Raw genomic sequence first — 114,733 nt, forward strand, 5'->3', positions numbered from 1 at the left:
TATTTTGAATGCTGAAAAAATCACATATTTAAAAGTGTGTGTGACAGCTTCGTGTAGCGACAGTAAAAGGGACTCTTATGCTTGATTTACTCTTACGACGTTTACGCTTCGTTTGCACTCCGTTTACTCTTTAAACAATAAAAAAGAGGCGTGGTTTAACTGAACGGAGCGTAAACGGCGTAAGAGGAAATCAAGCATTAATGTCAAAAGTAAAGGGAGTCATAACGTCAAAAGAAGCAAAGTTTTGCTTGATTTTTGCAAGTGGTTCCAGGTGGTTCCCGTGGTCCAATCGAAAAGTGATGTATAGAAGGTGCCCCTTATTTTTGATAATGAACAAGTCGTCCATACATCATTTTGTCAAAAAACTTCAAATTTAGCCGATATAATTTTGGGTCATTTTGACTCTGCCGCTATTGTCCGTAGAGTGTGTGTTGTTCGTATTGAGGCTATTTACTCTAGGTAGTCTACCTCTATGGTAGATATAGTGCGATCATAATTTTTTATATCCATTTTCAATCATAAATTGTTTTCTGGCGTAAGACCCTGGACTTTCGGCTCATTGACCGAAAGTGCATTGGCTCACTGAATACTAAGTTGAGTCCTTGGTTAGGTGTAAATTGTACTATGCAATTGGTATAATGAGTATCGTTCTAGCTATTCTTATCACAATAGTTCAAAGTATCGTATACACATAAATCTCAAAAAGATTTCAGATGATGTTGTCTTTCATGGAAACAAAATTGTTCTCGATTCGTGGAATCGCGACTGATATCATCCAACTATCTTATCTAAACTAAATGTTCGATAAAGAGAAGCCATTTAAGTTCTAACAACATCAAAACATCATCAGTAGGAGTCTCGTTCTGTTTGTTGTAAGACTGGAGTCGTTGTTAGAGTTCAATAAATTGTAATTTTGATTAAAAATGAGACTGACTATAAATCTCACTCTTGCAACCATTATACTACTGCCTTGTGTGTTGGGCGATAATGACAGGAATCAAACAACAGCTGCTGTGCTGATGGCACGCGAACTAGTCAAAAGTTTTCTCAATGGCACAGTAAATGGATTGACTCCAGGTCTTGTGATTGGTGTATCAGTCAAAGGTGAACAGAAATGGTTAGAAGGATTTGGTTTGGCTAATATAGAAAACAACGTAACGATGAGCAGTGAAGCGGCCATGCAAATAGGTTCAATTACCAAATCGTATACAGTTGCGGTAGCCTCTCGATTGTTGGACAACGGAAAATTAAGCTTTGATGCACCAATCAGGGAATACCTATCATACGATGATCTACCCGATAAAATGTGGAATGACAGAGTCGTGAACATCACTTTGAGGCAACTATTTCAGATGACGTCGGGTTTTCCAGCAGGACCTTCAGAGGAGGAGTTAGGAACCTGTCTCCGGTGTAGGAATCAGACGGGACGTTTGGCTTTCGTGAGAGATAGAGATCTTGAATTTGAACCTGGTACAAATTTTACTTATTCCAATTACGGCACTGAATTGGCTGGAGCCGTTATCGAGAAAGTTCTACAAAATAAAACTTTCAACGATGCATTTACGGAAATGGTAAGAGATATTTTAAGGTTGAACAACACCGCCATGATCAACACCACACTGGTAACCCCGAATCTCGCTTCCTTTTATACAACTAACATGGAAACCGTTTATAATAGTGGCATGTGGAACGACATTTTTCTAAACGACTTTCATGCTGCAGGTGGTATCATTTCAACCATATCAGATGTATTAGTCTACGGTCAGGCATGGCTAGATGCGTATTACGGACGCGGTGAACATTTCCTCAAACAGTCAACCGTAAAGGAGGCATGGACTCCGAGCGGCGTAACTCCTTCTCCTTATGGACTTGGTTGGGTGATTCAAAACGTTACGGACAACAGACCTAGTGGTAATCAGGTAGTTTGGCATAATGGAGGCACATTAGGTTGTCGGTCGATACTTGCGATATATCCGGAAACAGAAGTGATTGTCGCTGCTTCAGTTAATTTGGTCGAAAGCCCTATCGATCTATTTGTACTGGAAGGTGTTATCGCCGATCTGTTTGCCAATATTACACGAATGGATACATCATTTACTAATGTCAAGACAGCGAATGTTAAGAGTTCAAATTTCGAGTGGAGGAAGACAATTTTTTAATTAAATAATTGATCTAATTGAGTAGTCTGAGGAATTTGATTATTTTATGAACCGAACGCAAAAGCGATAAACAATAAACTAGTCACTTTACTGAGAAGTTTTTCACTATTGGGTGGAAGCAAGCGATGCAATGATAAGCAATTATTTACGCCGTAAGTGTGCCTAAAATTTGAATTTTAAGTGAACGATTCGATGAAAAAGTGAACCAAAAAATACATTTCAACGCTTCATTCTACGTTAGAAAGACCTCCGCACTTTCCCTATGGTGACACTCTTCAAATGAAAAAAGGTCAAAAGGTGAAACAACCATTTTGGGTTGGAGAGTCAGGACTTCTGAAATTCTGTAGATATATTTTCAACTATCGATCTCTTAAACATATGAGCACCTTGATGAGCATATAATTCATTATCAATGACTGACTTAACAACACTTATCTTTCAATTTGAATCTCAAATAAGACCGATTCGCAGTCACTCCGTTTTGGTCACCATTTTCAAAATAACCATGAAAACTGTTCTCTCTTTTCATTGTTGTAGCGTAAACGGAGTGAAGGGTGTTTCTTGCTAAATTTTCTATCACGAAATAAAATGGAAAAAGCCATAGAATAATAACAGGAAGATATTCGTGCCGTTTTTGAATCTCATTTGACAGCGCCGAAATTTTAGTAAGCGGTGAAGAATGGAAACCGTACCGCAACGTATCGCTACATCTACCGGCCATCGAACTTCAATAGAACCGCGGCCATTTGCATTTTGTAGCGTCTGTACATACGAAATTTATTTTTCTGGTAAGTGGTAATGAGAGCTGGTTCCTTTTGAAGTTAATTTGGCAGGAAACTATGAACAAAATAACAAAATTCTCATTTTCGTCAACCAATATAATGTAAGAATCAACGAAAATTTTTTAGAATAATGTGATGATGATGCTATCACAGTCTATGTTTTCTGGATAGCGCTTTACATTTCGTCTTTAGATATTTTTTTGTATTGAGTTATGTTTTGATTCTGTATGCGGATGAAATCCAATGACATTTATTTGAAAGCTCGTTCAGTTTGTACAATTATACCGATGCCATTTATATACCCGGTGCGATCGGACAAATGATTGAATGCTGTCGTACGTGTGTTATTGCAAATGTGTAATTGGTACAAAATAGTATGGACAAGCTTGAATTTCAACGAATTCAAGTTGAATATTGATTAAAAAAAGGTAATTTCGGATTTTATTTTTACATCAAAAAAGTCGATGTCATAAATAACAAAGCATGTGCGCTTATTGAACATCCAATCAAATAAATCAACAAACTTTCAAATACAAAAAGGATCAATTATATGACATAATTTAGGAATCACAACCGTTAATCGCATTTCAACGTTTTTCTTTTAATTAATTAGAAATAAATTAAATTAATCAGAAAAACCAGACAGATAACTATTTTAGTCGGCCTGGTAACATTGATTGACACGACAAGCGCTGCTGTACCATACCGTACCGATAGGTTCATTTTCATCAAAAAAATGTTGTTGCTTCGTGTCTGAAGGAAATTTTATTTATTTATTTATAATATTAAAAGACCCTCCAAGAAATATGTGTAATATCAACAATAATCGTAATTAATCTGCTGCTAATTAACTGGTGTACACTATCGTAGCGTTAAACAATTGTTCGGATCTGTGGAAAACATGTTAATCGAAATGTGTATATTACGCCCTTTCATGGGTGGAGTATTTGTGAAAATTGTAACATTTTGATGTGTAATATTGTGCTCTATACGCTGAAATTGTTGTTCCAAAATAAATAAAAATAAAAAAAATTCGAAAAATTTGTTGCAAATTTCGAGTGATAATGTGTGGGTAGTCCGGTTTGCATGCCATTTCAATCAATGGATTAGGCGAATCAACTTTTTAACGATAGTAGAGTTAGTCATCAATCAATCATCATCATCATCACCATCATCATAACAAATTTGGTAAGTTCTGTTGTACTTGTCGATGTAATAAAATAATTTAATCTTCAAGAATGAATGAATCTAAAAAAAAGTTTTTTTTTATCGTGGGTGTTCAATGAGTGGTTTTCGTAATCTTTTATGTAAAGCAATAATTCAATTAAATTCAATTAAAATTCGATACGACTCCACTCAGCATTTTTATTTATATACCCATAGAAATCGTAAAATTGCAACAAAATAGATCGGTGCTCAGCGATAAATTCCACAAAGTTCGATTGCAGGTATATACCAGATATTCAACTTATGAAATTTATGTCACATTTCTTCTTCATGTTTTTAATTTCTTCGAATAATTTTCTCTTTTCTTCGGAATGGTGAAGAAAGAAGAATGTCTTTGAGGAATTCCTGTTTATTAAAAATATTTCATTTTTTTCTCGACTTCGGTCGATGTGTGTACGATTTTGTTATTTATTTCCGTTGCATTGTTTATCATAATTCTGTTTCGTTATAACCTTGGTTAATAATCTGTGAAGACCTTTTAGTTTTACATTCAAGTGAGTGTTGGCTATATGAATGTTCGTAAAAACAATTCCGTGTGTGTTATTTTTTTTCGAGCTTTAACGAAATAGATTTTAATTCAATTGAGTGGCCATACGTTTAGAATGTAAAATAATGTCGTTGACAATAAACATTCAACATTTTTACATTTTTTTTAAATCGAAAGAAGACATCAAATTCTTGATTCTATTATGATTCGGTGAATATTTATTATTGGAAGGTTGCTAGACAGCATTCCTACTATAATACCAATTTCTTCAAATATTTCTCAATAATAATTAAGATAAGAATGTGGTGATAAGAAACGCGTTGCTCAAGATGTAATTTTTCGATGATTTTAGAATAAATAAATTCGTATAACAGCAAAATATGAGCACAGAGCTCTCAGAGACTCTTCATTAATCACGCTGTTTGACGATGTTTGTTTGATAATAAATATTCGATGACGAAACGTCTGATCAGTAAATGTCTAGATTAAATTCTAAAGTCGTAATTTTGGTTTCAGAATGCGATGTATCGATGATTATTAGAAAAATCTGTAAATAAGTATGAGTGTCAGTTTAAGTTTAAAAAAAAACTGAAATTCGAAACAGTTTTCGTATTTATAGCTCATTGAGTTTCAAGGATCAAAACCCATACAAGCAAATGTTGTCTGCTTATTTATTATTAAATCGTCTGTCTTTTGACTAACATACTTCACAAAAAATTATAAATTGCTGATCTAATGATACACGAAAAAAGATGCATTAGGCGACATTACTGAGTCATTCTTTTACTCTGAAAATAGTTAAACACAAATTTTCGATGAAAACATTGAAAATACTGAAAAAGAATTGTGTGCTGTAATGATGAACACATCAATTAACGAGTTGTCTGTTTTTTTTTGTGTTTTTGTTGATACATTTAATTGATAGAATTCAATTTTTCCATGCTATTTGTATTTGCAATTTTTCATACTTTTTCCCGGCAAAACAACGTCACAGATTCAATTTCCCGTCTCTTAAATACAAATAGACTCATCAAAATCGGTTTACAACAGTTGACGCGGTTGTTTACGAACGTTAATTAAAATTTATTGAGTAAAATCAGACGGCGTTAACTGCGGATGTTCTGTTTAGTATATCGCTCTTCCGCATTTCTTTTTCCATTTTACAAAATTGTTGGCAAAGGACTCTCATGGAACTCTAACCCAAGAGCTAGATGGGTAATAAAATGGATATACCATAAAGAACCGCTGTTTGTTTGTATATACAAAACCTGAACAACGCATCAATTTTTGCGGTATACATGAACATGAACCACGAATCAAGTGCACGATATGTTAAACTACTCCCTGTTCTCTTTTCCTTAATTATTCAATTTTGGGAGTGCTTCTTCGATCCACACGCAACAATTTCGGGAATAATGAAAATATCGACAGAAATATGGAAATTTAAATCAAATCGTGAAGTTATTGAACTAGTTGGGAAATCGTGAGAAAGGGAAATGAACGTCAGATCTTTAAATTAGTAAATGATTTCGCAGAAGAACTATGATTTCAAATGAAAATGAAGAATAACCAGACAATGGTTTCGAATTTATCGCTTTTTCAATGGTTTTACAATCATTAAATTAGGTTTGTTCCTCTTTAGTGGCGACAAGCGTACTAAGATATAAAATCTATTACTTCTTTTGTTTAAATTGTTGCCAATCACTTTAAGCAAGATCTTTTACTTCAACAGTCTCAACAAATGAATTGCCTATTTAATAAACCACTAACTAAAGCTCATCGTTTATTGTTCTCGTTGTTGTCGATGGCAAATGATATCCTTAAAATATATCCAATTAGACGTAACTATCAACGAATAACTTGAATGTACTCTTAATTATTATCAAACAATTTGCGGAACGGGATATCTGGTACCAGTATAATGCATGTTTTAACTACGTAAAAGTTGAACTCGACACTACAATCTCATAAATAAATATCAAATTCTGAAACGGCTGTTATTGCTAACAAAGGCAAAAGGTAGCGATGAGCGGGTAAGGGAGTCTTATTATTGTAAAATTCATGGCTAATAAGTGAAGTAAAAGATTTTATGTAAATCATATTTCATATTTCACCGATCTTCAACTGCACCGAACTGACTTTACTTCAATGCCAATTATATTTGCAAATTTGATAGAATCAAACCCAGAGCAAACAAAACCTGGTCAAATCGTCGAATTATTTGGAATAATTATTTTTACCGCCACTCACTCATTAAACCGTTTTATTCAAAATACTTCGTAATGTGATGAATTAACAAACTCGTACCTGATAGTGGTCCAGTTAAATTGTATCACACAGCTTCTTTTCTACGGATCCTGTGTTCGATTAACGAAACATATGTTACCTTAAAGGGACTGAACCACTTCGTTACTTCATCATCATTTTTATTTGGCTAATGTTACACTCAGCGTGAATGTTTGTTAGTTTTAACGTTGTTTAGTTAAGCAATAAATATTTTCGACAAATTAAATTGTAAATCTCGACTAAATCAATGAAAATTAACTTTCGATTTATTCGATTTAGGTAACAACAACAGTTGGACACACATGCCAATAAGGTTATTATCACCGTAGCACTTCCATTAAGAATTCATCAAAAACGCGATTCAATTAAATGAAAATGAATTCAGTGTTTTCGGCATTCAAAACGAGCAAAAGCGATGGAAAGCAAAAACAATCAAGCAAAAAGTTAACACCAGACAGCAGCTATGAGAACTTAAGGCACATTCGAGATATTGGTTCTAGTTCGAAAATGACTGATTTTGTGGATGACACCGACGGCATTTGTAGCAGTAGTAGTAGTAATAGTAGTGGAGTAGCAACGCAAATTATAAGACTAAATTCGCCAAGTTCAATTGGTGACGAAATTAATGATAGCACCGATGTTGTCGATCATGGCAAGACTGTCATCGTAGATTATATTGAAAATTATCATCCCATCAACAAGAAATCATCATTACAAACGACTGATATTGCTGATGCATGTGTGAACGTGCAGCCAGATAGGCTAGTGGAAAATGAACAAGTGGATCCATCAATACATTCTTGCCAAACAAATGAACAAAATGTGAAAAATATCAGCCGAACAGATTTATTAAATGAGAACAATCACATCCCACAATTGCCGCCAAGTGGGTCGCTGATTAAAGTTCCGTCGACCAGTGAAAATCAACAGGTGCCAATAATTGTATCGAATAATGTCACCAATAACGATGTCAACAGCATCACGAGCAAGGCGAAACGTTTCCAGCATCGACTCAGTTTGAAATGCAATCCTAATCCTACGCTACCATCGGTACATGGTCGTGCCACATCCAATAACAGTGATACAAAGAAAAAATCAAGACTTTCGACTCACCAAAGAAATTTAAGTTTGGACTTTAGGTGAGTGACGACGGAAAGTGGTTGTGGTCAGGCACAGGTTCGACATTGATTTGATTTTCATTTTCAGATCCATGGGAATATTGTTACCGCCAGTGTCGCAGGTGACCAACTCATGCATAAATCTAACACAGCATCACAGGAATCGAAGTCTTGACAGTGCACTTCAAAGAATTCCGGAGGTAACCAAATCCTTTACATTTGTCTGAATCGAATCAATAAATAACGACCGCTCCGTTATGTGTCACAGGTTGAAGTATCTTCACCCAGTGCTGAATCGGAGAACACCTTGTGCACAACATCAATACTCGGCTCGGCAATGTGTAGTAAAATAATGACTACAACAGCCTCCACATTATTACACAATTCAGTGATGGAACCGACTTCCGTTTCATCGAGTACAACCGTTGGTAATGTCGAATCTGTCTAACAATCCTTCATCAATCGTGTAACTGAATGAAATTTTCTCTCTAGATTCATGTCCCAGTAAAACCAACGGCACGGTCATCGGTAACACACCAGTTCCTTCAAACGAATGCAACAACAACAACAACAACAACAAAAAGAAAGAAGATTTAACTAGTCTCGGATCGGACGATTCCGGTATTTTGTGTGGTTCAGAAACCGATCAAGCGTCGATAACGCGTCAGATACGTCGCTCACACGATAGCATCGATTCGGGTGAAGTGGATGCGGAGGAAGAAATTCTCGAAACAACATCGATGGACGAGGAATATCGCATGATTCAATCGGATTTGTTTTTCTTCAATGAAACCGAAAATGATTTGGAAGCAAAATGTTCGCCCACATCCGCAACGTCCGTTCCGATCATCGATTCATCGAAAACACCATATCATTACGAGCAAATGAAGAAACGAAGTCCCCGCATTTGTGTACCCATCGAATTCGAAGACGAGCCACCGAACAAAGTCAACGACATTGTGTCCACGAAATCATTAAAAATCAATTCCGAACCAAAAGCCGACGGTGCTAAGAATGAGGTGATATTCAAAAATATCTTTGGTGCCACAAAAAATGCCATTTTCCGAACGGCACAAAGTATCATCGACAATCACGAGAAGAAAAGTTCCATGAAACACAGCAAAAGTGAACCGGTCGACGAACCGTCGAAATTGCAACCGGAAAATTTGCGGAAGAAAGAATTCTTTACGCTGAAGTCACCGTCGAGTAAAATCAAACTGTCGACGCCATCAACTCCCGAAACACCTACCGACAACGAAGTGAAATCGATGCCAAAATCAGCATCAGCAATGTCCCTAACACTGGCGGACGGTGAAAAGTGTAAGCTGCCAGGCATGGTGAAGTGTTTCACAAAAGCACGAGAAACCGAGTTATCGCTACCGAATACGGAAAAAACACACAGCGGACTGTTGCGATTCTTTGAGTCGCCCATTTTTAACATTCACTTTGCCATTCATTACTTGTTTTACTCGAAAGAACCGGGAGTGCTAAGTTTTATCGGAAATAAAATTTTTAGCTTCAAGGATGGCGATGTGGACTTGTACATGCCGCAGTTGATTTTGATGTACATTCAAATGGATGAATTGGCTGAAGTTCTCGACGCATATCTGGTGTATCGATGTCGACGATCGGCCGACTTTTCGCTGAAGTGCTGTTATCTTCTGGACGCATACAATTACAAAATCGAATCGATCAATCTGCGCAAAACTCATTTACATTTGATGAAAGAACTCTATCCGAAACCGCAACGAAATCAAGGAATTGTCGAAATGTCTCCTGTTAAGAAAACCCACCATCGATCTCAATCGGACGCCACTGGCCTATTTAATGGTTCGTTAAGCATTAAACTACAACCGGCGTCGAATCGATTGTGTCTGGGTGATCTTTCCACTGGCCGGGCTTTCGACAATGGATGTACATGTTTCGATACCGTCAGAGGCACAGTCAATGGTCTCCTGGGACAGAAGACCGTTTGCATATGCGGTGTGTCGAAGTTAGCACCGCAACGGGAGTTTATGAAATCGCTAATCGATATCGGTCGAAATCTAACGTCACTTCCCACCAAATCCGAAAAGACCAGCATTCTTCGGATGAGATTGAATTTGATCAACAAGAATCTTCCAGCTCGGGTTTGGTTGCCATTGAATTCGGACAGGCCGCATCATGTGGTCCGAATCACCGAAGAGAAAACGGCCGTACTGAATTCGAAAGATAAGACACCGTACATCATTTACGTGGAAGTGGTCGAAGTCGACGACATCTACACTTCGCCAGTCATACCAAAATTAATGCCAACCCTTCGTCACACGAAAAGCGAAGAACATCTGGAAAGTAATCTGACCACAACATCGAACCAGTTAACGAATGGTCATACAAAACCTGAAGCATTGGATCATAGTAATTCGCGCGAAGTCGAACGATCGTCCGAATATGGCATTTCGGACAGTGATGCTTGGTCACAGGAAGATGATGAGATTACGGTTCAATACTCGTCGAATTTAAATAGAACTAGCAAAACGGATTCCAATTCCAAGTCACAGGCATCTTTGGATTCGATGGATTCGAGAGAACAAAGTGAGTTTCGTGATTTTTCGTTCCGTGAGCATCGAGTATAACAATTCAATCTTTACTTATCCTTTAGATGGTCCAGTGTCATTCAATATTGGTGATGTGAGAACGAGGCACTGCAACAATCTATACACAGAAAACGCAAAACCTTTCAGCCATGATCCAGAGGATCCCAGTGCAGCCGCTTTGAAAGTAAGTCGCACTGATACAGATTTGGGATTCGGATTTGATTTTACGTTTCATTTAAAGGAGCCGTGGCATGAAAAAGAGCGTCAAATACAGATGTCTTCCCCTTACGGTCACTTATCCAATTGGCGTTTGTTGTCGGCTATCGTAAAATGTGGCGATGATTTACGTCAAGAGTTAATGGCTACTCAATTGCTTGAGGTAAGTTCCCGAGCTACTTCAGATAAATTCCTTCGACTAATCCACCGGTCCCGAACAGACGTTTAAGATCATTTGGCAAGAAGAAGCGGTGAATGTGTGGGTTCGACCATACAAAATCGTGTGCTTTTCGAATGACAGTGGCCTGATCGAACCCATTTTGAATACGGTGTCATTGCATCAAATCAAAAAGAATTCAAACAAAAGCCTTCGCGACTATTTTATCGATGAGTACGGCAGTGCCGATTCGGATCAATTTAAAATTGCCCAAAGGAATTTCATGCAGAGTTGTGCCGGTTACTGCTTGATCTCATATTTATTACAAGTTAAGGATAGGTGAGTTCGGCTGTTTTTTGCATCGACAATTTTGCATTTCTGACCTTTTGTTGTTTGTTTCGTTCTGCCTTCCTTCCTGACAGACATAATGGAAATATTTTGTTGCATTCCGATGGTCATTTGATTCATATTGATTTTGGATTTATTTTAAACATTTCGCCGAAAAATTTGGGTAAGTGTTGCAGTACTGTCCTTTCCATTTCCAATTTGTTACTCAATGCCGTTCATTTTCAACAGGATTCGAACAATCACCGTTCAAATTGACACCAGAATTTGTTGAAGTGATGGGTGGTCCGAACTCCAGTCTATGGTTGGAATTTCAACATTTATTGCTGAAGGGTATGCTGGCAGCGCGAAAGCATATGGATCGAGTAATAAATATCGTCGAAATAATGAGAAGCAGTAAGTCATTGTCTAAAATCAATCGCAACTTTTTGACCGCTTTCCATGCGAATGGCACACTTCTCCGATTCCGATTCCCAGATTTAGTTCTCGATTTTTAAAGTCAAGTTCCCATTGTAGCCATTGTCCTACCTCGCAAAAGTTGCCCTGTCGAACCTGAAAGAATCGTTGAAATGACTGCATGGTTTGAAGGAAGAAAGAGGGAAGCAAAGTCATTTTCTCACCTTAGCGGAAACTTCGGGAGTCTTTTTTTGAAAAACGTTCTGTTGAACTCGGGAAAAAGTTCACTTCTCCGGGTGACTCGCTACGTTCTGGCCACTAACAACACCAATGAAAGGAAACTTCCAACTTTTTTCCTTAGGGCTTGTGAACTGTAGGACTCGAAAAGGACGTCTGGGTAGTATTTTCAGTGGAGGCTTTGACATTTTTTTAGCAAAATTTCTATTTGACAAGAATTGTTCTCCGGAGTAAGAGAAATCTTTTTGAAGTGTTTGGAGATAAGATATCTCTTAAAGGCCAATATGACTCATATTCTCTCCACTGAAATCCTAGATCAAAGTTTGAATAATATCGGCTCAGCTACTGACAGGACTGAGTTAAAATGATTGAAATATATCTACCAACTCGGAGATGAAAATCGATTTAATAACCACCGTAGCTAATACGACCGAAAGAGTCAACACAATTGCAGCTATTGCGTTCGTATACAGTTTGTTGTTTGTTGTCTTTCTCTCGATGAAATGGACTTTTCTTCAAGTAAAGTTAGTTGACCTTCGATCGCATTATAATCTACCGGTTTCACTGCAGATTTTAATGCATTTATCATGCTTCTATAGCTTAATAACGAACTTCATGGACTTGCCATGTGTTAGTCTTTGAACAGTTAGTCAAATCTATAGTACGTGATTCAAGGGCAATGAAGACGTTCTAGCACTAAACAAAAAGGTCTGCAAGATGCAATATTGTGGCTCCCGATGACATTTTAATCTATTTTGTCTAAGGTGGCACCTTTTGACCTTTTCGACAAATAAACGGTTACCATTGGCAGTTCAAACAGTCTTCTCCCATCCTACTGAAATAATACCAATTTTGTGAACATCCTGATAAAATCGGCAAGAGGACAATGACTCGATGGATATCTAAATTTTAAGAATAATTGGATAAATATGAGAGATACTTTGCCCGTAACTGCTGAGCCCAAAATACAAAACTAATTAGATTCTTTCGTGCATTTTCCAGGTGCCCAGTTACCGTGCTTTAAGAGCGGCTGTTCGGGAACGGTCCGCAATCTGCGTAATCGTTTCCACATGAACTGTACGGAAGAAGAGCTAGAACATAAAATGGAACAATTTGTATTCGATTCGTTAAATTCATTATCAACGAAATTATACGACGGCTATCAATATCTTACCAATGGCATTTTGTGAGAAAAATTTTTCATGAAAATCTAATGGAAAATAATTTCTAGGAAAATGATAAACGAAAGCAAAAAAATTTATTTAAAACAAAATGAAAAATTTGAAGCTCTAACCAAAATGGAATCTCATCAAGTCATCACACAAACACACACAAAACACATTTATTATTACATTCAAAAACGCATATGTTGTCAGCAAAGCAATATTACGATTTTAAGTTTCATTCTTGTTCTTGTACAGTCAGTGAAGAAGACTTGTAAATAATTAATTCCGTTTCCATGTATACTCATTGATCACTGTCCCTGTACTAATTTTTTTAACTTTTTTTTTCTCATTAATTTTATTACATTAAGCAGCCTTATGATAACACCGATAAATGTGTAACCAAACCATATATGATTGGGATGGACATTTTATTCATCGGAATTTTATCCGCGCTGCTACTTCGATAACTTTAATTTTTCTTTCTTTTTTTCTTTTTAACTTTATTCGTCATGGATACTCAATTTACTCACTCATAAGCATAAAAAATACACAAAAATTACTTAGCTAAAAATTAATCAAATTTGTAAAATAATTAAAGAAAGAAAATTAAAACAAAAAACAGAAAAATGTTAAGAAAATTTCATATTTTATTCGCTATGTAAAAAGATAAATTAAATTTAATTAAAAAAACAAAAAAAAATTATTTAAATAATTCATAAAATAAAAAATTTACTCTACCAAATATATTATATTATACCATGTATAACAGACGCGTAATCTTTTTACTTTCATAAGAGAAATACAAAGAAAAAATTACAAAAAAAAATTATCGGTTGAGTATGGGGAGAATAAATATGATTATTGATTATATTAAAATGCATGTTGGATGTTTACATAAAACAAAACAAAATCTCTCAGTGTTTTATTTCAACGCCCTAACATCGAGATTGGAGTGCTCAGAACGTTTTAGCGAACATCATACTCCAAAGTAAAGTCATTCATCGAGATTGAACTCTGCTCTTCAACGAACCTTCTAAATAATATAATGACTAAGGCAACTCAATTTTCCACAATTTATTTTGTCGTGGATGAAACCGAGCTCAAAAGTTCACTGAATTCACGGACTCCGATTTTCCAGAATTTTCAATATGAAAAGGTCGTACCTTTGGGCCAAATTATTTAAAAACTTTTCTTGTGACAGCTCATTTGAAAAGTATTTTCATACAAGATGCAGGAATACAAGCCTCCCAACCTTTAAAAATCTTCCTAATTATGAGTGTTAAGGGGTTTTTAGACTTACGATCATTGAACAATGTTGATAAGCCCTATTTTTTTTTGCTATTTCTGAGAAGTCTCTATTTCTTGTAATATCCTACGTGCAAAGTATTGTCTTGCTCGTTCCAATATGTAACAAAGTTAAACTCACGTTGTAACATACTCATTAGGCCGATTTTACCCGATCGGAAATGGATCTATCCAGAGAAATTATAGTTACCCAAAGTTACCAAAAAGCTGTAAGTTCTAAGTTTTGGACATGTGCTTCTTCCTACACCAAATTTACATTTTACGTTTTTTCTTTTGGCTTTCGGTGAAAGTTGTTTTTCTAACATATGCAAACAGTCAAGAAAGTTGGATTGTCCCGTTTTGAGATGAAGTCAAAGTTAACGAGGTTTGTCTTGTCATACAAAAATTAAAACTGATAAAAGTGATTGAAAGTATGTCGATATGTGATTGCGATAGCTAAAAAAAAAGGTAATTCCAAATGGAATTCAGGACAGGAACGTTTTCCAACATATTCCACAATTTGATCGAGCTACAACCAGATTGGTTGAGAACGTAAATCTAGAACAAATCGTAGACTAAACAGAGTGAAAAAATTCTCTAAAAAACCTAAATTCAGCTCAAAATAAGTTTTTACTTAATAGGTTGTTGTATTGCTGGCATGTGTTAACATAATTCTGGTAGCGTTGTATTGCTGGGGTGATATGCCAATTGTTTTTGAATTAGCTTAGAAGAAAAAGCTAGTTTTCATTTCTCAACGTTTCGACCTGTTTCCATGGTCATCATCAGGAAAAAGCTTTATTCAAGAAAAAATAAATCGTTTTGTTCACAAATCATTACAATTCTATAGGAAAACTGTGTTACCTATTTTCGTTATATTAAAATTTCAAAAATTCGTCAACTTATTTAGTGGATTTTACGTTAATAACAAACTGGGATAAACAAAAACAACAGATACATGGCACTGAGTCACACTCTTGTCTAGTCACTTTCGTAGATTATGTCACTTAGTGTCAAACAACTGGGATTGTCCGATTCTGCAGGGTGGACCGATCGTGTGTATTCAGTAGGGTGGACTGGCTTTGTTTGTTAGTTTGGATTATCCGGTTATCTTTACTTGCGTGTTTTCTTAGCAGATTGAAGTATGATGGACTGATGTTGGCCGTGTCATTTTTGTAGTTGCATGTGCGCTCGATATTCATTATGATGTGATTGACTTCGACGATCTGTAGTTTCTTTTTGTTGGAATTTCGTTCGAGGGTTTTCATATTATCGAAATCAAAGCGATGCGATGTGTTTTTTGAATGCAGTGCCAGGGCAGAAGAAACTTTGGGTTTCGCTAGGTTAGTATCGGTTGTGGAATTTTTTATGCTGTCGTTTTCTCGTGCCTATCTTCTGGCCAGTTTCACCGATGTATTTGGTGTCGCAATCGAGACAGTCTATTTCATAGACAACGCCAGACAGTTGGTCGTCATCTAGCTTATCTTTTTGCTTGGAATAGTATCGATCCAGTTTTTGCTCAGGCTTGTTGGCAACAGTTACTTCCGGAAGGAAGTATTTGATTTGTCTTGTGAGTGATTCAGATACTTTCGGTACATATGTCAAAGAACAATAGGTTTTCTTTTTCTCGTTTGATGTGGATGCCTTATGAATCATCGGTTTTGAGGCCATTTTGATCAATTTGTGGATCTCATTCACTGGAAAATTATTCTTTTGAAGGATGTTATTGATTTTGGTTAGGTTCTCTGTGTGGAATTCTGTGTGGCTGTATTCGAAAACTTTTCTCGCAAACGACTTGGCTGTGTTGAGCACTGTATTACGTGGATGTGCCGAATAGAAATTTAAGATTCGGTTGGATGCAATGGCCTTGGAGTACCAATTCGTAATAATCGATCCGTGACGTCTGATGATGGTAAGGTCCAGAAAGTTAATAGACTGGTTCTCCTCCATTTCGCAAGTAAACTTAATGCGGCCAGGGTCGAAGGCGTTTAATTTGTCTAGTATAATCTTTCTGACGTTCTCATGGCAAATGACTAGATGGTCATCGACGTAGACCAACCAAACGATCGGTGGGATGATTTTCTCTTTCTGGAGTTGGTCTAGGACAGAGTTGATGATGTGTTCCGATACTATTTGTACGATGATGTTGCCTAGGGAGCTGCCCATGAAGATACCATTCAGTTGTCGATAGAATTGACCTTTATACAATAAGTAGTTGCATTCGTTAAGGCAAATTCGTAACAGTTCAACGAAGTCTTCCTTCTCTATGTTAGTGCGCGGTTTGATGACAGTATCGAAGTCTTTTTCAATAATGTCAATGCCTAGCGACGTTGATATGGATCCAAAACAATTTTCCATGTCAAATGAAGCCAATCTGTGTCCGCGGAGAAGGCGAGTATTTCGTAAAACATTGAGGGCGGCCCTTGCATTTTTGATGGTGTACTTTGGCTTGTTGTATGCTTTTGCTAAAATGTTCGCTAGTTCTTTGGACGTGTTGTACGAGACGGATTGGACTGTTGAGGTCCACCTCAAAGTTCTATTCGTCCCTCATGTATATCGTCAGATTCTCCAAAACTTTCTTTTCATATATTCCATTCCACACGCACGAGTGAGTGCTACTGCTCTCTCTATCGTTTCGTCAGTTAAAAGTATAGCACATTTCGTACCTAGGACTAGGACCTAGGCGTACCTCGCCTTTGGCACTGTCTGGAAACCTCTCACACGCTAAAAAAGACTGTTAGTCCGTGGTACGAATAGTATTTTTCATGTTTGACGAAGTCGCACTTTTTGGGTCCTAGGTATGAAAAATCCTTTCTCACTAAGATTTACAGACATCCATCGCTTATGTTCAATTACAATCAGAATTATAAATTTATGTTTTATCGGTGAAAGTGTCTTCAAAAATGTTGCTAAAAACATTGGTAAAACTAGAAATGTTCTCGCATTCCCCACCAACAAAAAAATGAATAACGAAGGAAATGCAATATCACCTGTTATCGACAGCGATGATACAAACGAACGATTTTTAGTGTTAAATTTATAGCTAGCACTAATGAAATAGAAGATTTTCTATCAATCTCTTGCAATTACTTCGATTAAAAGAAGTAATAGACTCGGTAATACGCCGTCTCTAGAAACTGACAATAACAGAGAATCATAAACGCTAGCTCTAAACTTACTTTCTGTTCTAAGCTCCAATTTTCAAGACCTAAAAATACTAATATGTTCGATGTTTATCTTTGCCGTCGTGTCTAAAACAATCTGGATATAGCAGAAACGTCCAAAAACGCACGGAACGGATATAAAAAGGAAATAAAAAATAAAAGTTAAAACTACTTCCAAAGAATGCTATGCTTTTAATCGATAAACCCATGTGAAACCGTTTTACGCGTATGTACAAATCGAATTAGTGTTATCGGTGTTCATCGAATTGGATCAGTCATAAGTTTCTTAGGAAAATGTGATGGATTCTAGTCACCATTTTTATAGACTTGATTATTATGACTGAAAGTCTAATCTTTCGCAGATGGCAGTTCTTCTATCGGATCCATTACTTCATTTGATATAAATTTTTTCGACACACTAATTTCAAATCTTTACTTCATTTTTAGAACATGATTTTTTTCTATATAAGAAAGTCCTAGTCAGAGCTTGTTTTGTGTAATACACCTTCCTGCAAACGTGTGTCGCTCATGATATTTCATAAGTCGTCATTCCCAAGATTGCTTACTCGCTAACCACTTTCTTTTAACGACGCTAACGCTTTCGCCTTAAAAATCCTTAAAAATATTAGCGTCGCTAATGAATTCGTTAATGAGAATGAAATTAGCGCGTTAATATCTTCTGACGGTCCACTGTTCAATTTTATATCATTCTTTTATTGATCTATCATCGTATGTTCTAACTCTGCAGCATAACTCCCATTCACATTATCCAACTTTTTCATTTTAACCTAAAAGGCACCATCAATTTACTATAGAAAGTCACAAATCCAATTTTTCTTTTAAGGACATCGACTATAATATAAAATCGCCATACATGTCGGTGGAATACACCGAACCATGTAATAAAATAGAAGATTACGAGTTGTTTAGACAAATGTAACGGACATATATAAAATTCAACTTAATCTGATGAATGCCAGAGAATTTTTCCGTCCAACAACCACAATGTATGTATATAGCGAGAAACTTTGCCTTCGCTGATTTTCCATGTTCATATAATTTATCATTTTGTTACTTTTTGTGGTCTTTTTATATTGAACAATCGGAAATTTATTACATTTTTTCCTCCCTACAAAACATGTTTCACCTAGTGAGTTCACATACATTTAATCTCTTTTAATGCCCACCCAATGTCTGGTTCGTCTAAATAACGAACATCTCTTTTTCCCATAGCATCATCTCATGTCCTCGGAGAAAATGTGGATTTTCAATTGAAATATCTCTCGCATTTCTCTGCATACATCGGGCACTGCTCCAGTGTGATACACATACATTGCGAAAAAAAGGATTCAGATATTTCCTCCCAGTCAGTAGTATTTGAGTCGTTGAAAATGCTTGAATTAATGTCTTCCGCGTTAAACTTATTTTTATTATTTTATTCAATGCAAGAAAATTTAATGTAAAAGAAATCAATTAATGAAAACAGGGATCGGTTTTACTTGTGAAAAGTATAAATTTTGTTATGAAACATGGAAAATTGTTTAATTTTATGTGAAAATTCCTTCTATTTTTGTGAATGAAAAACTTTATCCGAGAACTGGAAGCATCAGTGTGAACGGCTTCTTCATAACTCTGAATTATTGATTTTCTTTTCAAAAACGAACTTAAACCGTAAATTTATACCGAAAAAAAAATATTTTTTTAAATTATTGAGTTCACGTTAAACTTTGTTGTGAATATTTGTTGTTGTTGTTCGTGGAGATAAGACGGATTAAAGACGTGAAAAGTGATTTAAAGATTATGTTACTGTTGTTGTTTGTTAATCTATTTACTGATGTTAATAATGTACATATGGCTTCCAGCACTACAACCAAAATCGATTGAAATTTCTGTATTCAATATACCAGAACGAGAACAAGGACCTAACCAAATAGCAAAGGAGTTGACCTCGCTTCGCACGGTATAGGGAAAACAAAACGAGCTTACCGTTTATAACGCTCGAGGTACGTTAACAAAATCATCTTTTTCAAGGTTACAGAAAATAGGTTATTCATGTCCGAAGGGGATGTCTGTTTATATAAATAATTATTCTGTCTGCAGAACGATTTTCATGTATGATGACTGCCAAAGCTCCTCGGAGAATAGCTTAATATGCTCGGATATTATGTAGCCTTAAAGTGACTTATTGTGTTTGATGTTGTGTTTGTCAGGTCGTAAATGACATTTTGTCGTATAAAATAATATGAAGAAAACATGTTTATGGAAGCAATGTTTTCTGGCATTTGCCCTTTAAAAAGAAATGTTTGGGAAAGGGAAAAAAATGGAAAAAAGAGAAAATTTTCTTATAAAAATCTGTTTTCACTTTGTGTGTATATTACGCTAGAACTAAAGCGAGTGAATATGATGCATTAGAAATGTCTCCCATTTGACAATCGGATATGAATTTTAAACTTTTCCCAAAGGAAAGTTTGTTGTGTGATTCTTATTTTTAGAATAGGAACGGGGTTTTCAAATGAAAATCTTTTTACATAAACTTTTTGGAAAGTTTTTTTTTCGTTGTAGGTGTCCCTTCTCATTGCACTGCACAGCGAGACCCAAAATCAATTCGAAAGTATAAGTAGCAATAAAGTGCACATTTGCTGAAACATTTTCATAAAACGTTTCGAATCCTTTGCCTGTACGTTTAACATTGCATTCGCTGCACTCCATAAACTAAAATCGATGACAGACAAAATGTCACACGATATTCTCGGGCCCTCTGCTCTTCTCCATGTTCATATCAATGACCTGCCGGATGCAGTGAATAGATGTGTTTTACGAGTGTAGTTTTTAATTGAAAATTGAACTGAGTTGTGTAGCGTTGATGAATGAAGAAGATCTATAGTTTGTCATTGAAAAGACGATTTTCAGAGAGGTGGGTTATAAATGTGAAAAGTTGTGAAAATTCAAGTTATGTTTGATGGCCACCGTTATATCAGCTTCAAATAAATCGAAATCAGCCAATCTGTGCGTGAAGTTGAATTCCAGATTTCCATACTATATGGTAGGGTGGATCGATTTTACCATACCAGTGGCGTATGCTGGAAGAAAGTAAACTTGTGACATTATTACTTTTTCGCTTCCGCACACTTTTGAGTATCCCACGGATGAGTAATGTTCGTATGAAAAATCGATTTTTCCATTTAAAAAAACAGATTTTCAAATGTACGTGAGATACTCAAAAGTAATGATGCCACAAGTTTAGTTTCTTCAAGCTACACAAGCCACTGGATGTGGATTTTAAAGTTGGTAAAGTCGACCCGCCATGGTACTCAGTAAATTGGAACTAAAAATTTGTCTTAATGAATCACTCTATAAGAGTCAGAATTGATTATGATTATCGAATTAGCACGAATAGTTTTCCGTCGTATCTTGAGACGGTAACGTTTCTTTCTTCTTAAGACGCAGGGCCTATTTTTGGGAAATCGATTTTACACAATTTGCCAAGATTTTCCAAAAATTTTCCGAAATTTGCCAAATTTGCTAATGGCAAACTCTAGCAAATTTTAGCAAACATTGAATAATTTTGGCAAATTTCGGAAAATTTTAGCAAATTTAGGAAATCAATTTCCCAAAATTAGGCCCTGCTTGGAAGTATTATTGAATCACAAGAATCTAGACACGAAAGTATAGGGGCAAAAGCTTCTAAGTTTCCAATGTTCTAGATGATGACAAAATTCTGTCGGCCAATACACATACAGTATTACGAAATTTCTTCATGACCTTTACAGGCGCTTGTTAAAAATCAATTATGTTGTTTCTACTTAAAACATAAATTCTTACACGCCCCCAGTTCGTATTATGTCACGGAAAAAATCTGCAACTTTTATCGGCTGATGGGCAATGTCGTTAAACTTTATTACAAGTCTTAAAAATTTCCTTTATCTCTATGGGCTTTCAATTCCCTTGTTTCAAAACAATAAAAGACAACATCGGCTTTCAATTTTCCATTAAAATATAAAAGTGAGCTCGTTAAATCGTCTAAAAATTTTAACCATCACATGCTTTCATTACTCATTCCTCAAATCGTCTGTAGCAGCTTATTACAACGAAACATTAAACAATGTGCCCCAATCAATTGGTTGGAGGAACATAGCATTGATGTCTACATTTCCATTTTAATTTCATTTAATCACATCGTCTTAAAAACCATCACTTTGGCGGTACATCAAATTTAGCGAAAATGTATTGCTTTGTTAATGGGACAACCATCGTGGTAAATCGTCGATATCACATAAAATTCAATTAAATTATCAAATACCAAAATTGCAACTTAATTCATAAAACATTTTATGAAATGATGGTGCGGCTTAGTGTGGCTGGGTTTCTGTTATTGATTGTTTTATCGTTTTTATGAAACTTTAGACATATAAATATAACCTCCGGTGGAATGAGAGGTATACGTATAGAAAAGGCTGACTTTTGCAAGAGAATTTGTAAATTTGATATTGTTATAGTGTTGAACAGTGTTGAGTAGATATGTATGCATCGCAGACGATTTTCCGTGCACATGTCCGCTTCAATCGTTATTTATGGTTTCCTTTTTTTCTCCTTAAATTGGGTTTTGTTCACAACATTGAAAACTAATCACCTAATCCTTTTTTGTCTGGGACAGGACGTTTTTCAAGTTGTTTATCGATTGTGTAGCGTAGATTGAGAGCTCTGTTAAATTGTTCGTATTAGACGGATGAATCAGATTAATATAGCGGAAAAAAATGATTTTCATTTCAGACTCTGATTATGACATCAAAATCGGATTCGAATCTGGATAGCAGCTTCAAGCAAAGTAAGAAACCGATTCGTCCTAATTTATTGAAACTAATGCCGGTTGGCAGCGGCAAGAAGAGAAATAAATTTAAGGTGAGTTAAGGGTGAGTCAAATAATTAGAAAAGTGTGCTGAAATTTCCTTTCGCAAATGTCAAGTATATCATCGAATGTATTACTTCCTTTAGTCCTTCAGGTTGATACGAAATCTTTTACTTCGTAAGTTTTAAAGTTGCTTTTGCTATATAAGATCGTATAATTCAGAGTATTTCGCTTATTTTTGACTCATTGTCGATAACAGATGACATGACCGATCTTGGCCCTTCCTGACTTCTGATCTTAAAAGTTTACCCTAAAACTTCATTTGCTTTCGTACTTTACTAAAGTGTTAAATTTCTCTACTTTCTGCAACCGCATCGACAAAATTTGGTTCAAAATTCTTGAACGAAAAATATATTTAATATGATGTCATGCTCAAGCACGAAATTCCTTGAACTTTGAGAGACATTAAAAAGTCTAAAGGGTATGGCTTGATTACTTTCGCAATCATTGACGCTCTTCGCTTTCGAAGCTGAATAATTCAATGGCAGTAGTCAAAAAACCATTACCAAAAGCCAATACGAAGTGCTATTATGCTTGACCGGAAACTTTTTTTAAAAGATGAAGTCATCTCATTTCCCAGGAGTATCGAGCACAGGCCGATTTGATAAATATCCCAATTTCTGTTTCAGCTCAAATCATCCGAATCCGATGTTCGTGACCGATATCTGGACGATCCAGCATACACAGCAGACGTCAGTCATTTAGCTATTCCAATGCGACGAAACAGTGGTCCCGAATCGGAGCGTCGAAAATCATTTTCAATTATTCAGTCACAATTTTCCACCGATTCAGGCAAAGCCAACAAACACTACAATGAGTACGACGAATCGAAAGTCCAGAAGCGTAATAAGGTTTACGACAAAAAGAAGAAAAAGAGCACCGAAATGGAGAAGAAAATGTATCAGGGCCGATGCGAATCGAGCAGTTCGGACGAGTTAGAGTACAGCCGGAGAGGACAGTCGTTAGACCGGCACATAATTAAACATCAGAAGAAGATGCATTCGTCACAGCACGACATCAACACAACATCGCTGGATCATAAGAAATACAAAATGTATGCACGGAAAGACTTTGTGAGCGGTAACAGCAAATCATTCCAACAGAAATATCATTCGTCCATGAGTTATGGATCGGACTACAAAAAATCATCGTCGAAAAATGCCAGTTCTCGTTCAAGGGAGCGATTCAATGCGGAATCGATGGATATGTATCATACCGACGAAATGCAACGAGGTGGTGGAAATAGCAGTACCACTCCCGATGAAAGTAAATCAAAAGATTCCAGTCGCTTTCAAATCGGTAAGCGTTTACTGAAAGGTGAAATCGGTATAAAAAGCTTTAACTATTACCTATTGAAAGAAGGCCTCAAATCATCCAAAAAATCGCTATTCAAACATCTAAGCACGAACGATGAAAGGAAATCTTTCGAGAACGTCTCCAGAAGCGATGAAAATATTTACGAAGAAATTTTCTTTGTTGACAAAAATAAAAAGAATTTAATTTCGAATCCCGACTGTGATTTATGCATACAGGAGTGCACCAGAAAGAACTGCGACATATGTCGCGCCAACGAACTGATGGGAAAACGTGCGAATGAAAAACCATTTCGCGACGCCGAAATCGCGACAATTGATCAAAGTGTTAATATGAAAGATCTGGTCCAGCATCGCCAAAACGTACTGCAATATCAATCGTACAATCCCAACAATCCAGGGGTCTACAAAATCGAAACCACTCCAGTAGCATTCACGAATGACTACAACCCAATCTATCAAGTACCGAATAAGCCGCAGCAGCAATCCCAGCAACAGCAGAGACAAAATTATCAACAGCAATCCTATTTGAATGCTCGGAACGCGAAGTCATCGTCTTCCAGTGACTCGATTCATCAGAAAAATTTCGCCCGGCAACATGTTCAACCAACGTTCATTGACGATATACCACCATCGGAACGTTCCGATTTTCCTGGCCCGAAAATACATAAAACCGACTCAAAGGCTTCGATTGTCAGCGAGAATATATCCATGAGAAGCAGCGATAACTCAAATAATTACCAAAAACAGGCCGAAATGAGTGACTCCAGTATAGGTGATTCCTTGTTCTCCTATTCAGCCCCGCGCCGATTTTTCGGAAGTTCTGAAAGTTGTCGTTTCGGCTACGAATGCAGACGATGTAGTTACGATGGTGACAAGGTCAGCTTTTCCGACACATGCAGATACGACTGCCGGAATTGTGACTGTTCATCGAGCTACTTTTCATCGGATTTTGATGAGTTGAATTTTAGTCGCAACAATAGCACAAGATGGTCAGCAAACATGTTACAGCAAGAGGACGAAGCAGGCAGGAAAACGAAACAGTACGCACAAGATTTTTTTAAACATGTGACAAATGTTAAGAAGAAAACTCAAAGTCAAATGATTGCCGAATCGATTCCAAGAGATTCCAGTCTCAGTGTTAATCGGTTGAACAATCAGAATTTGGATTTTAAAGCGAATGTAAAGCCATCGGATAAGAAAATGCCGAACGTTAAATCAAGCCTATCAAGTGCATCGAAGAGCAGTAGCTACACCGAGTCACCGCTACATGACCAAGTTGAAAATTCGGATAATAATAAGAAGAAGGGTGCGGTACCCAAAGTAAACCAATTAAAGAAGAATGATAAAATCAAAAACGACAACGCCGATAAGTCTGATGCGAATGAGACGGCCAGTGATAAAAAGCGATCCAGCGAGGAGCTGGATGAACAGAAAATTGCGAAATCGTTAAGAGTTAACACGGACGCGAAACAGAATGTAGCTACAAAAGTGGAAAAAGGGTCACCCAAAGAATCAGAAGCCAATCAAGTGGAGAGTGTGAATTTGAGCTCTACAAAACGACCGGAATGGTTAGAATTGGAAGATGATGAGGTCTTCGAAGCTGCAAGTAATGTGAGTAGAAACTTTCTGATTAATAGGTCTGATAGTTCTGCATGGCCTATTTTTGGTAATTTAATTCGGTAAAGTCCTTAAAAACTCCAAAAAATTCTTAAAAATCCTTCAAATGAATTGTGAGAATTTTTAAGAATTTTACGGACTTAAATTACTAAAAATAGGCCCTGCAGTTGAGTGAGTCTCGTCAATCTAACGTCTATTTTCCGAGAAATTATTGGTATAGTATGTTATAAAGGAGAGACCTGCCTCTGGAATCCGTTTGTTGATCTTAATGAAAATTCATTTATCTGGTAATGAAAAATAGCTCTTTGAGTTGAATTGTATGATGAGAGTTGTAATAGTTGTGTCAGACGTCGCTGCAGGCAATGTCGCGACATTGAACTCACAACATCTGGATTTTTCTCGTCGTTGAGTGTACTTCAATTAGAGTTTAAAATGTTATTAACAGCGGAAATCTGGACCGTATCAAACCGGACTTAAAACAGACTTTCGTATAACGTCTCATCGTATCCATATGTTCCGTTAGCTCTTTATAAAAAATTAATTACTTTCATTCATGATACTTATCCAGGCTTGCGAAATTTGCGAACGACACCAAAATCATTGAATTCAATCTCTTGAAAATGTATAGAGAGTGCGCGACTGGTGCGTACCAGGGAGGAAAATTAATTTACGTTTACCTTTACCTCTCATAACATTTTACCATCGAATGTTTTCGAAATACTTTTCGATTACAATTGCACCTGTGTTGTGTTTCACAAATTCTTTCAGCAACATACAAAGTTACTTCTTCTAATATAAATCTCAAATTACAAAAAAAAAAATGAAATAAAATTATTCAACACCAACCGTATCTGTGGGTAGTCATTGCAAAATGATCTGAGCAAGAGATAAACAAACACGAAAAATAATATATCCGCATGAAAATTTTTGTTTACCTCCACAGAGTGTTACATCAGTTGGAGCGACGAACTCGAGCCAAATAAATCCAATATCAGTTCCTAACGACACAAAAGATACAGCATGCGCAGAGCAAATCGAATCAAAACAAACCACTCGTACTACACCAGATAAATTCGCTCCAACATATCCAAACGGCAAAGAATGTGTTCAACCATCGTCGGTCGTAATCCAATCACCAACACAACACCAAACTCGATTATTTGAGCCAACCGCAAATGATGCTGAGTGCAAGAAAACCATTTCGATGGACCAGCAGCAACGATTCCGACCAAACGATGAGGACGGCTCTCGGAATGTGGATACGAAAATCGATGCGGAGAGCGGCAATGTTCAGCGAACCGCCGAAGAGAAATCGAAAGAAGAAGTGGTGATATTATCAACAGAGAAGTCTAGCAATTTCTCTAAAACCGCTACAATTAGTATTATATCTGATGTTCATGTCGCAGGTGATACAGTGAACAGGTACGCGATATATTAACCAATTTTTCGTCGTATGAACGTTGCGTTTGGTTCTCTTGTTTTCGTTTTCAAAGTTTAGTTTTTTTCTTTTCTAAATACACTTTTCAACCGATCGAGTTTTTGAAAAGCGAATTTTCTTGTGTGTTACATTCAATTATGTTGCCATGTACTATCGCGTTATTAATGTGTATAACATTTCGTTCGCATTCAGGTTTTCACAATGGTACAACTATTAATGCTACCGAATAAGTGAAGGTTTTTTATTTTATTTATTAATCGATTTTGTGTTGCAAAATAATTTATTGGATGCATTGGATAAGACGATAAAACGAAGGTATAATTTTACCTTTTACGGTATGCGAGTATGGTATTTCATTAACTCGACAATTTTTTTCTCTTTTTAATTTTATTAACATTACCAAATTTGTCGCTAGATTTATTAGCTTTTTATTATACCATGGATGATTAGGTCTTGCGTCTATTTTTAAAATAAAACACGAACAAAAAAATGGTTTAATGTGACGCCAGAGCAATTAAATATTCATCAAACACATATAATGGCTTTAAAAAAAGATTCATCCCCAGGTCGCATTTGGTATTGATTAGGCATATAACCGATGAATATAAATAACAGGCTGTGACGTCTGTATCACTGTACAGAATGGCATTTCGACAAAAATTCTACGGTTGAATAATGTTTAGGGTTTCCTTTTTGTTAACATTCCGATGCACAACATTTCGATGGATACGCACCGATGATCTTTCGCAGTTTGTCCATTTCATCACACTTTTTTATTTCCAAATGAAGAGACAATTCGCTTCTGGGTGTTTACAGTGTATTGGTCATTGTACCCGGAATGGTGTATAAAGACAATATCTTCCTTGTAACCAAAGACAACAGAACAATAGTTAACACTTCACAGACGGAAAGTATCGTCAGTACGAAAATCAAATCTGTTACTTCTTTCGATCAAAGTATTTTCATCGGATTGATCCGAAATCTTGTACTTCGTTTGATTGTTGATTCGACAGGAATTTTGCATATAACTCATTCTGCAGATCATATCGATTATTTTTGTAATAGTTGTCGATAACAGATGATATGAAAGGTCCAATACTATCAGGAGTTACTAGTACCCCACATTTAAAGCGAAATGTAAAAATCTTCCACTATTTCCAGTAAAGCCTAACATTAAAAAAATAGCTTTAAAAAGCTTATTAGAAATAAGCTAATTTATAGAATTTACAGCTAATCTGTGCTTAAATGTTACCCACATAATACGATTCTTTTCCAATATTCCAAGGTCAGCATTGAGTCAAGGTAATAAATGAAAATTTATAAGAAAATCACAGACCGCCCATCGCTTGAGGATTATTTCATATTTCGTCCTTTGACAATTTTTTTTTTTCGTATTGTGCGATGTATTTTTCTTAAATGTTCCCTGGGCAACCTTTTGAAAGATTTTAGTGCGGCCTATGCTGACAGAATTGATGCGGAAATACCAACGTTTTACAAGAATAGAAATGGTGGCGTTGTATATACTGTATGTAAGATTCACTTCACCATTACAATGCGTGCTGAAGATTTTTTCATGATTTAGTTTTAAAATAGCATCGCTGAGATGAAGCAATTTTAAGGCGCTTAAAGTAATTTTCAGGCACTAGTCCGATACAAAGTTACTGTAGCAAACTCATTCTCTTTTACTAAAGTATAGGAAAGTCACATTTCTGCATCTAGACACAAAAAGAATTCTTAAAAGCATTTCCTGGACATTGCCACATTTCAATTTTTTTAATCAAATTTATTTGAAATGCTTCCATTATTGTCTAAGATAGACCAAAACTCCAATCGTCAGTTTTTTCTTACCAACCTTCTGAGCATTACAATTGTTGTGACTTAACGCACTCCAATACAACCTCATATCACCTAAGGGCTGAATAAAACCGAAAATATTTTATTTCAAAAGGAAATTCGAGAACAATGGGAAAAAGGAAAATATTTCGTCATTTCGAAGAAAAAAACATCTCAGACAAAGGTGTTTACGTTACTCGAATCTTATTCTATTAATGGATTAATAATACGAATAGAAGAAGAAGAAGAAAAAATTGATACAATTCCGTAGGTATGCCCAGCATTATACACTCGTGGTATTGTATTAAAAGTAATTTGTTGCGTTAAAAGTCGATCACTCATTTGATGTAAAGCATTACTCAATTTTCTTTTTTGTCAATGAACCCAACAAAAATATTAGCACATGCTGCTTAAAGAATGAAATTAAAATCAATAAAACTTAGGTGAAGATTGACAAAATGTGCCCAATTTACTAATAGCTTTGACTAAATTTACATACACAAACATCGAAAAGTTTTTTTTTTCTTTGATTATAAACGAATTCGTTTACCAAAAATATTATATGTAGCATAAGTACACACATCGGAATATTTACATTAATGAAAAGTAACCCACCATAAATTTAGCAAAGAATTTATAGTTCGGTAGACTTGAGTTTTCACTCTAGCGGAAGCAGAGTGTTGAACTCTATCGATATAGATTCGCATTAGCCCCATTATTAGTCATAGCTGCGAGAGATTTTGTGTGTCATTTGTGACTTCATGATTTAGTCATTTTCAATTTAAATTTCTATTGCTACTACCTCAATGTTGACAATGGTAATTCTATTAATTTAAAGACAGGTTACTCCGTACATTTGCAATTCTTCCGTTGACAAACAGACTGAACAGACCGCACTAACAATATCCAGATAAAATAAATGTTTAAAATATTAACTTTGCGTCTACGACCTCCAATTTTGAGTTGTATAATTTTTTCGCCTTTTTTATAAGAAAATAATCTAAATAAATATGTGGGTTGAATCGGATGAATGACATTGGCTTTTACACGTTGTATGACGTCATACTATCTCAAAAATATATCTCTTCGGTCAGATTATAGGTATTTTAACAAAAAATTTCTTTGTTTTTGAATTTATTTTGCAATAAATTTTTCGTTTTCTTGTTAAAATAAAACATCGGTACCATCACCATCGTCTTCGACGGATTCGATTGAATAGATTTGCATTTCGATTCGCAAAGCGAACAGGTTCATTTAATTGAGAGTAATGGTGTCTGTAGACTGGTTTTTCATTTATGGATTTTCTATCGGAATTCATGCAATTATTAAGTCTAAAATTATTCCAGTTTTTTCGCGGATATTTTTCTGTCAGTTTTACCATAAATGAGGTTTTAGAGTTTCAGTGGTTTGTGAGTCTTCGGCGATGAAATGAACAGAAATTAGGCAACAACTTTTTGTTACGACTTCTCATGTTCCTATGATGTTTACCGATATTCTTAATACTTTTAAATTTACTTACGACACATAGTAAGCAGTTCAATGTTTGTAGAGTTCTTGAAATAACGAGGTAAAACCTCAACCTCATTCGATATATAAATTCAAGATTCTCATTTCAGTGTCTTCTTCATTTATCCCCAAGAAGGACTTAAGGACGCTTAATTAAGGTTACAAAAAAAAAATGTGCTCCGCCTACGGGCATTGTACGTTGTAAGTGCTCCCAAAGCTTGAATTATTTTCAACGTACTATGTATATCAGTCAAGTTCACGGCTCTCCGAAATTATTTCGAACGAAAATTCGGATGCTGCTTCGGCCACCCCCATATGTGAAGGATTAAACTTCGTTCAAATCCTTGTTACTTGTTCCAAAACACGTGTAACCTTTATGTTCAATCGATAATTAAAATTATCATCGCAACACAATTTTGCACCCCTAAATGTATCAAGTTTAACTTCTGCTCCAATAATTTTCATTAATTTTTGTCTCAGGTGGATGAGGTTGGTGCAGAAAAAATTACCTCGAAATCGTGAAAACTAAATATTTGATTGCTATTCAATGAAAATATGAAGATTGCTGTTAATTCTCAAATTGTATTTAAAACAACATCAAACAGTTCCCATTTCGCTATTCATTTACTTAATCTCCTGGCTCTAGTATTTGCTCCACCACGTTCAATTCTTATGTTAACTAATGATTCCGCCAGCAATAAACGCGTTGATGTAAAAACAAAAATTCTTGCGTCCTATAGCCAAAAAGGGACACTTACAACACCGAACACCATTGAAATGTACGTTCGATGATAAATCATTTTATAACAGCGAGTTTCAATGAAACAAAGACAAGCTCATCATGTCAATTTTAATTTATTAAATTTTAATCGAATGAGAAACCATTAGAGTAATTATGAAACGCTAAGATTATGGAGCCACACAAAATGCTTGAATATAAATTGGGATTTCGGTATAACCGTTATTACGGTCGTTTTAGGTTTTATCAATTTTTGTGTACAAATTTTCTCTTGGCTGTTTACATAACTTATTAATTAGTTTAAAATATTACGTTTTATCACTTGCTTGACCCACTTCTCTTTCAAATTAAACCTACAGAAATCAACCGACAGAGACGAAAAAAAGCCCTTCATCGCATACCTCACCGGAGATTGCGACGGCAAGTGTTGCACCACTGTTCGATAGCAACGATTTACCCGATTTTCCGTTACCGGATTTACCTGTGACCACCAAATCGCAAACAACTCAAAACGCCCCAGTCGCCGAATACCATCATTCATTGCCGACAAGTTACAAGGCAAAACAACGCAACGTCGACAAATTAAAGCAATTCCCGCTCCAACGCACCGCCACCGACAACATGTTATCCCGGAAACTACCAAATCGCAGAGAATCTGACCAATACCTTAGCTTCAACGATGATATGCCCAAATATTTGTTCGGCGATCGAACGATGCCGGGTGGATTGCAGAAAATGACTCGACCAGATGAGAAAATATTCCTAAATAAATCTGGATACGTTCAGGTCAATCAGAGACGTGCCGACAAATCGCCAGTGCGAAGTGGTCGACGGCACTCGAAAACGAATCCGCAGGATGATGTTAGATCGAGCTCTTTTAATCGCTTTAATAGTTTGGATCGATGTGAAAATCTTAGCTATCATCAACCGAGTCATAAATTTAGTAAAATCGAAGAGCTCATATCGAGAGATGAGGCTAGAAGCATTAATGTGACGCTAAAGAAATTTGAACTGGATCCTCGGATATCAGCGTTACTGAACGATCGGCCTGGGTTTTTGCCGATAAAGCGAGCGGCGGATAATGATTCACCACCGCCGATAACACCGATCATTTCTCCACCACCAGCATTTCAAGATTCAAAATCTAGCAAACCTAAGAGCAGCGAAATGGTGTCGAAAATTCATTTGTCGGTGAACAACAAATTAAATTCGGATAAAATGACCACAGGGACTAATAAGAAAGTTGTAAATCAAAGCATTAATTGTAGTAACAATAATTTAAATAATAGCAACAATCACAATAATAATAACAATAACAAAGGAATGGTATTCTCAAGAAGCTTCGAATACGACAACAGAGAGCCACGTCAATACAATGAAATATTCTCAAAAAGTTTTGACTACGACTTTAAAACTCCGTTTACGGAAGATAAACGAAGTGCTAAGGACAAAACGAAAGCGTTCACAACGCTAACCGGTGTATCGCCCAACTATCTGACGAAGAAAGAAAGATCGCTCGAAAATAGCCGGGACAATTCGCCGCAGCATCATCAATATCTGGAACCGTTGCCGATTGTCCGACAAATCAAACAAAAGTCTCACGTTCGCACTACGTTGTCAATTCGCCCGGAAAAGTTTCGATCAATGGATGAGGAGAAAGGACGATCGAGACGGGCTCAATTTACCAAAACGAATATTGAGAATTCAATAACCGGCATCGGACAAGGCTTCAGAAGTTTCGATGCATCGATGGCAATAAACAAAAGACTTAATTCGTGCGATAGTGGTGCCAGATCAGGTATGATAATTAATCTATTACTTCATTTGATTTCCGAATTTTCAAGACATTGACAAAAAATCTATTACATCATTTCTTTAAACAATCGTTTTACTATAAGGTTACATTAATGTGTGCTCATCGTTTATTTTCGTCATCACAGTCGATAACAAATGAATTAGCCGTCCGAAAAAGTAGGGAACACTCCCCAAAAAATCTTTATCAGAAGCAAATGTTTCGAAGTTTCGCACGGTGATGTACACAGATTTGTGAGCGTATCTCAAGGCTATAAGTCCACAAGTGTCAGACATCCTTACATACATACATTACCATTTCGAAATTATTTTGATCATGAGTTATTTAACTAGTTAGGTATCATGATCCTCTAGCATGCATTTCCGATCGAACCCTTCTTGTTCAATTGATTTTTGGTGCAATTCATCACTTTACTGAACTAATTAAAGTATGAGCGTTAAGAATGACAATATTTAGTAATGGTATCACTCTGGCAAAGAGTGCTCTCCATCCTGACTAATATAATTTCCAACGTTTGTTTTGGCAGATTGATAAAAATATCGTACTTCATTAGTTCAAACATGATATAAGACGACATTAGGTTCATTGCTTATTTTTATCACCGCTGTCGAAAACAGACGAAATAGCTAAATTTTTTGTGTTTGATGTAAAATTACGTTTAGACTGACCTTAACAAAGCGTATAGGCAAAAGTTTCATTCGACTGTATGCCAGGCTAAAAAGAATGAAGGATATTCCCACTGGAGCCGTAGTATACCATTACAATAAAAGCAAACTTTCTTCTAGCCAATTTTCGGGATAGAGTTTTAATACCCGTCCCGATTGTAGAATCGGATTTAGTGTTTTTATTCAGTATTATGTCTCTGTACCATTTGGAGTTAGTCGGTTAGTGGAACGCCCATTACTCTGTAAGTTAAATCTACAAAGAAATTGACTAATACAAAGATAAGGTAATATGTTAATATAGTTCTGCTTAAAGGAAAAAAGGAATCCTAAATCGAAATTAGCGTTAAAAATTTATGCACGAACGGGTCGCTTGTTGTCTGCAAAGTATTATGTCGTTTCCATGTTTAGAGGCAATACACTTTACATCATAATACATTTTGAACTTTTCACAGTCTATTTGATTAGGGAAAATATTATACCCTCAAAATGTTATAATCAAATTGCATATTTTGAATGATGCGATTAGGGGTCGTCTATAATACGTATGAATCGAGATCTGAATCTAGATACAAACAAAATAAAGGTTTGCCAGTTATTATTTTAAAAATTGATTTAACTTTGAATTATATAGCCCGACAACCAATGGCTATTTCAGACGTGATCTGTTTAGATATGTAAATTCGGACATTATTGCTGGCTCTGCATTAAAAAAATAAAATGAATTATAATATGGCAGGTTGTCTGGTATAAAGCCGCAATTTACGCTGCTCAGTAGTAATAGTCTTAAAATCATGAAGCAGAAATAAATGCAACAAAAACTCTTAACCATTTTCCAGATCTATCAAACGACGAAATCGACAGCGACAATCATTCGAATGGTCAACGATCGAATTATCTCTTCTCGCAGAGCCGTCACACCCAAAGTGTGATCAAAAAGCAGAGATCATTGACACCGGACAAATCCTCCGACGATCAATCGCAAATGAGCAAACGCTACATCAATTCCGACAAACGGAGCATCACCAAAAACAGTTCGGTAGAATCACAGGGTTCGGTCTACTTAAAATCGAGTTCCAGTTCACGCAGCAGCATACTGGATCGACAACGGCATGACGATAATAAATTCATTTCATCGAGAAGCTCGTCCACGTCGAGGTAATTAGCAAAGGGTTCATCCCTCGGAATAAATGTATTAGCCTCGATTACAAAAGATGTTGAAAATGAATCGCTGGTGTAATGCTAACTTTATTCTATCGTGACATTAGTCACATTTTTGATAGCCCTGAAACGGGCCGATTGTCCAAATAGTTAGTCCTTTCCCATTCCCATATGCCTTCATTTTTACCCCTTTCCGTTTTTACGTATTTGTAACGTACGCCATCGGGATACGTGGAGTTTTTGACTAAAGGCCAGTTTTGCATAATTTCGTACGACTGCCTTTCTTTTCCGGTAGAGGTGTTTACCAACCCGTGGTGCAATGGTGCATACCAACTTTTTGTCTCGTAAATTTCTTTGTTCCCGACTGTGCTCGTTGTGGTTTCCACCTACACAATGTTTGAGATTTGGGAAGTTTCTTCCATACCAATTTGAAACTCGTACCCAGAACGACATTAGAGACAGGCTTTAATTTTCGAAATTGTTAAAACATAATATCGCATAAACTTTTGAAGGAAATTTGGGAATGTGGGCTCATGTTAATTTATGTTAGTTTCAGTGGCGGCGAACAAGAAGCATTGAACTTTAATCGCTCCAGATACAGGCAACAGCCGCAGGAACTTTCGACGGGAAGTAGAATTCGCAGGTCCAGGTAAGATCCATAATTTACCCAATAGAGCTGTACTCTTTGTTACATTCAATTTTATGCTTTGTAAGGTCACTTCAATTAACCGAAAGATCACCGAGTCGTTCGAAGCAAGCCTTTAAGAATGCCATGCCAAATGCGCCATCGAACAACAAATACACACAGCAACAACGAGAGAGACCCAACAAAAGATCAGAACAATCCGTTCAAGAACAGCGCTCATTCGAAACGGAGTACAACAAGTACCAGTATAATTCCAAGTTGGACTTCGACAAAAGTCGCTCTTTCGATGATGACTATGGCAATGATCAGACGCGTGCGAGTAAATTCATCAACGAAAATCGATCACTCAGCAACGACAGAGTATTTTCGAGTGCACCCGCTAAAACGAAACAGAACATGGCAAACTACGGCACACGACTCTACGATCACGAAATGATGTACGATATGGCACGCAAAGTAATGGACCGATCACCAATCATGGAATTTAATGATCGAAAACGGGATCCGAATCTCAGCCGAGAAAAATCGCCCAGCAGCAGCAACGAACACTTGATGTCGCATCGCAGCATTTCAAAAAATCATAAGGACCATTTCGGAGCAGGAGACCTATCGCCGAACGAAATAGTCTATCGTAGTCGTCTATCGCCCGGAACCGAGGTGGATGTTGTGCATGATTATGATATGAAGTATAAAAGTGATGTGTTGGACAGTGAACTGATTAAAGAGGCCAAATTGGTTACCGAATTTCTATACGGCAATCGAACGAAGGCCGAAATATTGTTAAATCAACGGCGTAAAGAGCAAAAACAATTAAATCAAAGGCCTGGACCAATGACTTCATCTGGAAGGTATATTCGAAATTAGCACGCAATATACGACACATACTGCCGTTTTAGAAATTTTTGCTTTTTTAGATTTTCAGTTCATTTTTAGTTTCTTTTCATTTTTTATATTTTCATTTTTCAGTTGTACGGCCAGCTCCTGTGACTTTTGGCCACATTGTGGCATTACACATAATTTTGTTACGAACAAAGCGCAACATCTTACGCAATCACGATCACATGATGATTTGAATCTTAACAATAAGTCAGTGTTGAGTGTTTGCGATAGTGATCGATATATCGGGTCCAATAATGTAAAAACTGAAAATCAATTATCCGCAAAGTGTTCGGTTAATGGGCGTGTTGGTTGTGGTGGTGTTGATGATGGTGACGGGTGTGCTGACGATAATAAAAACAATAAAACTGTGATAAAAATAACTGCTAAACCACCGATTTACGAGAGATTAAATCCGAAAACGGCAACCACAAAATGTCTGTTGGATGAACGTGAGATGCCGATAACACGTGAACGGGATGGATTGAAATTGGAACAAAATAAGGGATTACGGATGCGTGGGTCAACGGGCAGTGATAGTGGCTTGTCATCGGATCGATGTACATTGAGGTAATAGTGTAAATGCGATATTTGGTTCTTTCATGTTTCTAAACATACAATTTCCGGCAGGTCACCAATATTCAAGAATCAATCACCGAGGAATGGAGGAACATCTATGCAAGAGTTGTGTGACAACAAATTAAGGAGTCTTTCATTACCAAGGATTGAATGCAGAGATGAGTAAGTTTATTAAAATTGACATTATCATCGCACTTAAAAGGTTCCTGTCATCGTATTTTTCATATTTATTACGTAGAAAAATGTCCGTTAAAACGCACAAGGCAGGGTTTAGTTTGTTATTCGTATTTACTGAATTTACTGAAACTTACCAAAATTCACCGAATTTATATTTCGATAAATTTAGTAAATATTCTGTAATTTTCAGGGCAGTTTGTTCATCTTAAGAAAACACAATTTTAGATTAATCAGAGCTTTAAAAGCCATCGATGTCCCAACAATTACGTGATTCTTAGTTCATGATATTTTGACGGAAAATTTGAATTCGGTAAGACGAATAAATTGACGAATAATAGGCACTGTAACGAAGTAAAACATTCGAAGAAGTAACCACTGGCAAAAATCTGTCCCAAATATTCCAAATCCATTCTAGTCCAATAATTCTGTGGTGTACAAAAAAGGGAACAAAACCTTTTTTTTAAATAAATTGAGTTAAAGCGGAGTCTGGGAGTCAAGGTCAGCCAAGTATTCGTTAACACAATACTTCGCAATATTCTCTTGATTTCCGCTCAAAATTCCAATATTCCAATCCAATTCGTTCTTTTGCTAAAGACATTGTTCTGAGTTTTTTCGTCAGCATTGTTCATTCGTTAGTAAAATAACCAGCCATAACCAAGCTGTAACGAAGACGAACAAACCAATGTCACCAAATAGTTTGACAAAAATTGAAAGTTACCCTTGACCTTGCAACTGTGTGGACATTCCCAGACAGTTCGAACGTGCAATGAAATTAGCATTTGGTACCTTTTTACACTCACAGTTCTCAGTATTCACCCACTGTTAACATGTCTTTGCATTTGTACTAAAAACAGCGCTAGGTCAGTACTCGTTACAGTGAGCTTACCAGCTAACAACAATCACCACCCATCGACCAAGTGATTGGACTAACTACAAATTTTGGTCTTTAAAGTGTTGTATTTTGTTTTCAGTTACCTGACGAATTACCTCTATACCACCTGTGTCGAGTCGGTGTTCTTTTCATTCGTTTTTATCGCTCTACGAAGCATTACGAAGGAATAGTGTCTACAACACAAAAGTCGAACGTTTCCAAACCCAAACCATTTTATAAATCTTCAACTGTTTTTTCAAAGCTCAACATAGATCTGCATGTTACTCTAATGAAGGACTAGATTTTTCGGAAATTTGTTTCTGAACAATTTTGCTTTACGCTCCATTTTCTTCCACAGAAACTGTTATCATCCAAACAAACCTTTCCAAAAATTCCGTTAAACACAAAATTTCTTGGCCTTAGCTTTTTTATTCAAGAACTCTTGTCAGCTACATTAGCCATATTAATACTACAGTTTCTCACCTACTTTTGAAGTTTCAATCAATTTCTGTCGTTCACTATCAATGTGCCCTGGAATATGATGGCTTGTTTCAAACTGACGTTCGGTGTCACCAACATTAGGAATTCGATGACTGGTTTGAAAACTCTCCGAACGTTGTTTTTCATCTCCTTTCACAGCATACACAATTATCGGTTCATCTGATTTAGTCGATTGATTCGATGATTCTTTAGCCTTAATGCTAGTCTTAAGAGCACCGCTATCACTCACATCGTCATGATTGTATTCGATTCTAACGGGTTTCTCATCACTTTGATTGTTTTCGGATTTTTCCAACTCCTTTTCGTCGTTTAATTTTTTCTTTTCATTTTCGCCACTGGGTTCATTGTCTCTTGCTTCAACTTTTAAATTTTCTTGGGGCTCATTTTCAACGGCAGGTGTTTTCTCACTCAATGATTTGCTATCGCGATCAGTACTGTCATCTAAGACTATGCGCTCTGGCGGTTTCGGGTCCATAGGTATGTCCGGATTGATGGGTGACGGTCGAATGAACTCAAATGTGTGTGAATCGGCAGGTTTTTCTAAAGGTTCCGAGTCCAGTGGAGCTGATGACACAGTTACAAAAACGAGACCAACAATAATAACCTGCCAAGTTAGAAAAGAGTTTATTTTCAATGTAAAAGTGTCCATAATCCACAACAATCAATAAAGGTCACGTTGGTATATCGAAAACGCACAACAAGAAAAAAAAATTAATTTCACTTACAAATTTCAACATTTTTACGATTTTTATTCAAGCCAAAAACTTGTTCAACGATCTCAACCAAAAATTTGACTTTAACTGATTGCAGCCATAGCAAATTATCGGTTTTTATACTATTCATTCAGTCCAACTATACCATTTAGCTATTTGGGTGCTAATTGATTAATTTGTATATTCAAACGAAAACTTATTCATCGTATTTATGCTAACAACTCTTTTTATGTGCTGTGTGCACTGCAATTATTAATACTAGTGATGGGTGGTGGGCACTATTATAAAAAAAAAGTTTAAATGAAAATTGGCAGTTGCCAAGAACAAACATATCACAAATTTGGTATTTCTACTTTTTACGTTAAAAATGTAAAACCGTTGTTCAATCAGCGAGCAACTGATGTTTGCTTTATGTGAAAATACCAAATAATTTTAATTATAATCAACGACCGATATGTAGTATAAATGTAAATAGACAAAGATGTTGGAATCAAAATTATTTGCTTTATATTTAGATGCTCTTTTACAATTTCATTAACTCATGGAATCTGGTACTTCTATTGTTGAACGTTTGATACAAATCTCTTACTTCACTCGTTTTAACATTAATTTTTCTACGTAAGGGTGTATACTAGACTGAGTTCATCACTTATTATTGTGCCAGTTGCCGATAACAGATGAATTAACCAAGTAAAACGTTTACTTAAGTTACTTCATCTACGTTTGAATGCATGTATTTTCTAAGTAAGGTACTTTACTCAAAAAGTTGAGGTAAGGTTTCGCCACAGTGAAATAAAGTTTACATCACTAGTAATAGTTATTTTCATGTGTCGGGGCCGAAAATGAGGGAGTTTTGAGATTTCTCTCTGGTTTTCTACCGCTTACATGAAAATTTTTTTGAGTATCTGTTTTGAACGATTGACTTTAGGCACTTTCGCATGTAGCCCTCACTTCGTCCAAAACAGATACACAAATAACTATTACGTATCGATTGAGGAGGCCGAAAGAGTTACGTATTAAGTTTTATAGAAAAATGTAAGCCAAAGGGGCGTGGGCTTACATATCTGTCACTTTCGGCCCGTGGGTTTACATTTTTTTCTTTCGTTCCGCAATATAATAGTACATTTCGTACCTAGGACTAAAAGTCTTTTTTAGCGTGTGAGAAGTTTCCAGACAGAGTCGAAGGCGAGGTCTGGAATCGAATACGCTAAATAAGACTTTTAGTCCGTGGTACGAATTAGTTATTTGCATCACTTGGATTGAAACAACGAAATTACAGTATACGTGTGAATTCGTATACCGAGAGAATAATTCGGATGCAAAAATTATTCTCGTGGTATACGAATTCACACATATACTGTGATTGGGTGGTTTCAATCCTGTGATGCAAACAATTTTATACACTCGTAACACCATGAAATACACAAACAACAAAACCAAATATTATACACACCGTTGAACTTGAACGTATAGAAGAGGAATGAGAATAAAAACGAAACCGATAATACACGATATAAAGCCGAACGAGCTGATCGTTCGATGTGCATCACACTACTTGTTGATACGGAGAGTAAACTCCGCCTTCGTATCAAATTTCTCTCTTTAAACATAAACAAACTCCACCATTAAGGAAAACATGGCCTGGATCCCTAGACCTGTTTGCAAGGTCTGCTGAGAGAGAACTAAAAAAGTGTGGTTTCCGATAACTTTTGACGCGTTATATTTAGTGTTTTCATGGTTTGGCGAGTGTAAAGTATTTTTCATATTGGATGAAGAAAAAATGCGACGAAGTCGCACTTTTCGTGTACTATGTGTAAAAAATATTTAATTCAAACACGTGAGGTATAGTTAACTTTACTGCACGGATCCAAAACTTTACCTCAAGTTTTTGAATAAAATGCCTTACTTGGCAATGGTGCAAATGATAGAAATGGTACTTCTTGTGTGTTTCACATAAGAAGTACAATTTCCATCATTTGCCCCATTGTTTAGTAATGTACTGTTTTTAATGAGCAGCATGGCTACTAGGGATTTCGCGCCGTGCCTTTCACAATAATTGACAAAGTGACACATTTGGAAGTGGCAGCTCCCGTTTTTATGTTACGCGAAATTCCTTAACACCACATTTAGTTATAGATTCGAATGAAACGACGTAATCAGTTTGCAAGTTCTGGTGAAAATTAATTACAATTTACACAAATATTATATTTTCAAACTTGACTGTCAAAAACATTCGCCCTCCTGTCAAAATGAATTAATTTTACCAAATAGTTTGTTGCCAATTTGAATTGGTGGCAACATTTGGTTTTTTTAACCTAATTTCTTACTTGTCACTAGTGCAGGAGGTTTGTTCTATCAACATTCGTTCGCCAAGCGAGTCGCCACCGGTCAGCGGTGGGTCTTTATTTTATTTTTTACAAGTTGGCACACGTGCATTTGTACCCCCTGAAAACCCATGTTCCAACTTACGTAATAAACATATACTAAACGAGTTAACCTTAATATATGGGAAAAGTTCGAAATTGCTTCACAAAATTTATTGAGCGAGATAAGGTGAGATAATATCATTTTGTCTCTCGATATTTAATATATGAACAGATCGTCGAAAAATCATAGAAACTCATCTAGCGAACGATTTTTATAATGAACGCATACATATATGCTCCTATCTTCTCAATGAAAATATCTTCACCCAAAGAAATTTCGAATTGTTATCAAGCACTATAATATAAAACCGATAGACCGTACATAGTTCACAGTTCAAATTCCATAGTGGACAAAAAGATGTCCACTCCAATTATTCAAAAACGAACTGACAATGTTGTAGACAATACATGTGTGCGTACCAGCAGTGCCACATCAAAATGACACCGACTGCAATCATATTACGATTACATTTTACCATACATACATACTCTCAAAGAGCAGCTGTTAAGAGCAGATATCTTTATGTTATTAAATACATCAACAGCACATGTTTCGTGACTGAGGTTGAACATTATATTTTTTTCCCGATAAATCGGCCAGCTTCAGTCAATGTAAAACAAATTTTTAAAAGCAAGGTCACCGTATTTAGAGATTTCATGTAATTGGATGATCCAAGGCAAACCGACTGTTCGGAATAAACAATTTTTATCAACAAAAATATGGTAAATTATGGTAAACATTTCGTTCTATTTACCAACAAAAACAGAAGCGTTTACCACATTTTCTTCCGATCTCTTTCTTCTTCGTAAACTAATCGTCTCCAATATGCACAAAAATGTTCGTTTCAAATATTCTGGGTGAAAATGTTCGTTGATCGTTGAACGACTTTGTATATACAACATTCAACTACTACACACAAAAGCATCCCTAATGAACGTACTCATCACCAACTTTGTAAAAAAAATATTCGTAAAGAGCTACCTCTATTTCAGTTCTCTCATATTTATTCAGTAGAGTGGTATTCCATCGTCCGTTGATGGTTCATTTACATCAAAGAAACGGCAATTGGATGTTTGGTTTATTTGATTGACGCAAAGATTTTTATTTTATTGTCAAGATCTCATTTGTTTTGTATTATTTTATTGTTATTTTAATTATTTGTTGGATAAAATTGTGCCTGTTCCGTTGGATAATATTGATAAAAATTGCAAGGACTGAATACATTTATGAAGTGCAGTGGAAGTTGTAGTGCAAATTAATGAACAAATGATTTTCATTCGAATGTGATGGAATGTTCGTTCTCTTCTACGTTCTTACGTTTCCATTTCCAAGAACATGTACAAAGTCTTTGTTAAATGAGTGTACAGAGAAGAAATTCAAAGACTCAGTAAGTTTCATTTTATTTCGACTTTGGTGCCAAAAATTTAGAGAATTAACTGAATAAATATTTGATCGTTTCTCGGTTATGTTTGCTCACAATTTCCGTCAAATGCAATTGAAATTGAAAAAGAAATTTCGTAAAGCCATAAATCTTACATGTAGACAGGTGGTGTCGTAAAAATTAACCTGACTTGGAGAGGAAGTAAACGTGGTTTTTGAATCTTGACAGCCTAAGTTTGACAAGATCTATACCAACGAATGATTGGTTGCCGATCTTCAATGATAAAGTTTCATAAATTAGTAGTTGGGTAGTGCGATGGCAATATATGTAAAATCTAGTCAGTTTCAGGAAAGCCGTTTGAGACCTTTTCGTATGTAATCACGGTAGAGACTCAAAGTTGTATTTACCAAAATAAATTAACGTTCTGTCGGCTTTAAGTTTATTATATTATATGGAGCAGAGATACACACGAGATACAGATTGTTCACAGTTACGAATCCAATCTTCTATATCTAACGAAAGCCAGGACGCCAATTCTCGTGAATTTAGGAATTCGTAACTTGACAGTTCTCACTTTAGTGCTAAGATTTGTAACACAGGGTGACAACTGTCAAGTTACAAATTTTTCATCGGCGCCCAGAAAGGATTACTGAAAATCATTGAACTTCAACTAGTCTTCCAGTAACAATTCATTGAAACTTAAAAATAATACGAAAATCAAATAACATTCCCAGTGCATCATGATTTCGGGATTCGTTTGCTTCTCTTCAAACGATACTCGAGTCCTTTGAATCGCCAAGCGGCAAACCCTTAATACTTATGTATCCTCAAGTGGTGAATAAACTCAGTCCCAACTCCCTTTTGTGATCACTACAAAAAATATGAAGTAAGGTCACGTTTGCGTAAAAATAATTCGTGAGCCGAAATAACTCGACAAATCTCAATGTTTATGTTTCCCATAACATTTCGTCGTATTTGGGTGATATTTTAGTTGCAGGAACGGTTAGCTTATGTCGTTTCGTTGTATCTATTATTATATCAGCTACTAACATCTCACCCTTGTCTGATTTATTTTTATTTTATTTTTTTATTATACTGTTGCCGGTGCTGTGTGTGCACAGCACATATGGTATCAGATTACACCTCTTCTAGAGTAAACAGACAGGAAGTGGATTTAAATTTTATTTTTAGTAATATTTTTCAACCTTAGCATAGAAACTTTAAGTCTTATTTACCTCGTCCACAATTATATTTTCATATTTTTACACCATATTTACATCATACGGTGGTAGAGCATTAATTACTTCGACGATACGATATTTTTAATCCCTACAATCCTTTGCATATCGTGTTTTGTTTCTGTTCGCTTGAACGTTTATGTTGTAATATCAGTCTTTTCTGTTTGTTTTGCAATCTATTTTCATACATCCAACAACATTGAAAACTGAAATGGCACTAATTGGGGATATTGCAGTGACAAAATAGAGAGTTTTTTTTATCATTTTGTTATCACATCCATCAACATTGTAAATCCTTTTTTCAGCTCTTCATTCCGACATCGACAGTATCTTAATTTGATTTTCGATTTTGTTAATTTTTCAGATCAACAACAGACGAGGACTTCCGTTCATTTGGTTCGTTTACAATAACAAAATCGGTGAGTTAATGAAAACCTTTGTGAGTCGAGCGTACATAGTATATTTGTGTAAACATGCTGGATGGGTTATTCATGTAGGTGTTTCCATTTAATTAAAGTTTGAATGTGATGTAAATATACTGTTGCAAATATTGTCAACACATTCCGTCACATATGATTGGTATATCTGACATTGCATTCGGAACTTCAACTATACATAAAATGTTAACTTGACAAAAATTTCAAAATCCATGTCGGAACTTCAAGTGTCTTAGTGACATGACAGCGAATCCTTCGCTGTAGAAATAATATTAATGCAGTTGATAATAAAGGATTTTGTTATTAGAATATTTTGAATTGTCAACAAGCGAAACAAATTTCGGAAATCTAGTCATTAGGTTGGGAAAACCCCAAAATGTACAGGTACTTCTCGGGTAGTTTTTTCATTGTTTTATGATTATTCACCTGTTACAGGTTTCCATGTCCACCCTATCGTGAAACGTCCGTACAGGCTGCATACTATTTTTGTACAACCGTTTAGCATTTTTCTATCTATAGACTCTGATAAAATTGCGTGGACAACAATGGAATGTGTTCAACTGTTTTAATTACCAATCCTCAAATGTCTTCTTGTTATATTACTAGACGTTTTATTACTAGAAACGTTTTGTTATTAGCAGCACGTGAGTCTTCCATACAAACGCTCATTGTGTTCGGATGTACTGTTGATACAAGGTTACAACTTGTGTTATGCTGTCTGTAAAATTGTCTATTAAAATAGTAATAGTAAGGGTACGTTTGTTGTGAGCGGAGAGAGACTAAGAATTTACCGGAAAAATTTTACTCAAGTAAATTTGAAAAATAATTAAATTTTTACATCTAAAATCATTGAAGTGGTGCAGCAGGTAAAATTTTAGTTGTGAGGGTTTAAAAAAAATTCCACTAATTATTTGGAAGTGACAGAAAAGAAATACAAAATGTGTGCTGGATTTATGTATTGAGCTTATGTAATGAGCCAAAATTTTCATAATTGTCCGTGTTTCTGGGTACATTTGAGTGGGCTGACTTAACTTGATTTTTATATTTAAAAAGGATTGAAGTCTAGTGCAAATGATGGAACAGTATTTACCCATTTACCTGGTCTGCATTTACCTGATCTGCATTTACCTGTAACATCATTTACGCAGGTCGTTTCCCTCTCGACTGTTCAAGAATTCAGTTAAGCTGACTTCGGATACAAAAGAAATTTTTGTTGAAAATGATGCTAGTTTCTGTGTGTGACAGCGGTGAAGCAGAAAATAAATGACACAATCTATTCGACTTAGTACGAGCGTTTAATATTTTGTCAAACAATTTCAACGGAAATTAGAACAATTAGAACGAAGATTTCAGAGACTTATAGTCTGCAGGTACAGACTTCTCATTTTGATATGTTGTGCTTTTGAAATGTCTTTCAAAAAACAATTTCAATAATAATAATCACCGCAGTACAGTTTAAAGAACTGGTCTGACCAAGTTTGGTATATTTATCATATCGGGACTGTGTAAGGATATAAATCCGAATTGCTTTACTGTGAAAGTACATAGCATTTAATCGGTGACATCTTATAATTGTGAACAGATAGACCAAAGGAATCGATGGATTGATGCAGCGCACATATCAATTAGTTGATTAAATGGTACACTGTCGTGACTTACTGTTCTACAGAGCATCACCACGGTAAGGTGAAGATTGTGGGTTCGTCTTCCACCCGTGCACCAATTTTTCATTTCAAATTACATGTCCACGAGCACACTACAGCACATTACACTGACTCATTTGGTACTTTGATGATCCGTTGCAACGTTAAAAATGTAACGTACAGCCAGGTACCAAAGACAAAGACAAGCAAAGACAAAGGCAGTGAAATTTCAGCATGAATTTGCTTCAGCTGTTTTTCAGTCAAAAGTGTTTACACCACCCCTAGACACTTCGAAAAAGAATATATGTGAATAGTGTCACACCCGGGTAAAACCATAAAAACAGTTTCGATTGTTTGTGTGAATCAGCTGAAAAACAGCTGAAGCAAATTCATGCTGAAATTTCACTGTCACCAACTGTATTAGTTTCTATTAGCATTTAGTGATTTGATTGATGAGTAAATTAAGTCAATTGAATGGGCTTAGTTCTAGCTGACAATTTCTTGAGTCATAAGTCCATTGTTGCAGTTTTATATAATTGGAAAATCTACAAGAAAATTTAAATAGCATATCGATGCATTATATGTGGAGCTTAAAATGAAATAACTTTTTAAAGCTTCAATCCTCGTCTGTTTGTACGTAGTACATAAAATCGAATTTCCTTTCCAAAGATAATATTATGAGTCGTATTAACAAAGAAGAAAATTTCCAAAATTATTTCACTCACGCGATTCTCACACATGTTCTGTTTTCAATTTGACTTATAGATCAGAAACAACACTATCGGCGAATGGCATCAATATTAATAAGGTTTCTTTCGTTTTGTGAATATATTTTTTTCGCTTTGAATAGATAAAGAAAAAAAATTAAAAATAAAATTTAAAATTCATAATCAAACAATCATTGAGTTAAAATATAGTGTCTGTTTTACAAATAACTTTGTTGCTGGATATAGAATACCAAAACACTCTGCTCCGTCTAGTCGAATACGCTCTCATTCATAACGCTCGGTAACATCAAGTCAATTGCATATACATTTTTGCTGTTAAACATTGAATATAATATCGATAACGAATAGCTGCGATAACTGATAAATTAGATAGATAAATAGACGACATGTCGAATTATGATAACGTAAACATAATGTAATAATTACACACATACCCAATCTATGAGTGTAAACGAAAAGAAAAACTGTTATCGATGATTATTTTGCACGGTGTGCGCCGTCAAACAACAAGTTTTAACATTTTTATCAGCTGTAAATTCTCACATTCGGCCGAGATTAGTTTCTTAGTTTTCAGTCAAAAAAACTTTTTTGTTGCAAGTTTGCGGTGATGAGTGAATATCGTTTGCTAATTCCCCGGATAAAAGGATAAGATGCGTGGAAAATATGTGGTCAATAAAAGTGTTCAAGTTCAGCAGAAAAAGGCAATGCAAATTATCTTATCAAATTACTTGATTTTCGTTTGTTAATTTTGTAAATCATTTTTTTTACGTGTATGACACGTTTTAAAATAAAGTTCGTTTGATTCGATACAATAATTCATTTAACATTGATAAGGGAAGCTAAAATTATGGCTTGTTTGCCGCAGTGTTTATCCAGCGTGAAAATACGTCACCCTATTGAGCTTAGCCGACTTAAATATTTCGCAAATCACTTTTTATTAAATCACGGATATCATGAGTAATGATTCCATGGCATGAGGCATGTATTTCTACATTCAAGTGTTTTATTTGTGCCAGAGTTTCTAGGAAGTGTTTATCAAATAGAATTAAAAATCACTTGACGGCAACACAAAAAAAAAACTGTCGGTCAGCTGAGGGAAGTCCCAGCATCGTTTAGGGCATGGAGACATTGACTCTTTTAAGTTATCGTGTTGACAAATAACCAATTCAAAAACGTTAGAAGTCTTTGGTAAATTAATTTTCTTGATTTTGTGTTGGGTAAGGTCGTGTTGTTAAACGTTAAATAAAAATATATAAAAATAATTTTCTCGATTTCCACTCCTTGACTTAGTCAAGGCTGTACGACGGCTGTTACACACGCCTTTCAAAATGACGAAACCATTTACTCTGCCTTTGTGTGATCTTTGGCAGCTTTTGGATATCAATTGCCGCATTATCGATTATTTTTAACTGTTGCAAGTTTAACAACATTAAAAATTGAGTTAAGACCTTACGTGCCCCTCTGATAATGGTAGATTATGCCAAGAATTATGCACCTCCGTCCAAACTGTTTATTTTGACGATTCGGAATTAATAATACGAGCCGAAGGCGGGGTACATAATCCAAATCGTTAAAATAAACATTTTGGACAGAGGTGCATTGCATACGATCTTTTACCTGCACAAAACAGATATATCGAGATAAACAGTTTTGCGAAAATGGGATAATGCGAGATTATTGTTCTAGGCAGATGAAGTTAAATAATGCCTCTGGACTTCACGACCATTTTTTTATTAAATTATGTTACAAGTTTCGTTCCAGAAAATGAAGTTTCTAGGATTTATGTGAGACTCGCCGTAACATGAAGTTAAAGTTATATTTGTCGTCAAAACGCTTTTTTTTAAAGAAATGCTCCTTTTTGCATGTTCATGCTTTTTTCGAAGCATAAACACTAGAATTCAGGGCTTCTTTGTGGGAATTTAAAAAAATCTGAATTTTTCGGAATTTTCTGAATTTAAATCAAAAGGAAAAATAATTCGTCATACTGTCAACTGTCCTGTGCCCGTACTGCTACAATTTTAACGTTTTCCACTTTGTCATTCCAGAAAAACCCAATGCGAGCTGTATCTTGTCCATCAATCATCGAAAATCACTTAGACCAAGCAGACCGAGTCAAAACGGCTCGTCAAAATGAAAAGGATTCCATGTGCCGAATACCGAAACCGGACGACATTCAGCATCCCAATCGGCCGACGGGTAGTGTGTTCCAGAAATTGAAAAACACATTCTCGAATTTGAAGGGAAAGAACGTTGACCAAGCAATGGCCGATGCTGATTCCGTGTACCATTTTGGTCCGTTGAAATGGAGATCGAGTAAAGAACGCCGAAAGGTGAAACAATTACGGCGCGACAAATGCAATAGTGGCGATAGTGGTATTCACGTTGAACACGAAAATGACTCGGAAAGTAATGAAAACATACCGCCTATGAGCATAAGACGGATAAATTCGGCCAAAGAACAGAAAATCAAGGAAATGAAATTGAATCGATCCGATAAGAAACAGGTGCGTTATTTAAAGGGAAAGTCGGCCAGTCAACCGAATGGATTAAACACATTGTACAGAGGTAATTTTTCATCATTCACTTCTCGTGCTTAGAATACATCGCTGTCGAAGTATTGAAATTAATTAATTTGGTCTCTGTAGATCGATACGAAAGCGATTCGTTGACCAGTGATAACTACCAAGAAATCGTCTATGCCGAAGTCTTATATCCATTCGAACCGGTTGGTGATCAGGCATTGGCATTGGAAACTGGTGCTCTAGTCGAAGTAATACGTCGGGATCCGGGTCCGTGGTGGTGGGGACAAATCAAACACGACGAAATCATAGCCAGCATAATTCCAGATCAGCCGCAAGGATGGTTTCCGAAAGATTTCGTTCGGGTAGGTGTTGTGACACTCCTTTCAAAAATTCTATTTGCTCTAAAACATAAACTGGAATTCCCGTAGGTCATCCCGCCACTTCCAAAGACTAAACTAACTGATTTGGAAAGTCAAAAAGTATCTGTGACCAAAGAAGACGTAGTGCAGCTAGAATTTGCCGAAGCCTACAATCCATCTGTTAAAACGTCCCCAGCGAAGGGTTTGCAGAGCAGTGAAATGATTCGAGATAATGTTGTCAAGGAATTGTTAGAGACTGAGATTAAATATGTCAACCTGCTGTCAGCTTTATGCAATGGGTAAGAGCCAGATGCGCCGACAGAATAAACAAGAAATTACATTCTCCGTTCGTCCACAATAGATTTCTCAACGTACTCAGGCAAAGGGATGACATTTTTTCCGTGGATAGTGTATCGTTGATATTCGCCAATATTGAACAAATCTGGCAATTCCAACAGACCTTCCTAGATGCATTGCGAAACGGAATTCAACAAAATCGAATCGCCGAAACATTCATTGAGTTTGTAAGTAAAACGTCGGTCTAATGTCGGCCTCTATAGAGTTGATTGAAATCGCCCTTTCTCCTCACGTTTTCAGCAATCAGCGTTCATGGTCTATTCGATTTATTGCAATTCATATTCAAGAGCTTTAATGGAATTGGAAAGTTTCAGCGAAAATGAGGGAGCGTTGACTATTCTAGAAGAGTAAGTCTGATACATTACAACAGTTCGCCCATCGATAACTAAAACAAATCCATTCTCCACAGCTGTCGTATATCACAAAACTTGCCAGAGCTTCCATTATCCGCTCATCTGTTAGCGCCGATACAACGACTATGCCGGTACCCATTACATTTAAGTGAACTTGTAAAATTTACACCCGCCAAACAGGAAATATTGAAACAGCAACCGTCGCTCATCGATATTACGAAATCGGAAGCGGAAATGATTGATTGTAAGGAAACATTGGAATTGGCGCTAAGCGCAATGAAACGCGTCACCGAAATGGTGAATGAAGGTATGTAACAGACGTGAGTTAGTTTTTCGAATGACGATGACACAATGTTCATCAGATAGAAGAAGTGTTGAAATTTTTCGTAAGAACTCAATACAATTGCTCCCCCTAAGAACTTGTAGCTTACCGGGTTCCGGTAGTTTCTTAGGAAGCTTGTAATTTCCTACACAGCCTTCGAATTTTCAGTACCTTATGATTCACACGTCATTCATTAGAAAAATGGTCTGTTAGAGCTAGTTTTACCAGAGTCTGTAATTTCTCAAAGATTTTCTGACTCCACTCGTGCTAGTGGCTTCTCGTGGAGTCAGGAGACTTCTAAGGTTGAATCAACGTTATTAAGGTCGATTCAATAATTTCAGGTAAACGACACAGCGAATATCTCTTCCGCATCCAGTCCCGTATCGATGACTTCCAAGGACCGGCCATTAGTTTGCACAGCACCCGCCTATTTTTACAATCTGACGCTATTCACATGACCCCAAACATTTGGAACAACACATACACACTATTCCTATTCGATCATCAAATCATCTACTGCAAAAAAGATCTGCTGAAGCGCACCCAATACATTTACAAAGGCCGGATATTTCTGGACAATTGTCGAATTCTCAACCTACCCGATGGGAAAATGTTCGGTGTGACGCTGAAAAATGCACTTCGACTGTTTTGCGCGACCAGAAACAAATGGTTGGACTTTTGTTTCCGCAGCAGTAGCAGTAAATTGCGATTTTTAAATACTCTGTCAGCTGAGCGTCAATTTTGCGGTCAGAATTTATTCATATCCGAATTGGCTGGTGAAGACGATAATGGCATGTTGACTGATGAAGATGATGTTGTTGCCAGTGACCATGTGGACTATGTCGATGTGAGGCCCGACAATGTGATTGTGGAGCCGAAAGTGAATAATGGTACTGCCGGTGGAATTTTTAAGAAAAGTGATACGTTGCCGAAAAAATCGCGTAAGCTTCACAAGGACATGACTGCAACCAGTTTTGAGTGTCATTCGAATTCGTTGGGACGTCGACGGATCAATAATTGGTTTCGGAAAGCTAGGAGTACAAACTCAACACCGTCACACAGCCCAACCCATCAAATGATTGCTAGTAATACAAGTAGTAGTAGTAGTAGCACTAATACAATAGGTCTAAATTCAATTAAGCCAAAGCAGAAAAAATCAAGTATTTTTGTAAGCTCGTCTTCATAAGAGAATACTGAAATTCAAACATGTAAGAGCCTACAAAATGTAACGACGGATCGGACTAATTTATTTAAAAAAAAAAAAGAGGGAAAAAAATTGGAAATGTAAAATGCGAAGGGAGGCAATGTACTATTTTATTTAAGTTTTAAGTACATATGGAACAAGAAGCAATTTAGTTATTTCAATACGGCCAAAGAGCATTACTGTATACATATATGGCTCCTACTTATAAGGAATATGAAATCTCTGAGCTAAAGTCATAATTTATACAAAAGTTCTGATAAGTTTATTAAAAGAACGTTGAAGTCAGAGCGAAAGCGTTTCATTTTTCTAAGTTGATCTGTGGAAGGGTGCGAAAGCGATAATGAATTCGGAGTACCAACTGACATCGAAAAGATACGACATACGATTTCATCAACACACGTAAACTTTCCGTAACTTTCCTACCCGAAAAAAATATCACGAAATAATTAAAACTATGCTCTACCGAATGGGTTGGTCAGTTCACTTGACTGATAAAGTTATCAAAAGAAATTTTTTCATTTTTACTTCAATCATCCATTCTTTAAAATAGCACTGCACTGCAATGAATTCAAAACGACTGCAAGATGAAGCAAAGATATCGAAGTCATAGACAGACGTCCCACTTGCCCGAAATGTCCGAAATTTTACACATTTGTCCGAAATTGTCCGAAATGTCCGAAATTTTCTTCAAGATCTGACCGGATTTAAATATTGAAACTTATAAAAGACTCTACAAAAAAAATCGCCTGCGGCGCGCTTCATACATTTTTCAATTATAATTTCCGTGTACCAATTCTTTGTCTCAAAATTTATACCAACATAGATGAGGGAGTAAATTAATTTTACGTACATATGTACATATGTACAACCCTTTGAATTATTTGAATTAAGATTCGTCCATCAGTCAACAACAGTCATTTGCTAATTAAATAAGTGTTTTACTAAAAACGATTTTAATTTGATTAAATCGTTACTGAATTTGTTAAGGGAGATTCCGCCAATAACGGTCTGTTGAGTTACAATTTTTAAGACTGAAAACTCTAGTTTCAAGAAAAAATCGTAGTTTCAGGCATTATACTGATCCTTCCTCTATTGCCTCAAAGTGTTAAAAATTTGATCTGAGGTAACTGGTCATACAAAACTATTGCAATTGGCGGAGGTCTGCATTTTCAAACCCATATTCTACGGCGATCTCCGCTATCAAAATTTGTTTTCCGCAACAACGGATTTGTTCCATAGTTTTTCACGCTCTATCATCTCCAGCAAGTTTTTTTTCGTTCACCATAGAAACTCAGGCGTCCGCTGATAGACGATTTTACAGTTTTTAAAATTTACCATCAGCGAACCGGCGAGCCGCCCTTAACTTAAACTACTTTCATTTCACTCGTCACAATCCGAGCCTTCACATAGATATTTTAATAATCGATGAGAAAGACACGCTCTCCTGGTTTCTTCAAGATAACTTTAACTTCTGAAGGCAGTCAAATTCAAAAAACTCTGCATCCCATATTGACAAATTTTTAAAGATTTTTTATTCAGTAAGGGAACTATCGATATTGTCGAATTTTTTAAGTTACTTGGAACTAAATAGAAAATTTGCCTGCCTGTGGCGTATCGAGCTTCGAAAAGTAAAAATACGACTTATGTTTTGAAGGTCGACGTATTAGGCATCTAGCTCAAATTTGAAGTGCATTAGTGCATTTAGTACATTACTAAACCAGTGTATAGTATGGCGTTTTACTTTACGAGCGAGGGAAAGGGTTTTCACTAGTGAGAGAAAGGCTACATTCCCTCACTAGTAAAGTAAAATACATTTCTAAGCATTAGTACAAAATTTTTGGAATATTTGGAATATTTTCAGCCAGGTTTCAGTTAACCCTCAAATTTAACAATACTTTTAGTAAAACATTTTTCAAAATATACTCCAAACAAATTTTTGAGTTTAGAATTTGTCACCAAATTCTGCAATGAAAGTAGATAAGTAGGTATGGCCAGTCCATACAAGTCGGAGCACATACGGATTTGCATGGCGCCACCTCAAACGAACTCATTTCTAGTGGAAATTTGCACTAGAAATGAGTTCGTTTGAGGTGGCGCGCCATGCAAATCCGTATGTGCTCCGGCTAGAACAAGTTTGAACGTTTGGCCATACCTATCTATATACTTCATTGAAATTCTGCTGATATAAAACGTTGAAATTTGGTGAGGGAATGATTTTAAATGTCTCACAGACTATTCCTATTGCGATTCTTTAGTGAAAACTGGAAAACATTTGTCCGAAATTTTTTCTGGAAATGTCCGAAATTTTATACAAATTGTCCGAAATGTCCGAATTTCGGACAGGGCAAAATTTAGTGGGAGGCCTGGTCATAGATTAGGAGATACTACCTGTAAGAGTAATGGGCAAAGACATCCAAAAATAGTTGGCATTTTTAATACTACTGTTAAACGGAAAATTTATGCAATGTGCCTACTCATGTGAAATTGACAACTCATTTAAAAACAATATTCTGGGGACCTAACCCAACCAATATATTGGGCCTTGTTGCATCAGGTAAATTTTTGAAAAACAATGCCGGTTGCAGGAAATCATCAATCGAAATATTTTTGTACACTCACGGAATTTTGAAAACCGACACATTTTCTGTTTCTGTGTTTTACTTGAGTTTCTGATTTCTCCATATAAAAATACATGCAAAATTCACAAAAAACCAGTAAACCACGAAACAGAAAATGTGTCGGTTTTCAAAATTCCGTGAGTGTAACTGTTGGTCAACTCAGACATCTTTATTCTGACGTAGTCCATCTAATGAACCATCGAATAAAAGCAAATATTCCAAATTCGGTTCAGGATCTCTCAAGTTATCGTAACGTCAAAAATTGTTTTGGTCCTAAGGTCTACGAACTTGACCTGAAACATTTTAATCCTCGTCGATTGAAGCGAAATTTTTGAAAATCGGTTCAAAATTATCGTGCGTTCAACGTTACAGACATTTGTTTATTTTCCGTTTTTTGCCAACACTTCATACATTTCATAAAACCAAGGCGTATTTTCTGACGTAAGACCCTTGATTTTACACTAACTGAAATTACTGACAACTTTGAGAGATGAGCGCGAATAAAAGTAAAAAGTACGGACTGGTAAAACGTTACCATCCAGAGAAAATGTCGGTTTTGTAGTCGATTAAGAATTGACTGTAAAAAGTTGTGACAGAACAGGCGCATGAAATAGTTATTTATGCAATGAAGGTTCAAAGTACTTTATTAGGCTCTAGATGTGTAATTACGACACGAGGCCGCAGGCTGTGTGACATAATACAAATCGTGAGTGGCATAAAATCTATTACTGTTAAAGTTGTCGATGACGCAATGTGCCTCTCTCAATTGTTTACGACGACAATGAAAAAGAAACGAACGTAAAAAACCTATTGTCTTCAGCTAAGTAACTATGCAACTTTCAGCGTTTCAACTTGACGGCTGACCCCGAACTCTTCTCACGTTAAATTAATACAGTATTACAAAAATGCACTGCACCTAGCAGCAGTTTTGTGACTGATGACGAGAAGATTGACCTCGTGATTAACCTATTTTCTCTACAAGTTTTTCCTTTTCGAATTGCCTTGGGATGCATTATTGAAGTTTTAGAACAGGTGCAACCAGTTTTCAAAAATATTTACCCAGCTAAACAAATAATTAATAATTTTATTGATGGTGCCATTGAATATTGATGTCGGATTTACGGTATAAAAGAAGCGTAAACATTCGGAGCGAGTAAGTTTTATTTTTAGTTACTACGAGAAGTACATCGACAATGAAAATAGTTTCTGTTGCTTGTTTGTTACTAGTGTTATGTCAGGTGATTTTGTTAAATACAAACTTAAATATTGTAATTTAATAACCCATATTTTAGTCTTTAGACAACATAAATGCTCGCCCTCATAGACCTTGGTGGTTAAATCCACTTTGGTTCTTCCCTACACCGTCACCACCAGTAAATCGACCCGCCATTCCTCCTGCAAATCCACCTGCAAATCCTCCTGCAAATCCACCCGCAAATCCACCCGCAAATCCACCAGCAAATCCACCTGCAAATCCACCCGCAAATCCACCAGCAAATCCTCCTGCAAATCCACCAGCAAATCCACCAGCAAATCCACCAGCAAATCCTCCTGCAAATCCACCAGCAAATCCTCCTGCAAATCCACCAGCAAATCCTCCTGCAAATCCACCAGCAAATCCACCTGCAAATCCTCCTGCAAATCCACCCGCAAATCCACCAGCAAATCCTCCTGCAAATCCACCAGCAAATCCACCTGCAAATCCACCAGCAAATCCACCAGCAAATCCACCAGCAAATCCTCCTGCAAATCCTCCTGCAGATCCACCAGCAAATCCACCTGCAAATCCACCAGCAAATCCTCCTGCAAATCCTCCTGCAAATCCACCAGCAAATCCACCAGCAAATCCACCTGCAAATCCACCAGCAAATTCACCAGAAAATCCTCCTGCAAATCCACCAGCAAATCCGCCTGAAAATCCACCAGCAAATCCACCTGAAAATCCTCCAGAAAATCCTCCAGAAAATCCTCCAGCAAATCCTCCAGAAAATCCACCAGAAAATCCACCTGAAAATCCTCCTGCAAATCCACCAGAAAATCCTCCTGCAAATCCTCCAGAAAATCCACCTGAAAATCCACCAGAAAATCCACCAGAGAATCCACCAGAAAATCCACCTGAAAATCCACCAGAAAATCCTCCTGAAAATCCACCAGAAAATCCTCCTGCAAATCCACCAGCAAATCCACCAGCAAATCCACCAGAAAATCCACCAGAAAATCCACCAGAAAATCCGCCTGAAAATCCACCAGAAAATCCACCAGAAAATCCACCAGAAAATCCTCCCGCAAATCCACAGAACTAAATGTATCCGTAAGAACTTTAGTAAGGTATTTGACCGAGAGTTAAGGTAATCGAAATATTTTCAGTTTCGAAGCTTTATGCAGAAAGGAGCAAATATTGAAGATTGCTCCTATGGCATCGTAATTAATAATAATTAATACATTTTAAATGAGTTATTGGGTTTAAAGTCAATGTTTTCAGAAAAACTAGAATTGCGTTATGGTGATCGTGGTTTGCGGTTTGTGAATTTCATACATAATCTCTGAACCGATAGTTGGTTGTATTACAAACATCATAACACAACTAACGGCTTAAGAACTGCGAGTTGTGCTATTATTTTCTGTGAATGTAAATTTCCACAAGCAACTCACGTTCAGGTTTTCGCTACTGCAACTCTCGTTCAAATACCTTAAACGTAAGTTTCCATTGAAGTCGTTGTGAAATAAAAAAATTTTAAATTTACTACTAATGATGATCTCGTGGGCTTACTGATTTTTTTTTTATAGATATTTGACTCATAGTAGACCAAGCTGACGTGACACACAATCATGACTCCGATATGTTTCGACTTTATCGATTAATTTCGATTGACTTTACTATATACAGTAATATAAGATTATACACCTCTTGCCAAAATTGTATTCGAGACGTGTGGGCATTGCTGGTCGAGCCGAAGGCGAGAACCGTAATGACCGAGTTGCTCACTTTGATTTACGAAAAATTAAGACGGTGATTTACCTTGATCTCGCTAGTTAAATTACGATGTTGGACTAGGTTAATCAATTTCTTGTTGACTGTGTAGCTTGTAGCTTGATTAATCAATGGTAAATCTCAATGGTTAATCGCTTTTTAATCATGGTAAATCAGGTTAATAAAAAAAGTGAGCAACCCCTCGTCAAGATAATAATTTTGGCAAGAGGTGTATACACTTTTTTATCTGCCCAGAACGTAATGTACCAAGATAAACAACAATGCTCTAGAAGGATAAGTGGGAAATTATTGTTCTAGACAGATAAAAGGAATTACTGACAACTTTGAGACGAACAGACGAAGAGATTAGCGAGCGCGCGACCAATAGTAAAAGGTACGGACTCGTAAAACGTTACTCATCAGAGAAAAAACCGATTTTGTAATCGATTAAGAATTGACTGTGAAAAGTTATGACAGGCTAACAGGCTAAGGACAAGTTTTTCCTGTTAAGGTTGTCGATGCAATGACGCAATGTGCCACCCTTAATGTTTAAGACGCAGAGCCGGAATAGCCAATGGGCTGAGACAACGAATAACACAAATAGCTATTTTTCGTACAATAATTCATAATTTTCGCGCTCGCTATTCCTACTATTACTATCTTCAACAATTATGTACGTGTTACTTATATTTCACATCCTCCGATATCACGAAATTTTTTGCAGAAATACATAATGCCGAAAAATCAGCTCGATCGGAAATTTTTTCAGATTTGTAAGTTGATGTAACTATTTCCACGTAATTTTCTTTTGGCAAAAAAGATCTAGATTTGCTTTTTCTGAATTGTTCTCAGACACTTGGTCGCAACAAGTTTGGTATGGAAATATTTGCAAACAAATCAGTCCTAAATTAGAAAAAAACATGTCGAATTTCACTTTCTCTGCATAAAGGGAAATGAATGAAAATCGAGAAATAAATTTAAAATAGCAAAAACTTTTCACTAAAGCCCTAATAATTTTGCTAGCTACTCTCGCAATTTCACAGTTTCTATTCGAAGGACTTTTTATTTAGGTGGAACAAATCTTTCACTTACGATTCAACTTAGTCCGTATTTGACTTTTCTTAGAATGAAATCATATAGTTGTTCTCCAGAGGTGAATTCTGTCGCTTTCCTATGAAAACCTGAACGCTGAAATGCTTGATTTCTGTCACTTTCTTTGCTGTATTTTTCTTGTTTTTTTGTGAAGTTTTAACTTGAAAAATATGTGGAATTACGTCAGCGGTCAGCGTCAGCTTTACACCTCTGGAGTGTTAGGATAGGGTAGGAGAAAAAAGTACTCTATTTGGCAGCTGTCATTAATAGCACTTTTGCTTGAAGTGCGTTGATATTAATCATATTTTCGAGAGATTTTCCAATTGTGACTGTGACTTACGCATTTGACGTATAAGAGATGTGTTTAACAATTTTTTCTTGAAGACCTATTACGGTCTATATAGCTGACTAGTGTTAACCAAGGTAGATATATGGTGGGAGAACCCAAGGTAAATATAGTGAGGAGGTTATGCCATATATAACCGAATCAGATGTGCTGTGGCACGAAAGTTCGATACAAACGCCATCTCATTCCTTCGTTGAAAGCAAAAAATGGAATAGAAAGTTGGGCCATCTGTTGTGAGATAGTGAAAATATTTTTGTGAAATACAAGTAAATCGCAGTCAACCATTTTAAAAAAAGATGTCATTGGCATTGAACTTATGTGCTATGCCGCGCGTCTGAATGGCATTACCTCCTCGCTACATTTACCTTGGGAGAACCGAATCACGAAAGTTCGCTATTAATGCCATCTCTACCTTGCTTTAAAAACACAAAATGCCTTAGAAACCTGGGCCATCTGCTTTGTGATAGGCACAACATTTTATGAAACACAAGTAAATCATAGTCAACCATTAAAAAAAGGTGTCATTAGCATCGAACTATTGTGCTAGTGCTAAGCCGCGCGTCTAAATGACATTACCTCGGTAAATGGCCCATATATTTACCTTGGTGTTAACTAACAGCAGAGACTAATCATTTACGATTCGGAAAAACCATACGAACTATGTCTGACACGAGAGTCCAACTCGTGACATCCATCTACCGATTGAGCTATCTGGAGTGTTACTATGAACTAAATCAAACTTAGCTTTATTGTGTTATTACAAAAAAAATTAAATGGCAATGTAATGCGAGAGACGCTGAAAATGATAATCCGACCCTGGAGGACGAACAAATAAAATAGAAACGAACGCTATTACCGAGGCTATTACAGGAATGTGCTGATGGCGAGAAGATTGACCTCGTGATTAACCTATTTTCTATACAAGTTTTTCCTTTTAGAATTGCCTTGGGATGGATTATTGAAGTTTTAGAACAGGTGCAACCAGTTTTCAAAAATATTTACCCAGCTAAACAAATAATTAATAATTTTATTGATGGTGCAATTGAATATTGATGTCAGATTTACGGTATAAAAGAAGTGTAAACATTCGGAGCGAGTAAGTTTTATTTTTCGTTACTACGAGAATCGACAATGAAAATAGTTTCTGGAGCTTGTCTGTTACTAGTGTTGTGTCAGGTAAGTTTGTTGAATACAAACTTAAATTTTTTAATTTAATGACTGTTATCGCAGTCTTTGGACAACATAAATGCTCACCCTCAACACCGTTGGTGGCTTTCTCCAGCGTGGTTCTTCCCTACCCCATCACCATCTGCAAATCCACCCGCAAATGCTCCCGCAAATCCACCTGTGAATCCACCCGCAAATCCTGCAAATCCGCCCGCAAATCCTCCTGCAAACCCACCCGCAAATCCACCTGCAAATCCACCCGCAAATCCTCCTGCAAACCCACCTGCGAATCCACCGAACTAAATATATCTGCAAGAACTTTAATAAGGTATTTGACCGAGAGTTGAGGTAATCGAAATATTTGCATTTTTTTTTATTTTCAGGTACAGGCTTTTACATTTCAAATGTCTCACTGTCATTTTTTTTTTCAAAGAATGCCATTGTGAATTCGCAATGACACAATGAAATTCTCAGAAAAATTTGACAGTGAGACATTTGAAATGTCAAACACTGTACTTAGCTAAAATTGTAGCCTACATTTGTGTGCCTCATATTTCATTTTTTATGATATCTTTTCATCAGAATCCTTTTTGAAAAATGTACGACCGCGGTCGTACATTTTTGAAAAAGAATTCTGATGGAAAGATCGGCGAATTATCTCGTTTTTTACATTCTTTTAATTTAAATGATAAAATTGACAAAATAGTTTTTGGGTGCAATAGATTCGGGGAAATTCATTAAGTGACAGTATTTTATTTAAGAATTCTTAAAACAATACAGTGGACGACTTTCAATTTTGTGCAATTTTTGGTGTCGGGGAATCTCGCACACGCGAATCATAGTATGCGTCCTTTTACGACATGTAACGAAAGGTCATGATTGTGCGAGATTCGCCACTTAGAGGTGAGTCTCGCACACTAAGAATTTGTGTGGTGTGCGAGACTACCCTACATACTTACTTCCATGCGGTTTCCACATTTCGACATAATCTTCTACTTCATTAGTTTTAATCTCGAATTTGTTAATTAACCGGAGTTCATCGTTTATTATATTCTTACTGGCGATTTAGAGAGCAATGTAAATGTGACAGATGAGTAATTTTCATTCATAATTTGCAATACCTTACATTGCTCTCTAACTCAGCAGTTAGTCTGCAGAATGGTATGGTCTAGTCTCCAAGTGATTTCTCAATTCTTAATTTAGTTGGGGATATCAGTAATGCTGTGTATACAAGAGGAAGAAGCCTGAATATTCAAATAAAAGTTTTTTAATTAAATTTTTACAAAAAATACATGCTCAATACAATACATTCAATTTAAGGAAATTGGAATTTTCATTTTCATTTTTTGTTTTCTTTTTTTAAACTTTATTGCGTAAAATGTTGAATTAAAATCAGTTGAATCACGCATTATCGAATTCCTGATTGGGCCCATCCGAATAGTCATTCAAATTCGATGGATTCAGTAGTTGGTTGTGCAATGTACGCATGTGCCGGAGTAGGTTCGATTTCACATTGAAGCCCTTGTTACAGAGACTGCAGTAAAACGGTCGTTCGCCTAATTATTTCGTTTTTTAATAGAAAATTTATTCTAGAAAAACCATGAAATTATTTTGTACTGTCATTACCAAACCTGTATGCGTCCGTTTGTGTATCACCATTGATGCATATGATGGAAATGTTTTCTTGCAAATCGAACACGATTTCTCCAACACTTGACCCTCTAATGGACGTATTGGTCGATAATTTCGCTTTGGCGGTGTGCTGTTGTTTGATAGAGCTAGTTCTGTTTCGGTGTGCGTATTCTGGACATGTCTAACCCATTCAGCAGGAGTCACGAAATACATTGAACATAGGTCGCAACGAAGAGCGGCAATGTTCTCACAAGATGGTTCCTGCAATGATTAAACAAAAATATTTTTCCACTCCATCCTATAGTTTCCGTCCAATCAACATTCGACTTACACTTAAATCAAGTCTTTTCCGTTTCTTTGGAACATGACAGTGGGTAGACTCTGCATGGCTCTCGATGTGCCTGACCCATTCAGCCGGAACAGTAAATGTTTCACTGCACAATTCACAAGTGAGCGGGGAGTAAATCATTTGCTCACGATCATCAAGATCTAAACGAAAAAGCGAGAAGTTAAATATTGTGCTGACGCTTGTCCAGTCCATTCACATTCACACTCACCTTCTTCACTTTCAACTGGCTCCTCATCGGCATACAAAATCTCCGGTTTTACAGTTACTTCAATTTGCGGCTTGTCAATGCCATTTTCCTGTTCGTAATCACTCCATTCAGTCGGTTCCTGTTTGATGGTGAGAAAACTTAACGCTTCCGGGATGTGAACATCGGACGCCTTTTTCTCAACTATTATCGGTCCAGATGAATACTTCATTGTAACTTTTTCACATGGATCTGCATTCGTTTCGCTGACACTACTTCGCCTGCGGTCGGACATGCGTAACACTTCGCCTTCCTTGACACGGATGTGTCCGGCTTCAATTTCTTTGGACTGATCATCACTGTATCGTCGAACCGATTCACTTAAATTCTTCGGATAAACGGATACGGATTTGACGCGTTTCTCCGAATTCTGTTGAGCTTTTTTGACTGCAGCGGCTATTTGCAACGATACCAATCCATAGTGTGATGTAGGAATTGCAGCCGTTTCTATTGGTTCGTTATTGATGATTTCCCGATTTGCTGCTATATTTTGCATTGACTTATTGGATTGCTGGTGCTGTTGCGATTGCGGCTGTGAAGACATAACAATTACTGGACTTTCAGTTACTGCTGATGTGATTTGTGGTATTCGATGTTCGTAAATTGGTTTCTCAGCAATAATTTGGTGTGGATCTTTTGTGCACTGGTCGCTTTTATGCGCTGGAGGACAATGTGGAGTACTACTTGCATTCGGTTCGCTTGTTTGATTGTTGCGCCAAAGTCCACGAACCTTTAACACTTCACCCCCCCGCAAAACTTCGTTCAGAATATCATTGGACACTGTTGCCTCGCCGCTATACATGTACTGGACTAATGTGGTAATGGATCGTTTACTCAGCTCTGGTGGAAGGACGATGTATACCATAGCGTTTGGAGGAGATGGATTCGAGTCGAAAATCGATGCAAAGTACTGCAAGTAATTATTCGTTTTAAAATGATTTTTTATAAATTTTTGGTGAGGAAGAAAAGTTTCTCTTCTGGAGGACTGTGATTTGTGAAATGTTGAATTCTCTACTTGTTCTTTCAATTTTAAGGGGCCGACCTATTGTGATTCTTAAAACTCCTAATCTGATATCCAAATTTTTACTTGATTCCTTTTAGTCCCATTCCATGTAGTCTCTGAGATCAAATCCCTATAACTGAAACACAATTTAAAAGATTTGAAATAAAAGAAGTTAGGGTCATCTACGCTTGATTATTTAACGTTACCCGTCAGGGAAAAGGTACATTTGGAAATCTATTAAGAATTGATTGTGAAAAGTTATGACAGAGAAGGTGGATGATTAGTTCCTGTTAAATATGTCGATCAATTAGTTTCTGTTAAAGTTGTCGATGCAATAACGCCACCTTCAACGTTGAAGACGAACAAATAAAAGAGTAACGAACGTTAAAAACATATTGTCTTATCGTCAACTAAGTTAATTTACGCGAATTTCATCGTTTCAACTTGACTGCTGACCCCGAACAATCTCACGTTTTACTGAAATGAGAAATATTGAACGACGGGTTTTTTGAACTAAAAATCAAACGGACACATAAATGGAAAGGGCAAGTTTGACAGATCCATTGACAAAAAATTACACTTTGACTACATGGATCTGTCAAACTTGCCCTTTCCGTTTGTGCTTCCGTTTGCGTTCAAAAAATCTGACGTTCCCTAATAAATGAATGAATGAGTAAGAATTGCTGTACGTAGTACGTATCGAACTTGAGTATTCGTATTGATGTCGCAAGACGACAGTAAAATAATCAACAACACCCAACCCATCCAGAAGAGAAAAAAACCCTTCAAATGTTTCTTCTTAAAAAAAAAATCTTAATTATGCAACATACATGACTGCATGAACTCAATATGATTTTATGAGCCGGAATACCAACGCCACCCTCTGAATTACTGGCAAAGAGCATAACATCGGCAAATTTTTCATTTCTACAGAACAAAAATTTTGGAATTAATAAACGAAATGCGATGAATCAGCCATTGGTCAATTCTATGAACGAACCGATATAACGTTGACACCGATGTATTTAAATTGGTCAGGTGGGAGTGCCATTTCAGTTGGTAATTTTCTGCTACTTGTGATGACATATTTTAGATCAAATTGTCTTCAAAGTGTGTAATTGACATCGATATGAAATGCTATTAATGCACTTTTATATATGCATCTGTGCCACCATCCAGTTTATATAACAGTATCGGCAAAAAAAAACTCCTGGAATAAAAAGAGAAAAAGAGAAACAAATTCAGTATTATTGATTGAATATCGTCTGTGTGTGTTCAAAAACCATAAACCGTTAAAACACAAAAAAGCATACACAAAAATCGATCGTTATTTTCATCATGCTGCTTATACACACAGAAAAAGCGGAGAAAAGCATCGATTTGAATTCTCATTTCCCCAGTATTGCACATACTCCGACATGTTCCGTGTTGGAAACCTATTGCGCTGAATTGTCTACAATGACGTATTTGGCGGAAAATAGCGCGCATATCAGTTGGGGAGAATGAATATGAGCAGACTTTCAAATTTCAGCTACCCATTTGCTTGAATTTCAAATGGATGTGCCAAATTTTATGTTTAAAAATTTTTACAAAATTTTCCTTGTCTCTTGAGTACTTCATCGATGATTACATCAAAATCAAATAAGCGTATCTACCAGGCATTGACTGTGTGAAGCAAAACATAAGTTCCAATACCACGAAATCGACTGTCGTCGACAGCAACGACACAAATGAGCAATGACCCTCCGATTAATGTAAGCTTGTACAATGATATGTATGTCAATCGTATGAAGTAAAAGATGTTATATGAAACACCAGACGACGATTTTAGCAAAAGATCTAGAACAGATTACCGGTTGTGTTGCATATAATAGTTCTGAAAACATTTCCGACTAATTAAAATTACCCTAATATTTGACACTGTTAAAAAGATTGCAGAGCAGGTACTGGTAAAATTAATACCAGGCAATTTATTTGATCAAGTGACAATGAAAATGCGAAAATTGCATCATTTCTTACGCCTCCGTCTGAACTCATTTCTCTGTTTTACCTTTATATTCTTTCCAGTAATGCAAACAGATAAATCGAGTAAACGTTTACACAAAATAAAGTCGCATCGATATTAAATTCGCAGATGTTTTGCGAATTCCATAACAATTTAATTGAATTGAAAAACAATTAATTTTGTATGATCCGACTGAAGTGTTTTCGTTGAGTGCATCTGCTTCATACGCAGTCCACTTTTCGAGTTCGAATCCCTGGCAGACACAACTTTGTTTATGTTTGTCTTTCAAACAATTCAGCGGTGAGTTAGGCGAACGATATGCAATTTTCCTCTTCATTTTAGAGGTGAAAATGTAATCAAAGGTAGCGCCGTGTAGAAAATGATATGTGGAGGTAAAGAATATGTAACTAACTTTTCAAACGCAAATACGATGAATCATTTAAATTATTTATTTTGGGTTTGCTACAATACAATTTTAAGCATTGCAATGGCATGACTTGTACTAGTAGTAACAAAATTATTCGAATATTCAGTGCAGGTGGGGTTAAGTTTTGTGAGTCAAATTCTCTTGTCCGGCACAGTAGTCGCCAATTTTTCCTAATTTTTTTTTCTAATCGAACTCGCCCACCTGTCTGAAAATAAATATTGTTTTTGATCGGTTTTCGAAACTGGTCTACCTCCATCTCCACTCGGACTTCAACGAGATAATAATCGAGTAACCAAGAATTTTGCAACTTCCAAGAATTCAAAGTTTTCAAAGTTTTCTAAATTTTCTACAGTGACGGAGGGTTGAAAACCGACAGATTAGCTGTATATGTGGTCTACTGGCTTTCCTTGGTTTCTCCTGGTTTTTCCTCATAAAAATGCATGAAAAAATGTACAAACTCATCCCCATGGTTAGCAGTGGAACACCAGATGCTCGGAGATGCGAGGACATTATTTTGTTCATAGAAAGTTGGATGGAATCATCTTCAAGCATCTCCCATCATCAATAATCTCACTATCCCATGTCCAAATGGATACAAAAACATAAAAGTGTGGGTTTTCAAACTTCCTCGCGTGTAATAATTTCATAGACTCAACAGCATGTACCAATTCTCTTCGAATTACATTTAAATCTTTCTTAAGGATGAGGTATTTTCGATTCGTCTACCAAAGTATTTTTCTATTTATCGAAAGAGAAATGTTTGAGATCAACGAGTATCTTTCTGTCTTATGAAATTGGAAATAAGAATTAAAATCAATAATTCTTCCGTTGAGACTTTCGTCAAATTAATATTTTAATGAAAACAATTATAATGTTGATATAGATTGCGTTCTACATTCTTTTGTATACATAACGGAAACTGAGCAGCCAAACCAAAATTATAGGAACATTATAATTTGAATGATCGATAATATTCACTTGTGTATTAATATAGCATGTAACAAAACACATCGTCGTTACAAAAACCTGTGCAACAAACAAAACCGAATTATTGATTTTCATTTCTATAGATAAGCATTGTGTGTTAGGCTCCGAATCGAATATATACTTACACATAAATATAGAAACAAACAACAAAAAATCCAATCCCCCAATCATTTATTAGGTGGAATGATTCATTTTTACTTCATTTTTAGAAAAAATTTTCTTTTTTTAATTTAAATAAAATCGATAATTCGTCGTTAATATGGAATCATTTTGTGTTGTGAATTTATTGTACATATTCGGTTATAACAACACAGCACTATCGTATATATATACACCACATATTCATTGTTGTGTGTCGTTCGTTTATCGATTAATATTTGTCCCTTTAAATTTACTTACCTTTATTTGAACAAGGATCAAACGAAAACAATTTTTCTGAATAAAAATATTTATTTTATGTTGCATGTGAGATCGAAGACGACTATCTAAATATTCATACGGATATATTGCGTTGGTAAACGTAAATCATATACTCACTTTTCAACACGATTATTCACTTCTGTATCAACAGTTTTTCCCGCCCTTTCATCAGCCACTTTTCGCCAAATATAAACTAAAATTTTACTTTTTGATTTTCGTCTCTCTAAAAATATTTCCCGCACATTCGACACTACTAATGATCAACTTAATTTATGATTTTTTTTTCTTCAAAATATTCTTTTTTTAACTCCGAAATTTTCCTTCCTTTCTTTACGTCTACAAAGAACCCAGACGAGAGTTGTATTGTTGAGTGCTACTAGATCCCGTACACGAACCGATATGAGAACGCATAATATATCGTCCCCCCAGAACACTTAGGTAAACTGTTTAGATACGTACATATATACACATCTGTACAGTTGATAACTATATGGTAGCACTGTGTATTGTATTCGCGTTTTATATATATATATATATATTGATGTGACGGCACACAGAAAATCGATAGATTTCAGTCCGTTGATTATTGATTTTGATGGGCTTTGAATAGGAGCTCCATAATGTTCCTGTGGTGTATACACGAAAATACTCTACTATACATACACTACTGCGCTTTACAGTCCGTACGCATTTATCCCTATAATGGTGGGTGTGTTTTGTTGTGATGGCACGGATGAGTCTTGATGGCTGGTGTGTACATACATTTATATTTCCCCTTATTTTGCGCTTTGTCAATCGATCCGATTTTACCCATTCGTTCGAGGTGATTTTTGGCGTTCCTTCTATATCGTTTCGGATTCAACAGAAAAAAATTTGTTATGTATCGGTTGCACTGTTCATGCGTTATAGATGGAATATTGAATGGATTTTTGACCCCCCTAAATGAACAGTTCTGATTGATTTTGTTATTTTGTACATTTGGTTTGTGGGGATTCCAGTAATTTTGGACAGATTTCAATTTTGTGAATTTTAAGCAGTTCTTTTTCTTAGCTGGGTCGGTCTTTCGTCGAATGAGTCGAAATAATTCAAGGGGTTGTGAAGATGTTTTCACATGGGTTCATCTATCATAGGCAATGTTAAAAATAACCTATGACTTTCATAGTGTGAAGTAATGCAGTAAAAGATTTTGTGTTAAAGACTAAATTAAAACAAAAGAAGGAATAGATTTTAGGAAACATTTGCAGCTTGTAAAAAAGGTCAGGTTTCCAAATATATCCTCAAATCCCCAGGCAATAGTGTGATAAGGTCTCATGATTTTTAAAGAAATGCGAATAACTCTCACCAAGAATTCCCACCGCTGATTTAGATTCGAAATTTTTTCAGTACAAACATCTTTTTACTTCCGGGGCTCGTATAGTTTGCACAGTCGTTTGTATGCGTCTGAAATTTGTTGTTGTCGGCGACCCCTACTTGTTGTTATTGTTGTTGTTTCACCAACCATAATAGTTGGCAGGAAAACGGAAAGGGATAAAAAATAATTCATTTTCGTTGACGCTTAAAATAGGATAATGATCGCCTTTACTTAGAACCAAAAGGTGTACGAACTCTTTTATGATAAATCAATTGTAAAGTTTTGAAAGGGGAAATCGTATTCTATGCAAAACTTTTCGTTTATTGTTATGAATGGTAGCAGCGGCGGTGATTTGGTAAATTATCGAAATTAAGGTGTTCGTCTCACATCCGACAGTTTTATTTTTCCGATAAATTGCGTCTATGTCTAGTCTATGTTTATGTACGAAAACTATTACGTGATGACAGGCTGAAATTTTTTAAATTAATTTTATCGTTACACTGAATGCGGTTTTGATTTAATTTTTCAAAGGAGCAAACTTAATAAAGGGGCAGTTTCATGTTGAACTTAAGATAATTTGATCCTAGTTTTGGTTTGTTTGGATCTGTATGACCTATAGTATATGGACACAGGAAAATCAAAAAGAGTTACAAATTTCAATTTGGTCAGTTGTCATTGTTGGCGGGGCTCCTATTTTCAATCATTGGAGATGAATCTCCTTGGAAAATGACGTCATTTTTCATTTTTCCAACAAAAGCGACGTCATTTTCCGGAGAGATTTATCTCAGGAAACATGAGGGCAATTTTCAGAGTTAATGAAACTTAAACAATTCAAAATAATTTAAGAAAATGTGTAGATTATACCCTGAGATAGCTCGTTCGAAAGGGAGTAAAGTAAGCTTCTGAAAAGACTTGGTAACACATTATGGATCATTTAAGATTTCAATTAGCTTTGAAAGTCACCCTCGTCGACCTTTGACGACTGATAAAAAGAAATTTTTAAATTTTTCAAAACTTTTATTGGTTTTCTATGATAGCTTGTACCATGTAGATTTTAAAAAAAATCAAAACTAATGGCATTTTTCATGTAGATGAAAGCGATCCAATGTACCGAAGCTCGAAAATTTTCAGTAATCGGATTTATTTTCGCATAAAATAAATAATTGAGATAAAATTCAGTGCCGGACTGGCTCAAAAAAGCCCTTCGGGCGTTGTATGAAGAAATTTATCAAAAGGCCCTTCGTTGCCATTTATCCACCCAAAAATCAAAAGGCCCTTAGGGAATCGCCCGAACGCTCATAGGGCCAGTCCGACACTGATAAAATTGAAATTCGTCATGATTTCTGATTTGTAAATTGTTTTGGTTTGCAATTGATTCCACAAGAATTTCGTTCAACAAATAGGAATAAAATGTACTAAAATAAAAAATTTACTTCAGTCCTCTGGTTTGATACATAGAGCGCTCGCCTCATAAGCAGAGGTTTGTGCTTCAAATCTCGTTTGGCGCAAAAAACAGAATTTTGTTTCCAATTTTTGATTTATCGAATGATTCAGGTTTCATTTAGTAAAAATCAATAAAACATTCCCAACGAAAAAAAAACAAGATTTTTATTTGTTAAACAATTTTTGTGTGGAATCGTTTAAAAAGCCCCAACAACCCCTAAAACTGAAAACATGTCGAATGTCACTTTACTCTCCATGTCCTGTAATAAAATTAAAGAAGTTCAAATCAGTCAAGGAACCGGCCAACCCAAAAGGTGATGTCTAGTTATAATCTTGTGAATAAATTGATCTATCACTTCACTATCGACTATGTTACAATAGACATTATGAACAAACAGAATTCCAAATTCATAAAAAAAAATATTTGATCGAAATCCATGCTTACCATTTCTACCTATGGTCCCTTGGCCACGTTATTCAAATTTTATCTATGGCTTGAGAGTAACAAATATATGTAAAATTTATTCTACTCAGTTTGTTTATGTTTATTTTATTAGAATGAGCTAGTATGAGATCAACGAATCTACAAACTCTTATTTTATTCTTTTTGTTCTTCTCTTTCTCTTAAAAGTTTTACAATCGCTGAAACTATGACTATGCATAAGTAGTCAGTGTCGATTAAGTAATTTTTCCTTTTATGCAAAGTTTTTGAATTTTTTAAATTAAGATGAGTCCTTGTGGTAAATCTATCTGAGTCGAATATCTATGCGTCAATTTTAAGACAAACCCTTGCTATCAGTACAACTAATTCCATTCGAATGGATCTTTTATTGTTGGCTAATTTAGAACTGTGAATGCAGCGATGGATATGTTGGTGCTATGAAATCGTTTTCGTTGAACACTCCTCGACTAAAGATTAAGAAATCGGTTGAGACCTCAAGCCTGAGAATATATGTGTATTTGTGCGACATATAAGAAAATCATATTCTCTCTTTTATTTATTCATTTAGTCTCTTTGCGGCTTTGAATTTAAATTTTTCGAATTTATATTTATGAAGATTTAAAACATTTCGTTCCATGTCTTGTTCAAAGTGAATTGTAAGCATTTTAGTTTGATCGAAACCATTAGGATCTGAGTTGCGCGGTAAGCAAAATAATTGTTGATTCTCGTTGTACTAACAGACGTGATTGATAAAGTTCCGGCAAATTGTTGTACACAGGTAAGTTGTACGTCGACACAGACTTAATTATTCCTAGTGTTTAAAACGTCTGCCGTTAATAACTTAATTAATATCGAACAAATACACTCCTGATTCCTTGTAGGTATACTCACAGTGTTGTTGCAAACATGAACCCAACACTTTCAAAACATTATGTTAAATTCATACGCTCTTTCTGTACTGCGATCAAATTAAACCATGTGAAACCATTCGAAGATATACCTGGTCCCGTCGGACCTTTTGGACTCGGGACACTGTACAAATACCTTCCAATTATAGGTATGCACACTTTCGAGCGATTGGTAATGCAAAATTTAAAATTGTATTTAAATGTAGGATCTTATAAATGGAACGAGCTACATCGAATTGGTAAAGAGAAATATTGCATTTGGGGGCCGATCGTTCGTGAAAAAATTGTTCCCGATGTAACAGTAGTGTGGCTGTTTGATCCGAACGATATCGCTAAAGTGCTGAACGATTCCAGTCCAGGTGTGTATCCGCGGAGAAAGAGTCATTTGGCATTGGAAAAATATCGAAAAGATCGATCGCACATCTACAAAAGCGGTGGATTGTTGCCAACGTAGGGTATTCGAAAATGATCGAAGTGTATTGGTGTACTGACTCGAATTCTCATTATTAGGAATGGTCCTGAATGGTGGCGCATCAGATCGGAATTCCAGAAAGGACTCAGTTCCCCGACTAATGTTAGAAGTTTTTTATCAGTTACAGACGATATAACTGATGAGTTTGTGATTAATTTAGAAGATACCCGAGTCAATGACGATGTTCCAGACTTTTTACCCACATTGGCACGACTCAATTTGGAACGTAGGTTTACACATATCTTCAGAGAATTGATACTGATACATATAATCGATGCTTTCAGTTCTTTGTCATCTCGTCTTCGATGTGCGCATGAATAGTTTCTCCGAGTCTGAACTAGATCCTAAATCTCGATCATCGAAACTGATTGAAGCTGCTGAAACTACGAATAGTTTAACATTGCCAACGGATCAAGGACTACAGCTGTGGCGATATTTTGAAACGCCAAAATACCGTAAATTACGAAAAGCTCAGGAATTTATGGAGAGGTAAGCTTTAATCATCACCAAAAAAGAATATTCCGAAATTAATAGCAAGCGAGTTTGACAATGAAAAGTTTTCGACTTTCGAAAAAATTTCCGAATTTCCGGTTTTTTTGGTGATGCTTTAGTAAACGTACCCACTCGACAAAGTCTACACCAGTAAATTTTAATACACAGTGTGGCTGTTGACTTTGTAACACAGAAGTTAACATATTTTGACCAGACGAACGCTACCAAAGAGAAAGATAATCCTCGAACTCAGAACCCATCTTTGTTGGACGACTACCTTAAAAATCCAAATATTGATTTGGCCGACATTACCGGAATGGCTGGTGATATGTTGCTGGCTGGAATAGATACTGTAGATTTAGATACATCGTTGAGACTTCTTTGTTTTATTGTTTCTTTTGTAGACGACGTACACCACATGCTTCGTTTTGTACCACTTAGCTCAACATCCTACAGTTCAGCAAAAATTGTATCAAGAAACTTGTGATATTCTACCGGATAGTTCAGCAAAATTGGAAGAGTCCATTTTCCACAACAGGGCATCGTACGCGAGGGCAGTTCTGAAGGAGTCTTTGCGACTGAATCCTATTTCGATTGGAGTAGGAAGGAAATTGAACAGTGATCTAGTGCTAAGCGGTTACAGTGTTCCGCAAGGAGTGAGTCCGTCTTTCAACGCTTATAAGGCAAAAATAAATTCCTTCTTTATTTTCACAAGACGGAAGTGGTAACGCAGAATTTAGTTGCATGTCGCTTACCACGTAATTTCGTGAGGCCAGAAGAATTTAGACCAGAACGATGGCTCAAAGAAGAAAAAAGTAAATTTAACGCTCATGTCAATCCGTACTTGGTTTTGCCTTTTGGACATGGAATGCGTGCTTGCATTGCTCGAAGATTAGCTGAACAGAATATGCTAGTTCTGATGATTCGGGTAAAGATTTCATTGCTTATCCATGAAACACTTATTCCTATGTTTTGTCAATTTTCGGTCACAGCTTGTGCGGCAGTTTGAAATCGGCTGGGCCGGAAGAAGTGGACTAGACATCAAAACCGATCTCATAAACAAACCTGACCAACCCGTTAGACTAACGTTTAAAAGAAGATAATGAAAATTATAATTCGTTTCCAGCAAACTCTGAATCAATTCATTTCTCAACAATAATTTATTTACATTCTAAAGTTTTAGATGCTAAATAAGTAAATAGACAACAAGTTAAATAAGTTCTGAATTTTCTTTTCAATCCGACTAACTTACTCCCCATAATGTGAGACTGGTGCAGGTGGTGGATAAGGTCCGACAATTTCGTCTCGGACTGGTGGCGATGGTGGTCCATATTCTTGAACTGGCGCCACTGGTTGAATTATAGCTGGTCGTCTTAATAGTGGTGGTCCATATTCTTGTACAGGCTCTTGTGCTGGTGGATATGGATGTGTTACAACGACTTCGGGCAGTCTTGGTACTTCTGGTGGTGGTGGCGGAGCGGAATAAACTTGCGGTGGTGGTCCATATTCTTGAACTGGAACTGCAGGAGGATAAGGTCCTTCGACAATCACTTCATCTTGATGTGGCGGTCCATATTCTTGAACTGGAACTGCTGGAGGATACGGTCCTTCACGAACTTCAACAGGTGGAACATATGGATGAGTTACTCTAACTTCTGGTAATGTGGGAAGCTGAGGAGCAGGTGGAGGTGGTAAATATGTTCGTGGTGCTTCTGTTGGTGGTGGTCCATATTCTTGAACTGGAACTGCTGGGGGATAAGGTCCAACTTCATCTCTTTGAGGTTCAGCTGGAGGTCCGTATTCCTGAACAGGTTCTTGCGCTGGCGGATATGGATGAGTCACAACAACTTCCGGCAATCTTGGTACTTCTGGAGGCGGCGGCGGAGCAGAATAAACTTGCGGTGGTGGTCCATATTCTTGTACTGGAACTGCTGGAGGATAAGGTCCGACTTCATCACGCTGAGGCTCAGCTGGAGGTCCGTATTCTTGTACAGGCTCTTGCGCTGGTGGATATGGATGAGTCACAACAACTTCCGGCAATCTTGGTACTTCTGGAGGCGGTGGCGGAGCAGAATAAACTTGCGGTGGTGGTCCATATTCTTGTACTGGAACTGCTGGAGGATAAGGTCCGACTTCATCACGCTGAGGTTCAGCTGGAGGTCCGTATTCTTGAACAGGTTCTTGTGCTGGTGGATATGGATGAGTCACAACAACTTCAGGTAATCTTGGTACTTCTGGTGGTGGTGGTGGCGCGGAATAAACTTGAGGTGGCGGTCCATATTCTTGAACTGGAACTGCAGGAGGATAAGGTCCTTCGACAATCACTTCGTCTTGATGTGGAGGTCCATATTCTTGAACTGGAACTGCTGGAGGATACGGTCCTTCACGAACTTCAACAGGTGGAACATATGGATGAGTTACTCTTACTTCTGGTAATGGAGGCAACTGAGGAGCAGGTGGAGGTGGCAAATATGTACGTGGAGCTTCTGTTGGTGGCGGTCCGTAATCCTTAAATGGAACGCCCGATGGATATGGTGCGTCTCTGCGATTTCTCGAATGTTCAAATGTGTTAAGTGGTGATGCCAAAGCACATCCTGCCAGTAGGACAACTACAAACAGTCTCTGCAAAAATTCATAATCCTATCAATTTTACTGTCTGAGCACTAAGCCAATATTAAAATTACTTACCATTATTGCGTTCGATTAGTTACGCTACTAGTTGAATTCTGCGGTAGTCTTTGGAAGATAATGGATTTTTATAGCAAATTTATTGACAGCCTAAAGGTAAAATAAACGAAAAACCGGCCCAGAAAGGTTATTTTTGATAAGACTTTGATGTTACTCGAAATTATGTGAATGGTACGTGATGCATATAAGTTCAGTAAATACAGCACAAATAAATTTCCGGTTTTGTTTTCGACAAATTTTTGCAGGAAGTAAATTTGGAATTTGTATGAGTAACAAATTATCAAATGGTATTGATTTGTAGCGAATTTATGTAGTGGAGTAGTGGAATAGTAGATTATTCTTATTATTACTTCTTATCAACGTAAAAGCTGCATTTTTCAGTAATGGTAACGGTTTATGAAATTTTGTTATATTCTCAAGAAAAGTGAAAATTCGAACGTCAGAAAATATCTTTTATTTGGATAGCTCATACTCAATATCTGAATTTATATTTTATCAAATTATTTTGTCTTTTTGCTACATGTAAGCATAACAGTTTTTATTGAAATTGAATTTTAAAAACTCGAACAACATGGTCAGACAAAATGTGTTTCAGCCTCGGTTTCAGCTCACTCGATAGAGTGTTGTGCCCTCTTTTCTTTTGATAAGTTTTACCTGCCTCACATGTAGATCTAATTCCAATTTTTTAAAATAACCTTAGTCAAGCTTCACTGATTAGATGTAAAGTTGGATTGGTCGACTCAATAAAATATATCATGCAAAGCAATGCCTGATCTAATTCTAAAATATTCAGAGATCTGTTTCGATCTCAAATTTGAGTAGCCTTAATTCAAGTTAGTTTTTCCATTTCATGGGCTTTGTTTGTTTCCACCGTATTATTCGTTCCACATTCATTCCATCACAAAACAGAAGCGTCTGTTTCTTCATTTCTTCCATTCCACACGTAGGAGTTAGCGCAACGACTACCCCAACTCTGCTGAAATCATAGAAAACGATGTGGAAAGAATAGAGCTCGGAACAGATCAGATCAATCTGAGAATTTTCAGATCAGATTGAGAAATTTTCAGATCCGATCTGAACTGAATCTAAAAAATGCGATCTGAAACTTTCAGATTCAGATCAGATTACTCTTGAAGAATCTGATCTGAATCTGAAGTTTCAGATCGCTTAATTTCAGATTCAGTTCAGGTAAAAACTGATTTGTTCTGTTTATCTGAAATATTTGTATGCAAATTTCAAAAAATTTCTGAAAAATTTCTAGTTTTTCAGGTTTCAGTATTCAGATTTAATCTGAAATTTTCAGATTCAGATCAGATAAATTTTAAATCAATCTGAACTGATTCTGAAAATTTCAGATCGCATTTTTTCAGTTTCAGATCAGATAAAAGTCATCTGTTCCGAACTTTAGGAAAGATTAAATCGTGTGAAGCACGTAAAATAGTTATTTTACTAACGAATGCTAGAACTAAACTAAAAATATTTTTTTTAAAAGAATTCTGATGAAAAGATATCATCAAAAATAAAATACGAGACACAAAAATGTAGGCTACAATTTTATCGGTGGAAAGATATAATCCGTAAAATATTCCCTGCAAGTTTCGGGCCACAACCTTTAATGGCTTTTGGTCATTTTACTGGAATTGTACCCAAATCATCATTTTATCTATAGACATGCAATGAATAAAAATAATTTGAAAATCGATTCAATGAACTTCAAAGCAATTTTACAAATTTTATTCTTAAATTTCCATAAAAATCTTCCGAAAAAAATTAATGGAATTTTTAAAAATTTAATTACTAAAATTGGCTTTGTATCAATGTTATAGTAATTTTCCTAACGAATGCTTAAATGCTTTTTTAGCGAATGAGAGCTACGCAGCACGAGCCGGAGGCGAGTTCTAGAATCGAATTCTCTAAAAAAATCTGTTTAATAAGTTAGAAACAAAGCTCCTCCTAAACGACGTTGGAAATACGCGACGAAGTGAAACACCAAGAAATTTTAATTGTTTAATTTTAATCCTTAAGTGTGAAGAATTGAGTCCAATGTTTCTGTGAAGATTGACTGAAGACCCTCCTTTTTGGTTGCAAACGATTTTTTAGCATATTGAAAAAGTCAAGTTTCCATTTCTGTTTTGATAATCGATTTTATTATTAAAATAAATAATATTTATACACATCGCAACATTATCATTTTTTAAAATTCTAAAAACAAAATCATTTCTCTGTAACAAAGATTCATTTCCGCAATTTATTTGACCAAAATTCTTTTTTAATTCAATAAAAAAAATTTGTAAATAAAACCTACGACAACCAAAATGAAAATCTATTGACAGAGAACGAATTTAAATTTAACTCATTTCCGTGAATCGATCATTTCTTGCAATTATTTAATTACTTCTCGACATTTATGAAACGTGATCACATATCAACCTTTATTTAAACATTTTTTTTTACAAAAAAGGATTCCCTTTAAACATTTCTATTTTGTGAAACTATTAACATCAAATTGTGCACCCTGATTCGTTTTGATTAATTTTAAAATTGGTATGAATATGAATTTGTAAAAGTTATGGCAAGTCTTATTAGATAAATGATTGCTTAAGCGAATGGTTTTTATTTCTTAGAAACAAATGGTTAATACTTTTATTGGCAAACAAATTTACATTTACATCAACGAAAATCAACTCAATGTGTCCTTCTAGCCTTGATATATATGACGTGTTAATAAATTAATTTCCATATACTCATTCATTCAAACAGTTTGTTCGTCTGTTCGGAGTAGTTTTTCTCTTCGCCTCCAATCTTTTTTCTGAGAATCCCAAGTTCAGACGTTAAATTTTAGTATCTTTTCCTATAAGCTCGAATTCTTTTAGGTTCCGCAGTAGGTACAGATAACAAACATATCACTAGTATTATTACGAGTCTAGTATTTCCTCTGATCTAAGCAATTTTAACAGACTGACGCGAAATCTATTACTTCATATATTTGAAAATACATTTTCCTGTAACAAGATTACATTAGCTATTGCTCATCGTACATCAGTAAGTTCGAAAAGGTTGCAGTGCAGAGCTTACTTCCTTATTTTATTGAGCTTAAGCAAGTCGAAAAATACTACAAATATTGCATGTTACCTTGCAGTCACACGTGGAATGAATTGAATTGTGTATGCAGGGAAAGATAAAACTTTTTTGCGGTTACAGTAAACTAATTGATTTCATTTAAAAGCTTTCTATGAATGAGATGAAGTGCAAAAGTTCCGATTAAATACTCTGTTCGTACAGACACTTGATAGAAGATCAAGAAGAGAGAAAAAAATAGTAAGAAGCTGATGTGGGATGTAATGTCTTGAAAATTGATTAGAGTTCTGTAGGACCAGTGATTTTGATTTTAACACGACTGTATCCCACACATCAAAATAAAAATCATTTGAAATGAATTGCAATTTTCGCTATCAATCAATTCAATTGACACCCATTTTGCCTAATAAAGTTATCACATCTGCTATGATCGAGTATCGAGACAAAAAATCAGTACATCAAAGATTATTGTCTTCTGTGTTTACATAATTGTTTTTTGACGAAGTTTATATGACTCCAACAACAAAATAAACGTATACGTAATATGAGTTCGCCTCAATGTTGTTACACCTCAATGTATCATAACAAACAAGATCCACATAAATAATTATTAGATGGAAGAGGGTCGTGGGCGTATTGAATAATTAAATTTTATTTTTAGCATACCGAACTTCCTATTATTTACGATGGAGTGTTAGATTGGGATCATTCATAATAGTTTGAAAAAAATTTTTCCTAATATTTTTACATTAAAGTAGTTCACATTCGGTATACCATATGGGCAAGGTCAATGTTTAATACAAAAATAAACAATTAAATATTTCAAAGTCAAAAATCAATTTATTGATTTTATGTAAAATGAAGCGTAACCGGAGTGTACAATGTACAACACCTCTGCGGCATTCCACAAATTTTTGTTTCGATTCAGCAAGTTGTCGTTCTTCACAGTGGATTTTTCCACACTGTAACTTTTTACGAGGTGGGAACGTTACTTAATGCAATTGTAGTGCAGTTCTTATCACTTTTGATGAATAATTTTACCGAACGATAATGACATTATTCAATCACCGCATTCCGGTACTTCAATTTAGGAAGGTTGATTTTCAAATCTATCTTCACCTATAAGTGTTCAGTATAGATATGGGTTGTCTAGAGCTCACTTGTATGCTCGTAACAAAAGCAATCTGTAAAGCAAAACCTAATGTGATCGCTCTGAAGTTAAGTGTTTCTTGTTACATGGAGGATCTGTTCTTCAATTTTGGAAACTTTGATCGACACTTGACATATATCAGAGTTATATAGGAAGGCCGAACGCTCGATATCCTCACCGAAGTGAAAATTATTTGAAATTCGGGTAAGACTTTTAAGTTCTAATTGGGTAGGCCTGTCGGTATAATTGCTTTAAAGTGATTTTGTGAAACTTTTTACCGGAGATTCTCAGACGTTGATTTGCAGATTGATCGTTCAATCATTTTGAACACAAAAAGAAAAACAAATTCCTTGGACATCAAGTTTTGTTGATTGACACCCACATTTGACAAACATCACACATTCACTCGTCCCACTCACTCATCACGTTTCATTCGTACCGTAAATTAGTCTCATTTTAGCAAATAACTTTACTTCCGTCCATCAATCGTCACAATTTAAATTCGAATCGTTCTTCTATTTTATCACGCAGAGAGATGCAACCGTCTAAAATGATTCGGGTCTTGGATCGTATGGCGTCGCATCGAATCCCACATATCGATTATTTTTCCGATGAACGAAACCCTTTTCCGGTGATGTTTTGTAGTAGACCACCCGTCGAATGCCGAATGGATCAATGTAACCGAAACTTCCGTCCCTGCGTTCCGGATCGGAGTTGTCTTCTTCATGATATTGTCGAGGCAGGAAATATTTAAATCCATTTCGAGTTTGTGATACACCATCGTAATAGATGCTGGGATCGTAACTGTTGCCAATCTGATTGTAGTATTGGTTCGGTTGTGATGGTAGATTTGGTCTGCGGAAAGTGTTTCGATTGAATAGCGGCTGCACATCCACGTTATTATTTCCGTCGGCAAAGCCACCATTTGAATATGAGGGGCTACTGTATGGTCGTGACGTCGTCGATTGAATGAAATGGGGTGAAAATGGTGACGCTAGTTCGTTATTTATTTGTTCGATGGGAGCTCCATAACTGGGTCGGGGAGATGACGACTGAATTGTTGATAAGAAATCTGGTCGTGGTGTGGTTGAAGGCGATACTGACGGACTGTACGCAGCGATCGGTGTGCCGTAATCTATGTGGGATGGGGCTGGTGTAGTAGATGGTGAATAGACGGCAATGGGTTGATGTAAGATTTCATCATCATTGAATGGTGTTTGAATCGTAGACGATGGCACATTGATACGATATGGTGATTGGGATGAGACTGTTGACGATGGCAAATAGTTCACATTCGGAGTCACATAAATAGGTCGTTCCGTTGTGGATGGGAAGTGGTTAGCTGGTAGATACGTTTCTAATGGGGCTGCATTCGGCTGAATGAAAACGGTTGGCGATTTGTAATGGTCATAGCCGAGAGGATTGTAATCAATTGAATTTGGTCGAGCAGTAGTTGGTGGAATGTATGTGGAGGGTGTTGTTGGTGATAGGTATGTGTTCTTTGGAAGTTGTGATGATTTTTTTGAGTCGACTAAAGTTCCAGCTGACGCTGGTGTTTTTTTGGCGGCCTTCATGGCATCCTGTTATCAGAGAAGAAAAAGAATCAGAAGCTAGAACTGTATCACATTTTGATTAACGGCTTTGGTAAAATTTACTTGAATTGGTGTGTTAACTCCAACAAATACTGTCTTTGATTTTAGTATTCGGTAGCCTTGATTGTCGGCAATATAATCTTTCTGTCTTAGGTAACCAAGAGCGTCGATCCAGGCCTCGGTACCTTCGCAAAAATAAAAATATTTTAATTCGTTCCAAAGTTTAAAATGAAAAATATAGCTTGGAAATTCTCTTGATTTTTAGCCTCGTATAGTACAGCGGGCGGCTGTTAATAATAAGCCTAACATAACTTTAGAGCCACGGCTCAAAGTGTGGAAATACTCTATGAGGACAGTAAGGTGCTTATTGATGTCTCGCCTAAATATAGGCTAGACATATAAACACAAATTCTTCGTATTTGAGTTATATCTTGGGTGTAAGTTCTTTTAGTCTTTGTCTTTTCAACAGACTGATACAAAATCTCCTACTTCATTAGTTATATCTTACGTTGTGCGGTATATATTAAACCTTTTAATAAGCAGTGATAGATTGTCTATTTTTGTCGTTGGTGTCCGTAACAGATGACATGGGCCTTGTTAAAAAAAATTTAAGCTTATCGTTGGCTAAACAGTACATTACCTATAACTGTTCCATCTTCTAAACGCTTTTCCTTCCGAAATTGACCACTGTCCGTTTGATATCGAAAAAATCGTTCTGGACCTTCATCAGTTTGTATATGATACTGTCCGCTACCTGGCGTACCCCAATTTGCCGTCGAACCATTGAAAGCGATCTGAAAACATAATTGATTTCATTGAGAAAAATAAGCCACAGTGTCAATAAACCTTTAACTGGTCGGATGGTCTTTGTTTTATGTTTACCAAATGAATTGGAAAAAGATGTCATTAATTGATCGGATGTGTGTTTGTGAGTGCGTTGTGAAATGATTTGAAATTTGAAATTGTTTGTTTTTTTTAGACTTATGTGGGAGAATGACGATTGCTAATATAAATCGGCGCTCGTTTGACAAACATTTTTATTGAATCAAAGCGAACGAAATGTACGAATTTTCGAGTTTTTGTTTTAGTAAAATTACGTAAGTGAAACGGTAATGGTTCCATTATAATGGGCTCGATTGAGCTTTTGTACACCCAAAAAACTATGCTACTGCTATGCTATTTCAAGGAGAGGTCAATAAAATTTTAATTTTTACATGACATTTTGTCCTCGTAAATTTCGGAATTTGTTCATTTCTTATTTGGACTGTTTACAACATCTGTATATGACCGAAAGAATGAGAATTTAATTCAGATCATTTAATAGAAATAAAAAAAAAACACGAAACGAAATAACTCTAACAATGCCGGGGAATGGTTTGGTCATTTATTTAATGAAAAAGATCAAATTATGAAACTCCCCGGACAATAAAAAAAACATTTTTTTAATTTACAAAATTCATTGTTCAAATTCGCATGTTACAATGTTAAATTTGAATAGAGCAGACTATGTATGTTCTCAAAGCAAAGTAAAAAAAATAATCAAAATTTTCAAAATAAAATTTATCTAGAGGTAGGTCAAGGAATGAGTAAAAAAATGTGAATGCTCATTTACTTTACAGCATGTGTCATAATATCTCATAATACGTCTCATTGTACTAAAGATTAATGGGTAAATTACCGAAAGTATTTACAGGCGCATTGCCATTATGGTCATTCAAATAAAAGATTGTTGGTTTTAAATCACAAATTTACCTTTCCGACACAATGAAAATATCGCTCTTGAATGAATGTGATCTAATCCAGTTCATTCTCTGTATTTGTGTGTTAGATGGATACAATAATCGTGGGTAATATATTTTGACTGTACAAACAAAAGGAATATATGCGTGAGTGGTTATAATTGGATCGCAGTGGCATAGGTCATCTATGCAAAATTATTACATTTAAAACAATATATTGCACAGTTGCTGCCAATTTAAAATGATTTTGCTTGCACACGAGGAAGTTGTTAATTCGAAATTAATTTATAGATCGAAAGATAGTGACCTTTGCAGTCACTCACCGGGACATGTATTGTAGTTAACAATTTTGACCATGGTTAGTAACAACTGGAAGCAATCAACAAACATTTAAAAAATTTAAAGGGGCTCCTTGCTGAGTGACACAAAAAGTAATGAAAATTTGGTCACTCTACTCTATCAATCAATATCCGACGACAGACAAATTTTAAAACCGTTTATTGACGACAAATATTTTTTTTCAATATTATTGTCGAATCTTTTACTTCTTTTGATCAAAGTTCTTTCAACAAATTGATGTAAAATCTTTTACTTCATTCTTTAAGCTAAAGTTTTTGATATTTTTGAAGACCTATCAGTAACCCATCATCACTGTTTTTGTCATAGGTATCGTTAACAGATGAAGTAGCTGTCTCTGGAGAATATTTCTCGAAGATTATCTTTCATTCTAATACAACACCTGTTTAAAGATCAATTATATTCTTAGGCAACGTCTTATCGGTGAAATTTCATTTAACAACTAAATTATCTCGCTGAAATATTTCAAAATGTCACAAAATTCCCCTTGTAAAAATTGCAATGAAAATATTATAATTGCATCTGGAAGGAGGACCACTCATAGACCACGTATTCAACTACACCGTTCAACCGGTTCCGTTTCTCTCTATCATAACTAACAATTCGCCGTTCTACGGATCAATAAAAATGATCAAAATGAGTGCTTTATGATGCTTGATCGTTATCATGAGTGCTTTATGGCGCTGGATCGTTATCGTGAACCAACTCAAATACTTTGACTAAATTCCAGCAATGCATTTCACACAAAACAAAAGCATACGTAACATTTGCAGTTACATAAACAACAACTAAACTTGAGCACATTGTTATTAATCAACCCACATAAGGCACGTCAAGCATACGTATATAATTATTAACGGTTCGATTCGAGTGAAAAAAGAGTTTAAAAACCATTTTATTGATAAAATTACATAAATTCATTTATTTAATGGTTTTTTTTCCGATGCAGTTCAATATACAAAATTGCTCATAAACAAGTATGTAGCTTGTTGTATGCATACAAAACGGAGTGTATCCGAAACTAAGTCGAATCAATAATCGATTTGACTCGTAAAATCAATACTAAAGGTCTACGTGGTGTAATGAAGGTGGTTTAAAGTATATCGACACGATAAAAAAAAGATTTTTGTGGAAATGAATTTGTTATGTTATCGTACGTTGCTGCTCTAATGACAACTTGATATGGTTAAATTAGAAACAAACAGTCAACACAACAAACAATATATTCTGATCTGTGAAATTGGTGTCCGAGCCAAATGTGATTACACTTTTCATTGAATTTATATTTTGCATTTTTGTTAATTCTTTTTTTGTTAAACCGAGTGACTTTCACGTTCACAAAAAAAAAGTTTTGACTGAAAGTTAGTTCCGAAATGTTCTAGTCGAGGTAAATATCAGGTGTTCAAGAATTTTCTAAAGTCGGATAGCAGAACTTTTTAGAACATTTTTATCGTTTTGTTGTTGTTAGTCTTGACTTCACTGGCTTTTTGTGCCCTTTTATCTTAGTACTTCTTACCATACAAAATCGTGGTTTGAAGGGGAGCCAACCGACAGACACAATCTATTAGCTTGTCCTTCACATAACCAACTGACGGGTTTCGTTTGTTTATTGTAACCTGTTACAGATGGCAAGCATATGACCAGTTATTATCGGGTCTATTACTTCCATCGATCAAAGTATTTTTAATTTGTAGATTTCAAATCTTGTACTTCAATTTTTTAACATGCATTTTTCTATATAAAGGGCCATATTACCCAGAGCTTGTTATTATTTTTGTCGCCGTTATTCATAACAGATGAATAGCCGTATCGCCGTATGTGACAGGGTAAGACCTCACCAGAATAATTTTACAATCAATAAGAACTTCAGTCTGGACCATTGTCTAACCGTAACTTCCGAACCATGCCTCGATGTATGCAAATACATTTTGAGGAAATAAAAGCTGTGATATCTCGCCCAAATATACACAAATTCATCGTAATTGAGTACGAATCATTCAGTGTGCTACAGCTACCAAACACACCATACCTACCAAAGCTTTGTACCCGGCCGTTTTATATATGCTGTGTTGCAGCAGTTAATAGGAAAGCCCACTTCTTACAACATCTGCTAAATTAGTTTTCGCCGAACAATTAAATTAACTGTGGCTTTTATGGACAAATCCATCTGCTCACACACCTTTGATCAAAAGAAGTAATAGATTCTGGCCGAGAAAGATTCGCCGCATCAAGACGGTCCAAATACTAAAAGTAATCAACTACTAAACAGGGGCTGCAGCGTATAAAAACGGAAATCTTTTCAATATGACTTTTATGTTAAGCGCACTTTTTGCTTGTTTGCTATCCTTTCCGGTTCAAGTCCTTAACATGAAATTTTCTCTGGCAAAATAGTGACAGTAAATTATTTTTAATTTCTCCTAGACAAAATCTGTAAACATTATCGATAAAGTTGCAAATCGAGTCAACATTCAAAATTATCTAAACAACAACAAAAGACCATCACACTCTCGATCTTTTACCGATTTGTTTGCAAACAAACCTGTCCGAATTAAAAACAAATCCAAGCAAACAAATCATCAAAATGCAATAAATTAAAACGGAAATTCATAATAAATTCAATGGAAAATGTAAATTAAATTGAAGAAAGTGTAATGGAAGCACACACAGGCCGGCACACACCATGAACATTTAACGTTATTGCATTTTTTCTATCGATATTGTTGTTTTCCTCTTGTCATGATAATCAAGTTTAAAGACATCTAATTACCTTGACTTTGATATTTTCTCTATGCAAGAGAAGAAACAACAGTTGCCAATGCAATCTTCTTTTTCCATACCAATGCATCGAGGAAAAAAATCATAAATATCCATCAATTTGCTACGAACGTCAACACTGGTTAGACGTGGTTTTGATGATGGTAGATTTAGCGAATTTTACAAGTGGCTCGGGAATTTTGTTGAACGATTGTGGTGAGTGATTTTTTTCATTTTTAACATTTTTCGCTAAAGTACCCATCAAACAGTCGCTGATGAAAAGTCGGCTGAAGGAGTCTCGATGGGCCTTAGCGACTGCTGACATTTTGATTTCAGTTGGTCATCGTTTGTCATAATTTTTCAACGGTTATCTGTCATTTCCCACTTCTCAGTTCGCCTAGCCCCACCCACGTTTTCCCTCACAACAAGCTCTTGCGAGTCTTTTGTAGTCGGTAAATGAAAACGCAACTAAATTCGCAATATTATCAACATTATATGGTGGCATAATCACTTACGTGTTTTATATGTTCAAAGAAAAAAAAGCTTATAGCGAGATGTGTTCGAACTTTATAACTGAATCAAAAGCGAAATTTTGTGTTTTATTTATTTTTGAACATACAGGTAGAGATGCCGATCATTTCGTAATTGGCAAGATCAGCTTTTATGGGCAAATGATTAGTTAAGTAAGAATGGCAAATATTTATATTGTCAGTCATTATGTATAAATAATACGGTGAAATGTAGTAGTTTTTCTTCGTAGTGAAATTGAGAGTGAAATACATCCCGCGAACAACAATTATAAACTAGATAAATGTGTGTTTCGGCTGCGATCAAAACAAAGTTAAATGCCAAACACATGAACTGTAAAAGACATCAGCAAAGTGACGAACAGAGGTATGGAAGTTGCAGATTTTCTTCTTTTTTAAATAAAATAAAAAAATGAAATATCTTACGCCATTAATGCCAAATTAGGTCTGTCCATACATCTTTTTAACGCCTTTTGCAGCATAATAACAAAATTCAATAAAAATTTGCAAATTTGCAATTAACTTCTCTAAATGGATGGAATGAATTTATATCGTACGGTCAGTAAATACCTACACTGTTGGAAAAGAAATTATATATTTTAGAGATCCCATTAAGTTCTTTATCGGTATCGTTGTATCACAATGTTTTGTAATAAGTTCGAAAACTTGTCAAGAAATTTTGCATTCCTACAACGAAGTCGCATTATGTCCACATTCACATTATAGCGATCCTAAACTTAGCATTATTGTTCGTAGCATAACAGTGTAGTGCTGGATCACTTCTAAGTGCTTGGTGGAACTGTTATATTGTAAAAGACTAACATTTTTATGTGGGAAGTATATTCATAATATTCTTAAGTTAAAAAAATATTTTTCCTTGAAATAATGTAATATGAGTGTACACAACACGATACGCATATAGAATGTGTTAAAGCAAGACAATGAAATTGAATTGGCCATAAATGGAAAATGTGATCACAAACAGGACTGAACCGATTACATATTTATTTAACACAAGAATAAAGAGAAGCAAAACAAACTAATGGCCGCAATGTTATGATTAACTTCTAGTTCGCGAAAACAAAAACATTAAAGAAAATCGATTATTTCGATGTCGATGACGAAATCGGCTAGCAATTTCAAAGACATGGCATTATTCCATCATCGAAAGTATTGTATTGGCTATCTTTTGTTTGGTTCTCGAGATAATCGGTTTGTTTGGAGCGCTCCGCAAAAATTTATCTTTTTTCGCTATTGAGCCAGTCATTGAAATGCACATGTATGTACATACGAAATTATGGTGTAGGCACATTAATGGATATATGAAGTATGAGATCGGACAGTTTGTTTATTCATTTGCAATAAATTGTGATAAATTTACGATATTTTTCGATAAAAAATAATACAACAAATCGGTGCGTTGGTTGAATGTAATTTTGCGCAATAATTTCGTGTGTATACTGGATCAATGAAACCAAGATCAAGTATTTTCCACAACTGAGAATGTGCTATATTTCCAACGACTAGCAAGAATTTAAAATTAGATGCAACCAATCTCTTTAATAATTGTGTTCAAAATCTAATCAAAACGGAACAAAATATCAGATTTGTGTACACCGTGTTTGGATCATGGACGAATAATGGGTTCCATCCATATCATGCTGTAACGTAATAAATATCTTTCTAGCTTTAACATTTTTAACACTTAAAAATTTCTGTTCCACCTCAGTGAATTTCTCAAAGTCTATTGTCTTATCGAAACGCATTACAAAATTGAATAAAATGTTAATTGTGCAAGTTTTTCCGTCCGACTCGCATATCCATAATTGAAGACAATACAAAACTGAAAAAAAGTCATTTTGCTACGCATGTATTACATTGCCGATTTTGACGAAACCCGAACCGTAGCCCGTCGCTTAGACAAGAAAGTACTTTCATAGCAAGTTTGCTGATATCGAAGGCAAACCAAAAAAAAGTCCGTAACCCTTGTGAAAAACAATATTGCTAGTTGGGTGCCATACCAACAGAGTTGCATATCGTGGTCCTTGTGATGATAATGGTTGGTTCAATCTAATTTTTTCTTAAAAATAAATCCCTAAGTCAATAAGATAGAGAAGGAAGTTTCAAGATTCAACGCACGGAAGAGATTGGCTGCAGCTACAAATTTTTTAATTTCTACCGACCACTTCATCGACATCTTCTACAAACGGAATTGTAATTTGTAATCATTTAATTATTTCATCGGGTACCTCTTTAATGTAAAATCACCTTGTGTACGATACAAAATTTGTTAGTTCATTTGTTTTGTCATAAACGTTTAATCTGACCATTTTAATTGTGACGTTGTTGTCGACAACACATGAAAGGCCGTTTCTATAGAGTTTTTCCTGTTTCATTTAGGGTATAACCTACTCAGAAATTCTAAACTGGTAGCTGATGGCATTGAAGATATTCAGAAAAATTGTAATTATCCGAATTAAAATATTAATTTTAATTTAACACGAACGCATTCTCGATTGAAATCTCTAAAAAAAATGTCAAACAACCAAAAACCACAATATGATGGTCTGGTCTCGTGAGATTTCCATTAAAGCATACAAACTTGCAAACGTAGACTTTCAGCTCAAAGCGATACATAAAGAAAAGTATATTTTGCCGAGCGCTATAGTTAAAAACGACCAGAAAAGATTTATATCGACAGGTAGGTACAAAACTGGACCTTTCCATTAATCTGAAATTGTCCACAGTTTCTCCTTTTTTATTTACCTTCTATAATATAAATTAGGGCTGAGTCGCTTGTTTTTCACAAAAAATAAACAAAGTTCGGTCTTCGAATAAATTCTGTCACCTGCTGAACTGTGGACATATGGATTATTTTCCAATTTCTTTTCGCATAATAAATTCTGTTTCCCAATCTATGTCAACTTCACGATGCGGTATTTGTCTTAATGTCAAAATAATTAAAGAACGATCAGATACTATTCATCTGTTATCGTTAACAACGACAAAAATAATGACAAGACCTGGGTAATATGGTCCTTTAAATAGTAAAATGCATGTTTAAAATATTGAAGTACAAGATTTGACCGGAAAATAATACTGGTCATATGCTTGCCGGTAACAGGTAAACGTCAAAACGATCAAAAGTATCGTGAGTATTCAGAATCTGCAGATGGTAATCGAAAATTATACAATGTAAGGAAAAACAAAAAATAATGACAAGATCTGAGTAATAATGGTCTTTTATATACGAAAATACATGGTAATAGACTATTACTAATAGTATATTACTTCCGAGGTTCCAAGTTGTGTATTTGATAAGTGGGGTGTTTACAGCCCGACCCGAAGGGGAGGGCTGTATTCCCCACTGGTCAAATACACAACTTGGAACCTCGTAAGTACAATGCTTTACGTGATTAGGCAATGTAAATGAAAATGAAACATGCCGTAACACGTAAAAAAATTAAAGACAAGATTTGAAATGAACCGATTAAAAATATTTTGATCAATGGAAGTAAGAGACAAGATAATAATACTGGTCATAAGCTTGCTGTATGTAACAGGCTAGGATTTCATCAGGTAACAGGTTAACAGCAGCGAAGATCGGATTTAGGATTTAGGAGATCGAGGTTAATCTTGCCAAATCGGAAAAAGAACAATCAGACCAAAAATTCTTCAATCAGCTAGTGGAACAATATTGTGGTATGAAATCTATCAAAAACGAAAATATTGGGCATGGGAATATGGGAATACAGTAAAATACCTAAAAGAGTGAGCTTCGAGTTAAATGATCAGTTTAAACATGTTTTTGATAGTCACTTCTGGGTAAGACAGAGGACTAATTTTCGGGATTTGAAATTCTTGAATTGAATTTTCAAGATTTTAATGTTCGAAAATAGTCCCTCTGCCCAGCATAGGCTAGGGACATTTTTTACAAAGGACTTTTATGCCACATTCCCTCATAACGTGAGTTTAAATGATTGCTGATCAAGAGTCGCTAACCAAAACTTTTCATCTGTGCGAATTTACTGTTATCGCTATTCGAATTCAATATACACAGAGGCATATAACATTGCACATTTTATATAGTAAAGACTGAAGTTCAAACTCGTTTAAAACTTCTCAATGAAAACAGCATAACGGCAAACGTCTCGATGCGGTTTCATTTTCATTTGCTCTGGCATATAATTGTACATTGCTTAGCACATGGACTGTAATAATATGAATGCTCTCGTGTACGTTTCTTCAGCAAAGAAGAAGAAAAAAAAATCACATTACTGACCAAAGGCATTGAGAGTGAAAGTATAAAATTCATTTTAAGATAAATAATTTGTTCTTATTAAGGCTATGCGCCGCATGCATTGAGAAAGAAATATACGCACGTAATATCTCCAACTGAAGTAACGTTAATATGCGCATATGATTTATAAAACTAATATTTAAATAATGTAGAGCATATGGTAGTTAAGGCATTAACTCCAATACAAGACGACGATATGTTGCAAATGATTTTTCTTTGTATGTTTTGCTGATGCTTTTAAAATGGTATAATTCATTCAATCGACTCTTTTTTTGCGTCCCATTCTTATTATTTTATAGGAATGGTGTGTATAATGCTTAAGGTGTTGCAAAATTCCTATTTGCTTTGTATAGCTGTTCGTTGCAATTAATGCTAATGAATAAACAATAAATTGTTATAATAATTACGGGTGTTCATTAATTTTATTATCTGATTTGAATTTAAGTTATTTGATTATCTTGGTCTTATAAATTATTTGCAAGATTTCTTAATGGCGGCACAATTACAAAGATATTCCAAAAATTTATAAGAAATGCAAAAAAACGTTATCTATCGTTTGAGAGAGCAACGACAGCAATGACAAAATAAGCAATATTGTCAATTATACATAGTTTGCTAAATGCAATGAAGTAAAAGATTTTGCATCGAACGGGAGGCGATATTTTAAACAAAAGTGTTTTTTTTTTACTCTAATATTAAATAAAACCACGGCAGAGTAAGGTTACTCTGCTGTGATAGAATCAAGCATTGAAAATCTCAGAAAAATACTTCAAATAATTTGATATAAACAGGCTCAGGCCCAGTCTCGCGATTTAATTCAGACAATAAAAAAATATTCTACTTCGAATGTTGTCCGATCAAAGAGCATCAAGTGATTGCTTCCTCAAGTTTATTCCATTTATTTAAAACTATTGAAGTAAAAGATTTAGTATCAAAAACAGAACCTTCTTATTGCACGTCAGCAGAACATCGATCATACAGTGTGACAAAATGTGATTACTGTACCTAGTAGTCACTCTTCTCTTTGTATATCTACATGATAGCCCCGAGACCAAGTTGTCCATCACAATCGGCATATTTCGCCCACACAATGAAAATATGCATTCAAGATCTTACATGACACTTTACCGTAAATGTAAACGAAAACATCGATATATGCATTTGGCATACAAAAGCAACAATAAAATGTTAAATAAAATTTAATTATTGCATAAGTGTAACACACATTGAAATTATATTTTTCTTTAAAAAAAAAGAGTTATTAACACAGTGAAGGTCAATACAATTTTGTGATTTAACAAAGTGATTATAATTGAAATGTGTATTCGGCTGAATGTACAATAAAAGAAAAAAAATTAAAATTAAAATCATTTCGGACATTTAATTATGACTTTTTGTTTAAGACGCCAAAATGTGTTTAGTGGGCGGTTGACCGTTGGTTAATAAATAGGCGAATGTACGAATTTGCTATGGCTTCAAATATTTAGTAGAGTGTAAGAAGTAAATATTTGAAATGCTTTTATTTAAACAATACCTCTATGCATATATGATTGGATGTAGGTCAATCTAAACTGAATTCTGAAGGAAATTTTTTTGTTGGATTTGGATTACCAAATTTGCGAATAAATAAAACACCTTTCCCATATATTTGAACTGTAAAAATTGGTGATGGTGATCAGTATAGTATAGAAAATACTAGATTTACACTTAGTCATTTGTTATTAACAATTGATATCAATAACACAAATAAGTGGTGACCTTTGGATAATGTTTTTTTTAACAAAATATATGTTTAAACAAATGAAGTAAAAGATTTTCTGTCACACACTTGGCGCTACTTTATGAATTATGCTAGGGAAATAATTAAAAGACTCTGAATCGTACTCATCAGTTTTCGGGCTACCAAAAATTTATTTTCCTGTCTAAAAACGTTCACAAACGTCTTAGATTCTTTTCGTTTATGGATGATTTTTAAATTTTAGTTTTCATTTGCCCAAACTTAGCCCTCACCTGTACTTCTTTTAAAGAATTTTGAGTTCGAATATGTAATCTGTTTGAGTTTAATGCAATTTGACTTGATCGATTAGCGTTAGTTATCTCTCATCTTTCTTATAATTTTTTTTGTCAAATCAATAACATTTTTTTACAAAATGAACGTATGTTGTACACGTTGATAATACGATTGAGTACTTAAAAGCGGAAATGATAGCCATCGATAGAAGTCATTAAAATGTTAAATAAGAAAGAAAACCCAACAACAAAAATAAAATAATTGAACTAGCAAAGTCAGAGATCTTCACATCAATAAATCATCTCATTACAGTAGGTGCCCGACAATTTGTGGTCATCGTCATACCACATCAATCAACAAAAAACACTTGTTGTTCGATGGATATCAATACACACAGTCACTTTCCCTTTTTAAACAATCAAACATTGCAATAAACACAAAAATTGAACGATGGGTATATGAATGAAGTGTACACACCTACATGAACAATCGACAAAAATTGCCATAAATTAATACACCTGTCCGCATATATTCCATCACAAATGAAGCCACAATTCGAAAACAAAAATTCATTTTTTTTCGGAAATATGCTAAATTGTCCACTAACCAGACTTATGTAATATTTGAAAATGTACCATGCGCGAAAGTCTTTCACCGAAATAAAAATAAAAAATTGGCACAAAAAACTGCTATCGCATTTTTAACACAATTTTTTTCTCCTTCGGTGTGGCATGGTTACATTATACACCCAGTCATTCACATACGTGATGAGATAAATCGATATGTGTTTGTCATCTTGCTTACATTCATTTTTTGGCTCGGTATGGTTAACACTTTTAATGGGCTTTTATCTTGTATTTACGTTACGCAAGGAATTTGTATTTTAAAAATTGAATTTAATTATGATCGAGTCAATGGCAAAATATTTTTTTCGGGGATATCTAATAATCACGACAGATACGACGAGAAAATAAAAAAATTAAAATGTAAATCTATGTGGTCCAGTTCGTGATACTTGTGTAAATGCCATTAATTTAAAAATTTAATCTCATAAGCAGACGCATATTAACGTTGAGATTAAAAACTTTGTTTCGTAATTTTTTTCAATTTAAATTGTAACAACATTTCACAATATGGATAAGTACAACGAATTTATGGTTCACTTTTGATAGGAAAGTAATTGTTTTAATGCTGTTCCCATTATACACTAACCAACAAAACATAACTTTTATTTTCTAAACACGAAAAGTGGAAGTGTTAAATTGAAAATGCATTATTTATATGGATCGGAAGCAAACTTTAGCACGTATTGTTAATGGTTATAATCTCATAAATATCATCTTTTATTTTGAATTAATTCTTAGAGCACGATGCCATCTAATCGGATCGTATATCTTACCAACAAAACATTTCTTAGACAATGATGAGAAAAAAAGAAATGGCTAAATAAATATCAGATTTGCGTGTTAGACCGAAAATAAAAAAAAAAATAAAAAATTTACATTTTTCGAGAAAGATGGCTTAACATTGTAACATTTTTTTTTCTCTCTGCTTTCGTTATGATATTCGTTGTTGCTGTTCAAAAAACACATTTCGTAACAAGAAATTTTTCGATGTTAGATAATCGAATTATTTATTGTGAGATGATCACGAGAAGACAGTTTGTGGTACAAACAGATTAATTTGTTGCTTATTATAAATTGAAAAAATAAAAGTGTTGAAGAAATTGCTGAAGAAATGGTACTTTTGCTGGCCAAGTATATTCAAGTTTGATAAGAAAATCAATTTTACTTACCCCACCCCCGAAAATGGGTCATTACTTCATTGACATGAGCATAGATTAAGCCTCGTCATTGGGAAATGACAAGACAGTTTCCCGAAAATGTATGGAAAATTTTATCACAAAAATTCACCGAAAAAATTCAAAGAAACTCACCTCTTATGCTTTCCATTGTATTCGGGCATAGTCTCTTTAGGTCGCCAAGGCTTATTTGAACACTAAACACTTTTTACTCGATGCAAGAACAAAAAGTTTTTTTTTGTTTTGTCGCGATAAAAACACAGAAAATATTTCGACACAACTGTGACACTACGCTATTATAAGTACTAGAATGAATGTTTGCTGTGTTCACTTCGGCGGTAAAATATTTTCATTCAAAAAAGTGTCCGACACTTCAACGATGTTACATTTATTAAAATTGTAACCTCTCCCACTTCTTTAGTAAGCTAACAAGACTTCGCTTAGAATTATTAGAGCTCAGCGGAGTTCGTTGAAAGAATGTCCGCTGAGCTCTCGTAAAGCTTTAAAAAAATAGTCGATGAGCATTATTAAATGTATACGCTACCCTTTGTCAACTGTTTCATGATTTTTATAATAAGATCAACGCACCAGTAACAGTCGCTCACCCAGTAACAGTCTATTCTATTTTCAATCGTATTTTAGTACAATTGACATCAACCAAATACAATTTTATTATGATCAAAGTAATCTGTTGTTTTCAAACTATCAATGCAACGCTGTTTGCAAGATTTTTGTCAATTTACAATATTAGACGAAAGCATTTTCTACTGCATACTCTGTGATCCCAAATAAATTAAGAAACCGTCACCTACTTCTTAGTAGTGTACAGGTAAGAAATGGTGTCTTTAATCGAGTGTTTTGATACACTTTTTAGGTGTAAACAATTTTTTTTTGTCACATAACAATGCACATTCAATCATCAATCATCAACTCAGCACAGTTTAACTCCATCACATTTATTACATCGATATTTCAGCCATTTCTGGTGTGACTGCAGCAAATTTAGTTAGCTCCAAAACCCGTCACAGCGAAAAGAATGCCTAAGTACACAGAAACTGACGTCCGAAAAGCATTGGATCAGATCAATCGAGGTTTACCGATTGCCGCAGCGGCTAAGAAATATGGGATACCTCGAACCACACTATCCGGAAAACATCACAATGTATACCCAATTGAGATTCAGAAAGGCCCTGCCACAATACTGACGAAAGAAGAGGAAAAGCACTTGGAAGATTGGATTTTTCATTTAGCTGATTCCGGCTTTGCGATAACACCCGGTCAACTTCTCGACAGTGTACAGCATTTGGTAAGGGAATTGAAACGAGAAACACCGTTTACCGATGGAAGACCCGGCCGTAAATGGTACGAATCGTATTTGCGCCGTCATCCCGAAGTCAACAAAAAGATGTCAAGAAATCTGTCGAATCCACGAACGCTTGTTACACAGGAAAATATTAAGAGCTGGTTCTCTGAAGTGCAGGATTATTTGACGAAAGAAAACTTATTGCATGTCATCAACGATCCGAGTCGAGTCTTCAATATGGACGAATCAGCGTTTTTTCTTTGTCCGAAAGGTGATCAAGTGCTTGTACGAAAGTCATCAAAAACCGTCTACAATTTCGTTAACAATGACGAAAAGGAATGTTTAACGGCTCTCGTCGGTGGTAATGCTGCAGGAAAGTTGATGCCATCAATGGTCGTTTATTCATATCAACGAATACCTGCAGTCATATCTGAGCTTTTTCCAAAAACATGGGCTATGGGCCGTTCGGAGAATGGCTGGATGACAAGTGAAACGTTTTATGAATTCATTGCCAACATTTTTCATCCGTGGTTACTGAAGGAAAACATTAAGCTTCCAGTTATACTATTTGTTGACGGCCACTCATCGCATGGAACAATGCATCTCACCGAATTCTGCAAGAAAAATCAAATAGTGTTAATCGCACTCTACCCGAACTCCACGCATTTCATGCAACCGATGGACGTTTCGTGTTTTCATCCGTTAAAAGTTGGCTGGAAGAAAGGAGTCCGAAAGTGGAGATTCGATAATGATGGAATCAAGTTAAAGCGAGAAAATTTTGCTCCACTTCTTGAAGAGGTAAAATTATTGATCGGACCGTTACAAGGTTAGCATCGAAAATTCCATTGATTCTAGGTAATTCGCGATGCTATCAAACCCGAAACCATCATCAACGGTTTTCGTAGATGTGGACTGCATCCATTCACGCACGAAGCAGTCAACTTTACCGACGCGAAGGTGAGAAGCTCGGGAAAAGAACCTAATGCGGTTGTACACGACGTTACACTGGAAAATGGTGACTTTGACCATATACGATTCTTTGTGTGGCTCGAGAGATCTATTCCGGTAGAGCTGTTAGATGACTTTAAATTATCGGAAGATGTGTGGAACGGAAATGTGGAACACAAGTCATTGTTTGAGTTGTGGCGTAAACATTTCATTTTGGCTCGTTCTTCTTGCGCCGATAAGTCAATGGATCAAACGGCAGATAAGGATACATATCATGAAGGTAATTCATCGGAAGGCGAGCAATTTATCTCAATCGATTTGCAAAGCATACCAACAGTTGATTTGGAAGGAATCGAATTCGTGCCGATCGATGACATCGAAATAATCGACAGTTCTCAACCGACGGAAAATGATGTCAATGTTGCGGTATTATCCAATTCGATGGATGACTTCGATGGTTTCCATATTAATGATGATCGTTCGAGTTCAGACACCGAAATAAGTGATTGCACCGACAACGAATCTACCTCTTGCGACGATGTCGAGGGCGGTGTCCAATCTGTTGATACGGAGATGAATGCGATCGTCGATACGAATACAGTTGTATCGCAGCGAATTGCAGAGAATGTTGAACTAACGTCTGCGGTTCCTCAAAGCAAATCACATATACCAACGAACATGCCCGCTGCATTTGCTAAGGTTCTGTTTTTCCCGAGCGATAAACATTTGTCGGAAAAGAAGAAGCGTTCGCATAAAAAGCGAAAGGTTCCAGCTGTTTACACGAGCGACCAATACGCTGAGTATCTAAGAGAAAAGGAGCTGCAAAAAGAGGAAAAAGAAAGACAGAAAATTCAGAGAAAGATGGAAAGAGAAAGTTTGAAGCAAAGAAAGGAAGATGAGAAAAAGGTACGTGAAGCGAAGAGAGCAGAAAGAAAGGAGGCTATGGCTGCCAAAAGAGCAGAATTGGCATCAAAAAAAGCTGAAGCGGCAAAAAGAAGAGCGGATGAGGCGGCGAAAAAAGCTGAAGAGGCTGCTATAAAGATTGGTTTGAAGAAATCCCAGAGATCGTCTGCTGCTGCTAAAAAGCGGAAGATTGACATTTCAAACAAGGTTGTTCCCCAGCCTCTGGGGGATTAAAAATTCCTAAGGATCCGATCAAAAATTTTGCCTGTGGGAGGTTAAAAGCTATTAAAGGATCCGATCAAAGATTTTGCGTTGACAACGACGACGTTGTGCAATAAATGAAACAGATTCGCCAAAAACTTGTGATTTATAAGAAAAATAAAATTTTGCATTTTCATTCCTAGATTTTAGTTTTATTTGAAATACACGCTGTCGAACCACCTTATCTAAGTTCGATATCTACATATGTAAATGAAATTGTCTGGAGATAATTTTTAGGGTTGCAAGACTGATTAGTGCAAAAAAGACGAAACTTTACCTTAAGCTTTGAACTTAACTTCAGAAACGGGCCTGACTGGTACTAGAGCGCCGAGTGACTGATAATGGTGTAGCATTTTTGATGCATGACCAAGAATGGAGCATTGAGACACATTTATTAATTTATTGATTCTTAATTAAGTATACATCAATATCAGATGCCAATCGATACTTGATCTTTGTTAACGAATTTTAGTCATAATTTATAACAAAAAATACGATCAACAAAATGGAATTTTTACATTTAGGTACATTCTAGACACTATTCTCGGTAAGTGACTGTTACTGGTGCGTTGATCTTATGTCCGACACTTTTTTGAATGAAAATATTTTACCGCCGAAGTGAACACAGTAGCACATAGCGGAGTGTCACAGTTGTGTCGAAATATTTTCTGTGTTTTTGTAGAGACAAAACAAAAAAAAACTTTTTGTTTTTGCATCGAGTAAAAAGTGTTTAATGTGTAGGCATCCTGTACGCTGTATTTACATTGTCTGCGATGAGAATGTAAATGAAATTTACATGTTAGGTTTTTCGATGATTTACATGCTATGCGCGATCATTTACATGCTCGGTCGAAAATTTTTTGATGATTTTGTTTATGTTTTCCCTTCTCACAAATCGCGATATAAATTGGAATTTACACAGGCAAAACTATTTTTTGGTACACGTGCCATCGATACAATTAAAAAAACACTAAAATCACAACTGAATTTGTAATTTGAAACAACAAAATCAAAAAATTTTCACTGAAACTGAGAATGACAACAATAAAGAAGTCAAATAAATATCGCCGAAATGGCAGGCACGACCGATGCCTACTAAATGAAAATGAAATTTTAGTGCAAAATGTTTAGAAGTGGAAAGCTTCCGAAATGCTTCTTTTATGCAAAATTGTTTCGTAGTTTTCATCTTAGACAATGTAAATACAACGCACAGGATGCCTACACATTAAAGAACAGTACAGAAGAGCCTATGTGAATGAGTAATACATGTGTGCGAAATTAGGCGGTTCGCCTTCGGCTCACACGCCTCAAACATCGCACACATGTATTACTCATTTACATAGGCTCTGCTGTAATCTACTATTAGTGTTCAAATATGCCTAGGCGACCTAAAGAGGCTATACCCAAATACAATGGAAAGCATAAGAGGTGAGTTTCTTTGAATTTTTTCGGTGAATTTTTGTGATAAAATTTTCCATACATTTTCGGGAAACTGTCCTGTCATTTTCCAATGTATGTGTTTACTACGTAGGTGGAAGCACGGATTTTCAGGTAGCATAATGTAACGATGCACGTGTACCAACTTGTAAAAATTAAAAATTAAAACCCACCGCTCACCGGCGACGACTTGCTTAACAAACAGATAATGAGTGAACGAATTCCTTACTCTATTGAGACTTACGTAATTGTTTGTAACTTTGTATTTTATCAAACATGAGGGTTGCAGCATGCAGCCTTGTGTGATTGCAGCCCATGCAATCGAGTATAGTGATAAAAGCTCTTTAGGCTCTCTGGCTCCGTAAGTAACTTATTATAGGTAACATAATCCTCTGTCAACCAAAAAAAATCTTTAAAAATCCTTGAAAATTTTAAAAACAAGAAATCCTCCAAATCGAAGAAAATCTTCAGAAAACTGGAAAAAACTTATTGAAAATCAAAGAAAATCCGAGTGGAAATCTTGAAAGCTTAAAAATAAAATCCTTTAAAATCCTCAGTAACCTAAAACCGCTACGGCTACTTATAATAGTTATTTATGCAACAAGTGGAAAAATGGGGTCTTTTTTGTTACTAAATGCAATGCAAGCGTTGGTAGGGACAGCTGCCAAATAGAGTAAAATTATTTTTTATTACATTTTTTACGGTGCCACAATTTGTATGACAGTACAAGTATTTTGAAATGTAAAACATGTCTCTCGCAAACAGTCTGCACTCGTGACCGTAAAAAATTTGTTGATAAAAGTAGAAATCGAGTGTTAAACCCACCCAAAAACATGCATGTAAAAATTTACTTTTCGCATCGCCGTTGCAGAAATGCCATTTGAACTTTTTCGATATATTCTGAATATCGTCTGCCCGATTCAACAATGTTTTTATAATACACCTTTTCCTTATCGTCTGCTCTGCGGTCACGCTTGTCTGCATTTATTCTGCTTCAAATGCTTCTCGACATTCGTCTAACTTGGCACTAATAAAATTGAGTTACTTTTCACGGTCAGTTAATTACAAATTAATTAAATCTACGAATATATTGTCTCGTGATGGATTTTGTACACGCGGTATATATGGGTATTTATAATGTTTTCGCTTTTTTCGTTTCAAAATTAAATCGCACCTTCCACATGATTGCCTTTTTCACATTTTATTTGCAACGAAAAGAAGCAAAGAAGAAAAAAACGTATCGCTGCTCTTCCGTTGTAATTTAATTTTCAGCTTTTAAATAAGAAAATACAATTGGAAATGATTGGATAACATTCAATATATATAAACAATGCATGCATGAGCTTAATATATACAAACTGTGTTCCGGTCATATCGTGTATATAATAAACACAAAAGCGTGTGTCTTACAGTAATTATGTTTTTTTTTGTTATTCGTTTCCACGATGTCCAACATTCTCGCTTACGTCAAATTAAATTCTTTTCATCATTATTTTATGATTTAAATATTACGATATAATTGATGTTATTTTCATGACCCGCGCGCAATCACTTTTACCACTTCAAATTTCTTTGTACCTAATACCACAACGGATCAGTATTCGATTGAACCGTATATACACTGGAACAATGAAAGATTTTTTTCTCTTTCGAAAATCTAACAGACACGATAAAAGTGAATTTATTTAAATTAGCTTTAAATAAATGACAGCAATAGAAGAACTAACATAGTCAATAATAGCGCAAAAAAAATGAGACATAACAATAACGTGCAGACGTAATGAACCATAGCTTAAATTGGTCGAAATGTAAATATATCTTTGAAGATATGATTTTTTTTTGTCGTTCATCATTACTGCTACAAACGTGTCGATCAATTTCGATAAATGCACTGCAGGAATTTGATAGGTGACTCAGATTGTAATTACCCCAGTAGTAGCTGGATTAAAATCAATGAAAAATTGTTGAATGATTTTCAACGAAACGAGAGGCGAGGCCTAATTAGATTGTATTACTAGCCTGTTACATCTGTTATCTACAACGACGACAAAAATAATGACAAGAATGACAAGTTCTGGGTAATATGGACCTTTATATAGTAAAATGCATGTTTTAAAAAAATGAAGTACAAGATTTGAAATCAAACTATTAGGAATACTTTTATCGATGGAAGTAGTAGACCCGATAATAATACTTGTCATGTGTTTCCCTACCGTCTGTTTCAGGCTAAGAGCACATTGCTTTGACCTAATACAGCTATTTTGCTAACTAGCTAGTAAATGGGCTTGTTTTGCACACTAGATGTGAGTTTGCCGATACGAGCGGAGCGAGTTCGGCAACACTTCGTGTGCGCAAAACCCCATTTTCTAACGTGTTAGCAACAAGATTTTATCTACTGTTAGTTGAAATATTCATAATTTTCAAGTAAAACACATCAACACAAAATCCTGCTACACATGATCGTAGTAGGATTCTGTCAATTGCGTGCGCATAAGTTGCTATATTGGTTATTATATGCATAAAGAATATAGCTAAAAATATAAACTTATGCGCACGGAAATTTTAGTGTGTAAATTGACTGTCTTTGCTAACTATATTCATGCTGAAAATTATGAATTTTTTCAACTTACAGTAGATAAAAATTCCTATAAATATGAACTCAGCGGAACGGTTTTTTTATATACCTGAGAGACGTAAGTTAAGTCGGGTTTTTTAAATTTACTGCACTAATGTGCCCCGGTGTATACCACATTTGCCCATTTATGCAGTAGATTAAGTTATGGTAAATACTAATGAAGTAATAGTACATTTTCTACCTTGGTGTATATTTCGAGAATAACTTCGTATGTACAATTGTATATAACGAGCGCCAGCGAGTGTATATACAATTGTACATAAGAAGTGATTCGAGAAATATACACCAAGGTAGAACAATGTTTTATCTCCTGCAAGCTGATATTTCATACATTAGCGAAATAACCACAAAAATTTGGATTTAAAATTAATTAATTAAGCATGTTGTTTTAAAACGCATTCACAACAAAAAAAACATCATACAGAGAATCCTTTATTTACTTACTCACACACATATACTATCCACCTCAACATTTCGTTCAAATCACATCATTCCGACTACTCTGATTATTTGATCGATGTAGAAGTGACTAACGAACCACTACCGACACCAATTGCATCGTGTTATGTGATTTGTTGGCGTAGTGGACAGCATGTTTGGTTGATATGCTGCTGGTCCCGTGTTCGCTTCCGCCGTTCGGCGATTTTTTTTTTTTCAAATATTTAGATGGAAAGTAAATTTACCCTAGGTGGGTTATGTGTGAATTATCCAATCGTATAGGCTGTGGTTATGTATGTGTTTGTGTTTATATGCAGAAACGCGTAATGTATGAAATATCAGCTTGCAGGAGATAAAAGATTTTATCTACCTAGGTGAAATAATAGCAGTGAAAAAGTGCTATTATTTCGCCGTCGGTAGATAAAATAGCGTATTCACCTCTGTCCAAATGTTTATTTAGACACTTGGGGTTATACCATTCGCCTTCGGCTCATGCAATAACTCCCCAAGTGTCTAAATAAACATGTGGACAGAGGTGAATAATCTACTATTGTATCGATAATGTTAAACACTTAATTAAGAGAAGCAACGGATTCAATAATTAATCATATATGCTGGTTAAATGTTATCACCACAAACATTTTAAATTCCAAAGACAATACCTCACATTGTTATTTACAACAGTTTTATTGATTTTCATTGCACTGACATCAATCTGAATTACTATAAGGTGTATGCATAAAATAATAGACAGAACTTCATAATAATGATTGGAAATAAATTTGTTATTTTATTGGTTTGGTACGAAAACGAAAAAAAAAACTTTTAAATGCACAGAATTTACCGACTTCTGTAAATTAAATAAATATTCTAAAGTTTATAGCATTGCTAACGACGACAGTTATGAGTTGCATGGAATTATTTACGATGAGAATACCGAGATATTGGTTAAGGATAAGTAATACATACTTCATTGGTTGGTTTACGTTACATGTTTGATTACACAACAATTTTCCAAGGATGAATAGAGTTTTGGTTGCTTGTTAAGATTTATCGCAAGCAACACAAGTGATTGTCGAAGGACAGAGGATGTTGTTATTTTCGATAATGAATTGTAATTTACTAACGAAGTAGGGTTGTTTCTCCATAGTGAAATTGAGCCATCGATTAACATTGGGGTATTAACATTCTTAGATTATGTGCCACTGAGTCTAATGCAACAAGATAACCTTCCAACTATGCCATCTGCTATCAACAGCTACGACCAAAATATAGTGATCTCATATAGTCAAATGAATGGTAAAACACACGAAGAAAAAGATTCTGTGTTAAGTGCTATGCGGGCAAATGATGCAAAAGTAGTAATAGATTTAATGAGCTCTTTCCGAAAATTTTAGGTCTTAAAATATCTAGCACGTAAAACACATTAGAGAAGTGTTCGTTTGGAGTTTACTGTTTGGTCAAATTAACATCAAATTTTCCCCAGTCAAATACATTATCCGGCAGAAAGTCATATGGATGTGGCCAAACATTCGTTTCGTAATCGAAAAATTCTGGAACACAACAGAAAATGTCCGCAAATTCTGTGATTGATTGCAGTGAAGGTATTCTTAAAATTTTCTCCAGCAACTCTATTTGGGGCAACATTTCCACATCGTCCGTTTTGATGTGCGAAGTATCGTCAATGGTCGCTGGATTCTCGACTATTTGCAGACAAATTTTAGTCACTTTTTCGATAATATTTCCGATCAGTTCGTGGTCTTCCAGATTTTCGGATGAGAACTTTTCATTTGGGATGGCGTATGCATAATACATTTTTCCGAAAAATCTCTGAAAAAAATGTGCTCTTGATTCAAAAAGCGTTGACATCGAATCGTTCGACTAACCCTATTTGAATTGTTGTAAATTAGCACGACCTTGCCTTCAGCAAAGAACTCTTTTGTAGCACCGCTGAATGATTTCATAAAATTTCCAATATTCTCTTCTCCGCCTTCAACCATATACACCGAATATTCACTGTAGAACATCATCAGTCCTGTCAATTTATCACTAGTAGCCGCTTGATTGGACGCAATGACCAGTTTATTTAATGTTTTTCGAAGTTCTTTAACTCGGTCTTTTTTATCCGAATGTATGTGATGCACCACAAAAATTATGCGTTGATGGTAGTTCTGTTTTCCTGCACACAGCATGTTATCTTTTACATGGTCAGCTACGGTACGTCGTTTCTGATATTGAGGTACTTCTTGAGCCGGCCGACGAGGCGATGATTTTTTCGTAACTTTAACGTTCATGATTGGACAGATTAACGAAACAAACTGAATTTCCAAAAGCTATAACCAGCTTGGATCGGAAAGGATTATTATCGATCAAACATTAATTTTAAAAGTTGTAAACAAAACATGTCTGTAACTGTGGTTACTGAGTTGATATAAATACTCGGTTTGCAGGATGATCTCACGTTCGTTTATTGTTATTTGTTCGTAAAACTTATTGATCATTCATCAAGTTTGGAGGAATATTTTTAGAAAAATAAATGAAGAAGACAATCCAACAAAAACGAAACAAAGAAATATTTCTTTTATAAAAGAAAGACTAGAAGCGGAATGGAATTGCAGTTCTTTCTTTTTAGCCCCGTACGAAGTACTGGGGGCTTATAAGATTAATATGCCGTTTGTAACACGTCGAATTGGAAGCAGACAGTAAGGGCAAAGCTTTTGGTTATGTTCATAGATGACGAATCCGCAATAAAAAAAATGTCCGTCCGTCCGTCCGTCCGTCCGTGACCCCTCTAGCTTGAGCAAATCACAACCTTTTTTCAAAATTCTTTTTTTCCCCGATTGGTATCGACAAAAGTAAGGTCAAGTTCGAAAATGGGCATGGTAGGGTCGGCCCTTCCAGAGCTAGGGCCCTATAGGTGTTTTTCAGTCTTTCGACGATATCTACCGAAATACGCACGTAATAGCTGCTTGTGATATATCAAATGAAAGGTATTGACGAGTAGAACAAAGTTGCTGAACATTGTTTTTGTGTAGGATGCAACGCGAGCTTGTTGGGAGGGCTCAAAGGTCGTTACTCGGCCCTAAGTGTTTTTTCCACATAAATCGAGTAAATCTCATCCGATTTTGCCAGATTTAGTTTTTTATGGAAGGTAATTGAATACCGAAAAGAACGTGGCGAAAAAAGTTTCAAATTTGGGCCCTTGGACTAAGGCCGCTACTCGGCCCTAAGTGTTTTTTGCACATAAATCGAGTAAATCTCATCCGATTTTGCTAGATTTTGTTTTATTTGAGAGATAATTGAATACCGAATAGAATGATGGCAAAAAATGTTTCAAATTTGGGCCCTTGGACTAAGGCCGCTACTCGGCCCTAAGTGTTTTTTGCACATAAATCGAGTAAATCTCATCCGATTTTGCTAGATTTAGTTTTTTATGGAAGGTAATTGAATACCGAAAAGAACGTGGCGAATAAAGTTTAAAATTTGGGCCCTTGGACTAAGGCCGCTACTCGGCCCTAAGTGTTTTTTGCACATAAATCGAGTAAATCTCATCCGATTTTGCTAGATTTTGTTTCATTTGAGAGATAATTGAATGCCGAATAGAATGATGGCAAAAAAAGTTTCAAATTTGGGCCCTTGGACTAAGGCCGCTACTCGGCCCTAAGTGTTTTTTGCACATAAATCGAGTAAATCTCATCCGATTTTGCTAGTTTTTGTTTTTTATGGAAGGTAATTGAATACCGAAAAGAACGTGGCGAATAAAGTTTAAAATTTGGGCCCTTGGACTAAGGCCGCTACTCGGCCCTAAGTGTTTTTTGCACATAAATCGAGTAAATCTCATCCGATTTTGCTAGATTTAGTTTTTTATGGAAGGTAATTGAATACCGAAAAGAACGTGGCGAAAAATTTTTCAAATTTGGGCCCTTGGACTAAGGCCGCTACTCGGCCCTAAGTGTTTTTTGCACATAAATCGAGTAAATCTCATCCGATTTTGCTAGTTTTTGTTTCATTTGAGAGATAGTTGAATGCCGAATAGAATGATGGCAAAAAAAGTTTCAAATTTGCGCCCTTGGACTAAGGCCGCTACTCGGCCCTAAGTGCTTTTTGCACATAAATCGAGTAAATCTCAACCGATTTTGCTAGTTTTTGTTTTATTTGAGAGGTAATTGAATACCCAATGGAAAGTTGGCAAAAAAATTTGGGTCGTAAATTGTTGGTTTTATTTGAGAGGTACTTCGTACGGGCTTTCGTAATTGCGCTATGCGCAATTTTAAAAATGAACACTTTCAGTAAATTTGACCATGCCCAACTTGACTTGCATTTTGGTAACAGACGCATTAGAGGGTTGTAGACGTATTAGGGTTCCGGGCGTATTACGGCTACGGACGTATTATGGTTACGGACGAAATAGGATTACGGATCGTACGGGGCTAAGTCGCAGCAAACGCTCCGACTGTTCTGATGCCTTGTTTAAATCATCCGACCTATCATTCACTTTATGATGCTCACGATATAATCGCCGATAATTATGGGGTACGCTGCTATAACGAGACCACCAAATTGAATAATAAATAACGATAGCGACTAACGTTAAAATTATGATTTTTATGATTTTAAATTGCTGGTTTGCCGTTAAAAAACACCCTTCACATAGTATAGTGCGAGCACAATGTGATGACTGTTCGGCATCATTTCATGGAATTTACGTAAAATAAAAATTTAATGGATCTTTAGTCTTTATTCGTAATCAACAATTTCAATTCCAACCAAACCACTATTTTGCTTCGAATTTTACCGGATAATGATCAGACCAAGATTGTTGGATAACAGTTGCACTGAAAGTCATTGCTTGAAATTTTCTTATTGTAGCTGGCGTTACTTTTAGTGTATTTATTCCACCAAACGCATAGTCTAGAGTACTTCCACTTCGTTGCGTAGGCAAATGTGGAAAAATTTTGGTGACTTCGATAGACGTAACTGCTGGAGGATTGTTAGACGCTGGCACTTTATTGAAATCGCCCATGATCATAAACGATTCTCCGTGTTCTTGTTTAATATGTTTCAAAATACTTTCAACGGTTTTATGCGATGGATTCGCCGCAAATGCACCAGCATGAATGCTAAAGTGATATTTTTTCTTTATCTTAATACCAATCACTGGCCTTTTCACTTTATCTTCATAAACCAAAATCACACGTTCCGCCCTTTCCTTGGATAGTATGGCTAGGCTTGTGCGTGAATTTCTCGCATTGAGCAACTCATGCAGATACACGTAATATCTGGAACCTCTGCTTCCGGTACCAGCTTGAATTTCATATTCGAATATGTCTATCGCAGTTGGTATAACTTGTCCAAAGCCGACGTGAATAATGGTTACGAATGGGCCTGGATCCGCGAACCGATCCTTCGGAATGTTTTGGTAACAATTGTTGGGATGCGTTCTACAATAATGTCTATCTATTAGCGTGAGAAACGAGCCTCCCGTTTGATCTACACCGCACTCTTGCAGAGCAAGAACGTCAAACTTATACTTTTTCAATAGTTCTTTCACGCGATTCCATTTAGCACCTTGAGTGTTCCATGTTGCTGTTTTAGTTTCAAACGCTTCTTGACATCGACAAAGAAGTGTAAAACTCTGAAGTGAAAACGGAAAAGCAACAAAGTTGTTCATGTATTGTACGTTCAAGAAATGGAATTACGAACTCACCAAAATGGCAAATGCAGAAAGCAGCAAATGCATTTTCTATGCTGTCTTTCTTCAGTGATTTTCAGTTAAAATTTGTTGCAAAAACTAACTACGATGAACCAACACAATTTCGTTTTGTTAGAAGACGTTCTTTTCAAAGATAATGTAAGATCGAATGTAATAAGTGGAATAAGATCTTTGCGTACATAATATAGACGAAAAAAATGCTCCAAATCAATTTCACAATATAGAGAAGAGCGGATTCGCGCTCTTTTTTTAACATTACCCGACCTAACTCGAAATACCGATTTTTTTATTCATCCTGAGTTAATATTTTAAGCAACTGGAAGTCTTCAATCGACTAAGTCTGTGCACTAAAGAGGTTACATTACAGTACTAATGCTTATGATGCTAAGCAATAATATCACCATATCAACGATCAATGATGGCTACGATAATAATCGTCGTTTACATTTGAGAAAAACTGTAATCCTACGGCAGATCGCCCATCCAACGTTCACATTTGTTCTCAAATGTACAGAGTATGTCAGGTCGGGTTACGGTTCCAGGTTAGCTCGAAAAATCGGGCAGACCGCTCAGCTCTATTGTTGTAATCAATGAAAATTTTCAGGCATTTACCTTATCTTCTTTTAAAAAAAATTAGTATTTGGTGTACATGCTCACTCAGCATAGTTAAATTATATTTGACCTATGACCAACAGAGTTGATTAAATTGTACTTTAAGTAACTGTAGGGCATCGCTAAAATTTTGCGTCTAATTGAAAGATATTCGGAAGTAATCGACGAACATTTTAATTTGTACAAGTCAATGACATAAAAAGTCATCTGGATTTATCGGGATTTATTTCGCCAAACCTACGACACACAAAATCCTCAGTTCCACCGCTCATTTTTTACAGATTGATTGCTTGATTTCTATGATCTTATTAGTTTATGCATGCATATGTACGTAATGACGTCATTACGGTTGTGTTGATCATACTGAAAATCTCTGACAGATTAGTGGGAAGTTTGAAACCCGAGCCGAAGACAAGGTCTCCTATTACGTCTGTGATGTCTTACACATCTGTCCTTTAGGTCCTATCGTCTTGTTTTGTAATGTCACCATACCGACCATCTTCAAGTTAAAATTTAACATTCACAGCATTTGTATCAAAATAATTTATTGTGTTTAAGGTTATCGTTGGTTGGCTGGCTGTTATTTAAATAAAGTTTTATTTAATAAATTTACTTTAATGAATGCGTTATTCCCGCTTCTTGTCAGTGAGACGGGTCTCAAAAAAAATGAATTTGTTGACTTTTATTATCTAATAATTATCTATTTTCTCTTCAGCTAGTCCTACTTATCTACTTGGCTATCTATCCATTGTAATTATCTATAATTTTTGACTGGGGCTGACCCCTTAATTTTTTTGAGTTTAATTGTTCGCTAGCCCTCATGCATAGCATACCCTATTTTTTTCTATTTTGATTAGTTACACAAAATCGTTTGATTTGGAATCCAAAAAAGAGAAAGCGATGAAAAGATACGTAGAACTGTCCAATCTCGGACAAGTAACACATTAATGCTTAGGGATTCGTATTTCTTTACAAATTATATCTTTCTAAGCGAATTCTTTGTGGATTTGAGTTGTGAATTCTTTGAATTGGATCTTTTAAGGACTTCAAGAAAACATAATTGTTTGTCACATTGAATATGCCAATACAAATGACAATTGTTCAATGAGTAACGCTAAGTGTTAAAATCTATTACTTCATGGGATTTAACATACGCTTTGCTATATAAAAGAGAACAACTAGTCTGACCTGAACTTTATTATAGTTATCGTTGTTGATAACAGATGACTAGCCTTACTGGCCAAGATGGTTTAATGTTTACCATTTTTTCAATGTAAATTTTACAATTCCAATTTCTAATCCATGTTAACAAAAGTGTTTAACGCACCCGCAATCGCACGATTCCATTTATCTAAATGTCCGCCAAAATTCATAAGTTTTTAAGTAAATATAAAAAATCAGTGTCAGTATGAATGGTATGACTCAGGCAAAGATTAAAGATCTTTTACATTTACAATTAACATTCTTTATATCCCAAATATTGTTTTAATAGAGTAACTTAAGTAGAGTGACACTCCGTCATTCAAATAGAACGTATCTAAGTATAAATGTTCGATGCTGAATTTACGAACAAATAATATTAAGATTATGGATGATAAATGATTGACTCACATTACGTTCGGTGTACGCGCAACACCGAACAATAAATATTTGTCACTGATATTCGCTTGGAATTTTAATAGACTTAAAATTGACTTTTATTTCAAACACTCAAATAGGTAGCAAGGTTAAGTTTGTTGATTTTTTTTAAATATTTTTTATTTGTGAAAAGACATTTTAAATGAATTTAAATAAGCAACAAACTGAGCATTATGCTATTTTAAGAACTCACATTACATTTTTGAATAATAGATTTTTTTTTTTAGTTTCAATTTTGGCAACTCGTGGTGGTCGCGGTGGTCACAACAATCAAAATCGAAATCCGAAAAAATGAGAACATTTTCTATTATTCAAAATTTGAATCATACATCTCTACGTGGTTGTCGTATCGCACTGTAAAAAAATAGATGTGTGATGTGCCTTGACAATGATAATAAATAATAAAAAATTAATTTCGTATGCAAAATCAACATCACTTGAGCCTATTAAATTTAAATTCAATCAGCCTCGGTGCTTTCCGTGTAGGTATTTTTATGTTGTGGGAAAATATGCAAATGTGCAGATGACGGCTATTTACTTCATTTAAAAGAAAAAAAATATTTTCATTGTTCGTGATGTAGATATCAGTAGATAGTTAGACATTTTTCATGTCATCTCTACTATATTGTGGATTCAGTTATACTGTTTCGATACTGAGAGCTTACTGTATCGCCCCAGCACAGACCGTTCAATCTCAAGAACCAAATAGTGAAACTTTCCGTAATTTCTAATAGAATTCTTTTCGTTAATTCAAACAACTGTTGTTATAACCTATTAAAATGATAAGCAAGCTGTAGTTGAGGCTTGGTAGTAACCCTTCATTACAAGTTCCTGCTTTTCTCCGCAGGATGGCTATGGCGTCTCATTGAGAATTATATTCTGAAAATCACTGAAATTAAAATTTACGAAAACTTTGCTGAAATTTACCGATACTTTTTGTTTAGTAAATGTCGGTAATTTTCAATGATTTCAATCAATAAAATCTAAATAAAATGTCCGGGAATATAGTATTTTTTATAGAAAATAAAATTACTAAAAGTTAACAATAATTGCCATTTTACGTTGATACCGGCAACCGGTATCCAAACTTAGGGTTTCACAAAGTTATCTGAAGGACGGAAAGGCTAAGAAATACCAGAACAAGTTTCTTTGACAGAAAATACAAATTAAGAGGCACTGTGTACAAATGCTTCAATTGAAAGTTTTAATTTGACTGCACGGTGTGCCTGAGCCTATTTTTAGTAATATTTCTTGCGAATTTTCGTTTTTAGATACCATAAGAAATGTATTTGACAAAAATTAGCACGACGTGATTTTGATAAAATTTACGAAAATTGGTTGTCTCAGAATCATAAAAATAAAGTTCGTTGTGTATAGAATTAAGCGATTGATGCAAAAATGGATAAAAATTGACTAAAAATGACCATTTTCGTAAATTTTTTAAAAATACGCCCGATGCGCCTTGCTAATTTCACATACATTTCAAATGGCGTCTAATAAGAACCGAAATATGTGAAAATTGTCACTAAAAATCGGTTCAGGCACACCGTGACTATTTATTTAGCGTATGATTATCAATAAAAACAAAATAATCGGATAAAGCAAAATACGAAGTAAATCTGGATTCTATGAAGAATATCCACGGATCGTCTGTAATTATTTATTTTCACGTAAAAAGCTTTCAAAGCAGAAACATATACTAAAAAGATAGTTAACGAACTGATAAATAATATAAGTAGTCGAGTCATGGGGCAGCATGGACTCTGTTTGTGCTTAAATGTGTCCTTTACTTGTACAGCTATATCAAAAATGATACTTTTAGGCACACAAATTGTATTGTTGCAACAATAAATTATTTCGGCCAACAAAAAAGCGAGGGGTTGCTCACTCTTTTTGATTAGCCTGTTTTACTAGACCTTATCAAAAATCGTATCGTAGTTACACATCGTGATAAAGCAATGAAATGTAGTCATTTACCTTGGTAAATCACGGCGAATCACGGTAAATCACAATTTTAATTTTTGGTAAATCAAAGTGAGCAGCCCCTCGCAAAAAAACCTTCAGAATTAATCTTTAACTATATATGGCTTTAACAGTACTTGATAAGCTAAGCAAAAAAAAATGACAGTCTTGAATTCCTCGATTGTTTCCCAATAGAAAACTCACTTATTGAGCAAATAGTTTTGAAAAAAGGACGGATACAGAACTCAATTTTATAGAATCAATTAGCTGGCTTTTGAAGGTAAATCGAAGACTATTACTTTAAACTCCCATACGTGATATTATTATTCATATTATGCATGAATCCAAATCTTGTGCATAAATTCATTTGCAAAGTATTTTAAATTTATTAAAATAAAAGTGAATTACTTGCGGCGCTTTGTAATATGAATGTGATTTAATTATGTGCGAAGCCATAAACGCTAAAAGAGTTTGTCTTCAATAATTTAACATCAACGGTGTGCATAGGCTGTTGATGTTTTTGTTTATTTTGACATCGTATATCCAAACAAAACACAAAACATCACATCGTCTTCGAACCAATTTTGAATGATTGATATCGTTGAATTAACAGATGATGTGATGGATCGGTCGTGCATTAATTTATGCGAAAAAGGTATTTCCATGCATGATATTCAACACGTTAGAGTGTGTAGACGCTTTTAGCGTACAACATTAGCTTATGAAGCAGTCAGTATAGTGTGATCGATGTAAAAAAAAGTTTAATTTTCATTGACCATATTGGGCTGAAGAATTATGAATCATTTAGCGTATATAACACGCAAACAATCGTGGAAACATAAAAAAACTGTCACAGTGAATCGGATCAGTCATATCCGTTAATTTTTTTCAATTTTAAAATTTGATGGTTTTACGAAGAAAAATTTCAATCTTATTCTTTCAATAAAGAAATTTTTGAACGAAACTCTGGACTTTGTTTTATGAGCGAAGTAGTAATTTTTAAAGTTTTACGGCCAAAATAAAATATGAGAAATTGGGTTTAACTTTTTTTCGGGACGAGTCCTTGAACTGAAATGTATTCAAATCCTCAGTAAAATTAGTGATTTTCATTAAAGAAAAGCCATGGTGCTAGTCGATGGCAAAAATAGGGTAATTTGCAGTCATTAGACTCTAGTTATCATTATTTGTTGATTTAATGAAGGATGAGTAGATCATGATTATTAACCTGTCACATACGGCTATTCATCTGTTATCGATACACTTGTATGTAGAATTTTGAAAACCGACACATTTTCGGTTTTGTGTTTCCTTTTTTTTGTGAATTTTGCATGTATTTCTAAATGGAGAAATCAAAAGCTCAAGTAAAACACACAAAAAGAAAATCTGTCGGTTTTCAAAATTCTGTTCGTGTAACGACGACAAAAATAATGATAAGCTTTGGTTAACATTGTCCATTATATAGTAAAATACATGTTAAAAAAATTGAAGTACAAGATATGAAATCAACAGATTAAAAATAAATTGATCGATGGAAGTAAAAGACCCGATAATAACACTGGTCATTTGCACTGGTACACTAGTACACAAACGATGGCTACGGCCTGTTTTTGAAAACAATGTTTTCGTTGAATTTTCTTACAAATTTTCTTGGATTTTCCTGAACAAATAAAAGAAAATTTAACAGAATCAAGAAAATTCATTATAATCCAAGAAAATATTTTCCTAAAAGTTGGTCCTGGAGACCAAGCAAAGAAATTTAAAATGACTGAAATTGGCGAAATTTGTCTCATTTTAAGGCTCTACTTTGTCTATTACAAGTATCCAAGAAAATGAAAAAATTCTGAGAATGTAAAAATGATCCACTAAATGAATTTGTTTTTGATTTTAAGACTAATTTTTCAAACTTACCAGCAAAATAACTGCCGAAAAATAATAATTTAATTTGGCCATAGTTCCTGGCAAAATCCGTTGAGTCTCTGATATAATCCAATTTATGAGCGAATAAATCCTGAAATATTTTTAATTTTCGTTTACACAAACTGAGCACAGCAAAAAAATATTTAATTTTTTTCAAATTTTTCACGGAAGGAAAATTACAGAAAAATGTAATTTTTCACAACATATGTTTCCGTTCATGTCAAGAAAAAAAAGTGCTAACAACTGCACTCTGAATGAATGAATATGAATGAATGTACAACTTTAATTAAAAAGATAAAATGCAACTCATGTAAACGTATTATACACACACAATTTTCCGCAACAACACCTTCACATTTAACAGAGATATCCAACACGTCTTAAGTCATTGCTGGCATTAATGCCACTAAACAGCAGAAAATTGTTTATTATTATCATCATCACTGGCGAAAAAGATATATTTTTCCCACTCAGCTATACCGCAGAGTAAATCTGTAAAACCTATGATCTGAATCTGAATGAGTTTTATGTGTGTGTTCCAAAAGAACCATAAAATTACATCAACAACAGCGAATGAAAACCACTATACTTCTGCAAAAGTTGCATATATTACGGTTACAGTCCATAATAAAAAGAAATAAAATTTTACAAAAACAAATTTTGTTATGGAAAAAGAGA

General features: G+C 35.5%; 12 protein-coding genes across 20 annotated transcripts; 5 read left to right on the plus strand and 7 right to left on the minus strand.

Moving 5' to 3' along the window:
* The first annotated feature begins 923 nt into the window (after positions 1–923).
* LOC119081095 (beta-lactamase-like) lies at positions 924–2,159 on the plus strand. The gene has a single exon (XM_037189835.1). The coding sequence runs from the start codon at positions 924–926 to the stop codon at positions 2,157–2,159; it is 1,236 nt and encodes a 411-aa protein (XP_037045730.1).
* A 1,492-nt stretch (positions 2,160–3,651) lies between these two features.
* On the plus strand, positions 3,652–14,062 carry LOC119080390 (phosphatidylinositol 4-kinase beta-like). Its single transcript, XM_037188705.1, has 11 exons — positions 3,652–4,129; positions 7,221–8,080; positions 8,148–8,259; positions 8,328–8,487; positions 8,552–10,633; positions 10,701–10,819; positions 10,877–11,014; positions 11,073–11,347; positions 11,431–11,519; positions 11,585–11,749; positions 12,989–14,062. Exons 2-11 carry the CDS (start codon positions 7,311–7,313, stop codon positions 13,174–13,176), a joined length of 4,098 nt encoding a protein of 1,365 aa, XP_037044600.1. The 5' UTR covers positions 3,652–4,129; positions 7,221–7,310; the 3' UTR covers positions 13,177–14,062.
* A 1,715-nt stretch (positions 14,063–15,777) lies between these two features.
* LOC119081096 lies at positions 15,778–16,791 on the minus strand. Its single transcript, XM_037189836.1, has one exon. The coding sequence runs from the start codon at positions 16,789–16,791 to the stop codon at positions 15,778–15,780; it is 1,014 nt and encodes a 337-aa protein (XP_037045731.1).
* A 2,175-nt stretch (positions 16,792–18,966) lies between these two features.
* LOC119080382 lies at positions 18,967–52,209 on the plus strand. Its single transcript, XM_037188689.1, has 18 exons — positions 18,967–19,600; positions 22,368–22,496; positions 23,133–25,430; positions 26,380–26,858; positions 31,312–32,750; positions 34,267–34,585; positions 35,139–35,237; positions 35,303–36,082; positions 36,201–36,680; positions 36,741–36,851; positions 44,362–44,416; positions 48,851–49,370; positions 49,451–49,689; positions 49,756–49,985; positions 50,048–50,210; positions 50,284–50,390; positions 50,453–50,703; positions 51,060–52,209. The coding sequence occupies exons 2-18, from the start codon at positions 22,377–22,379 to the stop codon at positions 51,902–51,904; spliced, it is 8,535 nt and encodes a 2,844-aa protein (XP_037044584.1). The 5' UTR covers positions 18,967–19,600; positions 22,368–22,376; the 3' UTR covers positions 51,905–52,209.
* LOC119080520 lies at positions 38,152–39,206 on the minus strand. Its single transcript, XM_037188930.1, has 2 exons — positions 38,964–39,206; positions 38,152–38,842 (listed from the first exon to the last, which is right to left on the minus strand). The coding sequence occupies exons 1-2, from the start codon at positions 38,973–38,975 to the stop codon at positions 38,207–38,209; spliced, it is 648 nt and encodes a 215-aa protein (XP_037044825.1). The 5' UTR covers positions 38,976–39,206; the 3' UTR covers positions 38,152–38,206.
* A 3,524-nt stretch (positions 52,210–55,733) lies between the features above and the next one.
* Positions 55,734–56,455, plus strand: LOC119081097 (circumsporozoite protein-like). The gene is made up of 4 exons (XM_037189837.1): positions 55,734–55,778; positions 55,833–56,321; positions 56,371–56,381; positions 56,443–56,455. Exons 1-4 carry the CDS (start codon positions 55,734–55,736, stop codon positions 56,453–56,455), a joined length of 558 nt encoding a protein of 185 aa, XP_037045732.1.
* A 4,912-nt stretch (positions 56,456–61,367) lies between these two features.
* On the minus strand, positions 61,368–67,642 carry LOC119080427 (zinc finger protein 567). 5 transcript variants are annotated; one of them, XM_037188782.1, is made up of 8 exons: positions 67,301–67,642; positions 67,163–67,198; positions 64,345–64,554; positions 64,175–64,271; positions 62,306–63,251; positions 62,080–62,237; positions 61,748–62,009; positions 61,368–61,672 (listed from the first exon to the last, which is right to left on the minus strand). In XM_037188782.1, exons 3-8 carry the CDS (start codon positions 64,428–64,430, stop codon positions 61,518–61,520), a joined length of 1,704 nt encoding a protein of 567 aa, XP_037044677.1. In that variant the 5' UTR covers positions 64,431–64,554; positions 67,163–67,198; positions 67,301–67,642; the 3' UTR covers positions 61,368–61,517. The 5 variants fall into 5 exon arrangements, with proteins under 5 accessions (XP_037044677.1, XP_037044676.1, XP_037044674.1 ...); XM_037188781.1 differs by having other exon boundaries at positions 67,163–67,248; XM_037188779.1 differs by having other exon boundaries at positions 67,163–67,642.
* Positions 67,643–70,977: 3,335 nt separating this feature from the next.
* LOC119080437 (cytochrome P450 302a1, mitochondrial) lies at positions 70,978–73,512 on the plus strand. Of its 3 annotated transcripts, none has more exons than XM_037188799.1 (9): positions 70,978–71,201; positions 71,301–71,476; positions 71,534–71,566; positions 71,921–72,025; positions 72,084–72,288; positions 72,460–72,643; positions 72,696–72,947; positions 73,007–73,219; positions 73,284–73,512. In XM_037188799.1, exons 2-9 carry the CDS (start codon positions 71,326–71,328, stop codon positions 73,392–73,394), a joined length of 1,254 nt encoding a protein of 417 aa, XP_037044694.1. In that variant the 5' UTR covers positions 70,978–71,201; positions 71,301–71,325; the 3' UTR covers positions 73,395–73,512. The 3 variants fall into 3 exon arrangements, with proteins under 3 accessions (XP_037044694.1, XP_037044691.1, XP_037044692.1); XM_037188796.1 differs by having other exon boundaries at positions 70,979–71,201; positions 71,534–71,777; positions 71,838–72,025; XM_037188797.1 differs by having other exon boundaries at positions 70,979–71,197; positions 71,534–71,777; positions 71,838–72,025.
* LOC119080454 (extensin-1-like) lies at positions 73,409–75,093 on the minus strand. Its single transcript, XM_037188822.1, has 2 exons — positions 74,980–75,093; positions 73,409–74,913 (listed from the first exon to the last, which is right to left on the minus strand). The coding sequence occupies exons 1-2, from the start codon at positions 74,980–74,982 to the stop codon at positions 73,540–73,542; spliced, it is 1,377 nt and encodes a 458-aa protein (XP_037044717.1). The 5' UTR covers positions 74,983–75,093; the 3' UTR covers positions 73,409–73,539.
* A 2,085-nt stretch (positions 75,094–77,178) lies between these two features.
* On the minus strand, positions 77,179–114,484 carry LOC119080450. 3 transcript variants are annotated; one of them, XR_005088328.1, is made up of 5 exons: positions 83,610–83,709; positions 81,440–81,593; positions 80,863–80,984; positions 79,341–80,787; positions 77,179–79,302 (listed from the first exon to the last, which is right to left on the minus strand). XR_005088328.1 is itself a non-coding variant. In XM_037188815.1 (5 exons), exons 2-5 carry the CDS (start codon positions 114,086–114,088, stop codon positions 79,753–79,755), a joined length of 1,353 nt encoding a protein of 450 aa, XP_037044710.1. In that variant the 5' UTR covers positions 114,089–114,146; positions 114,385–114,484; the 3' UTR covers positions 77,179–79,752. The 3 variants fall into 3 exon arrangements, 2 of the variants coding, with proteins under 2 accessions (XP_037044710.1, XP_037044709.1); XM_037188815.1 differs by lacking the exon at positions 83,610–83,709 and adding exons at positions 114,047–114,146; positions 114,385–114,484 and having other exon boundaries at positions 77,179–80,787; XM_037188814.1 differs by having other exon boundaries at positions 77,179–80,787.
* Positions 103,579–104,624, minus strand: LOC119080512. The gene is made up of 2 exons (XM_037188922.1): positions 104,100–104,624; positions 103,579–104,043 (listed from the first exon to the last, which is right to left on the minus strand). The coding sequence occupies exons 1-2, from the start codon at positions 104,505–104,507 to the stop codon at positions 103,663–103,665; spliced, it is 789 nt and encodes a 262-aa protein (XP_037044817.1). The 5' UTR covers positions 104,508–104,624; the 3' UTR covers positions 103,579–103,662.
* LOC119080501 (cytolethal distending toxin subunit B-like) lies at positions 106,932–108,067 on the minus strand. Its single transcript, XM_037188900.1, has 2 exons — positions 107,921–108,067; positions 106,932–107,848 (listed from the first exon to the last, which is right to left on the minus strand). The coding sequence occupies exons 1-2, from the start codon at positions 107,951–107,953 to the stop codon at positions 106,988–106,990; spliced, it is 894 nt and encodes a 297-aa protein (XP_037044795.1). The 5' UTR covers positions 107,954–108,067; the 3' UTR covers positions 106,932–106,987.
* Positions 114,485–114,733: the final 249 nt, after the last annotated feature.

Source organism: Bradysia coprophila, unplaced genomic scaffold (assembly GCF_014529535.1).
Source record: "Bradysia coprophila strain Holo2 unplaced genomic scaffold, BU_Bcop_v1 contig_350, whole genome shotgun sequence".
Taxonomy (NCBI): domain Eukaryota; kingdom Metazoa; phylum Arthropoda; class Insecta; order Diptera; family Sciaridae; genus Bradysia; species Bradysia coprophila.

Coding starts and splice junctions, on each gene's coding strand:
- LOC119080427 (XM_037188782.1), bottom strand. CDS start 64,430: ATGTCATCACAAGTAGCAGAAAATTACCAACTGAAATGGCACTCCCAC. Junction 64,272..64,344: donor TCGGTGTCAACGTTATATCG/GTTCGTTCATAG, acceptor TTTGTTCTGTAG/AAATGAAAAATTTGCCGATG. Junction 62,010..62,079: donor GGAAAAGACTTGATTTAAGT/GTAAGTCGAATG, acceptor TAATCATTGCAG/GAACCATCTTGTGAGAACAT.
- LOC119080437 (XM_037188796.1), top strand. CDS start 71,326: ATGAACCCAACACTTTCAAAACATTATGTTAAATTCATACGCTCTTTC. Junction 72,289..72,459: donor GCTCAGGAATTTATGGAGAG/GTAAGCTTTAAT, acceptor TTTAATACACAG/TGTGGCTGTTGACTTTGTAA. Junction 72,644..72,695: donor TGCTGGCTGGAATAGATACT/GTAGATTTAGAT, acceptor TTTCTTTTGTAG/ACGACGTACACCACATGCTT.
- LOC119081096 (XM_037189836.1), bottom strand. CDS start 16,791: ATGGAAAATTGTTTTGGATCCATATCAACGTCGCTAGGCATTGACATT.
- LOC119081095 (XM_037189835.1), top strand. CDS start 924: ATGAGACTGACTATAAATCTCACTCTTGCAACCATTATACTACTGCCT.
- LOC119080501 (XM_037188900.1), bottom strand. CDS start 107,953: ATGCATTTGCTGCTTTCTGCATTTGCCATTTTG. Junction 107,849..107,920: donor TTTCTGCATTTGCCATTTTG/GTGAGTTCGTAA, acceptor TTTTCACTTCAG/AGTTTTACACTTCTTTGTCG.
- LOC119080512 (XM_037188922.1), bottom strand. CDS start 104,507: ATGAACGTTAAAGTTACGAAAAAATCATCGCCTCGTCGGCCGGCTCAA. Junction 104,044..104,099: donor TTTACAACAATTCAAATAGG/GTTAGTCGAACG, acceptor CATTTTTTTCAG/AGATTTTTCGGAAAAATGTA.
- LOC119081097 (XM_037189837.1), top strand. CDS start 55,734: ATGAAAATAGTTTCTGTTGCTTGTTTGTTACTAGTGTTATGTCAG. Junction 55,779..55,832: donor TGTTACTAGTGTTATGTCAG/GTGATTTTGTTA, acceptor CCCATATTTTAG/TCTTTAGACAACATAAATGC.
- LOC119080450 (XM_037188814.1), bottom strand. CDS start 83,699: ATGTGCTCAAGTTTAGTTGTTGTTTATGTAACTGCAAATGTTACGTAT. Junction 81,594..83,609: donor ATTGCTGGAATTTAGTCAAA/GTATTTGAGTTG, acceptor TTATGTTTTCAG/ATCGCTTTCAATGGTTCGAC. Junction 80,788..80,862: donor GAGTTAACACACCAATTCAA/GTAAATTTTACC, acceptor CTCTGATAACAG/GATGCCATGAAGGCCGCCAA.
- LOC119080382 (XM_037188689.1), top strand. CDS start 22,377: ATGACATCAAAATCGGATTCGAATCTGGATAGCAGCTTCAAGCAAAGT. Junction 49,986..50,047: donor CTGTCAGCTTTATGCAATGG/GTAAGAGCCAGA, acceptor CGTCCACAATAG/ATTTCTCAACGTACTCAGGC. Junction 50,211..50,283: donor CCGAAACATTCATTGAGTTT/GTAAGTAAAACG, acceptor TCACGTTTTCAG/CAATCAGCGTTCATGGTCTA.
- LOC119080390 (XM_037188705.1), top strand. CDS start 7,311: ATGAAAATGAATTCAGTGTTTTCGGCATTCAAAACGAGCAAAAGCGAT. Junction 11,015..11,072: donor TGGCTACTCAATTGCTTGAG/GTAAGTTCCCGA, acceptor GGTCCCGAACAG/ACGTTTAAGATCATTTGGCA. Junction 11,520..11,584: donor CATTTCGCCGAAAAATTTGG/GTAAGTGTTGCA, acceptor CATTTTCAACAG/GATTCGAACAATCACCGTTC.